Source organism: Onychostoma macrolepis, chromosome 20, assembly GCF_012432095.1.
Source record: "Onychostoma macrolepis isolate SWU-2019 chromosome 20, ASM1243209v1, whole genome shotgun sequence".
Lineage (NCBI taxonomy): Eukaryota > Metazoa > Chordata > Actinopteri > Cypriniformes > Cyprinidae > Onychostoma > Onychostoma macrolepis.
In genome coordinates, this window is record NC_081174.1 from 5893445 (window position 1) to 6019135 (window position 125691).

Sequence of the window (125691 nt, forward strand, 5' to 3'; positions counted from 1 at the left end):
ATTAGTTTGCGAATCATGGTAAAAGTCTTTTGAGATCATGACATTATGATAGGAACCACACAAAAATAAGTCTTTATTTTATCGTTAATTTGCCCATGCATAATTTGTGTGAAAATGAATAAAAGTTGTTGCTGTTTTTCTGCCTCTAGTGTTTATTTCAACTGGAAACTGCAGTAAAAATCTACGCATGTGTACATACATTTTTGTTTAGTTTTTCAGAAATGTATGCAGAGTGACATTTCCTATGAGCCTGGGTTAACATTTTAACAATCTGAAGAACCTTTTTGTGCAAAATGAATGGATGTTGAAGGTTCTACATAGATGCCAAAAATAATAATTGTTTTTAAGAGCGTACACTTTTATTGGTAGCTGCAAATGATTCTGCATGCTAGCCAAAATATTTAATACATAAACACACAAGGGAGGGGAGTATGCAGAACTTTGTGACAGGCTAAATTTACTGATGTAAATTTGCTCTGTGTAAATTTGCTGGTGTAGATTCTGCACAGTCCTGTCATATAAATAACAAGAAAGATATCAATTTAGTTTTCATCATCATATGACAGTGACTCAGTGGCACGGGTGGCATCTTAAACTAGGACAGGAAGTACGTATATATGGTCTTTAACACCGCAAATGTTTTGTTCCTTTAGGTCATATCTCTGCTGCGGACAGATCTTCAGAACCCACAGCTGCTGAATAGCCACAGCGTAACCACACATCCCTGCATCTCTGTTTTATAAAAAAATACTATCCATACCCTCTCATTCCCACGACAAGCCAGCTGGAGCAGATTTTCCCTGGTTGCCGTCTTGTCTGCCTCATGGGCTCGTTCCTGCTCACAGGACGCAGTTTGATTGGTCAGTGGTCAGGGGAACGGAGATTAGTAACTGGATATATAGAGCAGGGGACTGCTGGGAAGACTCCCTGTCATCCGGTGAAAACCTAGGACTCTGTGGTCGCGAGGCATGGTCAAGGCGCGAGCCGCAACCCCTGCTGACACCCCGTTTGTTGCGACCGCGCTTCGCTCAGACCCCTCATTTGCCTGCCACTCTCTCTGTGTGCGACCTATTTGGATCCTAGTCGTTTTGGCCTGACAAATAAAGGGCTACTTCACCACCATAGAGAGATATGTCTCTTCCCATGGCAGAGAGAGGACAGGCTCAGTGGGACCTGCCATTACAAACGCCCAAAAGGGACCTTAAATGGCGCACCATATCTGAACTATGACACCAGCTCATGTGGGGACGTGGTCAGAGCTACTTGGCAGCTCATTGGTGTGGCTGGTCATAATTAGAGTGTGAAAAAAGTGAGACCTCGAGGGGAAACTGGTGCCATGAATGAGGCTCTGGGAATCTGACTTCTCAAGCCGCCGGGGACATGCTGGGACTGGGACGTTTGCGGGCAGAAGATGTCTCCCAGATGTCCGGCTCCATTGTAACCATATTCACCCCTCCTTCTTTAAAGGGACATTCACTACATGTTTCTTAAACATGAAGGATGAACAAAACAACACAGGATGAATGAACTATGGAGCAATTGTTTGTTTACAATATCTCTAGGTCAGACTGCTTTTAGGCTACGGGACTCCACATGAGTGGCTCATTCAAGAAAACGTCTATGCTGTGACTGGCCATGTGTAAATGCTCTATGAAGAGGTTTTTTAAGTGCTTCCCCTCCCCAACGTGAAACATTGTTGGAGCTACAAAAGACCCACCTGCCTAACAAAAGACAAGACGGGATGAGGTAAGATGGGAGAGGTCAAAAGAGGTCAGACAAGATTTCATGTGCTCTGCACTTAAACTAAGAGGAGGAAGGGCAGGTGCAATGAAGACAGAGGTTGTACAAATTAGTGAAGTGCTTGGGTCAAAGGTCAATTGCAAATCAGTCCTGCTGGGTTTAACTTGCAAGTGTAAGTGGATTATAATGGAAAATGAGATATGCATTTAGACTTAATAAAAAAAAAAAGTGTTTGCTGATTGCAAAAGACTATCTAATGGTAATGCATGATGTAGTACTAACATGACTTTTATGACTTATTTTCTAAGTGCAACCATATAACACAAACAAATGATTGACCTGGATGTAATTACACCAAAAATAAAAATAAAAATAAAAATCACAAAAGATTATTTTCTTGTTTGTTTTCATTTTTATTTTATTTTTTTACATCCTCCTGTGGATGGAATTACCAAAATTATGAACAGATATAGTGACAAAACATTTGAATAGACTCACAATTTCATAATGGACTGCAAAATATAAAGATTTTTTGCATCATTTCATAAAATGCCACTGAAATTACAAATACATTGAGAATTTAACAATGAACAAAACATACACGCGCATATATCCATAGAAATTTACGGAAATACCTGCACCAAAAAAAGGCGGGGAGGGAAAGAAACAAAGGGAAAAAGGAGAAAACCCTGCTATGATATTCAATATTGTAGAAAAACAGAGGACAAAACATTTGTCTCATTTAAAACACATATACAGAAGAGCTCAGTATCCTTATACTTCAACACTGTAAACATCCTTTAGACAGTGTCATAGTTTTTTTTTTTTTTCATTCCAATTATTTGTTTTACCTCCACTGTCAATAATTCTCTAGTCCATCTAAATAAATCAGTAAAGAAATGGCTTAGTAATTTCTCAAACAAATCTTCATTTCCCAAATAAATGAAGTCATCCTTTACGACTTTATTTGATTTGATTCCTCCTAATGAATTTAAATGATACTGGTTATGATAATTTGTTCATGGATTGTTTTTGTCCGCTGTATAGCAGGAGTTTGAACTACATCCGAAGATAAAGGCTGAATATTCATTTGAGGCACGTCCGTGTTGTCTGGTTACATCTGTCTCCGAAAGCCATTGGTAGCACTTAAATTCAACATGCTTTCTTGACTACAACACATTTCCTCCTGATTTTCTTTCAAGTTATGGCCACTTCCTGTCATTTATGCAAAGAGAGGTTTGCTAAGTATCTGACAAGTAGGTGATAAACTACACATCCGTGTTTAAAAAAATGGTTCTCATCAATGTGCTGTACATTTCTTTATGATGTACCCAGCTGACTGATTTCGAGCGGGGCAACATGTGCAGCCGTAGCTTAAATTCAACTTTCTATTCAAGTCAAAAATAAAATGTAAACTGTAAAAAGCCATGAATATAAACGGCAGGATGTTGTAAATAGTGAATACGCAGATAGAGAACAGTGGTGTATGCGGGGTGGAGGCGAGGACTGTGGTGTAAATTTGAGCTGAGCATGTATGAAAGGAGACAGGTGGAGGCGATTCAGTGTGTAAGAACAGAGGTCGTAATGAGGAAATCATTTAATCCTAGGATCCTTTAGAGGACAGGCAGTCACCCAGGGCTCCTAGAGAGCCCCAACACAATTCAGTGATTGCAGTTTCAACAACGCACAGGATGGTGCATGTAATGCTGCTACAGCTTAATGGCCTCTGTGTGTGTGTGTGTGTGTGTGTGTGTGTGTTTACTCAAATGATTTCTACAGGTGAGCACCTGTGCTTTATATTGGTGTCCAAATAGCTGCTAATTCATTTTTGATTCCATGATAGATTGATTTGTGAATGAACACATCCCTTTAAAAATTTAATAGGAATGCAGCATTAAAAAAATCCTCCATATGAGCCTATGATAACAATTTGATATGTAACAAGTTTGTGGCTTCCCTTAACAAGTGAATCCAGGTTGAATTAGTCAAGACTGCGCAATAAACATTATAATTTCATTAACATATGAAAGGATTTGACCTTGTACAAGGTTTGGAAAGCAATCAAAAATAATCAAGGGATAGATGAAGTTGGAAGAAATGGCATGGATGTTAATTTGAGTGAATGTAAACATTTTGATCTTTAAAAGTAAAATCTGGGCTTTAAAAAATGTCAGCCTTTTGAAAAAATATGTCGGTAATGCAACACTGGTGGCCTCAACACTGTTTATATACGGGAACCATAATAATGTAGGGGAAATATAGTCATTTTTGTTGTCATTTGCATGGTATCGTTCTCATAAACATCATGGTTGATGAACTTGCATTTCATTTCATCTCATTCGTTTCAAAGGTTGTCAAAAGAGAATCATTCAGATGCAGTCAAACTGCCTATCAGCTGCCTTTAAACATCCCTGGGTTTTTTGCCCCTTAAAATTGTTGAATATTTTATTGTCAAAGTGACATTCAGTGCTTTACATCTATCTACTGAATATAACCCATGATGAGTGGGGGCAATGACAGCAACAATAACTTGAAAACTTTCTCAGATTTTTAGAAGCTGACCTCTTCTTTTAGAAATTACCCATTTGTTTCCTTTGAGGAAACTAGTTTATAACACAAAACTGGCTGAATGCCAAAATCTCAGTATTTGTCATATCATAAGATGGGGTGTAGAAATATAATTTCAGGAACTGAATGCATTAGAAACCCATCGATAATGTACCTGCACATGCCATGTATCATTACAAATAATCCAATAAATACAGAAATTATTGCACAGTAGAAAGGCTCCATGAATTCCTAATGGACTACTCCTCTGTTAGTTGCTGGGATATGCAAGAAGGGTTTTAGAACCGCAGACTAACATTTCCCTGTGTTCTTGTTTCTCAGGTGGCAGTTTGTTTTCACAAAAAAAAAAAAAAAAATCAAATCACTCCAAAAAATATATAGTCAAGAAAAAGACTATCCAGCTAAAACCCATAATGCAGTGCATTGGTAAGTGGTCTCAAGCTCTGTCAGCCTGCTCAAGTTTGACCTCATTGGTCAGCAAATGCTCTCCATGCCACTTCTTCATGTGTTTTTCCAGGGTGCTGTACACGCTGAAGGGCATGTGGCAAATATCGCAGCGATACACCTCTTTGCCAAACTGCCCATGGGTCTTCATGTGCCGGGTAAGCTTGCTGCTCTGGGCACAAGCGTAACTGCACAGGTCACACTTGTAAGGCCTCTCACCCGTGTGGCTGCGCCGATGCACGGTCAGATTACTGCAGTTCTTGAACACCTTACCACAGTACTCACAGGTGTCACTCCGTCGACTCTCCTTGGAGGGTGGTCTCCCTGGCCCAGGACCCCGCAGCTGAAGGTGAGGTGTACTGCTGCCACTTCGCCCCGACATCCCACCGCCTTCCAGAATTTCCCTTGGAGGGGTGGAGAAGCGCAGGCTGCCTGTCTCCGATGAGGAGTGCTCGGAAGAAGTACCGAAAGGTGACTGCCTGGAGTCGTTGAAGCCCAGGAAGGGCTCCCTTATGAAGTGGTGGGTTGCAGCATAACCGGCAAGCAACTGAGAATACACATTTTCAGGGGATATGACGGGCACCTGTGGCAGCTCCACATCCTTCTCTATCTTGATCCTCTTGGCGGAAGACCCAGTGAGGCTGGAGCTGGAAATAGGCATTGGCTTCCGGTGGAACAAAGCTGAGATGGGATCCTCCGGGCCGCAGCCTCTGCCGTTCACCATGGGCCCCCTGCCTCTGTCAGTCTCTCTGGATGCCGAATCTGTGTCCATCTCCTCGCATGGCCTGCTACCCGGTGGCAGTCTCAAGTGATTGTCGAGGTTGTTGTATTGGCTTTCTGTCACTCTGTCAGTGGACAGAGGTTTCTCCTCTGGGGAGGGTCTTGGGCCATTCTCTCTGTTTCTGCTAAACTCCGAGTCCATGCTCAGGTTGGATTCAGGTCTGCTTCCATTTTGCTGTTGTTCCTCTTCTTCCTCCTCCTCTTCCTCTTCCTCCTCCTCTTCTTCTTCCTCCTCCTCATTATCCAATCCCTCCCTCATGCCATTTTCCTCACTGTTCTTAAGCCCCTCTCCAGCCAAATCTTGCCCTCCCTGCTCAGGTGAACTCCCCATGGAGCCTGACTTGTGCATGTGCGTCTTCATATGGCGCTTTAACTTGCTGGCCTGCGAACATGCATGGTCACAGAGATGACACTTATAGGGTCTTTCGCCAGTGTGGCTACGTCTGTGCACAATCAAGTTGCTTTGGAACTTGAAAGTCTTGCCACAAAACTCACAGGACTTGGCTTTGCCGACCTGATTTAGTGGTGGTGAGGAATTGCATCTGGATGGAACTGATGGCGGTTGTGAGGGTGTGGTTAGAAAAGGTAGAGGTTTGGAGCCAGGCTGGAACAGAGTGGGGCTGAGAAGCCGATGCATGGGGGGCACACGGTTAGGTGAAAGAGGGGGAGTGGGACCACCATTGTTGTTGTTGCCCGCCAATTCACGAAGACGCTGAGAGAAGCCCATGGATGGTTCAATGCCCATGGGTGTCAGCCGCATCACCCGCTCAAAAGCACTTGGATGCTGGGACAGGAGACCCATCTCCTCAGGGCCAAGGCGTTCCAGAGGATGGCGGGGTGGCGGAGGGCTTACAAAGGGTGGGGTAGATGCCAATCGGGTTTCAATGTATCCAGGTGGCGGAGGATCTCGTAGCAGTGGGGCACCCATATGCAACAGCTGGAAAGGGTTTCTGCCATCACCCAGAAAGCTGGCTAGAGGGGAACGGGGCAAGACGTCAGCCCCCAGTGGTGGAGGAAGGGCCATGCGAGGGGTAAGCGAACAGCTAGTAGGGTGGGTGTCCAGGTAGATGCGTATCCCGTGGGTGTTCTGTGCATGCTGCAGCAGAAACCATGCACTGGTAAAGGGTTGCTTACAAGTGGTGCAGATGTAACTGGAGGGCTCATCTTTTCCTGGAAGACACAAAACAAGCGGACGGAATTAATATATACATATTAGCTATTAACTCTCTGATTTGGTGCGAGGGGAGGTTGAGATAGCACACTTTAATAGCTTTCCATGTCATTTGCGCATCTGTTTGTTCTCAGTGATGGCTTTGAATGTAATCAAAGCTAAGAGTCCTCTATGGTGAGGTTCATGGATCATTTCTGTTTAAAAATTAAACAGGCAACATGTGAAAGACATCTCATTGCAGTGCGGCGACAGCCATTTTATGAGATTGAATGAAAATTACATCACCCTAAGAGGGGAGACAAGAGCTCTCTGATAGCCTAGCGGGTTATCTACTGTGCGGCAGGGCCGGCTGCTCTCTAAAGCTGTGTCAAAGAGGATCTGCCTGTATGTGACTCACCCAGAATCTGAGTCACACTAGGGGGTTAGTGAGAGCAGGGAAGCTCCCTGAGGGCTGGAGCCTAATGCAGATGGCAGGTATCGCCCACAGGCCACAATGCACTGTGCTAATGCTAATGTCAGCCAGGCGTTAATATAGAGCTCCCCATTCAACACCCCGACACCCCCACCCTTCACTATTTCCATATGGAGATAATTCTGTGGCAAAAGAAAGAGAAAGAGAGGATTAAGAAAGAAAGAAAATGAAAATGAATCGTGTTGACAGGTCCATACAGTTACATAGTCAGGTGCACAGTTAGCTACTGACAAAGTTACATTTGTGTGATGTGAAATTTTCAGTGAAATGCACTTTGCAAATACATGCCAATGCTGTCATGTGCATGACTTCACATCGATGAAAAAACATACTTTCACGTTATTTATTTATTTGTACTATATAGTTGCCTAATAAACACCTGACTGATGCAGTAAAGAGAAAAATGGAGGACACTGAAAGTGGAAGCAGTTGTGTATGACAGGTCCACAGCCTGTGTTTAGTTTGGCTGGCACTTTAAATGGACACCTGGCGGGAGGGATTTTGGACGCTAAGAGAGTAACAGAGAGAGAAACTGAGGGGACATGAAAAAAGAGGTGGCGGAGATTAGATACTAAAATACACACAGGCTGTTCATTTTTATTTTCAGGCCCTGGACAGGAGCCCAAGTCTGGATCAAATCAACAACGGACATATTCTGCCCCCAACTCTAGTTCCAAAAAAGCCTCATTAACATCCTATATTCCTCTGATGGCTGTACAGGACTCAACATAATGTGGGACGGACAAAAAGTGTGCAATAGAGCATTCGTGCATGCACAGATATATGCATTTGGTGTGTGCGCTCGCGCTCTTAGCCCGACATAACTGTGTGCTTGAGCTACTGCAATTTGCATCCTATCACATCATACAAAAAACACCATATGTTACTAAGGGACCGTGTCAGCTAACAGACAGGCAGACTTAATGACAACCAAAGACAAATTTCATCAACTTTCCAAACAAGCCAGAACGAGGGAGAGAAACCCATAGTGAATAAGTTAGGATATGCTAATGACCCATCAGAGATCCATGTCTTGTGACAGCAGCTTGTGTGGCACGATGGTGTGAAATTACCCATCAGGCACCTCAGGAACACAAATCTCCGTCTGATCATGGTCCATTGGGTCCTACTGTGTGTGTGTGCCACACTACAGAGGCCTGGGAGGACCATGTCACAGCAAAGAGCTCCAGCCAATAAAAGTGCTCATTACGGAATCATCGCTGTTCGCTCTGTGATTCAATTTGCAGTAATTACCGCGGTCCGCGTCCATGAAACCGTTCGCTGCAGGCCGCAGAGGTCAACTGCCAGTTAACAGAGTGTCTTTTCTCCTCTCAATGCATTCAATTGCAAGAGCCTAATAGCCTAATTTTCTTCCCTCTTGCACTTCAATAAATATTGCTGGGATTACAGGTTAAACAGCTAAATTGAGTCGTGGCTGTTATATTACAGAGCTGGCTGTTAGTGTGCATGGTGCTAACAACTCTGCAGCAGCATCCTCGTTGTGTTAAACAGCGCTGGGATGTCTACGTGCATGTCTTTGTAAGTGTGTGTGTGTATAGGATATGTGATTAATGACACACGAGCACGCAGAGGGGTCTTACACTAAACTTATCCACTCTCTTGGGTTTAGTATTACAAAACCTCACGGCCAATTAGTCCATCCTCTGGGACCTCCAACCTGGGTTTAGATATGTTGATTTCAACATTTTGTGGCAATTAATTTCCTTTTAAAAGCATGAATGCAGTGACAGAGGAGTGAGGAGGAGGGGCTGGAGGGTGTTTTTTAATTATCTGCGAACAAATCTGGCAGACTTGCGAGCACTGCTGTTTCACAAGGGAAACAACATTAGCGTTAGCTACTGCTGTCTCCAGCATTACCCGAGCATGAACCAATCACTTACTGAGGCTGGACTAATGGAACAGTCATGTGATGATGTGCGAATGCGTGAAACTCGTTTGATGTTGTCACAATGCAAGGACATATGTGTGTGCGATAATGTGCAGCTCGTTTGGTACAACGCAAGGACATATGAGCATGTGCGAATGCGTGAAAATGGTTTGATGATGCCACGACGCAAATATATGCATGTGTGCAAATGTGTGAAACTCCTTTCATGATGTTACAATGCAAAACTATGCGTGTACAAATGCTCTTTTAATGGTCACATCGCAACGACGTGCATGTATGAATGTGTGCAACATATTTGATAAAGGCATAATGCAAAGATGTGGGCAATGTGTCCATGATATGTGACCCTGGACCACAAAACCAGTCTAAATTCGCTGGGGTATATTTGTAGCAATAACCAAAAATACATTGTATGGGTCAAAATTATCGATTTTTCTTTTATGCCAAAAATCATTACAATATTAAGTAAAGATCATGTTCCATGAATATATTTTGTAAATTTCTTACTGTAAATATATAAAAACTTCATTTTTGATTAGTAATATGCATTGCTAAGAACTTCATTTGGACAAATTTAAAGGCGATTTTCTCAATATTTAGATTTTTTTGCATCTTCAGATTCCAGATTTTCAAATAGTTGTATCTCGGCCAAATAGCTTTAGCTTTCAGATAATGTATAAATCTCAATATCGAAAAATTGACACTTAAGACCAGGGTCTTAATATGTGATGTCCAGGGTCACATATGAGTGTGTGCAAATGCATAAACCATGTGACAACGAAAACGCATCTATATGTGTGTACAAAGGCGTGCAACATGTTTGGTAATCATATCGCAAAGATAAGTGCATGAGCGAATGCATGCGACTTGTTTGATGACATGAGCATGTACAAATGCGTGAAACTTGTTTGGTAATCATATCGCAAAGACAGGTGTGTATGCAAATTTTTTTATGTCACAACGCAAGGACATATGAACATGCAAATGTGTAAAAACTTGTATGACAATGCAAAGGCATTAATGTGTGTGTAAATGCATGCAACACGTTTGGTAAACATATCGCATAGACAAGTGCATGTGTGAATGCAGGCAACTTGTTTGATGACATGAGAGTGTACAAAAATGTGTGAAACTCGTTTAGTAATCATATTGCAAAGACAAGTGCATACGCGAATATGTGCAACTTGTTTGATGATGTCACAACACAAGGACAGATGTGGGTGTGCAAATGCTTAAAACTCATGTGACAACACAAAGGCATCCATGTGTGTGCAAATGCGTACAACGTGTTGGGTTGCACGCATTTGCACACAAATAGATGCCCTTGCATTGTTATATGAGTTTTACTTGTCATATTGCAAAGACAAGTGCAGTGTGATGTCACAACGCACAACATATATATGTGTATATATTGACACTTGATAATATCACAGTGCAAGGAATTATATGCACATGCAAATGCGCACAACTTATATGATGTCACAATTCTAAAATAGCAGTGTAACAATGTGTGTGTGTGTGTGTACAACTCGGGCCTGGCACTCTAACAGCTCTTCCCCTCGAACCCACTACATTCCTAGCTGTAGAAAGCCACAGCAATGGATTTGCATAAAGAACAAAAGATGAGGTGATGCCATGGGGACTACGACACGCCTTCACTCCCCTCCGGACCCTACCCCCACGAACGTCCCCTCTGTGCACCTGTCACAAGCCTGGCTGACACCTCACGCCGCAGTAACGCGGGCCCTCATTAGCATGCCTGTGATCTGGGGCTCCCAAGGGCTTGTGGGGCCTCACCTCGCATCACTGATGTCTTGTTTGTGATGATCGTGGCTAATCAGGGGGCCAGACCACTATGCTAATGAGAAACACAGAGGTGCAGCATTCTGTGTAGTGCAACTCTGCTGTCTGTGCCCCCGACACACTCTAGGGGATCGGTGATGTGATTTGGATGTGAACGTTTGTTTGTGTGTGTGAGGGAGCTAAACAATATCTATGCACTGCTATGTGAAGAGTACCATAGAAATTTGTTATTTTTTAACAAACTTTTGAACTATTGCTGATTCTTTGAAGTCAATTTAGTTTAATTGCTATTTCTATGCCACTAGTGGTAATGGAAACGCAAAAACTGACATTGAACTGTTAGACAGATAGCCCTGCCTTTAGTTCAATCATTGTCAGTCAGGATGGTCAAAAAAAAAAAAAAAAAGTGTTTTGATAAAGCCACAGTTTACAACTTTTTACACTTCTCAGGGAAAACAAAATAAACCTGGTTTATTTGCAGCTGCCGCTGTACATTAAGATTTAATAATCTGAACACCTAAAAACGATACCATTCAGCTTTAAATTTTATAGATGGTTGATTGAATATCCTTCCTTTACTGTTTCTTTCTGTCTGTCTGGATTTCTCTCAGTCCTCATGATAGATGTGACTGTACATCGATTGAGCTGTGAGCCTTAACAGACTATCGTATTGTCTTTGATAAATGATTATGACAATGAAATAAATGATTTTGGCAGGAAGATGATGAGTGAAAAGCCAGACCACATGCTGGGGCCAAAACCACCATACCAGTTTCCTGAGGGGAGTCTAATATTTTCATGTTAAATCCCAGAACTTGCAGTGAAGTGTAAGTGTGTATGTGTGTGTGTGTGTGTGTGCATCTTCTTTGAAATGCTCTGTTTGTGGGAAATAAACCCCTAAAATGTAGTTTTAATAAACAGAAATATTAATGTATTTTTTTTTCTTGTTTTCAAGAAAAACTATATAAAAGTTCTAAAATCAACATAAATATGATAGAGAAATAAAATAAAAATAAAATTAAGGGGTTGTTTTTAGATAATATATGTTTATTGTATACTGATTAAAAAAAACATTGGCAAAATGTTACCATAATTTGTAATGTTGATGCTAAACATTTTCAGTGAACTAAGAGTAAGAAACTATATTCCATGAAAACAGGATCCTCAAGTAAATGTATCTTATTTAAAAAATATTTACACTTTATAAAACAAAAACGCTGATTGAGAAAATGATTTTTGCAGTGCAAATCTGTTGCCCTAACAAGAAACCAAACTTTATAACCCTGAACCAGGCACTTCGTGTGAAAGCCTGCTCTACAGCAGCGATACCATAAACTAAACTAATAATTACCTTTATCAATTTCTCTATAGTCCTTTTTTTTACCCATAATCCTCTCATAGTTCACTGCTCTGGTGGATGACAGTTATCTGTGATTCCTGGCTATAATGAGGACAGACAACTGTATATGAAAAGACTCCCATTCTACAGTGGAAAAACTGTGCGAGTAAAGAAGCCACAGAGGATAGTGGCAGGAATAGTGGTTATGGAAGGCACACACACATACATACACACGGCTGTCTCCTGTCTAAGTGAAAGCAGGCCTGTTGCAGTAACCGTTCCAATCTGTCTCCATCTGCAGGAACACAGAGGAGGGACATCACAAACTGCCTCTGGAAGAGAAGCAACTGCGCTCTCACAGCACACATACACACACAAGCATACTGTAGCATATACACAAAAAAGACACCTACATAGTCACACCCACTATAAACAAACAAATAAACTCATATTTTCTCACCACACTGTCACAAACAAACAAAGAAAACATGGACACCCCGGTATAAATTCACCCAAACCCACTAACACACAAAATCCACTCAGCAGTTTGGGTTAAAAAGCCTTGAATTCTCTGGGCCTGCACTGCACTACAAAGAAAAAAAAAAAGTCCTAATCACTGTTTTGGTCTTGTTTTCCAGGGAAAACACACGTAAACAATTTTGAATCCACTTACACTTTTTAACGTTGCCATGGCTGATATGGCAGTCCTCTGGGACTTATACCGACACCTAGTGGTGTGGATGCAAGCAAAAAATAAATAAATTCAGCTATGGATGCCATAGTAAAAATATAAAGCAATGCCATTGTAGAAGAGATAAAGCAAGTATTCAGCAAGTCAAAAAATGGCAGCCCTGATGAGGTTTGGCCTCAAATTATGTGAGTAAAATCCAGTCATTTCAATGTGACTCAGCATGATAAATAATTTCACTTGACTCCGGTTTTCGAAACAATTTCCCTATGCGAATTTCCTGTCAGTTTCAAGTTTGATGAGCTTTGACACAAATTCGCAGTTCCGACCAATAGCAAGCCTCTTGATTCATCAATTACCTCTGTGTGGGCGGAGCTTTGTAACTTTGCAACAAAGCTAACCTGAAGATCCACAATGGATGAGGCTCTTGTTCTGATGTGTCTACACATTTTTGCGTAACACTTCACTGCAATATTATTAAATTATCCACGTTTGGAGAGAAGTTAGAGTTGGTTTAGGGAATATCTTTGGATGTTTATTTCATTGGCATCATTCCTATATAATTTAACAGCTTTTCTCACATCTGTTCCTGCTTTTTTTTTTTTCACCTGTAAAATTTTGCAGAGCAAAAAACTAAATTGTTTTTAAAAGTACATTTATCTAGCTTTGAATAATGTTTAGATATATTTACTATATAACAAGAGAAAAAATTATTAATAAAAATATTTTTGGCAGCATACCCATCCTATACATACTGACACACCCACCTCAGCCATCTACTTCCTCCTGCACACTCACTGCCAGTCTCATGAAGAAACAGGCCAGCCAAGGGTAGCGTAACCATCTAACTGAAAACACATGCCACCCTAGAGTGCCCTGTCATCATCTGATACTGCCAGAGCGAAGACGTCCTACAGTGCAGACGGGAAAGGACAGTGAAAAACAACTGGAAAGACTTCTCTGTCAGAAAGAGCTATGACTCTTGGCTCGGTGAGAACAGAAAGAAGAGCATTAGCACAGCATTTTGTGGCATTGCAACAAGTCTGAATCATAGCTTGGAGTATGCGTCACCGCGTTAAGATCTGGCTGGCGTGAAAAGGCGTTCAAGAAGAGCTGCAGGAACTTGATGGATGACACTGGTGCTTGCGGCTGAAGGGAGACGCGGAAAAGCCAGCAGGGTGGAGAGAAAAAAGCAAATAGGGGGACAGCGAGGGACCAGTTCAAAGCAAACATTGCTCCATGTCATCGCAATCATACCCTGGATCACAATCAAATCTCCCAGCCGTATATCCAGCGGTTAACGCTAATAGCTTGACATGAGACGGAATTTAAATAGTCTTGTGCTGTTACTTTGAAAAAGTTTTTCCTTAGATCCTTTTACTCCTTTCAATTTTACACATTCAAGACACAAAGATCGAGAAAAAATAACCGTTAACATACTCATTAATCTCTGTTTGGCTGGTGCAGGGAGTCTCAGAAGTGCACAATTTGAACTGTGCCATCTTTGCTCTTGGCCGCTTAGTTCTGGGCACAAACGTCAATCGCCTAAGCAGTAAATCTGACTACACTGCGAAAAATTATTTTCTGCCTCATCATTTTTATCTTATTTTGCAGTACAAATATCGAAACATTCTTAAATCTAGATACAGTTACTTTAGAAGAAAAATGACAAAGTCTTGTTTTCTGAAAAATGCTTCAAAGTGCGACTTTATGAATAAAATGAGAAAATAAATGTCTGCCAATGAGGGCAAACATTTTTTTCCCTTTAAATTACGTTTATTTTTATTACCCCATTGGCAGATTTTTTTTATTCTTCTTCTTTTAAGCGTAAACTCAATTTTAAACAATTTTTTTCAGAAATTAATTTCTGAAATGTATTTTGATTTTAAAAATGTTTAGATATTTGTACTGGAGGTAACAATTTAGTTTAGGGACCAATTCTCACTGTTAACTAGTTGCTTATTAGGAATACATATGACTAGCCTATTGGCTGTTTATTAGTGCTTATAAAGCACATATTAATGCCTTATTCTGCATGACCATATTTTAGATCTCTTAAACCCCAGTCCTAAACTTAACAACTACCTTATTAACTATTAATAAGCAGTAATGAGTTTAGGCAAAAGTAGTTAATAGTTAGTTAATAGTCAGAATTGTAGCCCAAACTAAAGTGTGACTGTACTGGTCCTGATTGTGCTGATTGGCCACTGCCATTACATTTCATCAGAATGCATTGCTAATTCTGATTGGCTGTCAATGGATAAAGATGATTTTGACTGCAAAATGGTGTAGTTGCGCTATCTACCATCAGGGGCTAACCGAACCATGCTAGACCTCGCTTCTTGCATGTGTGTGAGCAAGGGAAGCAAAAAAGAATGGAGAACTATCCCGTATGCGAAATAATTGCCCTGGTATTTTTTGGATAACGTGTACTATAATGGTCCCCAGCTGGGCCCAGGCTTCAATACCCATTTAAAGCTCACTGTAAAAATCCCCAGGCCCTCAGCGCGCCTTCCAAAACAATCAGGGCCCTGTAAAACAGCTCTTTAGATGCCTCATGTGCGCTGGATCTGCGACACATGCCAGTCATGTGAATGGGTTCCACTTCTGTTGTGTTCAGTAGGACCATTATTAAAACATTATTTGATATTTAGTTGGTTTATATTAGATATTTAATTGTGGACTCTTGTATCTGCATTTTTAGATTAATGCTGTGTTCAGAATGTATATTAAACAGAATGCATTATGTAAAAACAATAAATGTTTCAAACATTTGTATGCTACATTAGAAGTACAATACTTAGTCGTTGCATTGTAATGTCTACTTGTCCTCTTGGAACTAAACAAAATATATATGTAGCATTTTAATGCTGCATTTGGCAGTCCATTAAATATCAAGTAAAAAAAAAACATTTTAAAAAAGATGAAAAAATTGTGTCATATTTCTAGGTCATTTGCCACACTGGAAATGGAAGGTCAAGTGCATTGCATTGTGGGACAGATTACTGCGCACAGTGTGCTCTGTTGTAAAAAACCTAGCATACTGTATGTAATTCAATCATCTAGCAGCAACTTAATACGAATAGCACTAGATCATCCCAAAAGTAACCTATTTAGAAGCACTATTTCTTAAACAGTACTGTCTCTTTAAATATGGTGTTAATTTTTTTCTTTGTCTCATTTTAATTTGACCTTTTTTTGCATTTAATGTGCATCTTCACTTAATAACATTATAATAGATTTACATTTATTCATTTAGCAGACGCTTTTATCCAAAGCGATTTACAAATGAGGAATACAACAAGTGATTCATCACGAAGAGGCAAATAACACAAGTGCTGGTAATAAAAGTTTCAGACATTGTTTAGAATAGTACAAGCTAAAGGGAGGGATTAAGGTAAAAGAAAAAGAATATAATTTTTAATTATACATATTTTAATACATATTAATTTTAGTAATACATATAAGTTCTGATTTTCATAATGGAATATATACTGTTTTTTAAACATGCATGTTAAACTTTATAATTTTATAATTAAAAGAATGAATTTATAATGTGCACTGAAAAAAAATTATTCATTGAATTTACTCAATTTTTTTAAGGTAAGTGGTTGCAATCAATTTATTTTAGCTACATTTAAATAAACAAATTTAGTTGACTAACTTTCAACAAAATTTGTTTATTTAAATGTAGCTAAAATAAATTGATTGCAACCACTTACCTTAAAAAAATTGAGTAAATTCAATGAATCATTTTTTTCAGTGCTAAGTTCTAATTTTCGCATTGAAAATTAAATACTTTCTCTGTTTATCTCAGGGCAAATGTTCAAAGTTGTAGTATGTGAATGTTAATTGTTATTTATACTTAATACCGCATGTTTATCCAACTCTGTTTCAGACCACACACACAAACTTGTCTAATACCCAACTTATCATTAAAATTCATACTTATAATCTCTGAGCTCTACTCTTGGACTTTTTCAACCAGCTCTAACCAGCATCCCAGAAGTCCCTCCTCCATTATTATAACAAATATATATATTTTTTATTCAAACAGTAGACCTTTGTTCTTTTACATCTTTCATACTGTGCATTATAATGTTTTGACACAAAAATTGACCTGTAGGTAGCATTTTAAAATATTGATTTTAGTTTTTAGTGTTTTGATTTCTATTTACATTTCTATATTTTTTATTTTACTACCTACTCAAAACAATGTACTGTCCATGTACATGTAGTGTGTCCAAGTATGCAGATTAAGAAGAGAAGTTTCGTATCTACAAACTGATTGACAACAATGACGGTTAACTACTCCATGCCAGTCATATTTATGAGAACAAATAGTCTAAGTTAAAAGAGAGAGAGCCGATTTCTCCATCGTGTGTCATCTCGCCCTCAGCCCTCCGCTGAAGCCCTCTTCATCCTCTGCTGGGGGAGATCAGCTTCTCCCAGGGCTGTTTTCACAATGATGCGTTTTCAGCTTTTGGCACAGCTCCCCGCATAGCTTATGGTTAAGAACAGTCTTTCATCTAGCCAATGCCTTTAGCAAACATACCGGGAGGGCCACATCTGCCGCACACTACATGCAAGAACAAGCCCTCACTGGCATGAATAAAAACTGATAAGATCGAGGGTTTATTCATTCAGTGGGCTGCCAAGGAGGGTTTAATTCTGAATTATCATGGCGGTTCTCACCCTACAAATCTTCAGACTGTAATGTCATCAACCGCTATCAACATGACAGAGCAGCCCCCTCCCCTTATTTTGGAGTACAACACTCATGTTCAAGTACTCGTTGCTGATTTTTGAGATGGGAACAGACCAAAAAAGATGGCTAATAAAAAAAATAATAAAGTGTGATCGCACACTAAGATAAAAACAAATGGTTCATTTGAACGTATTCAGCTCTATATAGTGACAGTAAAGTACGGCAAAATGCAGTAGTCTGCTGCAAAATGACTAGCAAGATTACGAATTGCAATATGCAAACTGCATTGAGCTTGCAGCATTATTTGATCTAAAATGCATTATTACTTTAGTGCATTAAATGCTGAAAACACAGACAGTTTCATCTAAAATTAAATAAACAATGTTATCAGTGGCCACAATTTGTTCTTACTGAATTCCCACGTTGTAAACCGACATAATATACTCTGAAAATCCAGATGGAAATAAGCCATGAATTACATTTTTTGTGATTTGTTTCTTGTTTTTATGGTGCAGAAATGATCAGTAAGAGAATCAAACAACAATAAAGGGAACTTTCATGGAAAGCACACAAGTTCAAACTCATCAGGACATCAGGATCATCAGAGACCCGAGGGCGAATTCAACGCTGTGACTTTGTATAGTGCCAATAAAGTATGCCAAAAATCAGTAGTCTGCTGCAAACTGACCTGCAACGTGCAAGCAATTTTTTGGAACAATTTTCAAGCATTACTTGATTTGCATTATTCCGTTAGTATATTAAGTGCTGAAAAAAAAACCCAGACAGCTTGTGCAAATAAGCAATGTTATCAGTGGCTCCAATTCATTCTCAGTGACTTCCCACCATTACAGACGGACTGAGAAAAAACTCAAGTTGTATTAGAACTACTTTACTTTTATGGTGCCACCCAGCAGGACTCCACACACAATGACAGAAATTTGCCACCAAACTCCAACACTAAACCACAGCAACGGTCGAAAACGCTGTTTACTGCAGTATAATTCAATGCAGTCTACAAGATCCCGTCTTGATAATGACACTGTTTTTATTACCATCCTTTCAAATGTTCACAGACCCTGAGCTTTTCTAAACTCAACACGTAAAATGTTTGTTGTCGGTAAACCATGTGCCACGTAGAAGATGATATTAAAGAACAGAGACTGCACATGTTGCAGGTTTGAGAGAGTCGTAACCCAAAATCCTTTACTGTCTGCCTGAGACAGCTGCCAGAAGAGCCTTCTCCTTTGGGCATCAGCATGTGTGTGGCTTGGCTGCCTGATTGTGACACTATAGTCAGTGTTTGGCAAATAACTCTCCACGCAAACACTTTCTCACCCAGCAGTTCCAAGCCTATCGTAATGTCTTACTGGTAAAGCCATCCTAACGTCAAGAGGATATGAAATTGCTATTTTTATATTTCTGCATTGTATGTTGCCATATGAAGAAGAAAACATTTGGAATTGAATTTTTACTAGCCGACTAGCTATGTTTGGAAATAATTAGGAAATATTTACTTAAAAATAATTTGTGATTTTGTGGTGATTTCCGCATGTGATTTCTAAATATTATTAAATAATTACTTATTATTATTTTTGCGATAACCATTCTTTTAGGATCAGACAATTTGGGAAAAACAAACTTGAACCTATTTCAGTAATAATTATTATTATTTTTATTGTGATTGTAATTAAAATGCTAAAGAAAATAAGAAATATATAGTAACAATACCATTGTAGTATAAAATTAAAAAGTGAGTATTTAATAAAAAATAATTGTATAGTACAACTATAACATTACAATATCACTATTTATGTCTTGATTTTGTTTATTTGTATATGAACTATGGGTTTCGGGTTTCATTTACACATTCAGCTCATTATATGGTATTTCAGCATCTCAGAGAGGCTGTGAGCTGCACACTGGATCGTGAGATGATTTAATAACCACACCAAGTCGTGATTTTATCACGATATATCATGCAGCCCTAGAGGCCAGCTTAAACCAGCAAACCAGCTTAGACTTATTAAAGATGGCTTTTTCCAAAGGGTAGGTTTTAACATAGAGCTGCAGAGTTCCATTGGTAGCAGTGCAGATTAGACCCAACATTCATGAAAAACTGTCATGTCATCTCACCATCCTTGCTATTTCTTTTTAAATATTTTACTTGAATTCAGTCATGGCTAATTTGACAAAAGAGCGATAGTGAGACAGAGAGGAAGAGGGGAAAAAGCGTTACACATCTGGTCAACACCATCAGCACATGCTGAAATTTAGTGGCGACGCTCACAGTCCAAATTAGTGGCGAGTTTTATTCCCCGCTGTGGAAGGAAAAATATCAAATCTGCTGCCATATGACTACAATAAAGTGGTATGTGGAGCGTTTGATGCCTTCATGTGGGAGACTTTAACTCTTTCCACCAGGGCTCGGCGTGGAGCGCACATGCAGCGCTGTCCTGCTCTATAATGCGTCCAACATGGACCAGGTTGACCCCTGCCGGCAGACAGCACCAATCAGACGGCGATGGGGTGGTCTCGTTTGGACGGATCCCAAAAATAAGCAGGCCCGAAATCCCAGAGGCCTTAACCACAGGCACCCTGCAACAGAGATGCTGGCAAAGCTTGGGTGTTGCAAGGGATCATGGGTATGGTTTCTGTGAAGCACCGGGCATCGCGGCTTTGCGTTTTACTGCTAGAGGTCAGAGAGACTGAAATGTGTACAGAAGACTGTCCATCAAACACTACAGAGAGATCTAGTTCAATATGGTTTTAATTGGGATTTTAGGTCAACATTAACAAAAAGTACTGTACTTCATACATACCATCACTAATTTATATGGTATTTACATAGTGCTTCAACAGACATCGAATGATACTATGCCACTATTTGTCTGTAGAATTAAAAGATCTTTCCTTGAAATTAATTACTATTGTCTGTAAAATAATCTAAGATGGTTTTAATTTAAATTTGAGTTGAGAATTTATTGCTGTTGAATTTGCCGAATTGAAAATGAACTGATTTTAATCTATAACAGTGTTTTCAATTGGTGTGTGGTAACACAAAAATGGGTCGCAGATCTGTTCAGATAAGGTTGCAGGCAGTAGGGTAAAAATAATGCTACATGCAAATAATAAAATGCAACTATTTATCAATGCATGGCTGCATAAAAACAATGCATAAAAACTGACTTTTCAACTTTAAAAAAGGATGAAATGACAAAGACGACAAAGCATGTGTGTCCAAACAAACTCAAAAAGACAGGTTGTGTGACATGCTCACTCTTACTCTTAAAAACCATGAACAAAACCAAGCAAAAGAAAATATGACACAGACGACTTTAAATACTCTTGTTCATTCGTAAAGAGGATAAATATGGTGTGTGTGACCACAATGTGTTTTTAGCAGTGAATTATTGGCTGCCGAGAGCATGAAACCATCAAAATTCAATTTACATTTATAAAACAAACACCCAAACTATAACGACTGTAAATCACTATTTTGAGGTTTGCTTATGCATTTATAAAGCTGTCAGTTTTCCTATGCAGCCTACGTCATTTTAATAACTTGAGGTTTGTCATATTGTTGTGTCTAAATGTTTGATTTGAAGGTTTATTAAATCATTTGTCTAATAAACAATTGTGTTCAACATATAATATGGGTTCTGAAGCCATTTGAGTACCACTGATGTAAAACAAATTTTAATACTAAAACCGTTTGGAGATTTATGTGAAGATCTCATGGTCAAGGATAACCGTAATTTCCTTAATGGTGTAAACGACGTGTGAAAACGGTTTCTCTGCACTGCTGGATCTGTGGTTGATTTTGCATAAAGATGTTCAGAGACAAAGAGCTCCTGATTTTTTCATTTTAAAATGTCTGTGCATTTACAAAAAGAGTGCTTAAGACAGTACCTTCATGAAAATTCAAAGGCTGATCCTTGAACTTTCTAAAGACACTGTGTATTTAAAAAAATATTCTCTGAACTTCAAAAACATTTCTTCTCTTTTAACTGCAGGACTCAGAAGAGCTGTTTCATATGCCAGGATATTAGCAAGAGTTTGGACACAAAAAAGAGGAAAAAGGTCTGTGAAACTGACTCATCAAATTCACTTTCTATTCTGCTTCAGTCCCTGACACACACACACACACACACACACACACACACACACACACACACACACACACAGTCTGAAACAGCCACTGTAACCCCTAATCACAACCCCGAAGGCTGGACATCAAATGCTGCAACGTTGAAAACAGATGATCAGAGGTAATTAACGCAGTTTCATATGCAAATTTAATTAATGCAAAACTACAAAGTCATTATGCAAATGGCGTCTTCTTGAGCCGCTGTGCAAATATTCATCTCTTGGAACAGGGATCAGTCTCCCCATCTTTAGAAACTCTCTCACAACACACACACACACACACACACACACTGTTCTCTCAGGATCATGTATGAATAGTGTATTTATTTTAAACTTCTTTCCATTGATACCAGACTGGGGCCATCAGAGCAGACAGCTGAGAGGCAGGAAGACACGATTTGGCACAGGAGTGAGACAATGAGACTGTTAGACCGGCACGGTATGAATATTCATGACACTGATTACTTTCCATGATTAAAGCCTACTCTAATATTTAAATGAGCGCATGCTAGGTGATTAGAGGAGCGTTGGAAAGGACAAGCTCATGATGCGGTGCACTTTCTCCAGCGTTCATGGAGTATGATTAGCTAGATAGTTCAGAGATTGATTAGAAAGTAAGGGCAGTTTCACATATGAGGGATAAGATTTGAAAATAGCAAGAATGAGGCTGGTATTCACTTGATGGGATATTCCATCAGAAACTGCAGGTAATGGGCACTTTCCTTGAATATGGTACATATTGGTGTCCTGTTAATAATTATTCAACACAGTAGACATATAAATCCCATATTGTTTTTTTTTTTGTTTGTTTGTTTTTTTTCTAAAAACTTTTTTTTTAGATGCATTGGATAAACTATTATCTAAAAAAAAAAAAAAAATCTAGCATGAGAAGTGGTTAGTAGCTAATTTTAAACATTTCAAATGTCTCAATCTTCTATATTAGAGGAACAAAGAGAAGGAGAACTTAAAGACAGATTTTTGGAATAGGCAGAAATATGTAAATATTAAGTAACAGCATTTAAACAACAACAACAAAAAAGATAACACTTTATTTTAATAGTATGTAGTTACACATACATGTACTTACTATAACAGTAAACTATGCATAATTACAAGCAACTAAACCTAACCCTAACCTTAACCCTATAGTAAGTACATGTAGCCCTATTATGGTGCTTTGCTCTGTTCTTTTCCGTCTATAGAAGACAAAAGGAGATGTTTAGCAGAATGTTCATGCTGCTCTTTTCCATATAATGAAAGTGAATTGGGGTTGTTGCTCCACAAATGACAAAAATCTGTAGTCTGTACAAGTCATGCACTACAAGTCTTTTAAAAATAATAATTTTGTGTGAAGAACAGACAGATCTCAAATCCTATTTGCATATAGGTATATTCAAACTTCTGCAATCAGTTATGTATGTGCAAACATTTTGAAGCTATATTCAGTTAATTAAAATGAATTGAATTAAGTAATAATTCTTAATATAGAATTTTTGATTGAAAGTATTAATTTATTTAGAAGTAATTTAGGTCACACTTTATTTTAAGGTCCAATTCCCGCCATTAGCAAACCATTAACTACGACTTTTGCCTCAATAAACTCCTAATTTTCTGCATATTAATAGTTAGTAAGGTAGTTGTTAAGTTTAGGTATTGGGTAGGATTAGGGATATAGAATATGTTCATGCAGAATATGTGCTTTATAAGTACTAATAAACAGCCAATATGTTATTAACAGGCATGCAAATTAGCAATTAGTTAATAGTGAGAATTGGTCCCTACACTAAAGTGTTAAATAAATGTGATATTCAAAGTTGGTAAACTCATTAGTTAATAAAAAACAAAAAAATTAAATCATGATTCCCAGAATCTGAATGATATCAGAACCCGCAAGTGCCTAAAGATTCGCCTAACGTAAATACAATTAGAGATTTTTCCACATGTGAATGCTCCGCTCCTCATTTGCAAAGCAATATTAAAGTAAATGACAACAACATTTCCAAAATGGCCTTTTTCGTGTCAACTATTTCTTAACCAAATCTAAATAAACATATGCTATCTTAAAAATTATTACTTTTGAACAGAAGAGCCATTCTAGCATGGATTAAAACATTTCTATTGAGATGTGAAGGGTTTAACGCACACCCATCAGGCTTGGCGTTTTGGCCCACAGCATGCATGGCTTTTGCCTCTAGGCAGTCATAGCTCCATATTGTATTTAATTAGCCCCATTAAATATAATCTAATTTGGCTGAAACTTAAGACAGTTAAGTGGCAATCTAATGTGTTGAGTAAAGCTTTCATGCTCTGGAAATATTTAATTCAAGCCTAAAGCACCTTCCTGCCCTGTATTTCTGTGGATAACCTTGACGGCTTCTCCACTTCTGTCAACGAAGCAAAACTAAAGCCAAAGTTGTTCAGTAAAAAGTTCAGATAATACAAAAAAAAAAAACCTCCAGATTAACAGCTTTGAAAAGGCATATACAAACAAATACAGAAAACTAATAACCTTGTATAATTTAGTTTTTTTTTTTTTTAAAGGGAAAAAAGTATTGACAAGGCTGAAGCTTGCTGACTAGCGTAGGGCAGCATGCGTGTGTGTGCGTGTGTTTGATTTGTCTCTATTTGTCATATCCTGACTAGCAAGTGAAGCATTTCCTTGTCCAGGCTGTGTGTGCTGAGAGGAGGGTGGGCGGCACTGTGCTGGAAGATAACATGTGGCCCCTCCAGGCCCCGCACGCTAAACTGAGTCTTTAACCCTCTGAATGAGGAATCTTCTTCATTAATCCCCACACTATGTCTCTTAGCACTTGAATTTTAATGGGCTTTCTTAGCCTTTTTTTCTTAATACGATGATATTTCCCCCAAACACGTTGAGTGAGGATTTCTGGAGTTTTTTTCCTCTTAGAGAATTGGTTTCAGCTGCTGGCGCACTCAGGGCTGTTATGTTTCACTTATACAGATGAGAGAAAGAGAGAGAGAGATGCTGTGTCTTGCTCTAATAAAATCATGCAAGGGGTGTTAATCCCTCTTGAAGGCCCGAGTCAGAAGAAGAGGACCTTTTGAGAGAAGCGATCCAGTCAGAACTGCTAAACAGTATGTGTGTGTTTGTGTTGGAATCAAGAGAAACTGTGCATATAAAACTACACTCTTAAATGAACAGTTCACCCCAAAATTAAATTTTTTGTTATCATTTACGAACCCTCATATCATCCCAGCCCCATATTATTGTAATTATTATCATTATTATTTTTCCAAAAGGAAAAGCAAGGCTGAATTTCTGAGCTGGATGGTGATTTATACTTGCTAAGTACCCAAATGCAACATCTTAATGGCAAGTCATACAATAGCTTTGTGTGATTAACAGATCAAAATGTATTGATTGTTTTGGTATTTACCGAAACTCACAAATATGATTAATTGTGTTCAGCTTTGATATCACTGATGCCAAGTGCCATCAGTTTAAAACAGAAGCTCAGCCCTTCAGCCTAATGGACCTCTTTTTGTTTCACAGAAGAAAGAAAATAATATGGGGGTTGAAGCGACATGATTAGTAAACAAAAGTAGACAAAATACTCATTTGGGGTAAAATATTCCTTTAAAAAGTAAGGTTTTAATTAGAATCCAATCCTATTTTAAAAGAACCTTTATTAAACAAACAGCTCTGGTCCTGGGTTGTAATTGGTCAGCATTCCAGCCTCGCTAAAATATGTATTAGAGGAAAAGCTATAAGGCCAATATACTGCGTATATCACTGCACAGCACCTATAGAGATCAACTATTAGTTTACATATCATAGACTATATATCCTATATATATATTATATATATATAAGTGGAATGATGGCATTTTTTATTTTTTTTTATTTTGGTAAAATTGGTTTTAATTATATTCTGTGCTACACTACCTGTCAAAAGTTTTGAATAAAGTTTTTAATTTTTTTTCATTTTTATTTTTTAAAGGTCTCCTGTGCTCACAGAGGCTGCAATTATTTAATCAAAAATGCAGTTAAAACTTTTATTACAATATTACAATTAAAATAACACTTTTCTATTTTAATATATTTTAAAATGTAATTTATTCCTGTGATGTAAAGCTGAATTTTTAGCATCATTACTCCAGTCTTCAGTGTCACATGATCCTTCAGAAATCATTCTAATGTGCGGATTTGTGGAAAACTGTCATACATACAAAAGTTATTATAAATGTTTGGGTTAAGCAAGATTTGAAAGAAAGAAAGAAAGAAAGTTCAGTATTGCGAACACAGGAATAAATAACATGTTAAAATATATTTCATTTAATTTCATTATTTATTTATAAAGCACATTTAAAAACAACCCAAGGTTGACCAAAGTGCTGTACAGATCAGGAAGCTCAAATTAAAAATTTTTTAAAAAATCTTTAGTAATCTATAAAACAACATACATAAAATTGGAATAATACATTAAAGAAGACGTGTTTTAAGTTTTGCTTTAAAAGAGGAGAGTGTTGACACCATATACCATACCGGTAGGCTATTCCAGAGTTTAGGCCCCGCTATCCATGATGTTTTACCCTAAAATATATTATATTAAAAATATATTGAATAGAAAACAGCAATTTAAACATTTTTAATTATTATACTATTTTACTGTATTTTTATTGAATAAATGAAGTATAATTGGCAAACTTTTGACCAGTAGTATATATTAAAATATAATAAACATGTAATACATACATTCATATGTATTTTATGTAGTAACCACCTATAAAAGTTGCTCAAGATTTAATTTTGTCGTTACTACCTAATGTAAAACCTTCAACAGGACATATAGCCGAAGAACCGCAAAAAGGTTCTTGACAAGAAAAGACTACTTTGTTGGTTCTTGAAGAGCGCGCGTACAGTATTTCAAGTATAAGTAAAAATCTTTGTGTGTGTGGGTGTTTGTCACTTCACAGATTTATCTTTCCTGCCAAGCTTCAGAGACTAATAAACCTTCCCCTCCTCCAGCCCTCAGTGTAAAACACCTACCTGTTGGGACGCCCTCCTGCTTGGGGCAGATTCCTCTGGCGGGCGTCAGTCGTTTTTCCTCCTCCTCTCCTGGCGTGACCTGGATCCCAACCTCCACCGGTCCAGACCTCCGGCAGACCTCCGGCCGTGGGGGTCTGGGGGACGGGGAGCCGCCGCAGTCGGACGGTTTGTCAAAACAGGCGCTGGGTCCAGGGCACAGTCTCCTTTTGTGCTCGATAAACACTAGAATATCTCCCAGGGGGAAGTTTGTTTGACATTGACCGCAGGTCAGCAGGTCGCTATCTCCGGCTCCGCCCACAGGGCTGGCTATGGAGCCCTCTGATGCGTCATGATCTGCTGCAGCTGAGCGGTGAAAGAAAAGGGAAAATGATCAATTAATGCACGACTCTATTATAAACTCATTATGGTTCATAATAATACGTGGCTTACAATAATCAATTTTGAGCTGTAACAGATCAATCTGCCACAGATAGTTGCAAATAACTGAGAATAAGTGAGCCAATGTGTTTTGTATAAATTTCAATATTGTTTTCATTGTTTTCAATTTCTTTTTATATTTTCGAATCCATTGTATTTATCATTGATAAAACGCTATAAGGGTCTAAGTCAAAGTTTTGAATCTTACAGGATTTAAGTTGTTGTTTTTTGTTTGTTTTTGTTAAGTATTAATCCTATGTATATATATATATATATTTGACTATTCGCCAAAGTTTGTCATGCGTTATCTGCAAAATTTGCTTCTAGCTACAAAAGCGTGAGCAACATTTCATGTTTGCCAAGTACAGGTGAACATTATTTGATTTCCAGAAGATGTCATATGTTCTCCAACGGTAACCACATTCAAGTCCAGACTGAAAACATCTGCTTGCGTTCTCAAATTAACCACTGTGCGAAAATGTAGCTGATTTTACTTCAGTTTTTACTGACTGAGCTGCATTATTTTATTTCAGTTTTATTAATACTTTTCCTTTTTTAACATTTATTTTAATACACATTTTGATTGTTCTTCGTTTCTTTTCTCTTCTCTTCTTTATCTATTGTTTTTAAAAGAATATTCCATGATTATTTATTTATCCCTGTCATTCGTGCTTTTTTTTAACAATCTTAAACACAAACACAGTAGATAAAATGCATTTTATCATTTTTAACCCCACCATAAAGTAGTATGTGCATATCAAGCACTATATTGCAAGTCTTCATAAATCATATCAGAGGTTTGTATGGGGAATTTAAGTTACTTGTTAAGGTGTTCATTGAAATAGTCTCCGCTTCATCTGTCTCCAAATCATATAATGATTGATGTAAAGGACACATTTCAGTGAATTTTGCCTTAAATTGTAGTCTGTCACAAAAAGCTATTACAGGAATTCAGGAGACTGATCATGGGTCAGTTTGATTACTTTTATGTTGCTTATTTAATCATTTATGAAGGTTGACTGGCATTGTATGGAAAATACCTGAATGAAGATTCTTCAAAAATTCTCTTTTTTTTTTAAAGGAAAAGAAAAGAAAAAAAAAAAACCCGCATCCAAGTCTGGAATGACCAGTGACTGAGTGGCTAAATAATGACAATTTAAATTTTTTAATGTTTTTTAAACTAGACTTTTATAGATCTTCTACATCTCTCTTTACAGCTATTTTCCTTTATTATGTAAAGCATATTAAATTAACATTTTGGTCTATGTAAAATATGTAACAACATAAATACATACGCCTTGCCTTGACTAGTTTGAATTTAAAATAGTTGATTTAACTAATTAAATTACCTGTCAAGTTTCTAAATGACAAATTGCTATTGGTGTGTCTGTGATTTTTGTTCTTCAGTTATTGTGAGCTGCAAATCTGTTTTTCAGTCTGGCTATCAAACTGGTCCAGACATGATTAACTTGCTTGTTGGGATATTGCATGTACTGTAGACTCTAGACGACAAATGAGTTCTTTTAAATGACTTCATAGACCGAAATTTTCCACACATTTGCAGCTATCCTCACAAATCACTGCGAGCTGAGCGCATCCAAATAGAACTGGATGGAATCTGTTAATGAAAATGAAATATCTCTAGCATTAGCACAAGTTACAAGAGTCAAAATGGTCTCAGTCAGCCGTTTGTGGAACTGAAGCGTGTGATTCTGTCCTCGTAAAGCAAAATTCGCAGTTCACACAGCATAGACTAACACCTGTGAGCTGCACAGTAAGATCAGCGGAGTGTGTGTGTGTGTGTGTGTGTGTGACAGGTAGTACAGTCGCAGTCTTGCAGTGGTATCTGTGTTTCCGGTCTACTTCTCTGCACGCTGGACGGATGTTGGAGAGGTGCACATGCACCATACAGGTATGTCACAGCAGACAATCTAGCGCTCACAAAAGCCGCAAAACAGCCTCAAAATACGCTCTCAGGCATGGGTCGCCTTGCGTGTCAGTGCATCGCAGGTGCATGTTGGGAACAGTGGTTAAGGAGCTTGACAAACAGCCGTTTTCGTATGTGAAAATCAGTTACATCTTTATCACCTCGTACCCTCGTGAAATTCCCTGTTTGGCATCTCAATGCCGTTATCCTGCATTATTATCGATGACGAAACAGCCAACACACACTGTTTGCTGTGAAATGTATCTGGCTCAACACAAAACCACAATGAGATACAAAACAGATTTACAGAGAGCGTAAATACAGGAAAAAACAGCAGCAGTATGAGATCCGATAGCAAATCAACTCCAGTCTCAGCCTGAGGGACAAACACACACTGGTTGGCTGAACACTCTTAAAAATAAAGGTTCTTTATTGGCATCTGTGGTTCAGGAGGAACCTTTTCAATGCACAAAAGGTTCTTTTAGTTTATAAAATGTTCTTCACATTAAGAAAAGAAATGGTTCTTTTAAGAACTGTTCACTGAAAGGGTCTCTGGGAACCCAAAATGGTTCTTCTGTGGCAGAGCAGCAAAAAAAAAGCTTTATTATTAAGAGTGTAGGAGCCATGGGAAGAGCAACAGTAACTTAACTCCTGTAGAATTTTTGACTCAGCATGATATTTAGATTCTTTTAAAAGAATATTCTTGATCTGTTTTAAATTTAGAACCTCCACCATCACAAAGCTGACCAAAGTCAGTTTGAGCAGCATGTGATATCTAAACAGAGCATCGCATGCGTGATCTAAAGGACGCCTGCGAGAGCAGCACCGGGCCGCTGCCACACACTCGGCTGTCTGCAGCTCTCTCTCTCGCCGGCTGACAGGAGACCCCCAGAGCAGTGGAGTAATGCCAAGAAGGAGAACACAAACATCGTGTGCTTGGCATGGACCCAATGCCACGGAATTGGGCGCAGAGGGTGTGCTGGGAGGCATCCACACCGTCCTGAACGGGCCAGACGCAAGCAGTGGACACAATAGAAGAAGGTGTATGTCTGTGAGAGCCACAGGTGTACAGCAGATGATGTGTGTGCTGTGATATTTCAATCAGAAGCTGAAACTTAAATCTTTATAGAAAATAAAAAGTGTGTAAAGAAGCAGTATAGCTGATATATCATGAATTACGTACACCATCAACTTATAATTCTGTGAATTTATTTGCAGTGGACTTAAATTTAAAATCTTTGACCTGCAATCTAATTTAAACTAGGAAATGAACATAACATTTAAAAACAAAGAAACATTATGCTGTATAATGTGCAAGATTCTTCACCATTCCTATTTCAGTAATTAAAAAAGCTGATTCGTTACACTGATCGTGTGAACTTTAGACCAAAAGTCTTGCACTGAAATATAAGAGACGGTCTTTGAAACATTATCAAATCATGCTGCACAACGTAATACCTTTTTTCTTTTTTTTTTGCAGCTGTTATTAAAGCAAGCTGATTTTCTGAAAGTAATGTAATTTTTTTAATTCGACTTTTTACTCAAATTGTTATTCTGATATTATGATTATAAAAAATTAAAAGTGAACTTGTATTAGTGGTCTAAGATTTTTGAACCTCATTTTATGTGAAAAGAGGAAAAGATTTACGTGGAGAGGAAATCAGTACATAGAAAGTGTGCAACAAAACAATCTGAAAACAAAAACAGTGAAGAAAATAAAATGATTTATCTTTTTTTAGGTATTCTATTAAAAAGCATTTTAATAATGCAGTAGTAATTAGAGTAATTAGTAATAAAAGAAAGCATTTGTGATAAGATAATACTGATCAACTATTTTGATTATTAATCATTTTTTGAGGTCAAGTCTATTGTGGTCATGGCTTTGAATTTTAAAAAAAAAATCATAATTAAAAAAAACAGCGGATGACAGAGAACACCTAGCGCATTCAGAACAAAGATTACGAGTGATATATATTTGCGGAACTATTAACGTCTCCAGCATGTGTTAAAAGATTTTGTCTAATGTGATTTCTGAGCTCACCAGGTGCATTTACAAAAAAAAATAATCCATGTGCTTGATAACGTCTGTTTCTTATCTTCATTTAAGGCCTATACACTGTCAACTGCTTCTGGATGCGTGCCAAACAAATGCGCACAATTCTGAAATACACGTGTGCGTGCTAATGACTCTTCCCGAACCCCAAAATTTCACATAAAGCTGTGTGCTGGAAATCAGATCCACAAATATTGCTTAAAAACTTGGTTGGAGGCAAGGACACGAAATGTTTAGGAGCAATAAGCACAGTGGGCACAGCGTCTATATTACTGCTCCCCAGGGTGAAATCTATACTACAATAAATTGAATTAATTACCTTTAGCGTAAGATAAGAGATTTATACTGAGCCTGTTGTGGGAATGATACACTTGGGAGGAGAGATAGCAATTCAGGGTATTAACCATTATAAATACAGTTATCACATTTCCTGAAGGCAGTAATCAGATTCTCAAAGAAAACACACACACACACACAAACATACAGCCTCTCTATCACTTTCCCTCTCGTAAGGGCTTACAGCACCCCCTATCAGCTTCAACCGTGCACATTTACACTCCACTGAAGTTGTGCAAACCAGCAAACACGACACTCATAAAATAAACCGAAATATTGTGCAGTGGAACAGAGACTCGCCTATAATATTTGCCAAGTCAGGTCAGACGAGTCCGATCAGCGGGTAACCACACGTCCATCAAACAGCTCTCGGCTCACACGGTCTGTGAAATAACTTCTCTCGAAGGCAGCACTAACACATACAAAAAGGGTGGACATCACCATAAAGTCACTCCTAAAGACGAGAGCCACTTGTAAAAGGCTGATGTGACCCTTTCCACTCTGAGAAATCAAAGGCACTGTGGTCCGGCAGTTCATGCCTTGCGTTTTATTAGCATGATGACCAGCGGCTACTAAAAGATCACGGAAAACATCATGTGAGCATTCAAAGAGCTGACATTCACAGCCATTAAAGAGTCGTTTTACATTTTAAGAGCCAGTAAGGGCCCTAATGGACGGCCCCCACCCACATTTTAACGTTTCAAGCAACCCATCCAAAAGTCGAGCTACTCATGTAATGAATCATACATGTTCACACAATTTACATACGACTTAAGAGGAAAAAACAAAACTAATGAGTTTCTTTGGCACTGGGGCGGTTTGCGGAAATCTCAATACGAGCGGTTTCGTCTCTTAGACTTCCTCAAGAGCCCGTATTTGTGTCTGCAAGAGCCCTGCCATTTTAGGTCGTGGCTTGAGACGTTCTCTGTAATGCACACACCTGTACATGTACATGCGGGCGGAGAGTGCGCCCCGCGTTTATTTCAAGATGTGAAGTATGTTGATATTCTTGTTCCTTGGTTTTCTCTTTGAGCATTATCTATAGGTCTTGTCGCTCTGGGCAGAATCTCTCTATTGTGCAACCTCTAGCTAACTGACATGTTTTGTGCCAAAAGCATTGACATAGCCAAATGAGGGCACTTTGGTTTTCCCCTGCAGACAGACAGACAGACACCCCAGAAAGAGCCCGTGAAGACTGGAATGGAGGTTGGCGTGCAAACCTGAACGGAGTCCACTTAAAAAGTGTCGGTTTACACTCTGTACACATGCGATTGAGTGTATAGAGCGCACAATGTAAACTGCACATTTGCCAGCTGACACACACACACCGCCAGACTAATTATGTTTGAACTAAACACGTATTTGAGACACAGTATAATTATTCTGCTCAACACACTTACACTGGATGGCTTTTGCTGTACAAACATACATATTTAAGCAAGCAGTAAAGAATGAGATGTTTCAGTATTTATTAGTCACAACAACTGGAAAGAAACCCAAAAATGTATTCTGAGAAAAAAACTAAAACCTAACTAAAAACTATCTGCTCAGTAAACCATGTCAGGTGAAAGAAACTGGCAGACTAGCAGTGGTTTGAATTTAAAGGCCACCGGCTCTCTGTAAGCCCACCCACTCCTTTAACACATTTTCCTCATCTCATGTCTTCACGTTTTCTAAAACGATAACATCAGCATCACTAACAGTGAAAATTTTGACGTGTAAAGACCATCTACTCACTACTGAATCAGATATTTTCAGGAAGGCACGCCTTCGCATTGTGCCCACATTCTCAGAGAAACCAGAAATACCAAAATGAATAACAAGGCAGAATGCAATGAGCAACAAAAGTCATAGCAGATCAAAAAAAATGGCAAGCATTTCGAAAAAATTAAATGTTATATTTTTATCAGGAATTATTTGATAAATGCAAACACGTCTTGAGGTTAAATAAATAAACAAAAAGCTTTGGAGTTTAATTCACAAACACTACGGGTGTACAGGGTGATGTGCAATGTATTAACCGTGGATAAACCTTCCTGGTCTTTTATTGTATATGCTACAATCACAATTATAAACACTTGTGAACATTGTGTTAAGATTATATCATTGAGCTGTTATAAATTAGACTTTATAATTTTTTTTATTGTAAGCACTTTCCTTGATGTTGCTCTCAATAGTTTACATTGCAGCTAATTTGTGCTTTTTTTATTGTGCAAGAAAAGCTTTTAAGGGAATAAAAAACTAGGCAAAAAGGGTTTAGAGTACTTGGTGCTTTTACATAAAGTTTTACTAGTGGAAAGAGTGTGTAAAGCATCTTAGATAAAATGGTAAATTAAAGATGAACATAAGGAGTGTGTTGCTTTGGACGATCAACACCATGCATGTGAATCCTGATATTGTAAAACAGAGATTATGATAAAAAAATAAACTAATTAAAAATATATAAGCACTACGGTTTTTAAAAGTACATAAACACCAGATTATCCAGCAAAGTCGGAGCCTTTTAAATAAACTACATAAAGTAATCTTGATAAGCCATGTACACTTGTGTATGTATGTGATAATAATAGATAATAGGTGAGGAGTGTGTGTGTGTGTGTGTGTGTTGAGTGGGACAGAGCAGATGAACGCGTGGGTCTCACAAACCTGTATGTTATGAATTATGATTTTATGTTCAGCACTTCCAGTTTGTTTAAATCAATAATTCACAGTAAATGAGAAAAGTATCATCAATGCATTGATAGTGCTTAAAATAAATAAATAAATAAACACAAAAAAAAAAAAAAAACTAACAGGCCTCAATTATTGGATTATCGATAAATATAGCTTAAATAGAATAAGTAAACCTACGCTTGGCTCACTGTTATTATTTGCGGTTCTAATAAAGTTTAGTTAGGATAGAGCACATAATTACGTTTTGTAAAAACATAACATACGCTAGATTTAATGATGGTTTTACGAGCTGATTATCTTGAATGTTTAATGCACGTTCAACGCTGCTACGTTAAAAAGAAAACAATGTTTAGTTACAGATATCAGTCTGCAAGAAAGAAAGAAAGAAAGAGAAAGTTTTCTGTACCCCTATACTTCATAATAATGAGGCAACGGCAGAGGTCTTGTACTCACTCGGTAGGTTCTCCCTCTGTGTGAGGGACAGATGCTGTGGGTTGCCTTGCTTCCGTCGGGACATCGCCCCGCATTTACAGCAGCATCTCACGGACACTCGGACTAATGTGTGCGCTCCAGAAGACCTCTCCAAACTTTCCTCCACAGCCCCGGTACTGTTCCACCGCGCTAGTCTAGTCGTTATCACGGCACAAACTAACACTTGTACTCTGTGAACAGACTAAATCGCATTCGACTGTCGTGAGGCATTAACTAAGTGCCACTTAACCTGAGATAGCGGTGCGTGAAAATCACTCCGACCCGCAGCAGCAGCAGCAGCTTCTTTAACCTCTGACAACCTCGAGTCTTAAAATTCAAATATTCTTTGTTGTTGTCCTGCTATAATGGAAATCCAAGATCCGTGGACGGCGGGCTCGCCAGGTGAGAGAAGTCTTTCGCACTGTCCTCCATGTGCGCTTGGCATCAGAGCGCGGAATGGCTCAACCTCTGAAGACAACACCTCCTCTCCAGATCAATCAGGACCCGAGCAATTACGTCTCGCGTTCACGCTGCTCTCAGGGAGGACCCAGCGCCTGTGTGTGTGGCAGGGGTTGCCTCTGAAGAATGGAATGGGATTCAAGTTCAAGTGCGGACGTGATGTGACGCGTGGCGCTGGGGGCGACTAGTGGCGGCAGTCTGGGGACAGAGGGTCTCCGCGCCCACCAGCAACGCTCCCGTCAATGCACTGTTAAAAAAAGACCCTGCAAAATTTACGGGAGGGGGGGAAACAGACAGCTTTGGGTGCGTGAAATTCACTGACAATACGTTGGCAACGTTTTAGTGACTATATACGGGATGGCATTTGAGTGCTCGTTTATGTTGCAGGTCAAAACCGTGCATTTCAGTAAATGACATAATATAGCCTACCAACAAACTTCAACAAGTTACATTTGATTCGCAACTTGCTGATAACAGAAGAGCACATGCTGAATTAAAAGAGTTGCACAAACACAAACCTCCATCAGGGTAGGCCTAACATGACACGTGGTAAAATAACGCAAGAAACATTGCATAATAACCGAGTAAGACACTGCAATCTATAGAACTGATGATTAATAAAATGGCCTATTGTTAAAAGTGATGATGCGTCACGCAGAGACGTCTGGGATGTCATTTTACAGGTTTTCACTGTAAATTATCAAGTAAAATAGGCCTAAATTTACGTTTTAATATTCTAACATGTATTGTTTTGTTATCTAAACATTTCGAAGATTTTTTACTGTATTTTTTAATTCTTAAACATTTTTAAAAAGTAATTCATGCTTTTTAATTCACTTGTAAACTGTAATATAAATGTATTGTCCGGTTAAATCGAAATGTAGTCTACTTAGTATATTTTTACTTTTAACTTTTTTTTTTTTTTATTCTAAAAGCTTCTTACACTGTCGTGGGGATATAGCCTATAATGCACAATTTTATAGAAATAACGTAGCTATAAGAACTAGGTATTTTAGCGAAACTAAAGTAGAAACTGTGCTGTATTTTAATAAAATGTGCTTAAAAAAATAAAAGATGTCACTAACATCATGTGCTGTCTTTTGCATTTGATTTATAGTAAGGCTAATAAAGATAATAATTTATAAACCAATCTGTACAACACATTGAAGATCCCCAACGCTGAGATTCAAGGTACGTAATTTGGTGTGCTAGGCCCCCTGCACGTGTGTGTCCTGTTTCCATTTAAGCCAATAGCGCCACCTGATGGTCTTCAATGGCCCTAAAGCGTGTTCACTGAGAGAGGGTTAGGGCAGGTTTCACCACATTTGCTCCACAGATCAACACTTACAATGGGGAAAAAAGAGCACAGAAGAGAGAGACCGGGGCTAGTTGTCACACGGGCTGTATTAGACCATCTTATACTGAAGGTTCTGAATTAAGTTCCATTACATAGGCCTAAATGTGTTTTTATTGCAGTTGTTTTCTTTGTTGGTCTCAAACACTTGACATTTTAGATTTCACTTTGTGAATCATAACTATTTTACAATTTTATGTAGGTTATATGTGCTTATAGAGATGCTCAAAATATCTTTAAAAGCGAAAGTTGGGAGGGGGGGTGCTAATCATATAGCCCATCCAATTTAGTCTTAATTTTAGAGCCAACAACCACTTTGTTGAGCACATTTTAGAGATTTTAATTAAAAGACATCTTGCCTTCTTTTCATCACAGCAGATGAACTATGATAAATGGCATATCACTTCACACTGAAGCAATAACTTGCATACAGTGTATACAGTCAGTGTAGTCAAGCCCCAGAGCAAAGTCAGATTCATCAATAAAACATGATTTTTTTTTCCATTAAGGTTACCGTTGTTGCCTCTGGGAGAGGAACACTATTACACAATGGCAACACGCAAGACACTGAAAAAAAGTGTATGCTGTTAGTTTGGTCGTGTTTCAATAGTGACTTGACTACACACAGGTAGACTGCATTTTTTGGGCATAACAGACACGTTCTCACACGCTCACACTGCTCAGTGACTTGGAACTGAAAATACTCGCTTGAAACACTGTCTCTGTCTTCACTCTGAAATGTGTAAATGGTGATCAAGAACAGGACACACCATGCAGAACTTTTGGGACACCGAATTTGAAGATATTATAAAATTTGTGTAAAACTCTTAGGTTGACCAAATAATGGCAAACCCACTGCATATACTTGACAATGACATATAAGCATCTAATAAACGTCTCAACTCTTTTTCCAAAAACAAAAACATCTTGGTAAAGCTTGGTACACTAAACAGACTGAAATGTATCAAATAATATGACTAATGAAACCATTTTCACACAAATATAACCTTTAATTGTTATTTATACACAATGAGGCAATATTTGCTCATAAAAGGCCTATGTAATCTAATTATATTTAGATGAATTTGACAAAGAAACTATAAACTGTTCAACAAAAGGCATTTAATCAAAACATTATTAAACAGTTCATTAGTTTAATGTAGCTATTTGTCTTAATGTAGGCTTAAAAACAGTTTATCGGCTGAAACTAAACATCTGGGAATAATATTGTAAATATGGTAGCTTCAACAATAACGGCAAGCAAAATGTTTATGATCTTATTAATAATTGGCCTTTATGTAGTGTTTCATGTCCACAGTGGACTGAAGATCTGACTCTTAAAATCGCGGTCAGTTACGCCCTCTAGTGGATTTATTTGCACAACACAATCCTCACAATTCGCTACCTTTTCTACTCATAAAACTATCAAGCCTGGTCAATTTTAACATTTAAAATCGATAAACATACATTAAACTGTGTCTTCTAATTTGTCAAAGCTAAATTCAGTACTGTATAAACTAATTTAGAGCCTTATTTAGAACCATTAACTAGCCTGACAACAATTGAGAACAATGACAATTTTGTTTTTGTTTTTTTACTTTAATTGTCAAAATAACTAGCAGCTCCTGAAGGGTGACTAGCTAACACAAGTAGCAAGGGTTTCATATGTATTTCCCAAATAATTATTATAATTTTATATATATATATATATATATATATATATATATATATATATATATATGACATTTTTGATTTTTTTTTGTAGGGAGCCTTTGTCGTGACACATATGGTCGCACATATTTTAATGTCATAACAGTGGCATCTCAGTGACTAGTACACAGTCTTTTGAATTCTTTTTAAACTGTTTCAGTGTTTCAAAGATTCAGAGATTAAGAGATTTCATTTACATCAGTGAACAAACATTAGTCAGCAAGCACCTTCAGATATAGTCTGTACACCTCTCTGCCATAAAAAAAAATTAAAAAATTAAAAAACGTGCAGCAATGAGTTGGCTCAGCAACAACAAAAACTAATATTACTGTCTATTAACATTACAAACTATTAACAAAAAAATTTCACTTCAGGTCGTGGCACTGGGTCTAAGCCCTCTGCCCTCATTTTATATTGGCTGTAAAAGTTATTACCAAGCAGCAGAAACATCCTTTCAAGAGAGAGAAGCTCTAAGAACAGCTCTAAATCAAGCTGCTTTGAACAGTGAAACACACACACACCCCAAAAAAAACATTTTAGAAATGTCTCAGTGGTATTTTTTCTTTTCTTTGTTCATACAATGGAAGCCAGTGGGGACCAATACCGTTTGCTTACCAACATATTTATTTATTCTGAAGTTATTCCTATATATATACACAGTGGGGCAAAAAAGTATTTAGTCAGCCACCAATTGTGCAAGTTCTCCCACTTAAAAAGATGAGAGGCCTGTAATTTTCATCATAGGTATACCTCAACTATGAGAGACAAAATGAGAAGAAAAAAAAAATCCAGAAAATCACATTGTAGGATTTTTAAAGAATTTATTTGCAAATTATGGTGGAAAATAAGTATTTGGTCAATAACAAAATTTCATCTCAATACTTTGTTATATACCCTTTGTTGGCAATGACAGGTCAAATGTTTTCTGTAAGTCTGTTGCTGGTATTTTGGCCCATTCCTCCATGCAGATCTCCTCTAGAGCAGTAATGTTTTGGGGCTGTCGCTGGGCAACACGGACTTTCAACTCCCTCCAAAGATTTTCGATGGGGTTGAGATCTGGAGACTGGCTAGGCCACTCCAGGACCTTGAAATGCTTCTTCTGAAGCCACTCCTTCGTTGCCAGGCGGTGTGTTTGGGATCATTGTCATGCTGAAAGACCCAGCCACGTTTCATCTTCAATGACCTTGCTGATGGAAGGAGGTTTTCACTCAAAATCTCACGATACATGGCCCCATTCATTCTTTCGTTTACACGGATCAGTCGTCCTGGTCCCTTTGCAGAAAAACAGCCCCAAAGCATGATGTTTCCACCCCATGCTTCACAGTAGGTATGGTGTTCTTTGGATGCAACTCAGCATTCTTTCTCCTCCAAACACGACAAGTTGAGTTTTTACCAAAAAGTTCTATTTTGGTTTCATCTGACCATATGACATTCTCCCAATCCTCTTCTGGATCATCCAAATGCTCAAACTTCAGACGGGCCGGACATGTACTGGCTTAAGCAGGGGGACACGTCTGGCACTGCAGGATTTGAGTCCCTGGCGGCGCAGTGTGTTACTGATGGTAGCCTTTGTTACTTTGATCCCAGCTCTCTGCAGGTCATTCACTAGGTCCCCCGTGTGGTTCTGGGATTTTTGCTCACAGTTCTTGTGATCATTTTGACCCCACGGGGTGAGATCTTGCGTGGAGCCCCAGATCGAGGGAGTTTATCAGTGGTCTTGTATGTCTTCCATTTTCTTATACTTGCTCCCACAGTTGATTTCTTCACACCAAGCTGCTTACCTATTGCAGATTCAGTCTTCCCAGCCTGGTGCAGGTCTAAAATTTTGTTTCTGGTGTCCTTTGACAGCTCTTTGGTCTTGGCCATGGTGGAGTTTGGAGTTGGACTGTTTGAGGTTGTGGACAGGTGTCTTTTATACTGATAACGAGTTCAAACAGATGCCATTAATACAGGTAACGAGTGGAGGACAGAGGAGCCTCTTAAAGAAGAACTTACAGGTCTGTGAGAGCCAGAAATCTTGCTTGTTTGTAGGTGACCAAATACTTATTTTACCGAGGAATTTACCAATTAATTCTTTAAAAATCCTACAATGTGATTTTCTGGATTTTTTTTTTCTCATTTTGTCTCTCATAGTTGAGGTATACCTATGATGAAAATTACAGGCCTTTACATCTTTTTAAGTGGGAGAACTTGCACAATTGGTGGCTGACTAAATACTTTTTTGCCCCACTGTATATAGCCAGAAAAATGTCCTGGGGCAGGCACCCCAAAAATTATCTATATTGGTTTAAAGTGTTAAGATGTGAGTTGTCATTGCTAAATAAATGGCTTAATTGAAAAGTTTAGATTTTATTTTTTTATTATACGTACAATCATATTAATTAAATTCAAACACAATACATATAAATACTAAATATTTACAAATATTTCATTAAACACATAAATATGTTATATACTATATAATATACTAATATACTACAGCATTATGTAGTATATTTATGTAGTATATAAATATACTACATAAATGCTGTAAGCCGCCTGGCCCCAGTTGTTGGTCTCTGATTTTGTTCACCATGTGCTCCCTTTTTGCTGGAGGTGACCGGCTCACACCTACATTGTCCTGTTGAAGGATCATACATAATTATGTAATGATAAGCAGATTTATTGAGTAATTCTTTGAGAAAATCTAAAGATATATTGCTTCTACCATTTCAGTATGAGGGAGGTTTATGAATTGAAAAGTATACGATACTCATCCCAGACTAACTCACATATTGAAATATACTGCATACAGTTTTAAATAGCGGATTCGGAAAACAGAAGCTTTAGTGCTTACGCTTTTAAATAAGTCTAAGTAAAACTGTAGGATAGAAGGAACTAACCATCTTCAGGTTAAGCTGGGATATGGGCTGTGGGGCTTGATGTTTCTGCCTCCCCAGTTTAGGCTTCAGTAGCACCTTGTTGATTTCCACACACAGTATTTTTTGCGGAGGTGGCTCACACACATCTATATTGTCCTGTTGAAGGAACAGACATAACCATGTAATGCTGGGCAGGTTTAAGGAGTGCTTCTTAAATCCAAAGGTGCTGTATATCTTTCTATCATTTTGAAATATAAAGTCATGAGATTTTAAATAAATGATCTAGATAGATACATAGTAGCTTAGGTGAAGACAGTGCTTAATTTGTCAAATAAATCTGAAAATAAGTAAAAATGGAAAGAACTTACTGATGCCTTCTGCTGCCTCCGCTGTCTCTGCTGCTGTCTCCACTGCTCCCTCTGCTTCTGCTTCTGCTGCTCTGTGATTCTAGGGTGTGCTCCCTGTTGTGGGGAGCTTTTGGTCACAAGTGCTCCCTGTAAGGTCCCAGAATTCACAGACGCCACTTTTGAGGTCCTGGAGGGCGTAGGTAATCCCTGGGTGGAAGAGTCAGGCATGCTCAGATGCTCAGCAAACCTCCGTTTTCCTGCCTTCATGGTTCTGGTGGGCACTGCTGCTTCCTTCAGACACCCAGTGGGCAGTGGAGAACTGGCAAGCACTCCTGCTCCCTGTGAGGTCCAGGTATGTACAGGGTTCCTGTCAAGTAAAGGTGCTTCCTGTGGGGACTTGAAAGACACGGGTTTACTCTGTGCAGGAGAGGCTTGAGGCTTCTGCTGGAGCAGTTCCTTCCTCAGTGGCTCTGGTATTTTGAGCCTTTGCCTCTCTGCAGTCTTTATGGGCACGGGTGCTCCCTTCTTAGAAGATGCTCTGGGTGACACCTGCAGCAGCTCCTGCCTCAGCGGCTCAGGTATCTTGAGCCTCTGCCTCTCCTGGATCTTTTGGGGCACAGGTGCTCCCTTCTCAGAAGAGGCTCTGGGTGACACCTGCAGCAGCTCCTGCCTCAGCCGCTCAGGTATCTTAAGCCTCTGCTTCTCCTGGGTCGTTTGAGGCACAAGTTCTCCCTTCATAGATGAGGCTCGGTGTGACAGCTGCAGCAGCTCCTGCCTCAGCGGCTCAGGGATTTTGAGCCTTTGCCTCTCTGAGGTCTTGTTGGGTACAGGTGCTCCCTTCTCAGAAGAGGCTTGGTTCGACAGCTGCAGTAGCTCCTGCCTCAGCGGCTCAGGTATCTTAAGCCTCTGCCTCTCCTGGGTCTTTTGAGGCACAAGTTCTCCCTTCATAGATGAGGCTCGGCTCGACAGCTGCAGCAGCTCCTGCCTCAGCAGCTCAGGTATCTTGAGTCTCTGCCTATCCTGGGTCTTTTGGGGCACAGGTGCTCCCTTCTCAGAAGAGGCTTTGGGTGACACCTGCAGCAGCTCCTGCCTCAGTCGCTCAGGTATCTTAAGCCTCTGCCTCTCCTGGGTATTTTGGGGCACAGGTGCTCCCTTCTCAGAAGAGGCTCTGGTGACACCTGCAGCAGCTCCTGCCTCAGCGGCTCAGGTATCTTAAGCCTCTGCTTCTCCTGGGTCGTTTGAGGCACAAGTTCTCCCTTCATAGATGAGGTTTGGTGTGACAGCTGCAGCAGCTCCTGCCTCAGCGGCTCAGGGATTTTGAGCCTTTGCCTCTCTGAGGTCTTGTTGGGTACAGGTGCTCCCTTCTCAGAAGAGGCTTGGTTCGACAGCTGCAGCAGCTCCTGCCTCAGTGGCTCGGGTATCTTAAGCCTTTGCTTCTCCTGGGTTTTTTGAGGCACAAGTTCTCCCTTCATAGATGAGGCTTGGTTCGACAGCTGCAGCAGCTCCTGCTTCAGTGGCTCAGGTATCTTGAGCCTCTGCCTCTCCTGGGTCTTTTGGGGCACAGGTGCTTCCTTCTCAGAAGAGGCTTGGGGCTTCTGCTGCTGCAGCTCTTGCCTTAGTGGCTCAGGGATCTTTAATTTTTGCACCTTTGAGGCAGGCACAGGTTCTCTCTGTAGAGACTTTGTAGGCACTGGTAGTCCCTGTGGGGACCTAGCAGGCACAGGTGCTCCCAGTTCATTAGCGGCCCGTAGCAGGTGCTGCCTCAGATGCTCAGGGATCCTGAGTTTTCCACGTTGTTGGGACCCAGTGGGCATAAGATGTCCCTGGGGGCAGCCACCAGGCACAGGTGCTCCCTGAGGGGACCTGGCAGGGACAGGTGCTACCTGAGGCTTCTTCTGCCTCCACTCTTGCCTCACCTGCTTAGTGGTCTTCAGTGAGTTCCCACACTCAGCCTTCTCAGACCCAGCAAGCACAAGTGGTCCCTGAGGCTTCTTCTGCCTCCACCTCCTCTGTTGCTCTGTAGTCTTCAGCGTTGTATCTGAGAAGCCTGAGAGCAGAGACTCAGCCTTCTCCGATGCATTGTTGAAGACCAGGGATGAGGTGTGGTCCCTCTTCTCAGCATAGGCAGGCACAGGTGCTCCCTTTTGGGACCTGGGAGGCATGGGTGCACTCTGTGTCTTCTTCTGCCTCCACGTTTCCTTGGTATTCAGTGTTGACTTCTCAGATTCATCACTGAAGACCAGGAATGGGGGGCATGAATTTTCTCCTGCCTCTATTGAGCCCCACCACTGCACTGAGGTGAGGTCCCCATATTCAGGCTCCTCAGATATAGGAGAGGAGACCTCCATTATTGCCCACCACCGCCCTGTGGCTAGAGCAGTGGTGAGCTCATCTGAGAGCTCAGAAGATGAGGACTGCACTGCATTCTCAGGAAAACTGGTGGGGATGGTTGAAATAGTCATGTTGATGTTTGATTCGATGGTGAAAGATGATCAAAGAAATGAACAATACTGCCTTTGTCTTTATATCTGTAAAACACTGTGGCAGGAAGAGACAAGCAAGATATGACATATAATAGTAAACATTTAAGAGCCTGGAAGTTGGTGATGTTAGTTAGTACGGGCACAGTTTTAAAGCGTATGCCCATGCCCAGTGGGGGTTCACAAGTGGAGTTTTTATTATTATTTTACCAACTTATGTGCATAACTTAGGTGCTTATAACGTATACTCCTTTCTGCTCATTGTACGAGATAACTATTAAACTGTTAAAGCTTTCAGTATCAGCTTTCAGAATCAAATTTAAAAAAAAAAAATCAAATTACTCAAATCAGTCATTTCCATATTAATTATTATTAATTTACATATCAGCCTCCATGAAAATTTCCACAAGGACCTCCACTATAGCACTCCTGTTTATTTATCTCAAAGTACAAAGCAGATTTTTCTCCAATTTATGAAAATATTAATAAAAAAAATAATAATAATTCAGATGTAAAGAGCATACTCACGATCACTCGCCAAAACTCGCTACAAAATGCATGATGCATCTGCAGTCATATTTATAGACTACTCACCGAACGTTCTATGGAATGCAGCGATCATAATGACGTAATAACTGACCACACCCACTGGTCTCATTGGCGGAAAATTGTCTTAAAAAGACATTAAAAAGACACATCTGCTATAAATATTAAAATTATTAATATATATATATATATATATATAATTAAAAATATCGTTTAAAAAATAGCTAAATGTATTGCAAAAATAAATACAATAAGCGCTTTTATGACAGCAGAGCGCAGTCCTGCCATATCCTGTACATTGCCACGCAGCAAATGGGGTGATTTTAGGTCAAGGTTTTGGCTGTCAGGCAAAGATGCCCTTTGTCGGTATGACCGCTCGAACACTTCCGGTGACTTCACCGCCTGATGGCAGTTTGACGCCATTCTTCTGGCACGATTTATTTCATTATTGACTATTTGAAAAATTTAGCACCGTCATATGTGCAAGAATGAAGATTGTAACATTTATTTTTAACAATATAAAAAGAATAGCAAGCACAACCATAATATCTATGTACAATATCTATGTTTTATTTGATTTTTATTATTATTATTATTATTATTATATACATTTATTATGAATGTGAATGTTGGTCATAATAAATCAGGCAAAAATACTAAAATCCCACCATTGCACAAACTGATAAAGGCCAAATGCTTTGCACTTTTACCAGCTCAGTGCTAAGTTAGTTGGTTTGACTGGGAGAGCACACTCAGCAGACGATTTTGCATTTATGGTCAACGAGGACAGTAAAAATAATAAAACAGGATGAGAAGGTATAATAATATTGTGTAATCTAGCCAACAACACCTCACATATTGTAGCTAGCAAACAGCTATCTATATAACAAGTTAGCGATAACAGCCTTTTGTTATGTTTATTTTTTCATATTTCGACATGGTTGTTCACGTTGGAAGTGTTACAAATAGTTAAACCGTATTACATGCAAGAATGTCATCTCGATATGTGTCATATTGAACACTTAAGTTAATTAATTTGCATTAATATTGAACGAATCGGCTGATTGAACGGTCACACAGTGACTCTCTGCCGCTACTGACGGTTTTAATTATGTAACGTATTTTCTTTTATTTACGTTAAATCAATTCACAGTTATAATGCTATCTGAGAAAAGATTATGCATACATTTGATAAGGTTATGAGACGTACAAGTTTTGAACATTTGTGACCCTGGACCACAAAACCAGTCATAAGGGTTATGAATGGAGATTGTATATCATCTGAATAAGCTTTCCATTGATGTATGGTTTGTTATGATAGGACAATATTTGGCTGAGATACAACTATTTGAAAATCTGGAATGTGAGAAAAAAAACAAAATTTTTTTTGAGAAAATCGCATAAAGTTACCTACATTAAAATTACATTACCCTACATTAAAAATGTGACCAAAATCTTCATGAAGCTTCATGAAGTTGTGTTTTTAAACTAGCAGTTAGTAGCACTAGCAGTGAGTAATAGTTGTAATGTTTTCCAGCAGCATTTTTATTCAAGTAATCAAATTTATTTGTTCTTTTTCTTCCCCTGAAGAGACAATCAAGTGTTTCTGACTGTACCGAGGGCTGAGGTATGGACCAGGTGTGTAATCATCATGCATAGAAATTGTCTGATATCCTCCTGTTTTTTTCTCCTCTCTGTCTTATGATATTTTTCTGGGGTTTTACAGTGTTCTCTGAAATCTCCAAGAAAAATTAAATGACCTCTCAGTAGATTTGTTGAGCTGTTTTAGACTATATACAGTGATTTTGAAACAGTGACAGCATCTTAGGCATCAAGGTATCTTAGGTTATTTCATTCTAGGAAATGTCACAGCGACATGGTTGTTGACAATAACAGGTTTGAAGAGAAAAGAGAAAATTTTGTCACAAGTTTTTAAAAATACAGTACCCACACACACCATAAACACAATAGTTTTATTAAATACTTAATATCACAATATGTCAGTGGAAGCAGGTTCAGTTAGCGTTCATATAATCCATTTAAAAGGTGATGAATAGTGATGCTGGTTAATATTCTGATAAAAACAAACATTAAAAATTAAAATGTTTTGCAGTTTCTTGAGAGTGACTTTAAACAATATATGTAACATTTAATGCCCGCAAACAGGCAATACTTACTGAGTATAATTCACTTTCTGTTTAAATAAATTTGTTATAACAAAGATTAATCAATTATTCAGCAAAGGAGACGTAATTAAGTTATCAAATAGTTCATGAGTTTGATTTATTGGTCTTACTGTAAACTCAGCTGAAACTAAATATCTGTTTTTGGTTTGTTTTAAATCAGCTTCATCAGCAGTAGAAAGTAAGCATGTTGGTATTTTTGGTTATTAGTCTTAATGTAGTTTGTCATGTTCACACAGTCAGTTACGCCCTCTAGTGGATTCATCTGCACAGCTCCATCTGCAGCATTCACTGTCTTGAAGCGAGACTGATCAAGAAACAAGGGACATGAGGCTGAAGGTACGTCTTCTCTTGTACTTGCAAGGACAAATTTGTCATGGAAGACCTTTTTAAGTAGGGTAAAATGAGGCTAAAATATAAAATCACAGTTCTTCATTAAAATAAATGTCATTCTAAATTGCTCCCCTAGAAAAAAGTAATATGCAGTATATCCACCTTTTTCTGAAGTGCTTTACATTTCTGGTCTCTGGTGTTTTCTAGTCATATTACCATATTTTCCGAGCCGATAATATAACGTTAAACCTATGAAAATGGTTTTAAAAATCACATGGCGCCATAGTTTCATCACTTCACAGTATCACAATTTTTGCAGTAACTCGCCTGTCGTAGTTTACAGGGTTAGTTCACCCAAAAATGAAAATTAGCCCATGTTTTACTCACCCTCGAGGCATCCTAGGTGTATATGACTTTCTTTTTTCAGACGAATCCAGTCGGAGTTATATTAAAAACTGTTTCAAATTCAAATCCATTAACATTTACTGAAAAATCGCTCTAGACTTTCTGATATAAAATTATAAGTAAATTTTATTTGGAGTACTACTTGTGTGCACAATGCACATTTCTTAATATTAAGCCTAAAATGTGTTTTAATATGAGTATTGTATGATCTTTGAATAATATCGGCCTATAAAATGCGAGATATTTAAAGTGTAGCCTATCTGAAGTATACTTGCAATAGTTCCACTTTTGCACAATCAAATGTACTTCAGTATATATTTAGTTGGACTTCTGCACAATTGACCATATGCACGATTACTTCCTGGTTTTAGATAAGCCAGCTCAGTCATTTCCGGTCAACTGTACTGTGCCGAAAGGGGAACGTCCTTTGCTCGGTTTCTCTACATAATCCATTAACAATTTGGAGAACATTTTTATTTGTCTAAGAGGACCAAATATCCACGTATACTGTTTCAGGAATGACAAAAGCGAATGTTAAATTTACGCGAGTGAATCCGTTAAATCATGCGGCGAGTCATTGCTATGATTGACAGCAGCAACGGAATGAATCATCTGACGAGCCGATGTCAAAATAGAGCTGTGCATTAAGTGATTCAGACTAACAAAACTACAGCAGCAAGTCTGTGTTGGATAAAACTTAAAAAATGTAGTTATTAAATTAAATCTAATCATTTCAAAATATTGAATGCATTATTGAACATTATACCAACTTATTTATTTTGTATTTAGGTATTTAAATAATTCAGCATTATAGGCTGTCCTCTGGACTTATTTATTTATTTCTTTAAATGACAAGTGACTTTGTGACTTCCTGCACTTGCTATACTTTATACTTCAGTGCCATAGGCTACTAAATTTGTTGTAATATTTATTTTATAATAAATCAGAAGACGTGAAAAAACTAGGCAGTTGAAACGGCGGCTGCAGCCAATGAGTGATCCTATACTGCCATCTCTCGATTATAACGATAATTTCATTTTCTTCTTAAAAAGTCTTTATTTTTCGCCGAGACACGTTATCGGCATATTTCTTCATCTCGTCTTCAAGTGAACCTTTAATAATGGGAATTTTACCACACAGAGTTGAGAAATAATAAAGGCTTTAAAATTTTATAAGATTTTAAAAATGTGTTCATGGCTATGAAGGTACGATATTGATTATCGAGAATACCATTAAGAAGTTGTTGAAGAGATTAGCCTAACTGCCTAAACAGTTACGATAGTGTTTATTTGTCAGCATTTAAATGTACAGTTATGCATCTGGGTACTTTCCTGGGATTACAAGACTCTGCATATAAAATTATATATTCATTAATAACATGAAACTGTATGTTAATGCCGCTGTCATTATTTACGGTGTTGCAATCATTTTTTTCTCAGATTCTGATAAGAATGAAGCAGGAGAGGTTTCTGTGAGAGTCTCTCTCTATATATAGCACATATAAAATGAGCTTCACCGGAAGATTACGAGCTGGCTTATCTTTATCCGGAAGTTCTAAAAAGCGCTCCGTGCATATGGTCAATTAAAGTGCATTAAGTACAAAATGAGTTGTTCCAATTTAGCAGACTTTAAGTATATCAGTTTAGAATACTATATTTTAATACTGTATTTGTAGTAGCATGAAATAAATCAAATGCATCTTAGTATATTTATTTTTCACTAGGGTCTACTTTTAGCAAGCAAGTCTTACTGCAGGATCCCCTAACATTATTGGTGACCGTTTTATTTCTTTACCAATCATAATAATGCATTCCATTCCACACCGTTACTTTTACAGAAATTAATATAGATACAGCATATACAATGTATATTTTAAACAATACTTGTTTTTTAGCACCTAGATTTTGTTTTCAGCTTCTGAGAATAAAATGAGTAATTGCAGCTATTTAACATTACATTTGTATGTATGTTTACATTTTACATAGGTTTAATCATATAGGTTTTATAGGTTTAAAATCAATGCTGATTATTAGAATTCTGTAATAAATAAATTGGTGTACTTGAGCTTTTTATGCATTAATTTTGATGCCTTATATATCTTAATCTTTGAGAGAGAGAAAAAAATATATTAAAAAGCATAAGTTACTGGCAGGAACAATCTGGTTTATAGCAAAAACACATGCGTGGTACACATACACATGTATGTGCTGTATGTAGTCAGTTATATTTTACACAACCTATGCGGATATGAGGGGTCACCTGTTATTAATGCTGGTTTCAAATACTGTAATTCTAAATATCATTTCTGTTCTAGACTCATTCTCCTCTGTTTAGTTTTTGCTGTTAGTTGTTGCCCATAGCAATAAAGGAATAGATGAAAAAGGAGGGAAAACTGTCACATGGTGGCAGAATACACGCAGGAATTGATTCTGTTATTGCCTGCAGGGAAGTCAAACTCCATTTGTCATAATGTCAAGTCGAGCACTAAAAATACACCACTTCAACATGGCACACCTGGAAAGTGACCCCTTTTAAATGTGTTAGATCATTTAGCTCATTATGGGAGACAGATGGAGAAGCCTTTGTGTTCAGCCTCGCTGGAGCAGTTCTCATATGCAGCCCGTCTGAAATAACTGCGCTTTAGGAGGTTTGGCAGACGGTGAGCTCAACTGTTCACAGCAGAGGTCACTAATTAAATGATTTTCATATCTTACAAATAACTTGTGTTTGCATTGATAGGTTCATACTGGTTGGCCTAAAAATAAATTGCCAATAAATAAATAGATAATTCAATAATTCATTCAGTTCAGCAGTTAAACTACTGATTGAACGAACTATTGATGGTTTCAATCAGACATTTAGACAAAAAACAGACATTTTTTCACATATTTGATCAGGTAAATTTATGGTGATTTACTGGTCTTAATTTTTCCTTTGCATTTATAATCTCTGAAACATTTCAAGCATTTCTGTTTATTTAATATATTTTTTCATAAAGGAACATTTTGCTTTGATGGTAGTCAAAACTGTTGTATACACGATGTGTGTGTATATATATATATATATATACTGTATATTGTATATTTATAAAACAATGAAAACAACAGTATTTTAATAATAATAGAGCAGGACGCATATATTAAAAATGTAATTATAAATATCACTTTACACACCAAAATGTCTTAGTAAAATAATTAGTGCAGTCAAACATAAATCACATCCAAAATAAAAGTTTTTGTTTACATAATATATGTGTGTACTGTGTATATTTATTATGTATATATAAATACACACACATACATGTATATATTTAAGAAAAATATATTATATTTGTGTATTAAATCTATTTATATATTATATAAATTACATGTAAATATTTTCAAAATATATATATGGTATGAGTGTGTATTTATATATACATAATAAACACACATTATGTAAACAAAAACTTTTATTTTGGATCTGATTAATCATTTGACAGCACTAAATATAATATTTAAATTTTAATTCATTTAATTATTAAATAATTTTATGATCACTTTTATGTGGTGAGCATAATGGGACAATGCAGTAAAATGATGATTTAAATAAAAAAAAAAAAAAATCTGCTGTATCATTCAATACACGTTAAGAATTTTTTTTATATAAACAATGTATGAAATAGTAGGTAAGCATGGGTTGCTTAAATCAGGTAAATATTCATTTTGAAATTATCTAAGCAAAAAAAAAAAAAAAACCTTAACAGAGGTGGACATTTTGGAAATTATATTAAAGAGTCCTTCTTGTATAAGCCGTAGTAACTTAGAAAGTTGTATACATAGTACAGAAAATATTGATCATGTTATTGATGATGGCCCTAGAAAACCACAAATCTAAAACGAGATATGTGGCTTTATAGAGTTAAGTGCTGATTTCTTGTGATCAGTTTTTTTTTTTTTAAAGTATGAAACCCTGAACTTGGATGGATCGCATTCATGGAAAATGCCATGTAAGAAGAATAAAGACATATATTAGGAACATGAATATGTCACTGTTGCTGATCCCAAGAGCTCATGAACACAATGCGGCACAGCTTCTGTTCTTTTGATGAGTCTCTTACTCTGAGCATTTGAATTGTAGAATCATTTTCAGTGTCGTGATCGAGAATAAACAATGTCTCCATCTGTGTAAACAAAGCGCATGTAAAGTAGCAGATGAATATGACAGCTGATTTAACCTTAGTCTGATCAGCAAGAGGGGGTGTGTGAAGTGTGCCTGGCTTAATCATGAATGCCAAGTGAAAAAGTGGCTGCACTGTATGATGGGCAGTCAGCTGTGTAAATGGAGCTTATTTGATGCTTCGATTCACTCACGGAGGAGTATGCAGATTCTCATTTGGACAGGCCTGACTCCTGGCCGACGCAGCCAACCAGGACACCTCGTACCACACACCCCCATTATGAAGAGGCGTTTGCAGTCAGATCACGAACTCACAACAAAGAGGGAATGATGTGAAATAGAGGAGCCAGTTGCACAAAAAGTCATTGATGTGAGCATTAGCTCAGAATGGGCAGAAATTAGAGAACAGAGTCTTACACTTGTGTTTTCCAGAGTCAAACAAACACACATGTTCTGCTGTACTGTACAGGCATGTGCTTTAATTGGATTTGATATTTTCACATCATTGCTGGCCACACATCAGTTTATAAATTCACTAAATGAAGCCCTTGTTTTGTCAAGCCAAAACAGAAAATTCAAAATGATCAATTTAGCACAAAGCAACATTCAATGTAGTCAACATTCGCTGTGTCATGATGAAGAGGTTTTAGCAGCAGATTTCTCCATCAATAGTATTTCTCCATTGTTGGCTCTTAAAAATAATGTACATGTACTGATATAAACACACTCCTGGGGCTACGTTCACACAACAACAAACCAAACCCAATTCTTAATTTTTGTGCAGTTGTCACATGGCTTTTTGCATGTGACCTGGACTGAATAGGTGACTCCTGTGGAAAACACTGGAAAACCTGGCATGTGCATCGTAATATCAACACATTTTACATAAATGAATATATCATATTTTGTTTAATAGGACATTACAAGAGTTTTGATTTCTATTAACATCAAAATATATTTAAAAAATATTTTTGCACTCTGGTGTTTATTACTTTGTATAATGAAATTATTTTATTATTCACTGCAAAGGTCAATAAATAACTTATAAGATAAATAAAAATTCTGAATGTTGTGTTTTTGATTAAAAATCACAAGAAGCACAATCCCAATCTGTTTACAACAAAATCACTTGGGGAAAAAAAATAAAAAAATAAAATCCTATTCACATACAAAAATACGCAAGAGAGGAGTTGAAAATGTCTGAATCAATGTGATAGTTATACAATGGCTATAATTATAAAAACCCATATATGTCACATGATAATAATTAGATTTGGGCCACATTCAACTTCAGTGTGAACATAGTATACTGTTTACAGTGCAGTCCAAAAGTCTGAGACCATAATGGAAATCTCAGATTTTTTTGTCATTGAAAATAAAAATATAAGACATTTAAAACAGAAACATCAGAACAAAAAACCTGAGAAGGAATACCTATTCTGCACTATTTCTAAATTACACTTAAATTGTTATGCTATATAATAATAATAATTTGTTGATATAATTTGATTTAATTTATAATGAAAAAATATATTAAGTTAGAAAATAATGCAAAATAGCATAATTTTCACCAGTGGTCTCAGATTTTGGACCCCAATAACTATATCAAGCTTACAGTAAAACAAAAGAGCTATTTAAATAAAGGTGACTTGACAGTACATGCACAATAAAGCAAGACATGGTCTATTGGCACTTTGTTTAAAAAATGGTCTTGTTGCTCTCTTTCTTTGTCACTTTCAACCATTGTGTCAATTTCTAAAGCATTGTGTCCATGCGTATCAAACACAAAGAGCAGTATGTGTGCTTATATGTGAGACAGAAATGAAAGGCAGAAAATGTCTTGCTGTGGCGTCTCTCTGGAGACAATAGGAGCCCTTGACCATCATTACGACGGAAACAGCACAGTCAATGACACTTAGTATTAGCTTGAGTCAAATGCGGTACATTATATCATACATTGCTGTCTTCCACTGACTCTTTGAAAAAACATTCATTGGCTTTACTGTGTGTGAAAACAGCTTAGCAATCAGAAAATCTGCGGATGGTTCGACCGAATTGAGACACGCAGACCAAAGGTGTAATTGTTGCCCAGCGGGGGAGTCCGAAGCCACCGCTGAGATTTCTGTCACCTTGGTTCTACTTTTCGACAAAAGTGTGAACAGCGTGTTACTGCGTCCTGTTTGCCCTAGAACAGGACCGACTGCACTTCCTGCAGGCACGACACAGCATCATGATGATTGGGTGCAAGCCCCCATTACCCTTCTAGCAGGAGTATGAGGGAGGGAAGGAAAGCTTATGTGTGTGTGTGTTGGTGTATCTGTGCCTGCTCGCAATAAATGAGCACTGTGCACCCATCCGTAGCGAACCTAATGGAAAAGCAAAGAGCATCATTACCTCAGACAATCTCTGGCGCTGTGCCTCCCCCCCATCACCATTCTTTGAAAAATATGGACTGGACATGTCAAAATCCCTTTTCTGAAGGACACGCACCATTTAATGGACAGCTGATGGGGTGAAGCATCCTCAGGTGCAAGCTTGATTATCCCGTTCACAACTGCAAGCTATTTTGCGGCATTATTAACAGCATTATCTACAAACAGCATGCACGTACTGCCTTAATATATCATCTACAAGCTTTTGAATTAAAACTTGCTAATCTCACATGGTTCCAGTTATCAAAAGGTTGCTAAAATTGCTCTTGAGTTTGCGTTTTAGATTGACAAGGTTATGAAATGATGGGGCAACTATAAAATGCTCTTTTTTTTTTCTAAACAATGCACCTTCAGAACTTTCCTTACATTAATATCATTAAGAAATTCCCCTTTCTTATGTTGCATTTTTATGATACGTCACCATTTGGCCCCCCTTTTTAGTTGTAGTTGCAATAAAAACCATGTACCCGAGGATTCACAATCCTTACTTTGTCTGTTCCGGGGCTTTGGAAATACCTCCACTGCTTTGCTTGCGGTAAGCGAAAGCACAGATGATAAGGGTTGATAACGGCATCAAAGTCATTATTCCTCCTGCTGCTCCACTGCTTTTCCCCTCCTCTTTTTGCCGCTCACAAAGAAAGGCAGTCTGATAAGCAAGAACACTCGAAATACTCGATTGTTGTTTACACGTAGTCGTGCAGACTATAGACGGCCTTGGCGTCTTGATTTCGGGTTCGGGATGGAGAGTGGTACTGCTTGTCTTTCTCCAGGTTCAACCTGTCCGGCACCGACTTCTCTGGCTGACGATCGTTCGCTTGTAGCTTTTCCTGGTGTAGTTTCTCTCGATGCGACTCCTCTTGTTCCGGCGAGTCAGTCTGACTTTGCTGTTCGCGGTGCTGCTGTTTCTGTTGGTCGCGGGTCGGCTGCTCCTGGCGCAGCTTCTGCTGTTTTGGCTTGTCGGGGTGGGACGAGCCCGAATCCAATGGACCGCCTCTTCTTCCAGGACATGATAAGCAAAAGATTACGCCTGCGGCTAAAAGGAATCCTGCCGATACAAATGCCACGTACACCGCTGCGCCTGGCTCATACTTGCTGCTTTTGGGCACTTTGGAGTCCATAAACGTAGTGATGACCTCATTGGTGAACCAGGATGCGGGCACCAGACACAGGACCCCTGCTATGACGAAGCAAGCCCCTGCGGAAATAGCCGTATGTCCCTTAGAGCGATAACTGCCACCCCAGCGAGTACATTTCAGCCCTAGGGCGGCCAGGCAGAGTCCCATTGTCGCCATCATGCAGGAAAGCACCATAGTGGTGCGTGCAGTCTGGAGATAAGCCGGCAACGCCAACACCGAGTACTTAAGCGAGCAGCTGAAGACTCCAGTGCTGTACCAGGTGCAGTCCATCCACAGTCCCTGCATCTGCGATATGGCAGTCATGATGTTGGAGCCCACATCTGCGCTCACCTTCCAGTTTGGTAGCAGAGTGGCCACCGTGGCACTTACGACTCCCAATACCGCCAGAATGAAGGCAAACATTTGCATGGTGGAAGACGGCATCATCGGTCCCTTCCCCCTGCGGCCGTCCCTCTCACCTTGCAGTGGCCCTCGGTGCGCTGCGTTTCCCTATCAGCCCGGCGCAGGACCTGACAGCAGATAATTCCTCCGCACTGGCTCCGCAAGGCTGTGATAAAAAACGGAATGAGAATTGAACTGAGCGAACAAGCGTGACGGTCTGACAGATGAGGCACGGGGTCTGATGACTGAAAGGGAAAGCCGCAATTTTTTCCCACCCTATCCTTATTTGGGACGTTTATGTTTTAGTACACCCTGAACCAGTCAGCGTTTTGGGGGGAAGTGACTTTGAAGTGTTGTTGAAAGGCTAATTGTTTTTTGACTTCGCCACTGCAGAAACACCCTTTGGCATGGGTGACGCTGTTACAAGACTGCATAAAAATGGCACACAACCGCTGCAAGGTAGAAATTTAGCCAATTATGTGGGCTGTTTTGTCTGAGTTAATTGATTTTTTTCCTTATCAGTGCAAACCATTTGACAGCTTGGAAATTAGAAAGGGAATGAAAATTACTCCTATCTTTTGTTGTCCTTCAAACGGTGATGAATCTCATGAATTGATCAAGACAAGTGCATTGTGAGAGTGCATTCTGTTTCATTCATTTCAGAACAAACAAAAACCTTTACTTACCCTTTCACTGGTGCGCTATGGTGATGTTCTGAAGAGATTTCCTCTAGCTTCTGAAGAAAGGAGAATTGCTGTAAAAACAAGCAAAAACTACTGTAAAACTGCCTCTTTCTTTTTCAAATAACATCTCCTTGGCAACCCAGCACAAGTCTGAAAGCTTTTCAGTGTCCTATAAAAGAACCCCCACACCTTCCCATTGTGAGTGACTGGATGTTTCACCATGTGATCAGTAATCACTGTACCGCTGGACTCCTCACTTGAAGGTCATTTAGTCAGAGAACACAGAGCATAGGGAATGTCAAGGAAGGAGAGGTGATGAAGATAATAAATACTTTTTTTGGCATTAAAAAAACACACAATGCGCAGCTGGAAATCAATTATTGTTACTTGTGGCAGGCAATTATCTATGGCTGCACTGGTGTGATTCATTTTTGATAAGTAGCAAAGGAGGAAATTGCATATAGGACTGATACAAAGAAACCTGTTTTCTGTCACTCTTTCTGCTGCTGTAAGAGAAAGCTGCTAAATGGACAAAAGACAGTTTTTCAAGTATAACCTACAATAAACATTTATGTTGTTTAAGTCTTGTGCAAAGCGGCATTCACACCAGCAGCAATTTTATCGCTGGAGGTCACCGCATTGTTATTTACTAGCAGGTGCTCTCACTGCTGGATTCTCTAGTGTTACTGGTGGGCTGCACAACTGGCTTTTAAAGATCTGATAACAAATGAGATGTATTGCCTGTAAAAAAGGAGATATCATTCGCTTTTGATAATGTGTCATTTTTATACTAACAATGACAATGCAGGGGAAATGTATGCATTTTGTATGTAAATTGCAGCATTGCATAATCCATCATATCATGAACAAGATGAATGATTATTAATGCATGAACTCACACAGAATGCCCATGAATTTTATGTAGCCTACCTTTTTAAGTATCTTTTTTTAGTATGTCACTGTATGTGGACAGAGACGAATCATGTAGATGAATCATGTCTATACTCCACTACAGTATCTCATAGGAAATAAATTATAAAGTAGTCTATATGATTATACTTTATGCACTCTACTATGTGTACCCTCCAAAATAATAGGCTACAATTAATGTGTTCATGCTACCGTTGTCAGTGTAATATTTATTTGTCTCATTCTTCGCATCTGAACACAGTGCATACTGTACAAAGAGCACAGCAACAGAAGTTTATAATGTTATGCACCAAATTTAAATTTTTAATCAAATTTTGCTGGCAAACAAATGTTTAAAAAGAGAAACAGTGGGACATTTAGATTTGTGGCATTCAACAAACATCTTATAGTAAATGTGACACTGCAGAAATCATTTACAGTTTTTAAAGTCTTTCTCACACTCATGCGTTTTTTATTGATTGTTGGTTTAGAAATGTTTAGAGTCTGTAAGCACATGCAGTGTCCGAGTCTCTTTTGAGTCACAGGACTGAGCATGTGCACTAGCAGCATGTTTAGCCTCTGGCTGTTTGCAGGGCGTGGGAAGAGAAAATGGAAATGTACTTTTCTCATGGGGATGTTTTTCACTCACCACAACTCACTTGTTACTGCTCATAATTGCTTCTTTTCTTTTTATGGTCGTTATGTAATCTGTATTTTCGACAAACTTATTAAAGTTTAAGCTTACATTTTTAATGCTAAAGAAACAGCTGTTGAAAAAGAAGGTAAAAATGACTTTGGTGAGTAAATAAAACAAATACTCATCAGTCAGCTGGTGGTTTTAAGATTGCATGTTTCATATTTAATTGTAAGCATAATCTGAACCTTTCTTATCTGTAGTGTTGTGAACAAAAATATCTGTCGTGACTTGCACACCTCAGTGACAGATTTGTCTTCCAAAGTTAATCTAGAATGCATAACATTTTATATCATGTTTTTATCCAGGTGGTGATGACATGTCATGAAATATTCCTTGCATAAGCACAACTGTCACAATGTTTATTTTATTTTTTGTGATCATGATGCATGATGTACACTGTCTAACAATACACAACGGAAAAATCAAATCATTATATTCGTTTTAAATTAGTTTGTAAATATTTTATTTTAATAAAATAATGCAAAATACAATTTCATATTTATTTCAAAATTTGGTCCCACTTTATATTAGGTGGCCTTAACTACTATGTACTTACATTGAAATTAATCATTTGATACAATGCACTTATTGTGTACATACATGTTTTTACATTGTACTTGTATATTTAAAAATGCCTATATGTAATTCCATCTGTAATTCCATTTATAATTACACTGCTGACCCATCCCTTACACCTTAACCCACCCTTAAACCTACCCATCCCACCAAACCTGTCACTAACCTTAAACATATCCCACCTCAATAGCAGCAAAAGTGTTTTGAAATACAATATGAACACAATAAGTACATTGTACTTATTTTTTTGATGTAAGTACATAGTAGTTAAGCCCACCTAGTATAAAGTGTGACCCAAACTTTTTATAGCTGATAAATTTTCTCAATTCAGCCTTTCAGTCTTTAGAAGGGGTGGCAAAAGTTTTCATTTCGGTCTCTATATAGGCTACCTATTGATTTTTCATTATTCTTTTTGGTCCCACTTTATATTAGGTGGCCTTAACTACTATGTACTTGCATCAAAAAATAAGTACGATGTACTTATTGTGTTCATATTGTATTGCAAAACACTTTTGCTGCTATTGAGGTGGGATACGGGTAAGTTCAGGGACAGGTTTGGTGATATGGGTAGGTTTAAGGGATGGGTCAATAGTGTAACTATAAATGTGATTACAGAAATCAGTTACAGATGTATTTACATGCAGGTATTTTTTAAAATACAAGTACAATGTAAAAACATGTATGTATGCAATAAGTGCATTGTATTAAATGATTAATTTAAATGTAAGTACATAGTAATTAAGGTCACCTAATATAAAGTGAGACCTTCTTTTTAAGTGCATTTTAAACACTCACATCAGCAAAACAAAATATAAGGGCTTTGAATGTGTTTGTTTGTATTGTGTGTGTTGTATGTTTTCCTTTCTTACTGTCATAGAATAAGTATACAGTAAATGAAAATGTCTAAAGGTCATTGAATACTGAGTCCGAAATTTTCGTCTGAAGTTTTTGCATGTTAAAAATAAATACGACCTCACGTTGTGTCAATCACGTTTACACACTGCCTCCGAAACTTCATTAAAAAATTTGTATCAGCTTTGATTTCCTGCATTTTCGCCTCCGTAGCAAGCATTTTGATAGGAAAGGATGATGAATACGAAAAAAATATATTTTTTTTTTTGACATTTCAGACATTTGTCAGAATCCCTATCTTTATATATATATCTTTAATACAAAGCTTTTTTTTTTTTTTTTTTTACTTAATACTTGTCACATCTCATACAAGTAATAAACCTAAATTAGTTTTTTAGAGCTTTTAAACATCTTAAAATCCAAGGTGAACAGGGTCAGTTATGAAAGAGCATCCCACAATAGCGGCCCACAGAGCAGTGGCACAGGCAGAGACTGTATATCTGTCATTAAACAATGAGGGCTGCTTGTTCCAGCCGGTGGTGGAAGCACATCTGCACAGCCCTGCACCATCACTGCTTCTCCACAGTCACAGACGCATTTGAGTAAAAACGACACATTTACCACTGTCAATGCTGCTGTCACTGTCACCTACCATCAAATGAGAAGCAGCATTGTTTGTACTGATCTTTAAATGTCTAAAATGTGATATAGACCTACAAAATTCTTAAGACATCTTAGATACATACAGTCCGGTTAAACTGTATTTACTATAAAGAAAATCTCAAATCCTTAAATTCATGCATCATCGCAAAATATAAACTATACTGCTAAACGCAACTATACGGTATTTTTATAGTATTGACACCAACATCATGATTTTCTGTAAAGCTGCTTGTGCACAAATAATTTGACTTGACGTGACAAACTTAAAATCATTGTAGTGAATTAAAAAGAATCACTCCAACTTTATTTCCACACTTTCTAAATAAAACATGAGCGTTGCTTGCCCATGCAAAAGTGAATTGGCATGATGCATGGAGTTCATCTGAGTGGGTTTTTAGCACATAATGTGGTTGCTAAAGGTGTTGGATTTTTTTAAGGAGTTGCTATGTGGTTTCTAAAGTGGTCTGAGTGGTTTTTAACACAACATTGTGCAGACATAAGGTGTTCTTTTTAGCACGTCACTGTGCAGTTGCTGCCGTGTTCACAGTGTTTTTAGTACATGGATATGTTGTAGAAAAGGTACTCTGCGTACAGTTATATAATGAACATGGGCTTAAAGTGCACACTCTGAGCTTTAGTTTGAGGGTATTCTCATCAAAATTGGAGGAAAGATTAAGGAATTAGCCCACAGCTCTTTAATATGTACCTCCCCCCTTTTTCAAGGGACCATAAGTAATTGGACATTTGACTGAAAAGCTTTTCAGGTGGACAGGCATGGGCTATTCCTTCATTATTTCTACATCAGTTAAGCAGGTCAAAGTTGATTCTGGAGTTGATTCTAAGTGTTTCATTTGCATTTGGAAGCTGTTGCTGTGAACCCACATCATGCGGTCAAAGGATCTCTCCATACAAGCAAAACAGACAATTGTTAGGCTTCAAAAACAAAAGAAATCCATCAGAGAGATGAACATTAGAATCGGCCAAATCAACAGTTTGATACATTCTGAGAAAAAAAGAACGCACTTTTAAAAACAACATTAAAAGGCCTGGACGTCCACGGAAGACATCAGTGGTGGATGATCAGAGAATCCTCTCCATGGTAAAGAAAAACCCTTTCACAACATCCAGCCAAGAGAAGAACACTCTCCAGGAGGAAGGTGTGTCACTGTCAAAAGCCCTATTCGGACGGTAATTGTTTCTCAGGGGGGCGTAAATGATTTTCACCATTTACAGGGGGGTAGTTGGTGATTTTAATGCCGTCTGAATCCAGGATGTCAGTGTTTTTCTCTCACCACCCCCGTAAAAATCCCCGGCCGAATTACCTACAGTTTTTGACAAACACCAAGGTCGTGTGGTAATTTAATTACCATCCGAATCCATAACTCCTGAAATCGATTCAAAATTCAGTGTTTAAACTCTTTTTGAGCACTCCCGAACATCGCAAGGTGATGTTGTACTTCGGTGTAATTTGCATACATATTATTCCAGACCAATTCTGGAAAAGCATTATTTGGACGGCTGAAATTAAGATCAACCTGTTCCAGAATGACCGGAAGAAAAAAAGTATGAAGAAGGCTTGGAAAAGCTCATGATCCAAAGCATACAACATCATCTGTGAAACATGGTGGAGCAGTGTGATGCATGAGCTGCATGGCATGACAGAAGCAGCCGGATGAATCCTGAAGTGTACAGGAATATACTGTCTGCCCAGATTCAGCCAAATGGAGCAAAACTGATTGGACGGCGCTTCATAGTACAAATGGACAATGACCTAAAACATACTGCAAAAAACAACCCGGGAGTATGTGAAGGTAAAAAAGTGGAATATTCTGCAATGGCCAAGTCAATCTCATGATTTCAACCCGAGGATGAGGATTCTCAACAAAATAGTAAAAATTTGCATTTTTATTTATGATTATATTTATTTGTCCAATTATATTTGAGCCCTTGAATTAAAGCTTAAAGTCTGCACTTCAGTTTCATCTTGATTGTTTCATTTTTAATTCTGTTCTGGTGGCATACAGAGCCAAAATTATGAAAATTGTGTCAGTGTCCAAATATATGGACCTAACTGTATGTGGTTTAAGTGGATTTTTGTATGTGGCTATGCTGTTGAAAAGGAGCTTGGATTAGTTTTAACATCATTGCAGTGTTTTGCTTGATTTTTAATGCAGTGTTATGAAGTTGTTAATATGTTTTGCACAGTTTTCAACACATCATTGTGTGTTTGCTAAGATGTTCTTTTTTCACATTCCTGGGTGATTGCTTACTGGTCCAAAGCAGGTCCATTGTTCATTATCAATAGTTAGTGATTCATGAATCCCTTTTTACTCAGAAGTCACTTTCAAACTTGTTTGGAATACAGAGTCTTCTGCATATCCAAGGCTGCATATTTGATTTTAAAAAAACAAAAGTAATACTGTGAAAAATTATTACAACTTTTACAAAATGTAATTTATTCCTAGCAACCTTTACTCCAGTCTTCAGTGTCACGTGATCATTCAGAAATCATTCTAATATGCTCATTTGCTGCTCAATTTCTTATTATTATCAATGTTGAAAGCAGTATTTGCTGCTTAATATTTTTGTAGAAACCTTGTTAGACGACGTTTCAAAAGTCTGGGGTAAGATTTTAACAAACAAACAATATATATATATATATATATATATATATATAATTTTATTTTTTTTATTAAATTTACAAAAGTGACAGTTAAGACATTTATAATGTTACAAAATATTTATATTTTAAATAAATGCAGTTTTTTTTAACTGTCTATTCATCATAGGATCCTAAAATAAAATATTATTTAGCATATTAAGCAGCAAAAATTGGTTTCAACATTGATAATAATAAAAAACATTTTTAATAATTGAGCACTAATAATAGTTAAGCACCACATCATCATATTAGAATGATTTCTGAAGGATCCCGTGACACTGAAGAAAGTAGTAATATCTGCTAAAAACATTTTTTCTGCCATTACAGGAATAAATTACATTTTAAAATGTATTTTAATAGATTTTTTAAAAATTATATTTAAATGATAAAGTTTGTGTTTTACTTTTAATAAAAAAAAATGCAGCCTTGATGAACAAAAGAGACAAAGAAACTTTAATCTTTATAGGGTTGTTATTTATTTATTTATTTTTTTCAACGTGGAATATTTGTTAAAATTTTAACAAACTTTAATCCAATGTGAAATTCCAGATTGTACAGATTCCAATTGAGATGAGTACATTTTGCTTTTGATTCCACCTCATTATGTCCCTACGCTACAGCAAGTCCCTAAATTCGAGTCAGGCCTCTCCTTCAACTTAAGTTTTTATTTTTTATTTTTTTTATCCACCGGAAAAAAACTGTAAGTATGATAGCTTAAAAACAATGTTATTCAGCATTACTTCAACTAATATACTGTAAGATCTGTCCAATAAATTGCTGTATAATAAAGAAAGAAGGATAAAATTCAGTATCTCACTAACCTGTTTGTCTTGACAGCTAAAGCCAGAATATGCCAACACACTTACACATGTGTAGTTAGCAAGAACACACACAAAGTGTGTGACGTCCAGGTAGTGGGCAAGAAGGGCGTCCTAAGCGTGACACAGGGTGGACTTCAGGATGAGCACAGCACATTCCACGAGCTCCGCGCAGGCAGTCATAGTGACCGTTCCCACTCCATTCACTGCCCCTGTCAAGACCGTGCCAAACACTTTCCTTGGATATCTCCAGTTCTGGATGCAACCTGTGTCATGTCTTTGCTCCTCGAGTCCAGAAAGTCCAAAAACTGTGAATGAGATCCAAACCAGCTGATTCGGAGAACGATGGGGCTGAAAACCCCACGGCGGGCTCTCAGAATGGTTTTGAGAGAGGAAAACAGGCTCTAGGCAGTATCGGGTCTGCTCTGATTACTTCAACACTCTGTCAGTTGATTTCAGAGCAGACAGAGGGCAGGGAAAGCCCAGCTTTGGGATCTGTGTACTGCGAGATACAGCTCTCTCCACTTCCCACGCTTGTAAAGATCCGTCCCCCAGAGTAGTGTTTGCTGCCTTCCTCTGGCTGCTTCTGTTGATAAGGATGGAGTCTCATTCACAGTTTATGTACTGGAGAGGTGGGCCGTCTTTATGGTCCTCCATACAGGTGTTACTGTGGCAACAGGAGCTTGGTCTGCTTTGCCATTTCCTCAAAATTCGTTCTCTTTTTGCCCTCCTAACTCCTAACATATATTCTATTCATGATTCTTAAAAGGCGCACTTTGGCATTTCAGTTACTTATGTTAGATTTTAAAATGCATTTCAAATGTATCATGGAAAGAAAGGTTTACTCAGTGTTCCTACAATTTTCTGCATTTGATTAAACTAACCGCTTGAGAGATGTCCATGTAAGCATCTTTTAAATCAAATAAAAACACAAAATTAAGAGTTTTCCCGAAAATGTCCAAACTTCCCCTTGGTACTGGTTGGCAAACAAATCCCAGCCCCAAACTCACACCATTTGTTGATCCAAAGTACAGTAGTTTATGTTTATACATTTAGACTTACGAAAGAGGAGCTTTAGCAGTTCATTACAAAGCCAGCAATTTTCATAGTGTATAATGCCAGGATTATTTAGAAATCTACAAATGGTTTACTTATGGTACGTATTAGTAATAATGACTTGGTCAAGTCAAATGTATTTGTATAGCACTTTTTGCAGTCATTTTAAAGAAGCTTTACAGAAAGTCTTTCTTATGCTTGTGTCAATGCACTAATGCTTTACCATAGAGCAAGTGTAAAGGCCGGGCGATGATTTTTCTGGATTAAGTTTAAAAATCTTCCATTGGTCTAATCAACAGGGATGGCACCGCTTTTCTATTTGTGTACTACTTGCATTTTTTGCATTCTTTGCACATTGACTCGCGCTTGAACTTTTCTTTCTTCCATATATTTAACTGTTTATAGCCAACTTGATTCCACATTTACACTCATTTGCCAGAACATGATAGAGAGTGGGAATCTACATCACAGTGCGTTGCCTTCTGGGTAACGGTCAGCTTATTTTAGGAAACGCTCAGGAGAAAACCGTGTAAACAAACACAAATCACCACAGAAAAAGCCAGCCGTTTTATACGAATAATTTTTGGAAGACAGCTTACGTAAAATTGGCATTCCCATTCTCTATTTTTAGTCCGATTTTTTTAACATGTTTTAAATTATTTTGCTTAAAATAGATAAAGAGACCAAATAAATAAGAGTCCTTGCCTCACAGTAACATTTACATCCTGTAGTCAACTTTAAAAAAAAATAAAATAAAAATAGCTTCACTTGACTACATTATCTCCCAGGAGATGGATCACATGAGCTCTGCTGACTTTACTCCCATTGGTGGCCACAGACCCGGTGCTCATTTACTTTTAAAATGAAGTTGGTGTATCGAGAGCTAGTCAGAAAGAAAAAGCGACTGAAAGAATAATCTCTAAACCTTTCCAAAGACATGGCAGTATACAGGGTGATCATAAAAAATAAATAAAAAAATGCATATTAAAAGTATGTTTTGATTGGTTGCAAATGTGTTGTCACAGCATTTTTGCTTTCATTTATGGACAGAAAAAGTAGTTGTCACTGAAATCTTGTTTCTGTCCACCTGGTTGAATATGGTTTATGATGTAGGAAATCGATATTTACAAGATTTTAATGATATCAATACATATTATAGAACACAGTCTTTATTAAATATTAAAACAAAGTCATTTTCACAAAGTATGTTTAGTTAAGTCATACAGTATATTTTTACAAATAAATTACAATAGCCATAACTGAAAACAGAGCATATCAACATTCATATCTTAACAGTTATAACAGTATTTTCAAGCTTAAACTACAAAGAAATCTTAAGTTTTTAACTTAAGGAATGTAAAACATGCCTTTGAATAATAATTATTAAAAAAAACACACACACACACACACATTACAAATGTGCACACGACAATTCTGTAAGAAACATATACAAGCATAATTTAGACAAAATATTTTATATTCAGACTTCAGGTTTATCAAAACTTGCCGAGCTCATTGAAATCAAGCTATTTCAGGCTTGAGCTGATAAAAGCCTTTGTCAAACAAGCAAATACAAATGTAAAGCTACAGTATTCACTTACAGTGAAACAGTCTTTGCTCGTGTATTAATAATACATGTGTCAGCTCATATGGAATGCTCTGGATAAGTAAAGTGTGCTCTGAATTTAAGGCCGGATCATCCATTTGTTCATCCACATAGCGGCTCTGTCCCAAACCCTAGTGAGCTGACTACCCAGATGAAACTCTCATAAAGGACTGTTTTGGGACACTCTTCTCAGTCGCACAAAAAAACAAGACCCCAATTATCCACAACAATAGGTTTCCTTTTGTACATCTGCTGTAATGAGAGTTTTGTTTTCAACTTTATTTTTTTCAGTTTACAGAAATTTTCAGTGTCCAGAGATTAAATTAACTACAATAATTATAATTAAATAAGATTCATAATTCCAAAAGTTATATGATCTGAATGTTCTTCAAGGATCTCGTTTTAACCAAATAATTTACTGAGTTTTTGGGGTTTATGTATTTAGTTTAATTTAATTTTATCTTTATTATTTTAATTTCAATTAATTTTTTTTTTTTTTACTTTATATATTTTAAATATTTTATTATATATCCTTATATATGCAAGTTTTTTCTAAGACTATAAGGACCCTGGTTAAATTAAACCTTTATTATATACTACCGGTCAAAAGTTTGGAATAATTAAGATTTTTAAAAAATGTTTTCAACGTTTTGACATAATAAGAAATGTTTCTTGAGCACCAAATCAGCATATTAGAATGATTTTTGAGGGAAATAGCTGCTAATAATTCCGCTTTGCCCTCACAGGAATAAATAACATTTTAAAATATATTAAAGCAGTTCTTTAAAAAAAAAAAAAGATTGATTAATTAAATGTTTTTATTTTTGATCGAATAAGAATGAGACTTTAAAAAAAAAAAAAATTATTTATTTATTTATTTATTTACTATTTATTTCAAACTTCTCAGTATTGAATAAGTATATTTATAGTCATCTGCCATCATGCCTAATTTCTGATAGGAACACATGTGATACTGCTATACAACTTGAATAGAAGTTAGCATAATTATAATGCCGTTTATGTTTTAAAATGGCATCGAGGTAGGCAGCTCACTAGATTTTGTAAACAGAGCTGATATAAAACTGGCTGTGTAAAAGCTCTTCATATCAAGGCACGATAATCATGTTTTAGTGCATTTAATCTTCATAGCACCAGCTTCCTCTACAGGGTGGGGATGGCAGCTTTTTGGATGCCCATGACCGTGTCGTAAAAACAATCCTCATTAACCACTGAACCAAAACTCTGCACGCTGTAGTCCCTGGCCAGCAGGGTGTTGAGGTCCAGACCTGGAGTGTCGTCCAGCAGAGTCACCTGACTGCCCTGAAGGCTGCTGGTACTGCTCTTGCTCATTCCTTGTGGCTCCTCTATGAAGTTCAGTCTCTGGAGTTGAGCTTCCAAGGCGCTGGTCAGGGAGCACAACGTGGATCTCTTGCTCGAAGTAGAACTCTGGTCTCTGGAGGGTCTGAGGGGAGGTTCGGAGTGAGCGTATCCGTCAAGCAGTCTGCCCTCATCTGAGTCTGAAGTTTTAGGCTCGTCAGGCTGTGGCGGCAGCCGCTGCCAGGAGTTTGTTCTAAGCGCTCCTGGGTGGCTTCTCCTGGGGAAGGTGAAGTTAGAATTTAGATCTTTAAATCGTCGTTCGACTGGAGCCGTCCTCTTGGCGTTCTCTCTCAGAAGAGTGCGGATTGCCCTCACCGCATTAGCCTTGTTCTCCAGGTTACTGCACACAAAACAAGATGCAAAAACATTTAAAAATTGCATTTAAAAGCTTAAAATAATGGTACTTGCAGATATTATATAAAAGGCTCACTTTTAAAAAGAGACTTCTAATAAGTGCACTTTTTTGACTTTCAATTAGTGCTGTCAAAATTAGCACGTAAACGCAGGCGATAGATTTTTCCAGTCTAACGGCGTTAAAAATATTTAATGCAGATGTGGAGCTATAGGGTTTCTTGACATGAATTCTGAAACGTCTTTTTACGACCACATCGAACGGGAGATTTTTCAGATGCGTGCTCCAACTTCACCTCAACGCCAGACGCGAGTCAAATGAGTGCGGAAAGAGTACAGGTGACGAGGAGCTTCAGTATAACATCAGTGAACCGCAGACAGATGAGATGTTGTCAGGCCATATGTCAATAAACATTCATTTTCCTGTCCTGCCAGCCGTTATACTGTGCTCGTAGCGCGTGCTCTTCAATTGCATGCACAAATACAACGGTGCACACTGCAGTCTGTATCATTTCATATTAAAGCGCGAATGAAACTATGAGCATGCGTGTCAGATCCGCGTCACATTCAGCAGCGGCAGCTCTTAAAGTAATAGCAGCCGAATAAACTTATAACCCAGCTGCTGTGATGTCTGTTAATAAAAGAACAAAAGAAAAAAAGTGGAAATCAATAACTTTTGTAGCTTTAAGGATTCATCTATATTTAATTTAGAATTTAGTGTTTGATAACTTTATTCAATTTCTGTATATTTCCTACTTGCTGAAGGGCACAGGTAAATATGACATTTATTATAATGGGTTTATGTGAAGATTGTTTTAAGTTCACTTAAATTAGAAGTTATTTTTTAAAGTCTAATAAATGTTAAAATTGATAGCTCTTAATTATACTGTAATGTTGAATGGCTAGTACTTTCAATATTACCTGCTGCAGAGCTGAAAGGACATTTCCGGTCGTCCCTCCACTTCAGACTTGGTGTGAACAACTTCCCAAACACAAGGGTTTTCTGACCCTGAAAGAGACAAGAGTAGGGAGTTTAAGCAAGTTATGGACTGGATTTGAATTTTGTCAATCGGTCTTTTAAAAGAGCTTTTCTATGATATTTATTTTTTAAATTATGTGCTCTGATGTGACATGTTCAAGTGGTTCTTAAAATCCTCCATTTGAATACCTTATTTCTCTTGGTCTGTCTGCACTCTGACAGAAATCAAGCTCTTGTTTAATCCATGTCAAACTCATGTTCATCTCTTAGCTTACACAGGAAGGTCATGTTACACACACCTGCTGAATTTCCAGGTCGGACCTGAAGGGATGAAACAGGAATGAGCCAGCGGAATTTAAAAGGATCCAGATCCCCGGGCCGTGAAGAAGTCTAGTTGGAAAAACATACAAATGTCTGTTAGCTGTCCGTATAAAACTTATGAACAGCAACCAAAACATAGCTGTTAATTTAATGTTACTTAAAAACACTATTAATCATGACCTCAAACCTGTATGTAAATTATGTAATTTATGCATGAAGTATATCAAAAGAAAACAAATGATATATTTGTTTGTGTATATATAACAATATATAATATATTCATACATGCCCTCTGGTCAAAGGCATTTACATTGTTACAAAAAAGTTCTTTTAAACTTTCAATTCTTTCTCAAAAATCATGATTTCCACAAACAGACACTGATAATAAGAAGAAATGTTTCTTGAGCATCAAATTAGCATATTATAATGATTTGTGAAGGATCATGTGACACTCAGGACTGGAGTAATGATGCTGAAAATGCAGCTTTGTGTCACATGAATAAATTACGTTTTAAAATATAAAACAGTTATTTTAAATTGTAATAATATTTTACAATATTGCTTTTTTTTAATGATCAAATAAATGAAGCCTTGGTGAGCACAAACAGACATCTTACAGACCCCCAAATTTTGGGCAGTAGTGTATATTCTGATGTCTAAATAGACAAAAAACTATTTTGTCAATGAATAGGCCCATCTAATAATGTAATGTCTGTTCATGTAATGTTCTTAAATTAGGGGACTTCTTTCTGCAAATACTGATGTACATTAATAATTCAGGTAATTATTTGGCAACTGACAGACCTAATAAAAATACACCATGTGCTACATTCCACAACTCACCATTCTTTTCTTTAACTTGCTTTCCCGATACACCAAAATGAGTGCTCCCTTGAAGACTGGAGGAATAAAAACACTGACTTAGTGCACTGACTCTTTAATATTCTACATATGCTGCACAGCATAAACTGCAAGCTTTTTAAAGTTACAGTAAATCAGATCAGACTTACGGAAGAGGGTGAGTTCAGGGTCTTTTCTCATGCGGCCCAAAGAGGGCCGAGGGTTTTGCCAGAGTGCTGAACTGTGAATGATGAACTCTCCCATGGAGATCTCAGTAACCTGAAACACAACACACAGGCTTGATATTGAAATCAGAAAGGGAAAATATACTGCTTATAATACGATTATGCTTTTAAAAGTCATTCTAGAATTGTATGCACCTCCTTCTCAGGGCCGCTCTGCTCTGCCACTAATTGGTCGAACACTGTGCCGTAGTCCTCGTAGATCTTCTGCATCTCATTTATGTGACTGGCCACCTTCTCCATAGCCTTTAATGCCTCTGCACCAGAAAAAAAAGACAGAAAGGAGACCATTTATATCAACTGACCCACTGAATTCATATTGAATCACTAATGGCTGACTGAATTTAAAAGAAAGTCAAATGAGTAAATTTTGGTTTTAGGTGGTCCCCCACCTGTGAGGTGGCTGTGCTCGTCGCTCTCAGGGTCAGTGAGAGACACCAGCTCCCTCAGCAGCAGCGGGTACTTCAGAACTCTCTGCACAGGTTTAATGAGGTACGACTCCAGGGTGGACGAGTGCTGTTTGGTGGGGTTCCTCGCCTCCAGGAACTCTTTGAACGCCCGGTCTGTTTTTGCTGCCATCAGACAAACCAAAGAATGATATAAACCAGGCTCATCTTCTTTCAGCTTAAGATGCCAGTGATATGCCATGAGACATGTCAGATGAGGCTTATGTTTATGTTTTACCTCTTTCCAGTACTTTCTGCACCTTAATGTGATTGGCACAAAAGCCGCTGTAAAGCTTGAAGTGATCTGCGTAGTATAAGAACGATCCGCCCAGGGAGAAGAGGAGCTTCTGGATGCGAGATTGAAAGAGAAAGACTCAGAATGTGCCTCAAACTGAAAAATACGTCATTTATCAAATGTAAAACAAATTAGCAGATATTGTGATGTTATATCCAAGAAACCATGAGTGAAAACCTTTGTCTCAGTGTTAAGTAGTTTTTATATACTAGTTTGTTTTTATTATTATTTTGAATTTTAACATCTTTTTGGTGGGGATTAGTTAAAAAAAAATATATATATTTTTTTTTTTTTTTTTTTTTTTTACTTATTTCAGTTAGTTCAAAATTCCAAATATTTCTATTTCTATTTTATTTCGTTTTATTTATTATTACTTTATTTATAAAATGTTTAATAGTTTTTGGTAACAATAACAAAAACTGACCACTGCTTTGACTCGACCCTCACCCATAATTCTATACCAATTTATGTCATTGTTTTTAATTTATAATAATAAAAAATGCAAAAAGGTTGACAAAGTACTTCTGGAATATCTAATTCTGTCTTTTATTACAGGTGATCCAGACTGGGTATTGAATATTTAATGCATCTGAGGGTTAATCACACAGATCTTTAATCTCACCACCATATTTTACCTTGAGTTTCTCTGGAGTCTCTAGTGCATGGTACTCCGGTGAAGAAGTTGTCCTCTCCTCTAGGGTTTGTAGGAAAACCCTCTGAAAGTCTAGCATCTCTGGCAGGCTGCCAAACAGAGACTCCATCTACAGGAAAAGGAAAACCACAATTATGGACATGATGCACAAAAATGAGCTCGGTTTAGTTAGACAATATGAACTCCAAAAGACACAATTTTACACCGCAAAACATACCTCATCATGACTGAGGAAGGTTTCTCTTTGTAATGGCTTCAGATAGATCTCAAACAGAGATCCAAGGTCCTAAACAATGGGACACAAGTGAAATGACAGTGTAAATATAATAAAGAAGAAGGTATTATGCAGTAATTAATGTCTCCATGCAAACAATGAACACATATTTTAAATACCACAGTTTTGGTTTTGTACCTTGACGTAAGATTTCTCCGTTTCCACCAGCTCTTGAATGACCATGCGCAGGCGCTCTGTGACGGACATGTGACGAGGAGAGGATCTGGCAAGGGTGTTTTCAGTGGAGTAAGGGTTCCTGTGGCCCTCCGGCACAAGAACGGAGCCTTCAGGGACCGTCTGGTAGAGATTACACACCGTCTCTGGGTTCTGCAAGGTAAATGAAAGCAGCAGATCAATGTCTTGTAGTTCTTCAATAGAGTGCTGCAGGGATGACACATTTTTGGATAGGCCAACAGGATTTTTTCCACTGCCTTTAGGATTATTGCAGAAAATAAGCTCAGTGACCAACAAAAGCTTATGATTCTTAAACATCTGTTTATCAAGATAATTAGCGCTGTCAAACGATTAATCGCATCCAAAATAAACGTTTTTGTTTATGTAATATATGTGTGTGTACTGTGTATATTTATGTATATATATAAATACACACACTTGCATGTTATATATTTAAGAAAAATGTGTTACGTTTATATATTAAATATATTTATATATGATATAATTTATATGAATATAAATATATACATGTAAATACATTTAAATATTTTCAAAATATATGCTGTTTGTGTGTCTTTATATACATAATAAATATACACAGTACACATATTATGTAAACAAAAACTTTTATTTTGGATGTGATTAATCGCGATTAATTGTTTGACAGCACTAAAGATCATCTTTTAACATTTATCAAGACTATAAACGAACTACAAAACAGTTGTCAGTGTCATTTAGTCTTAATTTAAAGTTTGAAAAGAGTAGAAAAATTCCTAAACCTTATCCTGCTCCGAACTCTCCTGAATTATTATTCTCTTTATTATTGAAATGTTTTGAAGAATCTTCACACTGGTCTAACAGACAAAAACACCATAAAAAGCAAGTAGTTTTTCACTGAAAATCATTCAAACTGCACCTTACAAATCTCATTCTAAAAATGGCAAGATGTTACGTAAATGACAAGCAACAAATCAAGTTTGAATATACTAAAGTGAGAATCAGATTTGAGAGCTATGGCAGAAGGGAAGATTATCAGCAAATAATTACAATTTCAGTCTATTCCTCTCATAAACCTGTAGTATGGCATAGTGCACAAGCCTTACAGACTATTTATTATGGTGCATTAATGACATTTTTGAAGTTACACTGCCTCAGTCTCTATGCAGTTTCATTGTATTAAAAAAGCAGAAAGAATTCCTCTTAATGTTAAAGTACCTTTGCAATCACTAATTTTATCCCTTAAAACTCATCTCTGATCATCAAAATGATATTTTTTTTCCCCCCATAAAACAATTCTTTGTCTTAAAATGTCTTGAATGTAACTCTACTATGGAAGCCCGTTTCCGCCACTGAATTAAAAATAAAAAAGATTATTGCGACTTTTTATCTCACAATTGCGAGTTTATATCTCGAAATTCTGACTTTTTTTCTCAGAATTGATTGATTCAGAATTGATATGATTGCATGATATAAAGTTGGGGGATGGGGGGGAATGATGTGTTCTCAGAATTGCGAGTTTATATCTCACAGTTCTGGCTTTATTTCTCAGAATTGCGACTTTATGTCTCGCAATTGCGAATCAAATTGTCTATTGGAACCAAAGGGATTTGAATGCATTGCCTGTGCCTTACGAATGCTGCTCTTACCCACATTCACTCACTGATTGCTGTATCAATGACCAGCTTCTTGATCAATACAATCCAGCGCCGCTGGATAAAACAACCAAACCATTAGAAACCGGCTCCGGCGGTGCCCGAGGGCAAGAAATGTTGACTCAAAGCTTGACTCAAAAATGCAAATGCTCTCCTAAAGGCTTTATCTCCAGAGCGCATGTGGTGCGCTTTCACCGGGCTGCATAAAAAACAGCATCACCAGTGAAAATTCAAGCCATTTGTCATCGTAATCTATGCTGTCAGAGGGTAATAAAGTGCTGACAAACTGATAAATCCCTCTGGGAGGCTCTGCAGAGCTGCTTTCAACACATAGAGGATGGAAATAAAAAAATAAAAAAACCTACTATAAAACCCATATGAAATTATCGTTCTTTTCAAAACTCAGTACAATCATGGTGTGTACAATCATAATGAAGTGCAATTGAGTGTTTGAAGGTCATAGATAAGTGTGCGTTTCTGGACAAATCTCCTATTTTGACACACAATGCACAATCAAGTAAGATCATTTCAATGTCCACAGTAATTATAGACCACTAGAACACAACAGCATGAGATAAAGCGGCCCACGGACTCTGTGTGCATCCAGCAGTTATATAACAATAGAGGTAACATTTTATTATAACTTGTAATAATTACTCTGCATTCTAGGAGGTGATTTGAAGGACAGTGATTCAGGGCACATAATCTCTCAGAAAAAAAAAAAAGATTTAAATGAGGTAAGTGGAACTACTTTATTTCTTGTTGAAAATATAATTTTTATGGATAACACTATTCTGTACAAAATGTCTAAATTGTATATGTATATGAAAATCAATTTATATCCAAATTTCTGCCATTGGTCAGTAAAACAGAAAATGTACAATTAACTCGATTTCCGCCAGAAAGGATAAATAATATAAAAAGTAGTTTATATAATAATTATATAAAAAATAACACACACACACACACATATATATATATATATATATATATATATTTCTCAAAAATGGTTAACAAGCACAGCAAAACATTTTTTTCCCCTCAATGTACAACCTAAATGGGCAAGTTATTGTTATTAAATATTACTATTAAAAAATTTAGACTAGACTTATTTGAGTTTTATATAATGAACATTATATAATGCATAACATTTAAATCAGATTATGATTATATCTGATGAAATCATATTTCTGATTATATACATCTGATGAAATATGATATATGATGAAAATATATTAATCCAATTTTCAAAGATCTGCCATTGGTCGGTAAAGCGGAGAGTCCTGCCCCAACTGCATGCAAACTACAAATGGCTTACTTACACTGACTCATGCTTTAAAGATCTTTTACATATTGTATAATATTATTAAATGTTAGAATAATATATATGCATAATGTAATAAAGTGTTACCATAAATAAACAATCACTACATTACCACAAAAAACAAAGCCTGAAAAATGTTGTCAGTACCAGTGAGACGCACTCACAGCTCCCGCACGCGCTCACGTCATCCAGCAGTCCCACCAACATCTCTTTGAGGGTCTGACGGAGTGACGACAGCGGGAAGAGCGCACAGAATTCCTCTTCATCCTCTCCTGCACTGTTCTGTCCCACCACCCGACACATGACCTCTGACCTCTCCTCTATACAAGTACTACACTACAGACACCGAAACACTCTGTCTACTGCAGGTACATGCGAATCTCTCTCTCTCTCTCTCTCTCCAGTGTCTGTAAGCCTGGATTAAGTCTAAATGAACACGTGCTGAACTGTTACCGACCTCCCTTAAAGCAGCAGCGAAAGCCAATTACACATTTTGTTCACCGAGATGACATCCTACAGAAAACTTTTTTGATATAAAAAAAAAAATAGCAAAGATCAAAGAGAGAAACCTCAATCAACATTTCATCACAAGAGCTGTGTGATATAGTTCAAAATATATATCTTTAGACTTTATAAGCTTTTAAATCAATTTTTTAATACTTCTGTTTTTAGTGTATTTGCCCTGAAATTTCCTACAGTGGTGATCAATTCAATCGGATGAAATATAATTTTGACCAAACAACCAAACTAGAGTGAAAATGTTTAAGGCAAGACATGTTTCCATAGTGTTTAAATGATATTTGCAAATATGATGTTAAATCAAATTTCATTTGTATGCCTCAAAATAACTATGCATGGTAATAAAACACTGCCATGTATGGGATAAAAAGCTTGGGGTCGGTAAAATTTTAATGTTTCTTAAAAAAAAAATCTCTTATGCTTACCAAATACAGCAACTAATATTGTTAAATATTTTTTTTTTTTCAATTTAAAATAATTCTTTGGTTGTTTTAATATATTGTAAAATATGTTATTCCTAAAGAAAACGCTGAATTTTCAGCATCAGTACTTCAGTCTTCAGTGTCACACGATCCTTCAGAAATCATTCTAATATGCTGATTTAGTGATAAAGAAACATTTATTCTTATCAGTGATGAAAACATTATTTTTGGTTTTCGTATGTTTTTTTGTGGAAATGGTGATACACTTTTTTTCAGTATTCTTTGATGAATATAAAGTAAAAAAAAAAAAAACATGATCAAACATGTGGTCACTTGTGATCAATTTAATACATCCTTGGTAATTAAAAGTATTCATTAAAAAAAAAATAAATAAATAAATAAAATACTTGCTGACCACAAACTAAAATTTGTGTAAACTTGAATACTGAAAATGATATAGATTTTTAATACATATTTACTATACTGCCTAGCCCTACATGCCATCCATTTTACATTTGAAACCTGCCAAAGCAATTAAAGTCAAATATTACTGTTTGCAGTAAGACTGTGGAATTCTGTTGAGCACAACCTCACAACACCCAGCGTAATCCTGATCACCCCAGCCAGTCTCTCAACACAAGCAGCTCACACCTCCTAAATCTCTCACAGCACAGCCACTCATTCCCTCGGCTTACCTTTCCGCCCCGCTCGGCCTTATCGTTCAGCTCCTCCAAAGCAGGCGCCACGGAGACCTCGGGAAATTCCTGCTCCTGAGCTGGAGCTGAGGGAGAGAAAGATGTTATTGAAAGTGTGGGCTGATTACTAAAGCAAGACATGTTGGGTCACGGTGACAGAGAGTGAAATAAACACACTCGAGGCTCATTAGCTCTCTCTCCAGAAATGGCTCACCATAGGCCGACCCGTGCGAGCATTTGACCTTTATTAACCGCTATCGATCTGATCTCACTAACTCTGCATGCAGGTCTACTTCAGCAGGCCTCCTGTCTCTGATTCTACAAAGCTTGGCCTTGCATCAAATGGGAAAACCTAATATGTACTAGGTTTACAGTTAGAATAATGTTACAAACCCCTCTACAGGAAACACCGTCCTGTAGGGAATAACAGTCTTGTTGTCTGCAAAGGGCCCTGTGGTGTAATAGTTTATGTCTGGGCATTTTGACAGCGTCATGCTGTGAAACAAGCTGTCCATCGTTTGGTTCTCATCATAAAAACAGCGGGAGTCGTTTCATTGTTTGCAGTATGTCTCAAGAGCCAGGGGCCGCCTGCAGACACGGCCCTCTGTAACCCTGCAGGCAGTTTCTTCACTACTTCCCATTCAAACTGATGGGTAGTATGAATGCTATTTACAAAATAAAATTGAATTTTTAGTTTAAGTTGATTAACCAACATTAATGTTTACTGATGTCTACTGTAGTAAAAATGTGCTAAAACATTATTTCAAAAAATGTAAACTGTGTAACTTTCATTTCATGTTTTTTTTTTTCATAAAAAGGGCACTGTATGAGCCAGGACCACTGGTGCCCCTTCAAAAAATAGCCACATGACATCCCTGCAAATAGCATGCAGAAATATATACCCAGACCACCAATAAGAGTCAACAAAGTGTGTTGCCCTCTGCAGGTCATGTAGGGTTAATGCAGAAAAAGCAGGGCACATCCAATTTTACGTGCAAAGATATTATGGTAAAATAGACTGGAGTAATGGCTGCTGAAAATTCAACTATGCCATCACTGGTATATATTTCATTTTAAAATATATCAAAATAGAAAACAGCTATTTTAAATTGTAATAATATTTCAAAGTAATACTGTTTTTACTGTATTTTTAATCAAATAAATGCAGCCCTGATGACACTTCTTTCAAAAACATAAAAAAAAACTTTACAAAAATAATGAATGCTAATTTTTAACATTAAGCTTTAATTTTTTTAATAATGTTTTATTTTTTATTAAGTTTTTTTAAGTTTAAAAATCTTTTCTGACCCCAAATTTTTGAATGGTTGTGTTTATAGTAGAGCACTTTTTGCTTTTCTACCTGTGGTCCACTGCTCCAGGTGAATGATGTTGGCCTGAGGAGGCTGGGGTTGATCAGGTTCACTGGGGTCACAGTCTGGCCAGACGGAGCTCTGGTCATCTGTGCTGTTATCCTCGCGCCTGAGGACAAGATGGAGTTCTTGTTGGTTGAAGAAGCTCTGCATGAGGCCGAGGTCGAGAGAGGCCACACTCACGCCATTTAGAGTCAAGATCTCATCTCCAGCTTTCAGACCTACAAAAACGATACACATTATACAAATAAATCACAACACGTTCAATCAATCATGACAACATTTCAAATCGAAGCATAAGAAATATTGAAATGTTACCTTCAATAGACGCCAGGCCTTCAAGATTCACCTCACTCACATACACATGACTTCTCCTGGCACCATCCACATGACCTGTGACCGCAAAACCTGCAGAGAGCCGGAAAACTGTCAAAATTTACTTTTAATTTTTTCTGTGGAACACAAAAGCAGATGTTCAGCAGGATGCCCAAGCTGCACTTTTCCATACAATGAAACTGAATGAGTCATCTTAGCACTTACAACTTAATTGTACTTTCTTTAAAGGGTTAGTTCACCCAAAAATGAAAACTCTGTCATTAATTACTCACCCTCATGTCGTTCCAAACCCATAAGACCTTCGTTCATCTTCAAGACACAAATTAAGATATTTTTGATGAAATCCAAGAGCTCTCTGACCCTCCATAGACAGCAGTTCAACCGTAATTTTCCGAAGCTATGAGAATACTTTTTGTGCGCAAAGAAAACAAAAATAACCGCTTTATTCAACAATTTGTATCAATTGGCACCATATCACGACGTATGTGCGTGCTTTGATCTGAACATGTACAACACATGCTGTTCTGTGTCTACATTGTTTACGCTTTGATCTGAACGAAAATAATGTTTCTGCGTGGTGCTGCTGACACAGTATACGTTCAGATCAAAGCACGCGCATACGCCGTGATATGGTGCCAATTGATACGAATTGTTGAATAAAGTCGTTATTTTTGTTTTCTTTGTGCACGAAAAGTATTCTCGTAGCTTCGTAAAATTACGTTTGAACCACTGTATCACATGGATTATTTTACCGATGTCCTTGCTACGTTTCTGTGCGTGGATCGTGGTAATATCCCTGCTGTCTATGGGAGGGGCAGAGAGCTCTCAGACTTCATCAAAAATCTCTTAATTTGTGTTCTGAAGATGAACGAAGGTCTTACAAGGTTTGGAACGACATGAGGGTGAGTAATTAATGACAGAGTTTTATTTTTGGGTGAACTATCCCTTTAAGTACACTTAAGTGTCGTTTTTTCATTAATATTACATGAAAGTACAGGTTTTAAAAATATACTATATATACACTGTATGAAATAGAGAAACCTGAAAAACATAATCAGGTTCAGTTTCTGAACAATCCGAGGAAATTATGTAAATGATGAGAGTGAATAAATGTTCACTTGTCAATGAACTATTTATTTTCTTGCTGATCCTGCTGTACAGTAACTCACCAAAGTCTACGGTTGTGTCCGGTCGTGACATGTTTATGGTCAACACGTTGACAGGCCAAACTTCCAGTTCATCATAGACCTGTTAAACAAGAGCAGAGCATCATTTTTGCTGTATGATAAAGCAAGTTTTTGTGAAATAAGTGTGGGGGGAAAAAACAGCTTAGACTGGTTTTGACATGCTTAAAAATAGTTTTAGATGAGCAATGTTAGTAGGTTAACAGACCAAACTGGTTAAGATGGTTATTATATAGGCAATACTGATCTAAATAGAGTTTAGCTTGAACAGTCTGCTTTATAAAGTGTGTTTTCGACTCACCAGGGTCTTTAGGAGGTCTGTGGGCGCTGGAGTGCTTCTCTCCACATCTTGTCCCAAATGTCTCCTCGTGTGCAGGCAGTGCAGAGCTGGGTCAAGCTGCTTTATCTACAAAAAACATATCCACTATTACACTCATATAAAAATCAATATGGTGTACAGAATGTGTAATGAGTTACTGAATGATCTTAAAGCAAATGCATCCTGTGACAACCTCAAGCTGTTGTGCACTTTTTCTGTCATTTCATGAGGTCTGAACCAGCCACAAGAGACCACAAAGGACAGAAAATGCAAATGCATGAACTTGGTTATTCCCAATTCAGGTCAGAAAGTCTGTGAGAGGTGACTGCTGAATTACCTTGCAGGCCAGTGAGAGAACATCAGCAACCAGAGAGTCCTGTTTGACTGGCACACTGACGACCTGAGTGTCTGGCATGAGCACAAACACCCGGCTTTCCAGACTGCAGTCCCACGGGTTACCTTCAGGTGGCGCTGTTACATGCAATTTGATAAAGCAGTCCAGCTTCTGCTAACAAAATGCAAGAACAGAAATGAAGAAAAAGACCAACAATTTGTTTAGACTATAGTTCTAGTAGGCTACAATTCCGTTTCTTACTCAGTATGAAATATGACATTGATTATTTACTTTATATAATATTAGTTGCTTTGTATAACTACATACATTACATACATATATAACCAGCAACTATATGAAATGATAAATGTTTAAACTGCAGTGTGTTGCAAAATGAACGCTTGAAAAATAATGCTGTCAATCTCATTTTCAACTCTACATGCAATGCAATTAATACACACACAAAAAAAGTAGGATATTCTTTCAGGGAAGTACCTGAAAGAAGCAATGCTTCCAGTTTGACAGTATCAAAATAACATTTTTCCAATAACAGCATGATATCGCTACAGTATTCTTTTAATGTATATTGTTATGATTTCCCTTGTGAAAAAAAAAGAAAAGTGTATGCTTAATTGTTCTGAATGTGCACTTGTAGTGCACTTCAAATCTTAAAAGTATATTTTTAAAACTGTACTTGAAAATAATATAATATTCACGAATTAAGTGTACTTAAGAGATTACTTTCACTAAAGTACACTTTTAAAATGTGCACTTTTTAAACACTTTGTCACATTTTAAAGTACAATCATTTGAATGTGTTGACTAACATACTAAAGCACATTTAAAGTACTTGATGCTGGAACATAGCCTTTCATTTTTCAGCTGCCTTTTTAGCAAACAAAACGTGAGGAAAAATCCACTCAGTCTTTCCTGTGCTCTTGTTCAGAGCCAGCATGCTGGGTCAAAGCCAGGTGCCAGCAACACTAATATGGACCTTTAGCGTGCTCCTTATTCTGTGAGAGGGAGAAAGGGGGGTCACGTCCCTTTTCACTGACTCAACTCACACAGCTGTCACAACAACCTGCTGATCTGTTGACATTATGCAGCACAAACAGAACAGGGGGTGGAGAAATGGCCAGAATGGGGGAGGTTCGTTCAGTGCAATTCTATTGTCCTTCAGCTGCATCCTCAATATGGGGGTTTGACATTGCAAGAGCTGCTGAACAATATAAGATGTCTTAACAGACTTTAGGAAGCTATTTTTAAACTGTAGCTTGCTAAGGACAATCTACTGATAAATTTATAACAGTCAAGCTATTGTTTTTAAGAGCATTTATTCAAAACGCAGCTAATTTAAGATGACAAATAAGTATGCAATGATACAATTAATTATTGCCACTTGTTTCTGGTTAAAAAAAAAATTGGATTTTAAATGGACAAAAATATTAATACATGATGATTTTAATTTCACATTATTATTATAATGTCCACTTTTTAAAAGCGTACTTAAGTGTGTTAAGAAATAGTCTTAACATTTTTAATAAAAAGTATACTTGAAAGTACATTATCTGCAAGTACAGTTTTCAATAATATACTTTTCGGATTTGAAGTGCTGACAATACAATTAAGTTAACTTCTTTTTCACAAGAGCTAACATGGAAGAGGACGTGATTTTAGTGCTGTCAAACGATTAATCGCGATTAATCACATCCAAAATAAAAGTTTTTATTTACATAATATATGTTTGTGTACTGTGCATATTTATTACGTATATATAAAAGCACACACATACAGTATATATTTTGAAAATATATATTAATATATAAACATTGCATATTTTTCTTAAATATATACATGCATGTGAGCAAAAACTTTTATCTTGGATGCGATTGATCATTTGATATGTAGTCATTTTAGAGTGGTGTAATTACCTCTGAGCTGCTTTGCGTGGATGGATGACCAAATGATCCAGAGGAATATCCTTCAAATATCTGCATCACAAACACACGCATCGTAAGAAATGCAGAGCAGCATCCAGGCTCAAAAAAGCAACATGTTTCTATCTATGTGCCTTAATTAGAAACCATCGATCTGAGGCGCCAGCTTTGATACTATTCTGATTGTAGATCACAGCAGAAATAACCCTGAGGTTTGCTGGGAAATAATGAGAGGTCTGGAAGATGCTAAAATTATAGGTCTATAAAAGCAGACAGATGGATCAGCCCTAATCAGACATGGCTTCCCCTCACCCAAGACACCCGTGCGCTCAACGTCCTCCTGCTAACACATGAACACATACTCATTATGTGGATGTAGTCTATACAAACAGACAAGGGTACTGTATGTCGTGTCCTCTACAATTAACTGAAAAGGCAAAACCCAAAATACCAAAAACTGACATAAGCTTTGTTCTTGCAGTGAGGTGGACTCCTTGCTGTAGACTGGCAGCTAGCTAAAGCAGCATCCTGTCTTACAGTGAATTAAACTCACAACTGACAGAATTGAAACATTCTTCATGAGCAACAATGATGTTACCGTCACTAACAGTGCTACTCATGTGAAGCGCACGAGAAACTCGACTTATGGTTACAATAGAATATGATGTTATCATGTTGCTAAGCTAACAACACAACAACCCCTGTTGAAAAAGAAACAGCTGGTTTTAATTGGTCTTCAAGCCTGGTCGTACGTAGCTGGTTTTAGAGGGGTTTTAACCACTTCTTTATCTGGTCAGGCTGGGACCAACTAGCTAAAAACCAGCTAAAAGCTAACTTGGCCAGGCTGGGAGATCAGCTAAAACCAGCTAAGATCAGCCAACCATCTTAGGCTGGTTTTAGCCATTTTGTTAGGTGTTTTTCAGCAGTGAAAAGACAAATATTGAGAAGACCATTTAATTAGATGAACCTATTATTTTAGCAATACCTTATAGTAATGAATGCAATAAACTGGAATTTCACTATTGGTTGGTCGACTCAGCACTACACCAAGCAACCAACAAAGCTACTTATAATGTTGGGGACCATCAAAATAAAATGTTAGCAGATATTAAACAGTCTACTAATTCTCTAATGACTAGTCATGTAGTTGCAAAGTGGACTATTCTCAGTGTTGGAAATGTAATAGGTTACAGATTACAAGTTACCCTATTTAAATGTAATAAGTAGTGTAACTGTTTTAATTGCTTTGTTAAAGTAATGTAACTGATTACTTTTCTAAATTTCTAATGAATGTTTTCAACTGTCTGTTTACTCAACACTGATTATTGCCAGAATCCTTCATCACTTGAATTAAGATTATAATAATTTATTTTTTAAGCACGGCTTCCACAAAACCAGACTTTAGCACCTCTTTTTACTTTGGGATTGTTCTGAGGTTATTTACAGATTTAAAACCATAACAAGAAATAGTTTAATAGCTACGGTATGATACTGTTTTGGAAATCAAATCCTTGCATAGCTATGACAGAAAACACAGGCATCTAACAGTTGGGTAACATATACATAAACCCAATTAGCTAATAAAATCATATAAATGTGTCCTATTCTGTGTCCTAAACTCCTGAAACATTGGTGTCTCATATTTTAGAGCAGTCATTGAAATTTGGGAAAGAAATCAATTAAATCTGTATGTGGGTGTGTGTGAAAATGTACAGATGCAACCCCCTTTGTAATCATTAACATTGTCCTAAGTAACTCTAATTTAATTACACATTGATTACAGTTACATTTATTTAAATTCCGTAATTCCGTAACTATTCACTCCCCAACACTGACTGTTCTTTAGGAAAAGTGTTGAGGTTGTAAAAAAGTACAGAGGTAGACATCAACAGAACAGTAGCAACACCACAACTGAGCGGTTTATCTGGGGACGGCAACTCTGACTTGACTCTGACTAAGGCATCGTAGCCCTCTGGAAACAATCACACTGCCCCCCGTAACCCTGTTGAATCACACAGCATCAGACTCTACATCTGTGCAGAAGAAGCTGTCGCTCCTCTCAGACTGCTTCCAGCTTGCAGCAATTAACCGCATGCAGCTCATGGTAATTCCCGTCTTTGGAATCATGCACTATTAGGGGCTGTTTTGACCAGATTTGGTCCATTTAAGGATGGATGATTATGAGGCTGGAACCGCTGAGCGATTGGCTCCAAACTCACGTGAGGTCGTCTACATAATCATACATGTGGATTTAGAGCTCATGCTCTGTGTTAACACAAAAGCCCTTCAGAGAAGGAATGCTGATCTGGGCTTAATTACAAGAACTGATCCAGAAACAGCATTTCCAAAACAGCCCCCGAACACTTTGACGAGAGAAAGGAACAGGACTGCTGTGTGTTTTCCTGCCATTTGACCTCCAGAGAAAGCTTTGATGAGTGAGTCAGTGGTTGTTTGTTTTATCCGGCGAGTGTGACGGTGTTTCCCACCCTGACACCTGTGGACAGCATTAACACACTACTGAGACTAAATGAGTAAAACAGGCCTATTCAGCACTGCAGTCATAAACACTGGCCGGTGAACCTCAGCGTAAGACTCCTGATCTGAAATCACAGCTCTTTTAGTATGTACTCATTCATGTAAATTAGGATTAACACTAATTAAAGGGAAACTGCTCCTTTTATTTTTATTTCCCCTAAGTGTATTCTTTATTGTTAGGGTTTGGCAGGTCACAGAATAAATAACTGTCTAGCCAAAGAATTTCCATGATTTTTTCAGTTGTTACTGATTACTGGATAAATGAATTAAATAATAATTTTATTTAGGTTGCACTCACAAAGATTTATATTGGCTATAGAAATTTACATGACTTTTCCATAACATTTTAAGATTCTATAACATACTTTTATGTATAATTATCAAATATGAATGAAGTACACGGTATTCTTTTATGACAGGCTGTTGATTTTCCTTCAGTTGATACTTGACTACATTTGTAATAATAAATAAATTTAGAATATTATTACTCATAGCATTTAGCAATTATTGTTAAAATGCAATTCCCGTGTTTGAATGATCGATGTGACTGATAACGGTCAAAGATAAATAAACTGATCTGGCAATAATTGGGCAATTGGCTAAAATTACCCTAATTTTTCTCTATGCAATCTGGCTAAAGACCTTTCTGTAATATTTCTGAAATTGGACTCTGTGCTCCTGTTTAGACAGCATTGATTATTGATGTGACCATTGTGACCTGTGTACCATTTTTTTCTACTACAAAACAGTATTGTTTAGTGTTATACAATATTAAAGTTATGAAAGTGGAAGGAATCAGATTATAGCACCTGTGATACTCCCCTTTAGATTAGATTTTTACAGTTTATGTCTTTGTAGTTGTGGCACAAGAGCACATCATGCTCTAACTCTTACCTGGGACAGGGACTGTCTCTTTTCCCGGTTGCGTTTGGTCAGACTGTCTAATCCCTTCTGTGAAGAAAAGAGTAGTCCTCGTTTGTTCCGCATGCCTCGAGGATGAGAGCGAGATCGTCTCTTCAGAGTGGCCTCATCACGAGTGCATATCTGCACAAACACAAGCTCATTTAAATTATTTTTCATCTTAATGCTGCATCATCTTAATTTAATTTTTGTGGTGTGTCTCAAAGGTAGATTGTTTTAACAAGGTCCTTTTTCGGTATCGTACAAAATTCCCTCAAAGCATGTGACAGATCCTCACCAGCGCATGAAAGGACGAGACAGAAAAAATTCCCAGACGACCTAGTGCCATTTTAGATGGGCGTCCAGCAGTGGCTAGCAGGCTTTTTGGATTGGGCAGCTCTGTGCCCTGCAGGCTAGCCAGGTAACAGCGCATGCGGAAGAGCTCTAGGTTAAACTTTTCCAGGTTCTGTTCCCATTGCAGGATCTGTGGGTGAGAGATGAAGAAGAGAGAGAAATGCATTAATAGACATAAATGTTATAGTTACAAAAACCCAAAACATTGGCAGTGACTCGTGTATGGGTAAGTACCTACACCCATCAAATTTTCTTTTGAAAACCTAAAAATTTAGATAAAATGTAGATAATGCAAATCAGAAGGATATGGGGGGTCAAGTCTGAATGCATGTACTATATAATTGGATGCTCTGAAGGCACTGTGGTGTGGTTTCTGTTCAAACACCGACATCAATGACATAATTGCCCAATTTAGCAAACCACTCATCTGAACTACCTGGCCTTTAATCTTTCGAAACAAACCACACACATATGCATAAACATCCACACACACACACATCCGTTTTGTTCCTCACCTGGCTCTCAATAGCCTTCCTGTTCTTCTGGTCACTGATGACGGACAGCTGCAGCTCTGCCATCTTCTTCATTTTGCCATCCATGTCGATCTTCTGCAGGAGAGCTCTGCTCTGGCTCTTCAGCAAACGCAGAGTGTCCTCCTTCCCCTGACGTTTAGCTAAATGTGAAGCGCTGGCAGAATGGATGGCCGTCACCCAGTTCTCAAGGTCCGTTTGGTTTGCAGCCTGCAAGTAAGAGGCGAGAGATAAGAGACAACTTGTAGCCAAGAGTGTGGAAATTCTGAACTGTGTGTTATATATATGATAAAGGCCACATGCCTGAAAGAGATAGACATCTCCATAGGTATTGCTGAGGCAGAAGACATGCTCTTTCTTGGGATGCTCAGGAACTGCCTGCACAATACTATCTTCAGCAAGCACTGCGTAGCGTGGTGTGCATTCCTGCTCAGGGGAGGTCTTTCCATTGGATTCACCCAACAAAAGTGTACAGCCTACAGGAGACAGGAAAACAGAGATAGAGCTTCTAATAATGAAGAAACTATCCATTGCAGCTAAACTTTGAAGACTTATAACTGAAAAATTGAATTGGCTGTGCATGTTTTTCCATCTTACCTTTGAGCGTGGCCCAATACTGCCTCCACTTGCGTCTTGCTACCAGTTCCAGTTTGCGGTCCTTGTGGAGGGTAATGAGGGGCTTAAAAGCCAACCAACCAGCCCTCCGCACAACACCTTGCTCCTTCTCAAACAGGAAGTCCATTTGCTCCAAGGAGCCCATTGAGCCACTGCTGCTTTCTCCTTCACCCTCCCAGACCTGGAGTCCATCAGCAGTTCCACTGCTGCTGCCAGTCTCTAGGCCCTGCATAAAGTTCTCATAGATGTTCTGCCTCAAGGCCGCACTCTGGTTCTGCTGCCCAAATGGGCCTGTTGAGGAACCAGAGCAGTCCAACTGTGTCTGGGAGGACACTGGATTCCAAAACGGTCTGGATTCCTCTAGTGTTACCCCAGTTCCACAGCTGACAACCTCTGTAAAGTCCAGAGTACTAGGTTCCTGAGGTTGGGTAGACATGAAGTGAGAAGAGAATGGCAAATGTTAGCATGTATATGTTTTACAAGGTTGACACAATGTTGTGAAGCTTTTCACACCCTTTGCTCAGTCTTTACTCTTCCAAACAACTCTGCAAATTATGGTCAGGCCAACAAGCATACCATTTCAAAACATCTGTAATTTGTTGTTTTCAAGAGGAATGTCTAAAAATCTAAGAATGCTTTACAGCACTGAACCCTGTTGAAAAAAAAAACAGCATATGCTGGTTAGGTATGTTTCGATGCATGGCAGCTGGTTTGAGCTGGTTTAAACTGGTTATAAGCTGGTTTAAGATGGTCATGTGCTGGTCCTAAGATGATCCTAAGCAACTATCTCCTGCTCAGGACCAGCTCATAACCAGCTTATAACCAGCTGCCATGCTTCAGAACATACCTAACCAGCATATGCTGTATTTTTCAACACATTTCAAGTTAAACTAAAACATCATTCTACACCCAGAACACTGAACAGGAAATGGAATTTTAATATGATAGCATCTGCATGAAAATTCTGGAGTCAAACAGGAAGGCCTGCTATGCTGACAGATTCACACTAATGCCCAATACACCAAAAAAAGAAATAATAATAATAATTTTCTCACCTGCAGCCTTCGCTTCTTCCTGCTCAGACTTCCTGTCCAATCGCTGAGGCGGCGGATGCGACTCTTGAGCGAGTCCTTCCTTGTGTTCCCATCGGGAACTGCTTTTCTGCATGGCAGGGTTTGTGAGGTGTAATTCTGGGTTTTCTGACTCTCATCCTGGGAGTTCCCATCCAGGGAAGAGGTCAGTGAGGCTTGGAGGTGAGGAGCATCCTCGAATTGATCTGCCGCAAGGATGCCCACGGTAGGGAATGGCACAGTCATGTTGGGGTTTGTGTAAAGGTCAGATAGTCCATTATGTTCCAAATGAAGTAGCACAGAGTCTCCAATGCCACTGTCCTCCTCAGCACGGTTAGCAGTGTACCCATTACTATTGCAATCACTGCTTGCATATTGACTGCCGTGAACTGTGGGTTGGCAGGTGAGGTTACCCATATGGTTCTCAGATTGCTCTGTATTGTAACCATTAAAACATGCAAAGTCCACAGTACGTGTGGATGAGAGTGTGGTATATCCACTACTGTTGTCCGAAGGTTGGCCGGTGGTGAAGACGTTATCACACAGATCTTCTGTCCCATTCCCCCAAGGTGAGTCATACCATGAACCCTCAGAGCTAAGAGAGCTCCCATTACTGGCCCTTTGGATAGCATCAACAGGTCCACTGAGACAGCTGCCCAATGACAGCTCAACATCCGGCTCCCTCCGTGCATTGGTAAACTCAACCCTCAGACTTCCATCCTCACGAAAAAGAACTTTGGGACTGCTCTTATTGTCTTTAAGTTCAGAACTGGTGCTCCTCATTGGGGCCTGGAGGCCTCCACTCTGTTGTCTGTAGCCTACAAAGAATCCATTTCCCTGGAATAAAAGGTTGTCATAGTCTCTGTGGCTCTCTGAATGTACTTTGTCACTAGATCCCCCCTTAATGCAGTCATAATGGCGGGAGATGTAAGGTTGGCTGTTCTTGTGTGGTGAAAAACCATTTTTGGCCTTGTATCCAGAGGTGCTCTGGGAGCTCCTCCACCAAGAGTGTGGAGAGAGTGCCTCCTCTTTAGAAGTGTGCATCTTCAGAGAGCTAGACTTTCCCTTACCAGGGATAATGAAATTGCTGTACTGACTATCTGTATTTCCCATTCTGATCTGTGACAAAAATGATAAAGAAACATCAAGGTCATTCCATGCATCTATATATACAGTACATACATCTAACTTTCTATCCATCCATTCAACTATCCACTTAACCACCCATCCACGCACCTACACACACTTTTAAAATAACAGTATTATATAGTAAGTTTCTTTTTACCTGTTATTAAGCCAGTTGTAAGAGCACACAAAGATGTTCCTTCATATTTCGTATTCCTTCCCAATGGTCATCCTCTTTTCCTAACGTTGTCTACGGTTCTGTCTGCTCTTGCCTGGTGCAGCATCTGACTCTCACTGAGATCCTCCTCCCTTCACTGTCTCGCTACCACAGCTGTTCCTCTCTCCCTCTCTCTCTCACTCTCCATCGCTCATCTGTGGAGAAACAGAGGAAGGGAGGGGCATGTGTCAGTAACACACAGTCGGCTCTTGTGTGTGCAGTCTGCAGTGGGAAGCCCCACTCCAACCCCCAAATCTAAACAGACCTCACGCTTCTGTCCTGCTGCCACATTCCATGACGTAGCGCCGCAAGCTTTTACAAGGACAGACTTCATACAACCTCACTGTTTATTTTCAGGCTAGGAAATTCTTCACAATTTTCTTTATTTTTTTGTCTGAACCATAATGGTTAAGTAACTCAATCTCTCCAAGCGATGTGTTTGGACTGTACACAAAATCTTTTGAATATGTCTGGGGTAGCATTGTTTTGTCTTAAAGCCAGAAGAGGATTTGGAAAAGATCCGTAATGAGAATTTTATTAGTGGCAGGATGAAATGCTCCTGGCTACCTTGGGAATTCTCATATCCTGTGAAATTTACTGAGATTTAGGGGTGAGATCTGGTAGGATAGTCATCCTGCCAGAGCAGGTCAAGAAGATATTGATTTTGGGTAGGTGGGGGAGGACTAAAAACACCCTAACCATGACCTCTAACCCTGGAGTGAGCAGTGAATGTGGCCAACACCATCTTCTTTCACACAACCAAGCTTCAATGAAGCAAGGAACAGTGCGCTCGAGATGCAGCAGGGAGGCGGACGGCTGCTTCATTATGAAAAGTACCAGCAGGCGGTGTGATGTTATGCTTCCAACACTGCGGCTTTGTAAGAGACGGAACACAGGAGCAGCCAATGAGCTTTGTCGGTTCCAGACGCCGGGCTGAACCAGGGCATTGTGGGATGTGTGTCCCGTCCCATTCAGAAAAGATGATCTGAATGGCAGTCGCTCACATTGTGAGCTTCTTTGTGTGGCTCACTGGCCATCTGCTGCCCCAAGGAGTGAGATCAGTCACCCTCGACCCGCGCAATTCACTCATCCCAAAAGAAGCACAAGACTGTGCAGTGCCAAACTTTTCTAGAATTCAACAGACTGAGCCAAGAGCTGCGGTGTGATAAGTCAAAGGCACTTGTTGAAGGATGCATGTGTGTGTTTTGTTATGTATAGGTATTTTCCATCTGCTCTTGACACTGAGCGTCGCAGACCTTTCAGGAACTGAAACTGTGGCATATGTCTGCCACTTCTCATTCTTAGTTGTGCTGTCTTTTGACTTCAGACTATTTCCCACCAGTCATATGGGCTGCTTTTATGACACTTTTTTGATTATTGTAAGAAAAATATTCTACAGACATTAAGGCCTTGTCCACACTAATATGTTTTAGTCTGAAAACGCATTTTTTTTCTCGCTGCTTTGGCCTTCTGTCCACACTGAAACAGTGTTTTTGTCGACAAAAACGAAGCTTATAAAACACTCTCCAAAGTGGATAAATTTGAAAATACAATTTCCGCGTTGTAGTGTGGATGGTGAAAACGGAGGTATTTGAAAACAATAAAGCATGTTTAGTCATTTGACACATATCTGACCGCCATCAATTTGTAGCAGTGAATGAAGAGGTATCATATCGATCACAAGTGCAGTATCGAGTACCTCAAGGCTCAGTACTACGGCCATTACTTTTCACGCTTTTTTTCCCCTTAGGAAATATCATCAAGAAACACGGCCGGGTGAAATTGAGAACCAAATTGAGAACCTAACGGAATGCATAGTCGATATAAAAAACTGGATGACGAGTAATTTCTTACTGCTAAATTCTGAAAAAACAGAGGTGTTAATTATCGGACCTAATAATTCATAATCGCGTTCAAGACAGACGATTCGTCTTCGATTATGAAAGCGATATTGCCTAGCTTGTCAGTGAACTACGGCTCTGTGTATTAACTGCTACTCCATCTGAAAGCAGGTGATGGCGATTTAATGCTAATCACGAAACCGGCTTTACTGACGAAATGCGCATGATAATCGAATACGATTAATTGCACAGCCCTACTATGTGTGCTATTTGATAGCAATCTTTGTTTCTAGCACGTTTCTAGCATTTGTAAAACTGCATTTTTTCATCTTAAAAATATATCTAAATGCAGAAATGTTAATTCATGCATTTATGACCTCAAGGTTAGATTATTGTAATGCTTTATTGGGTGGTTGTTCTGCACGCTTAATAAACAAACTCCAGATTGTCCAAAATGCAGCAGCTAGAGTTCTTACTAGAACCAGGAAGTATGACCACATTAGCCCGGTTCTGTCAACACTGCACTGGCTCCCTACTAAACATCGTATAGATTTTAAAATCTTGTTAATTACTTATAAAGCCCTGAATGGTTTAGCTCCTCAGTACTTGAGCGAGCTCTTATCGCATTATATTCCTCCACGTCCACTGCGTTCTCAAAACTCTGGCCATTTGATAATACCTAGAATATCAAAATCAACTGTGGGCAGCAGATCCTTTTCCTATTTAGCGCCCAAACTCTGGAACAATCTACCTAACACTGTTCGGGAGGCAGACAAACTCTTTGTCAGTTTAAATCTAGATTAAAGACCCATCTCTTTAACATGGCGTACACATAACACACTAATACGCTTCTAATATTCAAATCCGTTAAAGGATTGTTAAGCTGCATTAATTAAGTCAACCAGAACCAGGAACACTTCCCATAACACCCAATGTACTTGTTACATCGTTAGAAGAATGGCATGGTGTCCGTATCCAGATCAGATGGTGGATCAGCACCTAGAGATGACCTCTACAGCCCTGAACGTCAGCAGAGATCAGGACACCTGAGCCCCAGAGACAGATCCCCAGTGAGGACCTCGTCACCTAGACAGCCATTGGGACAAGTCCACGGGAACCAGATGAATCCTTTTCACAATCTGACTTTGCTGCAGTTGGAATTGAGCTGCTGTTTCGTCTGGCCAGAGAAGAACTGCCCCCCCGACTGAGCCTGGTTTCTCCCAAGGTTTTTTTTTCTCCATTCTGTCACGATGGAGTTTTGGTTCCTTGCCGCTGTTGCCTCTGGCTTGCTCAGTTGGGGACACTTAGCTTCCAGCGATATCGTCGACCTGATTGCACAGATACTATTTAAACTGAACTGAGCTGGACGATGACATCATTGAATTCAATAATTAAATGCCTTTAACTGAAAATTGAGTGTTTAATCTTGTCATTTTACATTATTGACACACTATTTTCCTATTTTGATATTGGAAAGTTGCTTTGACACAATCTATATTGTTAAAAGCGCTATATAAATAAAGGTGACTTGACATATTGTACCGATAGATATCTAGGTTTATACCAGTATTGTGCCTGTTTTGTGCTATTCACTTTCACACCTTTGCTAAAATATCTTACTTTGTACACTTCATATTACAGTCCTGCAAATATTACAGTCCTTGCGGTTTACTTGCAATTGCTGTCCTACAGAAAAACTTGAGAGCAGTTGCATGTTAGATCAATCGTGAGTTGAGTGCGACCTGAACACGTCAGTGAATTGCCAGAAGAATTGTGTGAAAATGTATGTTTGTATCGTCTCAGTGACCTTTTTATGAGGTTTTACGCATGCACAGCGTTTTACGCATGCACAGCGTAAGGTGAATTTAGTGTTTTCCTACATTTCAGTGTGGATGTTTTAGAAAACGTTAAAAAAACGCTAGTGTGGACAGAGAGCATTTTGAAACAAAAATGCCGTTTTCAAATGTATCCGGATTAATGTAGATGTAGCCTAAATCTTTCTGCACCATTGACAGAATTTTCTGTAATTTATGAGACAACGCTTTCCTGCCATTGATGGAATTTTCCAGCTCGCCGTGTTTTCACTGTTATACGGTAGGTGGCGCTATTACATGTCTTGTGAAAGTGCATTGAATCCCTGGATCAAAGCACAGTGAAGAAGAAGCAGAAACAAGCGATCATACACATGTAAGCAGATGCACAAGTAAAATCATAAATCATTAAACAGCATATAAATCAAAACTGCCTCGTGTTTCCGAATGAAAAGTCAGGAAGTGATATAGGACTGCGCAAGCTTTGGGGGTGTTGATAGAAGCAATCTACTCTATCTATGTTTTGATCATCATTCTGAAGACGTAACCTTTGACAAAAAATTAATTCTTTCAGTTTTGTTCAAAATGTCAAAAAGAACACATTAGGAGAGGCTCTGTTCTTTCTTTTGACATATTGCATGATGAGATATTCATACCTCAAAATATTCTGGGGGCAATGAAAATTTTGTTAAAATGATCAAAAATGCTGGTGGTGGCTGGATTGTTTTTTTTTTTTTTTTAACGCTATCGGGGAAAGAGTTAATGATACCTCAAATCATATGACTTTTTTGCTATTAGTTTTTAAAGTGATCCAACTCACGATTTTCACCTGGTGTACAATAAAACAGGTAAAAAATACCTTAGAGCTACACTGCAAGAGGGACACAAGCATATCTAGAATATCATAGAGACAAAGGGTGGGCTCTTTGACTTTGGCAACAAGCAAACACCCAGAACCCCCTAGAACTTTACACAGGCAAGTTCCATTTGCATTTAATTTAGAAACTATAAAAGTATAGTTACCAGTTAAATCAGGACAGTTTTATTGATTTATTGTTTTCAGTTTAAAGGCTACCAGGTGCACATTCACATAAGCATTCTTTAACAGCCTAAGACACACAGTGAATGCAGTCTTGCTGCTCCAAACCAATGAGAGATCACAGTTCTGCAGCCTGATATAAAACACGTGCACATCTACAAACACATTACACCCAGCAAACAGTGATTATTTCTTCATGGCTCGAAGAATGAGGGCATTATAAAAGTATGTATTTTTTTAAAGAACAACTCAAGCGGTTTTGGGAGGGGTGGTTTTGGGTGGTGGAGGCAGCTGGCCGCCTGGAAGACCATCATGACTGGGCCTCTTGTTTGACCCAGCATGCCATAACTACCAGCACACCACGTTTAAGACAAACTACCACACCAAAGGCAACACACAGCACCAAGGAGAAGGGAGAGAGAGAAACCATTGTTGGGTCCAGGTGTTAGGGTGCGATCGCTTGATAAAAGTAATAGGTTGGATCAAAGTAACAGACAGGAAGTGTGGAGTTGCCCCTGCACACATAGAGCACACACACTTTCTGTGATTCCAAGATAATTTCTCTGAAACATAGGGGTATTTCACAGCTCATAGCAGAGTGAAAAAGAAGTGTGCTTAATTGCACTTGTAGAGTACTTAAAATCGTAAAAGTATTACACTTGTGTAAGTATATAAGGTTACACTTAATTTTAAGGTGTCACAGTGTTACAGTGTACTTATACCTTTAAGTACTGAGTCATATTAATTAACTACATGTACTTATTATATGGTTAGGGTTAAGATAAGGGTTTGGCTTAGGGTTACTTGCATGCAATTATGCATAATTTATTGTTATTGTTATTGAAGTACATGTAACATGTCTAACAAGGACACCTTAAAATAAAGTGTTACCATATTTTGCCATGTAGATAATATAATGTTAATGACAAAAATAATAATAAAATAAAATAAATGTGTACTTTTAGAGAGTATAGAAATTGCAAATATATTTTAGTTTAACAAAAATCTTTGCCAGTACATTCAGCAGTACACTTTAACCATGAATGTAATTATGCAGTTATATGTAAAGATGTACTTAAATGTCCAAAAAAGTTCAACTAATTTCATTTTATATAAACATAAACTATAATGCATTTTCATTTAAATGTAAATAACATGCAATCAAGTGTCCAAAAACATTACATTCAGTTATTTTAAAGTATATTATTTACTCTTTTTAAGAAGTATGCAAAAGTGTATGTCTTTTTCACAGGGGGAATTATAGCATAATACAACACTAGGCAATACAGGAAATAGCTTTTCCATTTGCTTTGGCTGCTGTTACGTCAATAATGTCAACAATAACTGACAAAGAGATGTGATGGGCCAAGGTCTGTGTGCTATCAGACGTAGCGATTACCTAAAACAGCACCACTATCAATACTAACTGAATATACTGTAACTGCATCAAACTGTTGCCAGTTTCCAGTAAACTGTTTCTGTTGGCGCTAGACAGCAGCCCAGTCAAAAGTAAATTGTGAGAATACTGCGCAAAAGCGAGGATGACAGTTTCCGTGAGAGATTTTGCTGATGTAAGACTAGTAAATAATTTGTTTAGCTTTGAAGTTAAAGGTTCACTAAGTAACTTACATTTTAAGAAGAGAAGTGTGAATGGTTCTCGCCCATACAAAACTCACCACCTTTATATTATCGGTGGTTGCTAATGTCAACAAGCCACACAATTTGAGGTACCTTTCAGGTCTGTAGCTATGAGTTTAATACTTATGCTTAGGGTTTTTGAAAACTACTGCTTAGCAAACATAACAAATTATTTCTACCTAAATGTTTAAGTGGACATATCAAAGGACTCATTGCACCAAAATCCTTTCATTCACACCACAGCTGTGAACCGTTTGCTACTTTCTATCGCTAGTCACAGCAGGTGGTATTAGCGAGAGGGACATTCTAATTCTAATTCTAGAAATCATGTGATTCTCATAAGCGCAAGAGTGTCATTGCTATTATTGTTCTGATTTCCTGAAAGAGAAAGGAAGAGACTGTGTGAAAGTGTAAAAAGTTAGTGCTGTCAACTTTTAAGTGTATGCTAGCCTACAAATGGTCTCAGAGCTAACAGATTAGGACTAAAAGTCACACAATTTCTTCAAATGATTAATTATTTAAAAAAATACATATGCATGTGATACAATGGAAATGAAAGAAAACAAGGAATATATGCTAGAAGGTGTGTTGCATGCCTTTTCCTGACAGGAAAGCAGTTGTGTGCGTCACAGAACAATCTGTAGAGGAAGGAAAGCACTGCAGGCGACTGTGAGCGAGTTCACAGGAAAACCATGCCAAAAGAGGGTAGATATGGGTACGGGACCATGTCTGTGTGCACTGGGCTATTTCTCATGGGAAAATGCAGGGATGCTTGGATAAGACAGGTCTGGAGGGAACAGCACTAGGACACAGGAAGCCAGGCTCGACCTGTTTCCTCCCACTTCCTGAGACTCGTATAGCCTGCCTGTGGGCAATACAGGCAGAGCGCTGCATTGGGTCAGCACTGGGATGGGTGTGTTCTTCCAGCTACTTCCACTGTTCTTCTGCTTTGTAATGAACATTCATCACTCAGAACCAACCAAACTAAATGTCTATGAGGAATTTGTCTTGGTTTTGATTTATCTTTTCTGAATTACATGACTTGCTTGAATTATCATCTGTGCATATCTTCAGAGTCCCTTTAAGTAAACTACATTGTATTCTCCTATTATCCTACTTGGATACACAAGACCGAAATCGTCTTTAGCTCAAATCAAACCAAAATCATTTTGTACAGCTAATGCTATGATGATTTCAGTTGCGGAAACCACGGGATAATGATGTCTTGACAGCACTGAACGTGTTTTAGAATAATTCTGCATTCCATAAAAAAAGAAGCACTCAGCGTACTTAAGAAAAAGTACTTATTATGGAAATTAAGTGCAATTATCTGAACTGAAGAATGCTTTAATTTGACCCACTTAAGTAAGTACATCTTTACTGTATATGTAACAGCCTAATTTCATAATTACTTTGATTGTCTTTTAAATAGGTTAATGTGTACTGCCAATGTAGTGACAAGCATTTATGGTAAGCTAAAATAAACTTTAATGTCATTTATATTTAAATTTATTTCATATAAATTTAAATACATTTGTAACTATGAAGTTGCAATGTAGTTATCTTTAAAATATATGAACTTTGAATGTAATATCAAATAACACTAGTAAAATTGTAATCTAGTACATTCCATGAGCTTTAATATGCTAGTCAACAAATAAGTGTACAGTACTTCTTTAAAGCATGACAAAAGATTTTTAAAACATGATTAAAAATGTACCTTTAAGTACATGTTTTATGAATATACTTTTATGAGTAAATTACTATATGTGCACATTCATTTCAGTTACGTGCACTAAGGATCTTCTGGGACTTCTGACCACACAGCATCCTCAGATGATGTACTTAAAAATGGCAATGTAAATAGACGCAATAAGATGACTAGTTCGTTCCGCAGTTTTTGGAGTATTTTAAAGTTTTGCAGTTTTAAACTGCAAGGCTGTATTCATTGAGACATTATGCTTTACTTTGGAGGACTAACATTTGTCCACTGCTATGTTTTAGCACCTGACTCCCACCAGCTAACCACACAAACACACAGTTTCTGCCCACTAATGGGCAGGATGCTGTGGTTACAGCTAAACCCAAGTAAACACAGCAATACTACACCTTAAACACACTGCAACACACCTAACACACACAATCAACAAGCTCACAATTCATCTTTCTTCAAAAAAATCAAGTATTTTATTATTTGCTTAGACTTCATTGCTTGTATTAACAATGTCAATTAACAATTAGCAATAACAATGATTTGTTTTCACTGGCTGTTGCTGTGTACAAGCCTAAAGGCCAGTTTACAGCTGGTATGTACATCCCTCTCAGGTCATCCGATCACGATTGATCAAGCAAAACATTTTGCTGTTTAAACCTGGTAGTAACATGGGTCTCAGATGTGTCTCCTTGTGATAAAATTTCAAAGAGATCTCTGATTTCATTAGTACACATCATTTATGTGAGGTTATTGATGCACGTTTAGGCCAAACATCAAAAAAAAGTTACAAAAAAATAAATACAAAAAAAGCCCACTTGACTCATTTCCAAATACACTATTCAAGCTCAATGATTGACTCATTTGCTGACTTGTGAGCACTGGTACCTTCGGAAATGCAAAAGTGTTTAATGTGACATTGGTTATAAAAAAAAAATTCTGAGTAAAGCATTGCATTACACCAAAGACAGATTTATCAGATTTACTGAAATGCCAATTCTCTTCACCGATAAAAGACCAGCCTTTCAGGTATTTCTCTCTCATTTTGACAAAGAAAAGAGTCATTTCCTTTGGCCATACACTGTTCTAGAGCCTTTTCCTGTCAGTGAGCTACTGACCAATCAAAAAAGACCTTTTCTTTTTAAATGTCACAGATAAATCAGTTCTCTCATCCATGTCAGTTACGGTTAGGTAGTCTGAGTCAAACATGCATGGGAACAAGGTTGGTGTACTATTCCTTACAACACTGACATCTCTGCATCTTAAAAAATAAATTGGAATCTCAGTTCTTCTTCTTCCTATCCAAGAACATCCACTGTAAGGGTTTCAGTATACTTCATTCATCTGCTCCATCTAGCACACAGTTTAGCATGCAAGTCTTTCAAAATACCCTCTATTTACTATGAATGCAGATGGACACATTCGTCGTATGCACACTACCTATGTTTTTGAGCACTTCAATCACTCACATACAGTATGTGCTGTTATCCTTGCACAAGTTTTCAGTGAGCAAAATACAGACAAGGGAAGTATACTTTGGTCTAAAGAAAACTCATCTTCTAAACCAAAGGACACCTTTGTTGGTCACATGGACGTTTGTAGAGTCAGCCGCACCCTTGTCGGCTGGTGCTCATTAAATGCTTCATTTATAACGTTTGCTGAAGTTGTTTTCACATTCAGTCATCCTCTTCTGCAAAAGAACCTCCTCTGGGCTGAAAGGAACATGTAAACAAACCCAAAAGGACCTTTCGCTCTTACATAACAGGGCTGCAGATTGTGGTTCCTGTCTACACCAAAAATCTGATCTCACCACCGGGAATTTAAGAGGCGTGCCTCTTACACAACACAACACGAGCACTGGACAGAATGGAAAATATTGTTGGAGAAACACTCACAGGCATAATCAGAGGAGAACACGTTGAATCAGAACAGATTTCAGCTCCGCTGTACACATCTGAATGCAATACTAGTTTTGTTTGCTAAAGCAAGCATCACAACTGCACATGGGTGTTTGTACAACATATTTTTGAGAAGCTGACATCTCTTGCAATGCGTGGAAGCCCAATATAAAGACTTATTGTAAGATATAGCCGCAATAATGAAAAAAGTTGCAATTACAAGAAATAAAGTTTTTTAATAATAGTTTTTTAATGTTTTAGTAATTCTGAGATATAGCCATTAGCCACCTTGTGAAACAAAAAGTCATAATGATGAGTAATAAAGTCGCAACTACATGAAATAAAGTTACAGCTGTGAGATATGATGACTTTCATAGCAATGTTGTCAGATAAAGTCAAAATGATGAGAAAAATGGCAATTACAAGAAATAAAGTTGTAATTCTGAGTCACTTGACAAGTCGTCAACAAATAAAGTTGCAATTATATTAAAGTAAATGTTGTGAGATACAATCGCAATGATGAGAAAAAGTGGTAATTACAAGAAAGTTGCAGTTTGAAGATATATTCACTTTGTGAAATAAAAAGTCATAATGACAAGAAATAGTCACAATTACACAACATATTCACAATTGTGACACACTTTGACTTCCATTGCAGTGTGACACACTATACTCCATTTACTCAGCTTATTAAAAATACAGCTTTTTGTGAGCTCATATTGATTGAGCGTCTACATGTACACACACATGCACATTATGCATCAACTACAGTTAAAGGTAGGGTAGGCGATTTCAGAAAGGCTAGCGATAGCAATCTAGCTTTGAAAGCAAGATTCCCACCCTCCCTGCATATTCACTTTGCAAATGCACACCTCAAAAACACACAAACGTACGGTGGCCGAGAGAGCTCAACGCGCTGCAAATAGAAAAAACACCTGCAAATTAAGAAAACAACTTCATCAATTTGACAACACACGCGCTGCAAATGTTCACAACACAACCAAATAAAGAAACGCACTGCAAATAAAATTCTTTATTTGTTTGCATTGTGAGCATTTGCAGCACCTGCTGTCAAACTGATGTTTTCTTGATTTGATGGTGCTTTTTCTATTTGCATGTGTTTTCTGAAGTTGCAGCGCATTGAGCTCTCTCGGCCACCGTACAAACGTGCTCAGATAGACCAGAGACTAACCTGCGACGCGATGAGAGACGGCGCTGGTGGATTATTGAATGCAATGCTGTCAGATTACCTCATGTCTCATTCACCGGTGGGAAAACATTACAGTACAAAGCGCATAATATTACAATAAAAAGCGCCTTTCATTCTCACTGGAACGCGCTCATGACATGATGACGTATCATGTCTGCGCATATGTGTGCAGAAGTATGCAAATACATATTTGACAGGCAGGCAGGACAGCCTATCGTAATGCTCGGGCCAAACATTTTGATTGGACAAAGATTTTATGGTCCTAAGCCTTCTACAGATGATATAAATACTAGGGCTGGAGATTTAACGTGTTAATTAGAGTAATTAATTACGGTGAAAAATAACGCGTTAAAATTATTAATTTAACTGCCCCAGACCTATGTGGGTCATCTGACATTTCATATAGTTGATTGATGACAAATATGAGGCAGTTCAACAACTCATTGCATGATGGAGCCTAGAGAACATAGTTAGAATGTCCCTAAAATTCAAGAAAATGTTTGTGTTTTTGTCTCATATTTACATCACATAGTTAAGCAATATCACACAAGCAATAAGTGCAATATCACACGAGTGCAAATCTGATACTGATCTTCTACAACAGTTAATAATAAATAAGAAGTTAATAGTGTGTTATTTTAGTTTTGTTCAATTTACTTTTTCTCAATTTTGCCAACAAAAATATGAAGACAAAGCATAACTGTTCGTCTCTGAGCAACACACAGCTGCATTTCATTTCTTAATCCACGTTTTGAACAAACTGGGTGAACCATTAGGCTCGTTGGATTTGAAGCGGTGCTACACAGACCGATCGGTGTATGACATCAAAGTACTGCGAGAGTGTTCAAAAGCATGCAGAGTCGCCTGCTCTCTAATCGCTCTCGCGGTACTTTGATGCCAAACATCGATCGATCTGATAGCGATGATCCGCTTCAATGGACCATTCACACAGCAAAATCTCCAGTGTTGAAATCCTAGTGTTAAGGACTTTTAGAGTAAAGTGTTGAGTTGTGGTGTTGAACTTTAGGGGGTTAACACTAGCTAGTGTAAACAGCACCCTCTGGCAAAATACGCAGAGAAACTCTTATAACACTCTGTTGAGTGTTATTAGTCACCCGGGACATTTGCTTGTGTGCGCGCTTGACACATCTGGAATATTTTTCACGGACGCCATTTTCTTAGACTCGCGATGCACAGCATATGAGGACGGAAAACAGCGAAATTAAGTGTTTAATCTTACTCACAATATGTGTTTTGTAATATCATATCGTTTTATACCGATATTCATGAGGTGTGTGCGCCTAAACGTTTTTTAAAGACGTTTCTTTTTAAAAGGGAAATGCCGAAAGTTAAGTGTTTTACCTAATTTATCATATGTATTTCACAACATCATTCTGATTTATAGCGATATTTGTGTGATGTGCACTCCTAAACTTTTTCTCAGAGAGATATTTTCCTTCACTCATAATGCGGAGAAGACGGGGAAATTGGTTTTATCATGGAAAACACCGAAAGTAAGTGTTTAACCTCATTTACATTTTGTATTTTATAAAATAATATTACTTTATGACAATATTTTTATGCTGTGCGCACCTAAACGAGCCTAAACCTTTCTCACAGATGCATTTGAACGGCTATGCATTGACGCGGAAGTTGCTTTTAACAGGAGAAACATAAGAAGTAAGTGTTTTACCTCATTTAAAATTTGTATTTTATTACATCACATATTGATTAATAGCTATATTTATGTGTTGTGCGCCCTAAACCTTTCTCAGAGAGACATTTTCTTTCACTGGAGATGCGGAGCGGACGGGGAAGTTGGTCTTCTCAAGGAAAACACTGAGTAAGTTAAATTGTTCGTCATTCAAAGTGATTTTGTGCCCTCACAAGTCTTGGAATATGGCACATGAGTCACATAAACTACTTTAGACACTTTATTATCTTTTTTTTAAAGCATGAATGTGTTTTGTGTTCAGCAAATGTGAATCGTATAGGTTTGGAATTACAATTTTAAGTTAACTGTTCCTTTAATATTGTTACAGATGGTTCATGCTGGCTTAACAGAAAAATCGAAAGGAGATGATGTGCTTGAAGAGTATGACGCCACCAATACATTAAGTGAGATGAGAAGAGCTTTGTTAGGACACATACCAGAGACATGGGTAAGACACAATTGCATATTTTAAGATTATTGATTGTCATGCTTAATTTTTTGATTATTAAACAATAATAATAAAGTAAATGTAATAATAAATAAATAAAATGTTTCTTAAAAAATGCATCAAATGTAAGTTTTTAGTATGCTTGCATTGTTATTTATTTTATGTGCTGTCCCATTTATGTGCATTCATCTTGGTAGGAGGAGTCCAACCATAAGTGAACAGTAAATGTTTACTTACACTCATGCCTTTCCACAGATGCCATGTATGACAGTTTCTTCTGATGATTATTCAAAATATCTATTTCTTGTGTTCCTCTGAAGACAGAAGGTCCTACAGGTGTGGAACCACATGAGTATAAATAAATGATGACAGAATTTTCAGTTTTGGGTTAACTATTCTTATATTGTAAGTGATACTTGTCCCTGACATTTCACCTGATAAATGGATGTGAAATAATCCTTTTTGTTTTGTTTTTTGTTTTTTCTCCTATTTTAAGTGTACATATAGACCAAATAAGAATATGCATTTTGTGCCTTTGCACTGCTTTGCTTTGACATTATGATGTTTTAATTGTTGTAAGAACATGTTCTTTACATGCATTGAAAACATTGAATGTGAAAACATTTTGGCGCAGGGAAAAAGATTTACAATGTTTCAATTAAAAATTAATAATTGTAAAAGTGTATTGTTTTGTGGGTTTATTTTTAAATATTTTTACCTGAACATTGGTGCAGTGTTCACCAGTTGAGGGAGTTAAATTTGTAGTGTAGGTTTAAGTATTTACAATATTTACATTAAATCAACATTAAATAAATACACTGGGTTTGTAGGATTAAACACCATAAAGTGTTAAATGTGTGCGAGTAATAATTTCTTAACACCCTGAGTGATTAAAATGAAACACTAACACAGTGTTTGTATAATAAACACTTTCGTCAGTGTTGTTTTAACACTAGCAAAGATGGACCTGTATGTTCACCCGGAAAGTGATCATTTTAACACCCATGGTGGCAAATCTCCCAACATATTTTTGCTGCGCATAAAGAACCATTTACTTCACTCCTGAATGAATCAGCCATGTGAACGAATCAAATGAATAAATGACTCCATGACTTAATCATTAAGACATATACCACCACCTACTGGCAGTTTTAGTTTATTATTTAGAGTATCATTTCATTAAAGAAATAATTTCATATTTCCATAGTAATAATAATAATAAAATCATTAAAGGGATAGTTCACCCACCCAAAAATTAAAATTTTGTCATCATTTAGTGATGTTTTATTAACAAGTTTCGGGAGGAGCACGTGCAGATAATTAACGCAGCCACTTCATCATCAGCAATCACACCATCTATCCAATCAGCTCGAGAGAGAACCCCTATAAATAATCAAAGCAGTCTTGCCTCCATCAGCTCTAGTCTTTCAGCATCCCTCCACCACCCCGACTCCTCACCTTCAGCCTGTTCCTACCCCAGCATGGGGGGAACGCTCTGGGTCCGGGCTAAATGCAGAGCTCGGACCCCTCTCCCCATACAGGGGGAGTACCCTGGGCTCGGGGGTAAGTACCGAGCTCGGAGCCCTCTCCCTGGACAGCACGCCAAATATGCATAAACCTTTATACAGTTTATTATATGTAAGTGTGAACTCGTGAACTCACCCTCATGGTCCAAAAGAATACATGTAATAAATTTATGTTAAATCAAACAAAATATTTCTTGCTGAAGCTACTTTTTGTAATGTCTGTTTGATGCTTTACACAACAATGACTTTAAATGATATTTTGGGAGTAATTTCTCAGCCAAATTTGATGTGCGATTAATTTGCCATAAAAATGAATCGCTTAGCAGCCCTAATAAATACATATAAATAAATTTAGACCACTCAACTTGTGAAGAGACTTTCAACCAGCATAACAAAACAAAACGTTTTTGAACCAAGTCACCTACCCAGCTTTTAAGAACTTGTCCAAAACTTTGTGCTATAGACAATAATGATATATCAGATTGTTTGGCTTGAAACTGAGGAATGTACAATTTTATTCCAAGCTTCTGCACTTTCACACGGAAGGCAATAAAATGGGCAAAAAATTCCATGAACTTAAACTGAATGAGAGATGTACACTATGAGAGGGGCTGGGCTCTTTAAGTAAACGCCCAGAACACCCTCACAACCAATTAGTAACACCCTGGCAACCACCTACACCCTAGCAACTTCTAAATGAGCTAACAGCACTGATATTTCTAGTTTAACCGTGCATTATGGGTCATAGAGGTTCACAGAAAGTCTTTATGGGAAAAAGGGCTCTATTTAATGCACATTAAATCCTTAATCTCACAGGATTTCAGAGCTCCCAGTTTATCGTTTCACTACTCAAGACTCTATTGCTTAGCTGGGTTGGCCTTAAAACCGCATTTCTCTTAGATTTAAAACATAACTCTAAGATATGAAAAACTATATAAACTATAAAAAACTATGTTTTGTCAATGTACTGTTCAGTATTAATTCTAATTCAAAACACCAGAGTAACCATTGCTGTGATTACTGTGGTAGGCAAAAGAGACTCTTTTTAGCACAGAGTTAAAATATGCAGTCTAACTTGTAACCAAACGTTTGTGGTTTGTTTGAAAATGCTGTTGCAAACCCCCTTATTCACACCCTGCACTTCCAGCATATTTCCGCAAGCTGGCTGAAGCCCTGATAAACAGTTGTCTGGATGAGGGAGAGAATAGGAGTCGTCTGTCCTGGAAACTGAAGAGAAACACTGCATGTGTAATTAAAAGCAGATGTGGCTGAAGGCTGATCATTATACTGGGGGGAAGGCCTGGGAAAACTGAATGATGTCATGAGGAGCCCATCTTAAAACGCTTATACTGTACGTAGCTTTCTGTGTTTTACTTAGCAGTTCAGTAAGAGATGGGAAAACATTTCTGTTTATCACCAGAGGGTTGGAGCATGCTGGGAATAAAACCATCTCTTAGTCTGTGGTAAAGCTCATTAGAGAAACCAGAGAAAACAAACTGTTAAAATAGTGACGGACTGTTCCTTTTCTCCGACTGGAAACAGAAGCATTTCTCTTAGAAGTCGTAGTTGTCTCTGAGTTTACAGCAAATCATTTGATAATGAGGGGCACAAAGACGACACGCTGGCGCACAGCTTTCCCGAGGTCCATTATAAAAACACAAGCGGGATGCTGATAAGATCATATTTTACAGTTAAATAGCAGAGCGTCTGATTCGAGGTCCTTGAGTTTCCAGTGTGGTGTGACCACAGTAAGCCCCCGAACCGCTCAGCGCCCCCCTCACCCAAACGGACGCCTAGACTAACCGACCTACGGCTCCCAAAATTACAGCCATGGGCACGCAGCACTCCTCATTACTATGTGCTACATGACTAAAACTCACCATTTCTTGGAAACTTGTGTGTCCGCATGAGACACACTACTAATAGCATGTTAAACCATAACTATACAGGCTGATGTAAAGGCATGTATCAGATGAGAAAACTTTGTCTTTACCATAATGACATATCACGGGATTGGAATTTTTACTAAGGTGGTAGTGTCTCCTGTCTGGAGATTCACTAAACATGGCAATAAGATCGCTATCTCATAAAAGCATTGATGGGAGTTGGTGATCTGCTCACAAATGCACAACATAAAGAACAGACACAGCCGGCTCATTTCCATAAAGACCAACACAACCTACCAAGAGCAGTGCAAAAATTATTGTAGGGTCGTAAACAAGCAGAGCTGATGATGATCAGGTGCAGGTTAGCTACTAACAACATAGGCCCAAAATGGGTTATGCTTTTTTGGGCAATAATGGTGCAAATAGCAGTAAATTGACTCCTGCAAACCTTAATAAATCACTCTCCTCATTTAAAATTTGCATCTGAAAGGGAAAACTCCTACAAACACAATAAAATCAGCCACAAAAATAACTGTGTCCATGCTTTTCATCGCTAATTTTTTTTTAACAGTAGTTTTTTTGTTTTTTTTATGCAAAAAGAAGGTTTGTGCTATAGGAAGCTGTGAGTAAATCTAGCCCTAAATGTATATTTAGAATATTATGTTTGTAGTTAAGGAAAGGAAATATTTAAGGTTGAGAATCATACTTTATTGATTTAATTTTCTGAAATAAGATGAGATGCCAGCAGTATTTAAACCAATAACTATTATTTCAATCAAAAAGTTCTAGAAAGCATAGCGATGAGAAATGTTGCTTTAGTTACGGTTTTCAAGTTAGGTCAAAATAAACACAAAAAAACACATTTCTATCCAGAAAGCATCCGATTTCCTGAGTTTGCCAAAAGCAGGCAGTTTTACCAAGGTTGTATGAGAAAAACAGTGACCTGTTCAAGAAAGTGCGTCAGGGATGACGTATTTCTGTAGGCCAAAACCCAGAAACCAGCATTTTAGCACTTCCAGTTACATTATCCTGAATTCAATGGGTTTTTTGAATAGGTTATTGAATAAATGCATGAAATAAGGTCTGTGGTTAAGCCAACCTCAATATATTTTCACATTTTATTCTATTAAATAAAACATAACTGTAATACTGCCTAGTGTTTTTAAAAAGTTTTTACTTGTTGAAAAAGCTGGTTGCTAACAAGTTGCTGTCAATATTAAACATTATTGCTTTCACTGCCTCATCGTATTTATAATTGTGATGTAAACTATTCTAAATCAAACTTTCAGGGAAAATGTTTTTTAAATAAAGACTAAAAGAGTTGTCGGGATTTGATGTTGAAGTTGTGCAACCATGGTGTAGTTTGTTCATTTTTTGTGTTTAGCATGTTGAACATGTAAGAATTGTGCATTTTTGTTGGTCACAGAACGTATTTTCTGCAACAAACAGTCAGTTGCATTCAGACACATGCCACACTGGTCGCGCAATGTTTATGACTGTTAAAAAGAATTGGCTCATAAGAGTCATTTGTTCAGAAACTGACTACACTAGTTGTGTTATTTGTTTGTTTTTGTGGATTTAATTATGTTCAAGGACACTTAGTCCCCTTGAAAAAGAAGAACACATGGACTTGCACAACTACGAGGTCAAACAGAAGCAAAGGTATCGACTACTTAAAACACAAACTATTCTTGCATTCTGTCACATTTGCACCTTTTCACTTAAGTGGTTAGACTGGGTTTGGTCCAGACTCCAGAATCAGCAAATTCACCTTAATCCGCACATGCCAACAAATTAAAAAGGGGGCTCAGGTTTGCCAAGGACAATGTCGGCCCTGTTTGATTTGGACTAATGTGAATTCCCTTTCACCATGTGTTGACTTTCCACATAAGATCCCTGCTGGATGCTCAATGGCTCTTTGGCTTCCAGAGCTGTGGGTGTTCAGCTGAGCGGTCAGGCACGTGCTTGAGCTGGATATGGTTTCATACTGGTGTTGAATGAGAAGAAGGGATAAGATGTCAGACTTTCTACTAAATACAGATTTACTTTGGCTTCAATTTTGGACTTGCCTCATATTTGATGACGTTTGCATCATTGATTCAGTTACTTTCCTGTTTAAAACTGCGGAGCTGCTTTGAAAAGTGTTATTGACAATTAACACCATTTACAATATTTCAGACTGTTTTCAGCCTTAATAAAGTGCATTTTAGATATTTTATTGCATTTTAAGGACCTGCAGGAAACACAAATCTAGTTTAAGATATATTAGATGTTATGTGCAAACATCAAATTATCATGATGCATTCAACTCAATTACACAATCTTTTAGTCACAAGTTTAAAAAGCCAGTGTGTTGTAGTAACCGGCCTCTGTAAATTTTGGCAGCGCTGGTCTGAGGGCATGTGGTGACACTAATTGAGTTGAGTTAGGCTAAAATAAGCTGTGAAGATGTTATCATGCCTTCTCCAGTGTTGTACCGTCTCCATGGCCTTTGTGCAATTACATGCTTCTGCTGGGCCTCAACAAGCGGCCCAATGTTGAGCTTGAGCCAGGCTTAGCGAAAAACAACAGAACTCAAGGAGCACCAATGCCTATCGCATTCCTCCATCACAAAGAAATTGGGTCTCTGCACACGAAAATGGGGTTAATTAGGGAGAAAATCCAGCAAAAATTCCGTACGGCAGCAGTTCAGACAGCTGGGAACAGAGGGTCCTTCTTCCAGCCCACAGCACAAAGACATCAAGGCACTTTAGAGGGTGGATTAGGGCTGAGAGCCCGCAATGACTAGCAGTGGAAAAATGAAAACAGGAGAGACACGTGACGCATGCCAGGTCCAGTCTCTATCCTCTCTCTGTTACTCTCCTCTCTCCTTTTCTCCGATAAAGGCTAAACGGCATGGTAATAATTACCTTTTCCAAAGCAAAACAAACACAAACAGCTGGCTAACCTAGTCAGCAAACAATTCGCACAAAAAGCCAAATGTTTGTTTGATGAACATTTGGCAATTCAGTCTGACCAGTAAGTTAATTATCCTTCACATCAACAAAATAAATGTTGCCTGACAAGAAAAATCTATGAATTATACCTTCAGTATTTTCAACACTGCAGGGACACAAAGCGAGCTGTGGTGGAAAAAGTGCATGCACATTTTATTTATATATTTTTCTTACATATAAATGTTATCAATTCAAAGTCTAGTATTTCCATTTCTCACAATAACTCATCCTAACAGTTATTATTAAACTTCATATACTTCATAGCGCAAGTGTGCGTGCATGCAATTATACAAAACACATCAAAAAAGGTAAGAGGTTTATTACTTACTAAAATATTAATAAAGTAGTTGCTGTTGTTGGCCATTATATTGTTGTACATATAATCGTGTTTCATTGAGATCCTACATTATTATAATTATTATAACAAAGACTCCACTACATTCATGAAACAATAAAATCAATTTAAAAAAATGTTACTACACTGTAAAAAAAAAAGAAAAAAGTTGAGCCAACTTAAAATTTTAAGGCAACCAGCTTCAGCAGATTTTTGAACTTATTTTTGTGGGAGATTCACAAATTTGTGTTGTATAAACTTAAAACGACAAGCTGAGAAAACTCAAAAATCTGCTGAAGCTGGTTACCTTAAAATTTTAAGTTGGCTCAACTTTCTTTTTTTTTTTTTTTACAGTGTATGATCAAAAGCTGTGTTGTGTCTTCCCATAAAACATGATGAGTAAAAACAAAACAGGTTAGACTTGGTAAGAGGTTCTTACCAACTCTAACCTGTTTTGTTTTTACATAATTTGTTAATTATTTAGTGATTTGATCTGTCCCACTGCTAAACAGTTCTTTGTTTGTTTTGTTTTGATGTGATCTATTGTAACATTTATATTTAAATAAAGAGTATATTATTTAAAAAACTTTACTTGCAGACAATATACAGTAATATTAAAATAAAAGGTGACTTAAGTATACTTAAAGGTGTTAGACTTTCATGGTTATTTTTTAACACTTTTAAAAATAGCACTCTGTATTAATGCCATATTTAATAAAACACTTTTAAATAATTCTGTTTTAATAATCTGTTTTATGCTTTAAAGAAGTACATTTATTTTGACGTATTGGCTAACATACTAAACGACATGTAAAGTACTTTCATTATAATTTTAATTGTAGTGTGTAGTGTGTAATATTCTATATTAAAAGGTAATATGTTTTAAGTGTACTAAATTGCAACTAAGTTCAGCTAATTTCATTTAACACATTTTGACTTAATTTCGATTAATATATAATGAAGCGTCAGAAAACATTTAGTAGTACTGTAGTATATTCTTTTAAAGTACTCTTTTTAAAAGTATGCTAAAATGTACTTAGGAAAAAAAAATGTAAACCTTGCCCAAACATAGACTAATAATGAATGAATGAATGAATGAGGCATTTATATAGCGCTTTAATGTGTATTGCAATACACCCAAAGCGCTTTACAATCATGTGGGGTGTCTCTCCTCAACCACCACCAGTGTGCAGCATCCACTTGGATGATGCGACGGCAGCCACAGGACAACGGCGCCAGTGCGCTCACCACACACCAGCTACAGGTGGAGAGGAGAGAGTGTCATAGAGCCAATCAAGTGGATGGGGATTATTGGGAAGCCATGATAGACAAGGGCCAGTGGAGGGAATTTGTCTAGGACACCGGGGTTACACCCCTACTCTTACAATGAGTGTCATGGGATTTTTAATGACCACAGAGAGTCAGGACCTCGGTTTAACGTCTCATCCGAAAGACGGTGCTTTTTTACAGTATAGTGTCCCCGTCACTATACTGGGGCATTAGGACCCACACAGACTGCAGGGTGAGCAACCCTTGCTGGCCTCACTAACACCTCTTCCAACAGCTACCTAGTTTTCCCAGGAGGTCTCCCATCCAGATACTGACCAGGCTCAGCCCTGCTTAGCTTCCATGGGCAACCGGTCTTGGGCTGCAGGGTGATATGGCTGTGGAATAAGGTGTGTGCTGGTAAATCAATAAGACAATGACAAACCCACTGCCCTTATAATCAGTGTAATGTGACCTTTGCAGCTGAGAGCTCACAATGCTTTCACTAGTATTCCAGCGGAAAGGCGGCATCAACTCTGGAGCTCAAAAGGTCATCAGAGAATGCCACATTATTACAAACAAACAAGAGATACCAACATAATCTAATTTTACCTTGCTATTTGGAGCAATCTGTTAGAAATGTAACAAATGCACACAATGCAAAATTTGATCACGCATATATGATGCCAATAGGATTATTACTATATATTTTTATAAACATGCATGTTTACAATAGTAAAATAAATAGACTTGATGAATCATTTTGGTACAGTTTTGGGCTGCTACATGATGCCCACTGTAAAATCTGGGTCCAAAAGCAAAACCATAACTAATGAATTAGCAGACAGAGCATAACTAGCAATATCATTTTTCAAACAGTTATAATCATTTCCATGCGTGCCGCTTGCTTGGTTGTCACTCACTCAGTGGAAGACACTGTCTAGAAAGTAGGAACTTTGGACGGAGATCAGATTCACAAAGACATTACAAGCCCAAATGACGCCTGGACAGAATTCAACCTCAGAAACATTAGACTAACCTCAGCATTACATTTCTACACTGCAGCTCCATGTGCTTACAATTTACCAACAATTATCAAGTGCATTAGCGTCACTGAATAAACTTGGCACGCAGATGCCACACTGTCAGATGTCCAGGTGCAGTTACCTGGCTCTTACGCTCAATTGAAATCAAACAACAGAGCAAATTTGTCACAATCAAGAGATGGAATCAAACCGCTTGTCAGCAGTAAATTTAGTGTGACTGCAGTAGGCATGAGGCATCTGTGCCAAAAGAGAAATGTGAATGCGTCGCGATCAGTTACGAGAACCAATGACGTTCACTGATGTCATACTTGGATTAAAGCATTGTAAATAGCCAAGTGTGAATATGCACATGTGGGAATGCGATTTGAAGTCGGAAATTCTGAGTTCCCAGTAGGAAATTCTGACTGGAATGCCCACTCAAATCGAGTTCTGACTCGGAAACTGCAACAACCCTGACGTCTGAATCCAAAATGGCTGCTCAGCGCATCAACAGAAGTGAAATAGTAGTAATAAATGGTTTATTAGCACTTCTGTTTGTCTGTGCCTCAATACATTGTAAGTGCACACAGTACTATCCAACTTGTGGATGTGATACTGCTTTTTTATGTTTTTATCAACTGGTATTGCGAACACATTTGTGTACTGGAACATGGTCAACTCGGATGTGATGTCATTCCCGACATCTCCGACATCCGAGGCAAATGAAACTCGGCATAATGACATTTTACATTCGTTATTATATATATCAGGACAGTCGTACCATTCAGAATTTTTCTACTTTATGCTCTAAAAATATCAAAATTAATTTTAATTCAGAAATGAAAAACATTCATCATTGAAGAGGTATATTCTAATCAGTGTATGAACTGCATTTTAATTTTTTTATTCCATTAAAAAATCCAGACAAAGAATGAGCATGTGTCATTGCCCAAACTATTTTTATCAATCTGTTCCTCATACAAAGCTACCATGTGACATCTGAACACTTCAAAAAACGGCATATATAGAAGGTGCACAGTATCATTCACACAAGCACTAAACACCATCAAGGTGAGACTCATTAAACTGAAATATGCAATAAACATTAATTTAACAACATTAGATGTAACATACAACCCTAATAAACATAACTGATAAGAAAAACTAAGAAGAAACAGTTATTTCAAAGAAAAAGCATCTAATTTGAAATGCAACGCAGGGAATTCTGGGAATGTAAATTTACGTTTTTTCCCTGTAAATTTTACATTATTTTTACTTTACATTACATTACTTTTTACTTTTTCCATTACTTCCAAAAACGGTATTTCACCGTAAAATTGTCTGAAATGTCTATTACAGTTTTTTTACCATATATAGTAGGGGAACTTACCGTTTAACAGGTTTTTACTATAGCATTTTCACAGTTTTTTGCCGTTAAAATCACGGTCATTTTTTACAGAGTTGGAATAACGCGCGTGATAATGATATTTTTATGGGCTTGACGGTCCCTGGTCTCCATCTTTAGCTCTTGAACAGCCTTTTTTCAAAGATGTATGGGTGTGTAACTATATAAGTGTAAATAAATGATGACAGGTTTACATTTTTGGGTGAACTATTCCCTTAAATATCCAAAGGGCACCTTTACTAGCCAAAAAAAAACTTGTTTACTTTTACATCCTTTTAAACTTTATGTCCAAAAACAACACTTAATAAATAATTCACTCAGATTGTTGTCATCCATTTACTCACCTGTACGAATTTCCTTCTTCTGTTGAACACGAAAGTAGATATTTTGAAGATTTTTGGTAACCAAACAGGTGCTGCTAGCTGGTGACTTTCATAGTATTTTTCAACTGTTTGGTGACCAACATTCTTCAAAATATCTTCTTTTTTCTGTGCAACTGAACAAATAAACTCATACAGGTTTGGAACGTCTTGAGGGGGAGTAAATGATAACAGAATTTTCATTTTTGGATGAACTATCCCTTTAACTAAACATTTTTAGAAGACTATGCCAAATATAGTATTTCTGATGCATACTGTCATAGGCAAAACTCCAATTACAGCTTAAAATATATCAGAGAGCACATTCCATTATGATGTGGCCGCTCTGATCAAAAAGCCGGGTTTGGTTGAATGCCGGAGTAGTGTGTGTTGGTGATTATGGGGTAGTGTTTCCATGACAGAGCCACTTTGGTATAAACCTTCTGCTGCTGCTGCTAGACACTTGTATACTGTTCTGAGACGAGCTTCCTCTACAAAATCCACGGCTTTATTTGCGATAGAAGAGTCTGCAGCTGATGCTCTGTGCCCCATTCACCTCAGCACACTCTGGGAATCCAGCTGGTCTTTGGATGTTCTTTGAGATCTTGAGATCCATAACAAACACTATGAGGTGGCAACAACAAAGAAGTGTGTGCGCACACACACATACACACACACATACACACACAGACAGGCTGCAGATGGGGGTGGTTAAGACTATTGAAGACACAATAAAGAGGCATGAAGACTCTTCGTGAGAAACATGCGGTGGATTTCGCACAGTGTAAATCATTAATAGTTTGTCCTATTAACTTAAGGCCGCCGCTATTAAAGAACATATGGGTGGAGATTATGCTGTTAAGCATCACTAATTAGACTTAACTAGCTATCATTACAACAAACTGAGGCAAATTTCATTAATGTTACAATTTGATTTAATACTGAGGCAAGTGGGAGAGGACCTATGACATTTTAATCTGAGCTCTCAATGATCTTTCTGCATGTAGGCCTACACTGTAGGAAAAAGGTTCTTCATCAGATTTAGTATAACAAATTTGACTGACCAAATGTTTCCAAACAGGTTCCTCAAACACTGCCTTGGTTACTGGCTGGGCAAACAGATAGTCCCGCCCAAACCTCACACCATTGATTGAGCCAGTGTTTCTATGATGTGCTGATCAGGATGCTCAAAGAAACAGAGCATTTAAAATCAAGAAAAGATACACACTTCACCTTTAAAGGGATAGTTTACTCAAAAATGACATTTCTGTCATCATTTACTCAGCCTCATGTTGTTCCAAACCTGTATGAGTTTCTTTCTTCTGTAAAAGGATATATCTTAATATATTTTGAAGAATGTTGATTACCAAACAGTTGACGGTAGCCATTGACACTCATAGTATATTTTTCCATAATACTGAAGTCAATGGCTACCGTCAACTGTTTGGTAATCAACATTCTTCAAAATTTCTTCTTTTGTGTTCAACAGAAGAAACAAACTCATACATTTGGAAAAACATGAGGATGATTAGGCTATGATGATGACATAATTTTCATTTTTGGGCAAAATACTGAGTCTACATATTTTTGTCTCAATTTTGAAAAATATATCTTCTTTTTGGAAATATTATGCTGTAGGTGTGTTTATGCTGCCTTTCTTTAAAATAAATTATCAAACCTGGTTTGATATTTTCAATTAAATAAAAATCATATATTTTTAACTGTTGCTTAAGTGACCAAATATTTTGGGGCCACTCTGTCAATTATGTGCAATTCTTACAGTAACAGATAAAAAGAAGCAACTGATAAGAAAAATAAGAGCTCGGTTTTTATTTATTTATTATTGTTATTTTATTTATTTATTTTGTATCTATAGTAAATACAGGGCAGAGAAAAAGAGAGGTTCGTTGCAAAATCAGTATGCATATTCATATTCCATAAGAATGATGCTGCTACATTGTTCTCTTGAGCTTGTCGCATGCTGTTTCATAATATTGTGAGATGCAATATTGTGATACATCTAACAGTTGATGCTGGTGGTTTTTGGATAATATACAAACTAAAATATAATCTATATATATATCTGTTACGCTCAACTTTGACACTTTCAGTCTCAAATTTCACAGCCTTTACACTGAACCAGATATCAAACGCATAGCGGAAATATTAAGAAAGGTTATATCCACTCACCGCAGCTGAAATGAAGACAACTATTGGACGATTAATAATTGTCATAAGACAAAATTATCTTTAGACAACAAAATCCTTCAATATGGTATTATCTTCCAGGACAAGTACATGTCGTCCTCTCCTCGAGCGCAGACCGCCAAATGACCATCATCAGGAGCCAACGCGCGCTCTGAAACCACACCTCCACCCTCTCCAAACTCTCTAAAACAGCCCACTGAGTTGTTATTCACATTCCTGATGCTGCTATTCACTAATTATCCAGCTTTAGAGCAGTTGACGTGAGTAATGTCACTTCACGCACTCTTTCCGTCTACTGTGTCTCAGCAATGTTCGCTTTTTTTTAAAAAATTCAGATCTTTTCAACGAATCTGATCAACCGGTTCACAAAATCACACTTTTTCTTCGGACTTAACATTTCCGACTCGTGAGTCGTGAGAAGTGATGCATGAGCTAGTCATTGTATTGGACCGTCCTAGGGGATTGACTAATACTTCAATTGCAAAAAAAAAAAAAAATGTTAATGCATGACAAATATGCAAAAACTATAAAAACCAAGCGATGTCTTTAGGCAAGAGATTGAACTGCACGTTTACAGACTGCACTGAAACAAAGAATACTAGAACCAAAAAATACTAGAACCAAAACATCTAAATGAACTGCATGTACTGAAGTCAAAATATTTTAATATTGCTGAATCAACCTAATAAATTAATTTATACCTTAAAACTGTAACGTGTCTGCCTGTCCTAGTCCCCGTTTTCCTTATTTGGTTAGGTTCAGTTTCTTGTTAATTAATTACCTCTCATTATCCCCACCTGTTGAATTACGTTGTTTGCTCTTTTGTTCCCTTTCCTTTAAAAGTCCTCAGTTCTCCCTTTGTGTTTGTCCGTTCTTATATGTTAATAAATGGGAAAAAGTGCGTTGAAGCCGTTTCATTCTTTCGTCATTCATTTAAGTTTGGGTTTGCTCACGCCACAACCACAACCCGTAACAGAAGAACGGACCTCTACAGAGAATGGAGTTCGTGGAAGCTGTTGCCACCCTAGCCCTCCTGGATCTCCCCTTCTATAAGTTCACATGGGAGTTCTGTGAACTTGCCGCGGCAGCGACGTTGCCGGACTCCGCCATCATTGAGATGTTCTGGCTCGGGGGGCCACTTTCCACCGTCCCGTGGACCTCCCAGACACCACGGAGAGAGAGAGGCCATTTTTCGGTGTCTGGGAAGCGTCCGGGCCCGAGCCGGAACCAACTCGTCTGCCGCGGCCACCCCTCGTCAGCCATCATCCCCGAATCCTCCTCACCAGCCGCCGTTCGCAGCCCACGAATTCCCGCTGCCGTCCACGGCCACGGCAATCCCGCCGACAGAGAGTGCGGCAAGCCCGCCAAGAAGTACGGCAAGCCCACTGGTCCCGTCCAGCCCTCCTGTGCCTCCGCTGGTCCCGTCCAGCCCTCCTGTGCCTCCACTGGTCCCGTCCAGCCCTCCTGTGCCTCCGCTGGTTCCGTCCAGCTCCGCGCTTCCAGAGCGCCCTCAAGACTCTCCACTGGTTCCGTCCAGCCTCCTGCTCCGTCCTGGTCGTCCAAGCCTCCTGCTCCGTCCTGGGCGCCCAAGCCCCCGGCTCCGCCATGGCTCCTCAAGCTCCCTGCTCCGCCATGGTCGTCCAAGCCTCCTGCTCCGTCCTGGGCTCTTCAAGCCCCCGGCTCCGCCATGGCCTTCCGAGCCTCCAGCTCCGCCATGGCCTTCCGAGCCTCCTGAACCGCCATGGCCGCCGGAGTCCCCTGACCTGCCATGGCCTCTAAGAATCTCCTGTTCCGCCCTAGATGCCTCCTCTGTATCCCTGTCCTGCACCGGCATCCAGGGCGCCCACCCCCCCTCCCAGGTGGTACTGTTACGGCGCGGGACGTGCCTACCGGGAGGGGGAGGTACTGTAACGTGAGATATGCATCAGGCTTTATCAGAAATGTTGAGAGTGTGTAACTATGCCACAATTAATTACACAATATAGCAAATCGTAACTATTTTACATTTTGGTGAACTGGTGGCTAAATTTATCTTAATTTGTTCAATCTCATTTGTATGTTTTCATATGATCTGCTTTATCCCAAGCGACAGTTATGTCTAGGGTGGGGTTTATACGTTGTTCTTGCTAAGGTACCTTCTTGCTTGTTAGTTTTTTTTTTTTTTTTGCAGTTTCCGTTACATTAACTTATAAAAACAGTTAGGCCTACATTTTCTCTTAAGATCGGGTTGAGACTGCATGATGATGTAATGATGTGTTATGTTATGTTAAAGAATCCCTGTTGGCAACTGATTATGCATACTTCCCTACTATAAAGTAGGCAGTAAAATTATGTAAAAGAGTAGTAAAACAGTAGGCAAAAAAAATTTACTCAGATGACCTATACATTTTGAATGAGATTCTGAAGTTCACATCCAATGGACACTTTACTCTGTCCCATGAGGCCATGGGAGAGGAGTTGAGACTGGCAGTGAGGCGACACAACTGGTGCTGTAGCTCATAATGGCAGCGTGACAGATGCAGTATGTCCGGATTACATTCATGCTACACACATTTATTCCACTGTATATAGAACATAGTTGAAAAAAGGTTTCACGGTTGCAAAGTGATTACTTATTCAAAAAAAAAAAAAAAAAAAGAAAGAGAGAGAACTTACTCAAAGAGTATGTCATTTTGGATGCATCCTCCGTTTTTTGTGTCTGCTTTTATGACCTTTTCACAGAAATCAGTCTGCATTCCCATGACATCTGTCACAAAGCCAATATAACCAACATGAGCTTGACCAAACCAAGAGCATTTTTAAAATGAAAGCAGCATTTCACTCAAAAATAAAAGTTCTCTGATCATTTACAGAAAGTTATTGCATGGCTTATGAAGACCTAAAGTAAATCTTAAAGTAGTGTTTTTGTGTCATTTTGATACATAAAGGGTTAGCTCACCCAAAAATGAAAATTCTGTCATTAATTACTCACCCTCATGTCGTTCATCTTCAGAACACAAGTTAAGATATTTTTGATGAATTCCGAGAGCTCTCTGACCCTCCCATAGACAGCAAGGATCCTACCACGATCAAGGTCCAGAAACATAGCAAGGAGATCTTTAAAATAATCCATGTGACAACAGTGGTTCAACCGTAATTTTACGAAGCTAATACTTTTTGTATGCAAAGAAAACAAAAATAATGTCTTTAGTCAACAATTCGTCTCAAAGCTCACTCTATAGCGCCATTTTGGAGAGTATCACATACGTAAACAACGTATGTACACGGATACGTTGTTTGCATTCAGATAAAAGCGTAAATAACGTATCCGCATACGGTGCTGCTGACACAGAACAGCATACGTTGTTTACGTATGTGATACTCTCCAAAAAGGCGCTATATGGTGATGAATTGTTGAATAAAGTCGTTTTTTTGTTTTCTTTGCGCACAAAAAGTATTCTCGTAGCTTCGTAAAATTACGGTTGAACCACTGATGTCACATGGATTATTTTAATGATGTCCTTGCTATGTTTCTGAGCCTTGATTGTGTTAGGATACTTGCTGTCAATGGGAGGGTCGGAGAGCTCTCGGAAATTCATCAAAAATACAGGTTTGGAACGACATGAGGGTGAGTAATTAATGACAGAATTTTCATTTTTGGGTGAACTATCCCTTTAAATGCATCAAAACCAATTCACTCTTGTTTTGTCATTAAAAACAGCATCAGTATTCTTTAAAATTTCTCCCTTTGTATTCAGTGGAGGCAGTTGTTCAGTGGAATTTTATGATCTATTACTTCAGTGTCTTGTGTTAGAGTCGGGACATTCCACATGTCTTTGTAAACACATATTAAGTTATCTAATGTGTTAACAAGAGAAGCCTGATTTCAATTTCTACAAGCTCTCTCTAACAACTTCCTCACTATTTTGTTCAAAAAGACACATGAACCCTTTTAAAAATGTTAATGAAACTTCATTGCAGTCATGTCTAATGGTCAACATCAAAGCTTTAAACACAGCCAAGCAAATACTCAGTTACTATAATGCTAATTTATCATATTCAAATAATTCCTTTTTTATTCTTTCAACCAATCTTTAAAACACATGCAAACAGGAATTGTGGGATATTAGGCAGTGAAGTATCTACGCCAAAATTGTATATCTTGAAACATTTCCCTTCCTCGTTTAGTTTCCACAGGCAGTTTAATTGTCTACCAACCCTTTGACCTCTCATCTCAGAGATTCAAACCCAGTCAGCCAGCAGACTATTAGTATGCATGTTGACCATGCTTGACTGGGTAAGTCTTTTGAGGAAAATAGTTCATTGTTACTCCTGCTTTTGCATTTCTTTTTCCATTGAGGTCACGTCTGTTTAGAGGGTCGTCCTCATTCACACAGACACACGTGTGTTTTGTCGTAGCCTGCAGCTCCAGCGGAGGGTGCCTGTCACACAAACACCATTACACACACCATTATCACCCGGCCTCCCTGTTGGTTTGCCCGCATTGCAATCTGAGAGCAACATTTAACATCTCGCAGCTCCTTGTTAATGACAACAGTGATCGCTCTCACCACCGAATCATAGCCGAGGGGCCCGAGAGTTAGAGATCTGAAGAGCAGAGAGACATATAATCATATCATGCAATGGAAACAACATCAGAGACCTCATGGGATTCGAACCGCCTGCAGTAGATATAACCAATCAGTATTATTATTCATTTCACTCCACCGAGGCAGAAAGAAACTCATCATGAATCTTATTGACACGGAGGATAAAGGAAGATTGAAGTTTGCACAGTGGGATTTGAAGACAGATTAAAGGAAAAGTTTAATAAAGGTCCCAGAAGGGTGGGAATCAAGAACTGGTTTCTTATTCAGAACTAGTTCTATGTAAAGTTCTATGTTCTATAGTTCTTCAATGTATACACTGTGGACAAAATAAAATAGGCCTACTCTGACAAGTCCTGAACGCCCCGAATGCCCCCAAAAAAGCATATCTTTAACCCTTTTTGCACTTGACATGGCTGTGACAGTTGCTAATTTGCACTGCTCTTGGTAGATTGTGATTATTATGGAAATGATCTGGCAGCGTCTGTGTTTAATTTGCACATTTGTCAGTAATGTATATCACCAGTAGAACTTTCCACTCCCATCTGTGCTTTTATTGGATTGTGGTCTCGGCTAATTTGCCATGTTTAGTAAATCTGAGCCTTGAACTGTTGACTGTGATAAGAAACACAGAATAAGACAAAGCTGAGAAATTGACATCAAATTTTCATATTACATTGTCCTTACATGGGAAAAATACAGAGCAACCAGCGTAGTCAGATTCCCAAATGATTGACTCTTTGGAATTAGTTCTTTTTAACGATTTTGGTCAAAAAGACTCAAATTTGTTTAAAATTCATGTAGGCCTAAAATTCACGTAAGCTCCATAAAAATAGGTTGGAATAAAACTGGAAAAGACAAAGTATGAAATGCTAAATAAAAAGTTAAAGCAGACTTTAACAGCTATTTTCATCTGATTTAACCCATAGAATAGTTGTTCTGGTACATATTAATGAATTTCAGTTGATTCAGTGATGTTAAATGATATTTGTGACTTGAATAAAACCAGTTAAATTAGATGTTATCATTTTTTCAGTGTTCCCTATGTAGAGGAAAGGGAGGGGCTAAGTGTGCTAAAGCTAGCGGCAAACGTGTTTGAAATCATTTCCTTCAACTGGAAAATGGTGACTGCTTCCATGTAGTAAAAAAAATGTTTTTCTTCTATTTGAGATGACGCTACCTTTCTGAAATCTTTGATACAGCATTACCTTATACACTAGATGGAAGAATTCATAGTATAAGTGCAGTGTGTAGCACATCATTTAGAACACAAACAATGACTCAAAACTGATGTGTTGTTCATGCCATCTATAGTTAAAAATACACAGGGAATGGACTCCTTAATGGTAAGTGAATGGAACAGGAACCAGAATTGTTCAATTCTGTGCCTAGAGTGAATTTTACATTGTGAACAACTGAAAAGTGTATTATGGAACACACACAGCTACAGTCATGGGAAATTGGGAATATTATAAGTATGCTATATGGAGTCTCACCCTTAACCATGGAACTCTTCCCATATAATTACAGATCTTCAACAACAATTCCCTGGAAAACGAACAAACCCATCACAGTCTTTTATATTTTAGTTAGAATGAGCAACAGATTCTCTTATATGCTATTATGAGTCAAACCAGAAGAATGAGTGGTGAGTTTGCTGTGCTGTGGTTTACAGTGAGTCACAGCTCAAAACCACATTCCCTCTGAGGAATGCACAGGAACCTCAGCATCTCTCCAAAACTAAGTTTTCAACCTTCAGCAGTCCAGGAGCCAATGTCACATCCACAGAACGAAGAAGGAAGAACATATACAGAAGTACATTTATGAAACTCTGGTTTAGCTTGTGGAACCGGGCTTGTTTTTAAATGCTTGAATGCCTTACTGGAACATGGAACTTTGAAATATTACAGAAGACACATGATCAGAATTAGATTTACTTTTATAAATACTTACTAATATTGCTATACAGTTACGTAGTGTGAAAAGAAGAGCTATCCAATGCTGTATGGATGGCATACGTTGTTTTAACGGAGTGTCTTTTTACACTAAGTGCAAATAGCCTGCCTTGTTATTATAGGCTGTTCACAGTAATTCCGCCCACTATTGTTTGGTTGAGCCAGACATAATTACAAGACAAACCTGTCTGGTAACAGGAGCAGTAGGGTAAGAATAGCAGATATAGTTTTGGTTGTGATCGACACGTGTTTGAATCCTTTTTTCAATCCCATTTGTGTCTAACAGGCATTTATTAGGCCTATAACTGATGTGATGCCCTTGTGAGGATCAGACTGTATATTGTTTTATAATGTACTAGTACTACAATACGCTGAGGCGCCTTTGCCTAATTTTAAGTGTTAAATCAAATAGAAATAGCACTTTGAAGTCACTGCATGATGTTTTTGCTCAGGTGACCAAAATGTCCACCTTATAGAGAAAGCAAGAACAAAAATTAAAGGGAACATTCAAACAAATACATTTTTAACTCCAGATTTTTATGATGTGAAATGAATGTAAATCCAGTCAGTTACAGTATGTCTTAAAGGATTGTAAACAGATGGGACGATGTTAAAATCGATTTGTGCATTAGTGTGAATTCTGCCTATTAGATCTATTTCATCCAATGCTCAAAGAGTAATAATGCTGAGAACAATAAGAGAAAAATAATTTACTGTCCTTGATACTGAAGACTTTTTCTTTATAATTGCTTGTAATGTGTTTCTTTGTTCTTCTTTATTACTGACTATTTGCTTGAATGTTTTGATGCTATATTTGAATACTTATCATGCTGGATCTGTCCACTGATTTTGACACGGTTAACCACCCGATCCTCCTGTCAACCCTATTGGCAAAGGGCATCTCAGTGTTCGGGTCTTACCTCTCAGATAGGTCCTTCAAGATCCTTCAAACTTGGAGAGGTGAGGTGTCCAAGTCACAACAACTAGCTACTGGGGTGCCTCAGGGCTCAGTTCTTGGACCACTTCTCTTCTCTGTCTACATGGCATCACTAGAAACATGGCTTTTCATATCACTGCTATGCTGATGACACTCAAGTCTACCTCTTATTCCATCCCGATGATCCGACGATAGCTGCTCGCATCTCAGCTTGTCTAACAGACATTTCTTGCTGGATGATGGACCATCATCTTCAACTCATCCTTGCCAAGAACTGCTTGTGGTTTCAGCAAACCCATGACTTCATCACTATTTCACCATCCAGCTAGATGCATCAACCATAACTCCTTCAAGGGCAGCCATGCAGGAACCTTGGAGTTGTGATTGATGATGAACTAAATTTCGCAGACCACATTGCTAAAACCTGCAGATTTGCTTTATACAACATCAGGAAGATCAGGCCCTTTCTTTTGGAACATGCTTCACAACTCCTTGTTCAAGCTCTTGTTCTGTCCAGGCTGGACTATTGCAATCCATTCTTGGCAGGTCTTCCAGCCAATTCAATCAAACCTCTACAACTAATCCAGAATGCAGCTGCAAGATTAGTCTATAACGAGCCGAAAAGAGCTCATGTCACACCTCTGTTCATCAATTTGCACTGTCTACCAATAGCTGCTCGCATAAAATTCAAGGCATTGATGTTTGCCTACAAAACAACCACTGGCTCTGCACCCCTTTACCTCAATTCACTACTTCAGACTTATGTGCCCTACAGAAGCTTGCATTGCAAGTGAACGACACATTACAGTGCCATCCCAAAGAGGCACAAAATCACTTTCACAGACTTTTACATGAACTGTTCCCTCCTGGTGGAATGACCTGCCCAATTCAATCCGAGCAGCTGAGTCTTTAGCCATCTTCAAGGAACGGCTAAAAACACATCTCCTCTATCTACATTTGACCCTCTTAACACTAGCGTTCTCTTCTCTTTTTCTATTCTATCAACTTGATTTCTTTTTATTTGTTATAAAAAAAAACTTGCTACGTCTATTGTGTTAGACTAGACTTGTCACAGCACTTACATATTATTGCTCTTTTGTTGGTTTTGATTGCTACTATTGTCCTCATTTGTAAGTCGTTTTGGATAAAAGCATCTGCTAAATGACTAAGTGCAAAATGTACATTGTTTAAAATTGAAAACACTGAAGAAGTTCAGTAGCTGAAAGAAAAATGTTCAATAGCTTTTTTATTCATCTTTGCTATTGAAATTGGTATCCAGAATGGTTTCATGATGTGTTAAAAAATGCAACTCAACAATGAATTTAATATTTATTCATATAAATATTCCACATTTATGTTTTATTACATTTTAAGAAGGTCCTGTTCTGCGGAGGCTATTGCAGAAGAATACACACATACACCATTATAAACCTGTGGACAGCGCACTGTCATTAAGTTTCATTGAGCTAGCCACATTTGACCGCTCTGAAGAAATATGGCCTCACAGGACACATAAAAAGATGTAGTATTCCAATCTCTGTCCAACACAGACACTTTCTTCTGTTTACAGTGAGTGTCTTGCCTTCTCACTGACCTCTGCTGTGTGTTAAACTGCTGTCTGTCGCGTAAATAGACAGTAACATTGTTATTTTGAGCCCAGGAGACATGAGTTTACCTTCTCTTCACCTCACAAGAAACAATAACACGTTTTCAATCTGTCTCTTTACACTGGCCTAAGGCCTGTTTGCCTTAAGCAATTAGCATTGCAGCCCAATTCACATAGTTTCCATTCTAAATAGTATTATAAAGTGAATTTAATAAATATGCTAATAGCACTGTTTATACTTTTTCTAATGGACTTTTTAAGTGAGCATCTGTACATGTTATAGGGAGCAAAAGTCAGGTTCTGGAAGTAAAAAGTAAAAATGCAATCAATGGTATATGTTTTTGGTCATCAGTCCACGTTATTTCAACTTATATTTTTAAATTTGGGCTCTTTATCGTTGACTACTCCCTTGAAGCACTACGAATCATGTGATAGAGTCCGCTTCCATAAACTCTCAAACTACTTCAGTGTAGTTTGAGTATGCTTCAATGTATGCATGCATATTTTGCAATAAATGTAAAACATATTGTAGTTTTTTCTCCCATTAAAACATTTACGCCTTGTACCTTTTTTTGTCAAATTTCAAATACATCAAATCAAAGTTGTGGTAATGCGATTTACCTCAAAGCTGGTTAATTCATGGCTTTTAGCTCTTTAACAAAGACTTCTTGAAAAATCCCTTTGGGAAAAATTAATGTGAAAAATACGTGCCGCTGAAAAACTGGGCAGGCACTGGTGTATTCAATTTGAGCTATGCTTACCCACAAACCATTGCGCAACACACAAGGTGGACAGACTTTTCCACTTAAATATAAATGGTGATGAATTTGAGGACAAAATATGCTTTTCTATATAGTAGTTTGTAAATGTACAAACCTGAAAGTTAATAAAATAAGGAATTTCTTAGCTAAATGCTAACATTTATATATATTTGCAACAT

The 125691-nt window shown here is 37.9% G+C and overlaps 3 protein-coding genes and 2 long non-coding RNA genes across 9 annotated transcripts; 2 read left to right on the forward strand and 3 right to left on the reverse strand.

Annotated features, from left to right (window-relative positions):
- Window positions 1-2116: 2116 nt before the first annotated feature.
- Window positions 2117-35829, reverse strand: bcl11bb (BCL11 transcription factor B b). Its single transcript, XM_058756279.1, has 3 exons — window positions 34639-35829; window positions 26780-27121; window positions 2117-6702 (listed from the first exon to the last, which is right to left on the reverse strand). Exons 1-3 carry the CDS (start codon window positions 34700-34702, stop codon window positions 4745-4747), a joined length of 2364 nt encoding a protein of 787 aa, XP_058612262.1. The 5' UTR covers window positions 34703-35829; the 3' UTR covers window positions 2117-4744.
- Window positions 21809-26886, forward strand: LOC131527274 (uncharacterized). The gene is made up of 3 exons (XR_009267621.1): window positions 21809-21890; window positions 22122-22207; window positions 26759-26886. It is a non-coding gene; the product is annotated as an uncharacterized LOC131527274 (long non-coding RNA).
- A 9268-nt stretch (window positions 35830-45097) lies between the features above and the next one.
- On the forward strand, window positions 45098-76514 carry LOC131527417 (uncharacterized). Its single transcript, XR_009267649.1, has 6 exons — window positions 45098-45229; window positions 46004-46051; window positions 46836-46935; window positions 71909-72074; window positions 74236-74303; window positions 74820-76514. It is a non-coding gene; the product is annotated as an uncharacterized LOC131527417 (long non-coding RNA).
- LOC131527416 (claudin-20) lies at window positions 51953-56512 on the reverse strand. Of its 2 annotated transcripts, none has more exons than XR_009267648.1 (3): window positions 56128-56512; window positions 54413-55607; window positions 51953-53858 (listed from the first exon to the last, which is right to left on the reverse strand). XR_009267648.1 is itself a non-coding variant. In XM_058756482.1 (3 exons), the coding sequence occupies exon 3, from the start codon at window positions 55484-55486 to the stop codon at window positions 54608-54610; it is 879 nt and encodes a 292-aa protein (XP_058612465.1). In that variant the 5' UTR covers window positions 55487-55607; window positions 56128-56195; window positions 56314-56512; the 3' UTR covers window positions 51953-54607. The 2 variants fall into 2 exon arrangements, 1 of the variants encoding a protein (XP_058612465.1); XM_058756482.1 differs by having other exon boundaries at window positions 51953-55607; window positions 56128-56195; window positions 56314-56512.
- LOC131527415 (rho guanine nucleotide exchange factor TIAM2) lies at window positions 65525-116108 on the reverse strand. 4 transcript variants are annotated; one of them, XM_058756480.1, is made up of 26 exons: window positions 115650-115800; window positions 89296-89507; window positions 87996-89129; window positions 86923-87358; window positions 86629-86801; window positions 86311-86535; window positions 85740-85925; window positions 85436-85585; window positions 82001-82060; window positions 80073-80243; window positions 79718-79822; window positions 79402-79480; window positions 78215-78304; window positions 77887-78117; window positions 76527-76612; window positions 71879-72067; window positions 71684-71752; window positions 71450-71575; window positions 70758-70866; window positions 70466-70645; window positions 70212-70330; window positions 70002-70110; window positions 69835-69890; window positions 68970-69060; window positions 68613-68700; window positions 65525-67680 (listed from the first exon to the last, which is right to left on the reverse strand). In XM_058756480.1, exons 3-26 carry the CDS (start codon window positions 89121-89123, stop codon window positions 67125-67127), a joined length of 4812 nt encoding a protein of 1603 aa, XP_058612463.1. In that variant the 5' UTR covers window positions 89124-89129; window positions 89296-89507; window positions 115650-115800; the 3' UTR covers window positions 65525-67124. The 4 variants fall into 4 exon arrangements, with proteins under 4 accessions (XP_058612463.1, XP_058612460.1, XP_058612462.1 ...); XM_058756477.1 differs by lacking the exon at window positions 89296-89507 and having other exon boundaries at window positions 115650-116108; XM_058756479.1 differs by lacking the exon at window positions 89296-89507 and having other exon boundaries at window positions 80073-80240; window positions 115650-115810.
- Between the last annotated feature and the right edge of the window lie 9583 nt (window positions 116109-125691).

Bases quoted from the DNA above. Each gene is read 5' to 3' on its own strand.
- bcl11bb (XM_058756279.1), bottom strand. From the start codon at position 34,702: ATGTCCCGACGGAAGCAAGGCAACCCACAGCATCTGTCCCTCACACAG. The intron at 27,122-34,638 runs GTGAGTACAAGA...TTCACCGCTCAG, and splicing joins ACAGAGGGAGAACCTACCGA to CTGCAGCAGATCATGACGCA. The intron at 6,703-26,779 runs GTAGGTGTTTTA...TGTGTCTTCCAG, and splicing joins GCAGGAGGGCGTCCCAACAG to GAAAAGATGAGCCCTCCAGT.
- LOC131527416 (XM_058756482.1), bottom strand. From the start codon at position 55,486: ATGATGCCGTCTTCCACCATGCAAATGTTTGCCTTCATTCTGGCGGTA.
- LOC131527415 (XM_058756477.1), bottom strand. From the start codon at position 115,694: ATGACAATTATTAATCGTCCAATAGTTGTCTTCATTTCAGCTGCG. The intron at 78,305-79,401 runs GTGAGTTACTGT...GGCTCTCTGCAG, and splicing joins GGACACAACCGTAGACTTTG to GTTTTGCGGTCACAGGTCAT. The intron at 71,576-71,683 runs GTATGTTTTGCG...CTTTTCCTGTAG, and splicing joins CCTTCCTCAGTCATGATGAG to ATGGAGTCTCTGTTTGGCAG.